At 41.6% G+C, this 120,033-nt stretch overlaps 1 protein-coding gene across 11 annotated transcripts; it reads right to left on the bottom strand.

The window, feature by feature from the left end:
* Window positions 1-47,181: 47,181 nt before the first annotated feature.
* LOC147633619 (uncharacterized) lies at window positions 47,182-102,664 on the bottom strand. 11 transcript variants are annotated; one of them, XM_086806762.1, is made up of 12 exons: window positions 83,578-83,782; window positions 83,386-83,490; window positions 83,001-83,280; window positions 80,922-80,981; window positions 69,984-70,119; window positions 69,800-69,838; window positions 61,807-61,899; window positions 52,096-52,289; window positions 48,839-48,882; window positions 48,691-48,727; window positions 48,508-48,585; window positions 47,182-47,395 (listed from the first exon to the last, which is right to left on the bottom strand). In XM_086806762.1, the coding sequence occupies exons 4-12, from the start codon at window positions 80,960-80,962 to the stop codon at window positions 47,257-47,259; spliced, it is 801 nt and encodes a 266-aa protein (XP_086662888.1). In that variant the 5' UTR covers window positions 80,963-80,981; window positions 83,001-83,280; window positions 83,386-83,490; window positions 83,578-83,782; the 3' UTR covers window positions 47,182-47,256. The 11 variants fall into 11 exon arrangements, with proteins under 11 accessions (XP_086662888.1, XP_086662882.1, XP_086662883.1 ...); XM_086806756.1 differs by lacking the exon at window positions 83,001-83,280 and having other exon boundaries at window positions 83,386-83,454; window positions 83,531-83,782; XM_086806757.1 differs by lacking the exon at window positions 83,001-83,280 and having other exon boundaries at window positions 83,386-83,436; window positions 83,531-83,782.
* Between the last annotated feature and the right edge of the window lie 17,369 nt (window positions 102,665-120,033).

The following is a 120,033-nucleotide window of genomic DNA, read 5'->3' as shown; positions in this document are numbered from 1 at the left end:
GATTGACGCAATGATTAACGGAAGTAATACTTGTCAATCTGAGCTGACTGGAAAACTAGCCGATTGCGATCAATCCAGATTATCCAAAGTGCCCAAAATCTTGTCCATGCAAAAAAGGAGCTTTGTCTGTTAATTTTCTTGCCAAAATCTACCAAAGATCCAAAAGTTTCTAGAGAAACATACGCCTGTAAATCTGACACTTCAAGACACTATTTAGTGACGTAAGAACTCCTTGGTATTTGTGCAATTCCATAACAAGTGTGGAGTAGTCTCATTCAAGCATGAGCATCATACGCATCTGATAGTAGCAATATGTGCCAACTTGGAGTAATCCTGCAATGCATCTCCATAGAAATAGTCTTTGTTTGAGGGGGAGTTCACTATTCCATATCACTTGCAAATTTTACTTCCATCATTTGTATGTTTTGTTCGATTGCCATATCCCATTTACATGCTCTAAAACCATGATAAATGTGTAAACCTTTGGCACTGTGATTTGAGTGAAATGAATTGTAGTAGGAGCAAGAAGCCCTTCTCTATGTGAAGTCCAATCTTGCAATCTCTTCTCTCCAGGGTCATGCAATACATCTTGAAAGGGTTGCATTTAATTGTTTAATTGCTACCATGAACCACTCACCCATATTTGCTACCATGAACAACTCATCCATATTTGTATGTTATCCCCTCAACAAGAAGAAAGAATGCATTATGCTAGGCATGAGCTAGAAAGAAATGGTCAAAGAAGGTTGGAAAAGTGGCAGATCTAATCGTGACAAAAAAACATTATTGGATAAGGGATGTTCCTCAAAAGCTTACATACATAAGGCAAAAGCAATGCATTCATGATTGCAAAAGACAAATGAAGAATGGACATGTAATATCATGTAGTTAGAACAAGAATGTAACTCATTTTCAATATGCTTTTGTAACACCTGCTCCATTAACAGATAGTGCTTCTACTGTTCGTGTTGACCTACTTTCTTATGTGATAGGAATCATATCCTTGAGAAGGTAGACAAGGCATTCTCTTCTTCACTATCCACAAATACATTTTTTTCTTCTATGTGTACACTTGAAGCTTAGACTCCTTGGGTTATCTGTCATGTTAACATGATTGAGGATGTGTTACAGAGTACAACTATAAAAAATTCTTTATATGATTATATTACAAAAGCATTATCTTGATACAGTTATTATTTTAATTATAAAATCTTATTCTTGCTCTTGATTAGAGTAGTATTAAAATCCATTTTAAAGGTCTTGAGTATCACAATTTCTTTATTGATATAATATATACTTTTTTAAAAAGAGTTCGTTATGTACAGATGAATTTTAAAATATCATGAATAAGCTATTTAAAAGCTGTCTAATTTTGAAAAATAATTACACACTCATTTTTAAAGAAGATGTGTCGTTGATGTGACAAAAAGGAGTTAAATAGTAGTTTTAGGTATTAAATGAATGTAAAAAGCATGAAAAAGCTCACTTTAAGAAACATAAGTTTATACTTTTCAAAATACCTTTTTGTAAAATATCAAGCAGGGACTTAGGTTCTAGTCCTATTGGTTACTACACTTGGTAAGGATGTTTTAACTGCAACATTTGCGGCCAACTTAATGCTGAGTAAGAACTTCTCAGAGTTGATCTTGTTCATCAACTTTAAAGAAAATAACAACTTTTATGAAAATTTGATATTTTGCATTAAGTTGATGTAAAACATCAACTTTATATGCAAAACATCAACTTTTTTAAAATACTTGATGTTTTGTATCAACGTTATGCAAAACATCAACTTCCCACAAAACTTGATATCCAATTTTTCTTGCGACTTTTGATATGGTCAAAAAAGCAAGTTTTCACTTTCATGTCACAAACAATAAAAGTATTACGGAGATCAAAAAAGCAGTGAGACTATTGAGGTATCAGAAGGTTTGCTCACCTAAAATGCATGGTGGAGTAAATGTCCTAAATATTCATTATCATGTGTTAGCAACAAAAGAAACAATGTTACATACTTTCCTATCTCAAAAACAATCTTGGGTGGGGTGCTCATGGTAGCAAAAATGTGTACAAAATTTAAATAATCTTCCTTTGGTAAATGACAACTACAATACTGGGACATACTCTTTGGGCATGTGCAAGGCAAGATTCCAGGTTGCCCACACACAAAAAAATTGATTATTGATTGGAAAGAAGTATTACAATACTTAGATTGGTCTGGGAGACCTCCACAAATAGGAAATTCTCTGGGTATGCTTGCGATTGGCTTCTCAACCCACAAATTCTTTCTCTTTCTTCTCCTAAGTACCATTTTTCATAATTAGTTATAACTCCTTGCATGCAAATAGCAAAATGATACAAAGCAACATTAATATCCTCATAAATCTCTTCTGCATTCAGAGCAACGACAATGTCACCCACCATATATTGAAACAAAGGGTGAGTGAGATAGCAAACATAACCTCTTTTACTGGTGGTGGCCGCTGTCTCATTAGCAATAGGAGTACCAATAGACCCGTCCATAGAGAAGCTTGATCTGAGAGTGGAATAATCAACCCACATATGACATGGAATAGGATCAGAGTGATCAGCATTCAAAGAGTGCCAATGATCGAGGGATCTAATCTAGCATAATATTCAGTAAACGCATTATGATGGAATGAAGCCTTTCCAATCTATACATGTTTCTTTCCACATATCCATTGCATTTTTTAATGATACCCTTTGAGCTTCTGCAATCCCCTCTGGTGTTGTAATATGGCTATGGTGAGTTATTAAATCTCCGTATAGAAATGTGTTTGCCAACATAAATACTGTAAGAGTTTATGCGAAAGTCTAGCTCTTCGTGCTAAAATTGATGGAGCATAAACTGATCCAAGTTCATAAACTATTCAATTCATCACGCACTGTACAATGATAATACAACCATTTGGATCATTATAAGCTACTATTGGTAATTGGTTATAATTCACGTCTCACAAGCACAGAGATCATGGAAAAAATCAATTTGCCCAGCTAGAGCATGGTGATTATGTTCTTGCAAACACACTAGATCTAGTTTCATTTTATATACATAGTCCCAAACTACTCTCCAAGTTCTTGGATTATTCGAACTCTGTACACTATATGACATGCATTTTATTGTGACATTCATCATGATGAAGGGAGCAGAACCAAATGCAATTCATATCAATATGAGCCTATCAAGTGCAGGCCATATCAATATCATCTTGCAAATGCTGCAATTTCAACATTCCTCCTTTGACCACTTGAGCCCAAAAACCTCCCCCCTCAGCATTTGTAGAGGTGGAAGCTCTACCCTCAGGTGTTGTTGATTCTATTGTGTACGAGATTGCTTAACCAATGCTTGATAATACTTGGTAGGAGTCGAAGAAAGCACATGTACCATATGTTTGCCATAGAACAGTGGGGATTTTTTAACAATTGTTGTTTATGCATCATGTTAGATAACACAACCTTAAAAAAACCCCTGGCGGCATAATACACACTTTCAACAAAGTGACCTCCTAATATATATTTTCACCCATTGAGCCACATCATTTAAAGAGGGCATTTTTCTAGGGAAAAAAAATAACACTTCTCCCTCTCAAAATTTAGTTGACCTTGGGCAAAGCATGAGAATTTTGCATTTTAAAGTGGGTTTAGGCTTATCCCACACAGTTTGATTTTCCTCAAAGTCCTTATGTAATACATCATTCGAAAACTGTGCATCCAGATCAACATGCTGGAGTACCAAATTGTTCTGTCTATTTCATTCTCTTCAGATCTGAAGCATCTCGGGAGCTTTTTCAGTTCATGATCAGGAGACTCCATGATAAGCACACACATAGTGAGATGAGGATGAGCAAAAAGCAGAGAGATAGTAGCAAAGAACAAGTAGGGATGAAGGCCACGAACAACAAGAAAAGGCAGCAGCCCATTGCAAAAATAGGCGACAACCCTTACTTAACAAAGACACAGACGAGAGCAAAGGACGCCTTGCCTTGTAGTAGGAGCAGACGATGGTCAGCAAGGAAAGGTGGTAGCCTTGCCTTGTGCAGAAAGAGGCTGTTTAACATCTCTAGCAAAGACTGATGACGGAGGAAGAGGCAACGTCTAACTCAGCACAGTAGTAGGAGCAGAGGATGGCACTCTCATCACACATACTTTTTGTGAAACCACTCTCAAATCGAGAACCCTCAAAGCGTGAGGCTCTCATCAAAGGTACATCTAAAAATAGTGGAAAAACATTTCATAGTTCTGCTGTTCAATTTGATGTATGACTAATGGAACGATCGATGGAAGTATACATACTTGTCGATCCAAGGTTATGAAAACACCTCATAATTACAATCCAACCATATTGTCCATACAGCCCAATATCTTGTCCAAGCAAAGAAAAGAGCATATTTCTCGTCCAAGCATATTTCTGCAATCTAAAAGTATATCTTCCAAACATCCAATTTTTTTTCCTAAATGTCACCCCAAGGAATCTTGTTCGCATATCCAAAAATAGACGATTGAGAAAATCCTTTGTGTCAGTGCATGCTCATAGCAAATGATAAGTACTTTCCATCTGATGACGGCACTACAAACAATTTAGAGCCGCAATTTTGCGCTTTGCCAAATACTCTCCTAACAAGAACGTTCTGGTGAGACACCTCCATAAATTGATAAGGATTAATGATTAGATATTAAGGGAGAGAAAGTGCTCATGGGCTAGACTTATGGTTGTGAGGCATTTATAGGTTTCTAGGGAGGTACCAAGGGGTGTATATTCCCAAGATGTGAAAGGGTATGAGATATTCATTAGGTACCTTTTAGGATCTTCAAAGAACAATGTAATTTGCATGATTAGACAAGACCTTCCCTTCTCTACTGTGAGAAAAATGTGATAATATGGCTAGAAACAACAAAGTATAATGTCATTAACAATGTCGAGAACAGTGGGAAATAGTATAGGATATGTAATAGGAATGATTTATGAAGGTATAAGGAGCATAGGAGTGTTTATGGATAGTATAGGTTGAAGTTGAGGAAGTTTGTAAGTAGAGGTAAATATAATGGAAAACAATGAAGAAAAGCGTTCGTACAATGTTTATGGATGATATAGACTGAAGTTGACGAATTTTGTAAGTGGAGGCAAATATAATGGAAAACAATGAAGAAAAGGGTTCACACAGTGAGTGTATAGAGGTAGTCACTATAGTGAAATATAGTGTTGGGTAAATGATGTGGAATGTAGTGTTGGGTAAATGATGTGAAATATTTGGAAAGGATAAGTATGTAAGAATGGTATACTTGTATCATTGTTTATGGGAACATTCTTAGTATAGGCTCAAAACATTAAGAAAACAATGAAGGTGTAATGAGTTTATAGATGGAGTATAACGATGGATGATCACTATAGTTTACTATAGTAGGAAATAGTGAGGGAAAATATGTGGAATAGTGTGCTTACAAGATAATTTTGAGGCTAAGTGTTTGGGATGGCACACTAATGTGTCACTATATGTGAGAATAATAGGACTATAGGCTTAGCATATTGTAGCTATAGGGAAGGTTATGGACTATAGTGGATAATACAATGAGTTTATGAGGGAAATAGGGAGTTTGTGAGTGGAATAATAGTATGGATTCAGCTAGGTATTTGGAATACAATAATGGGTATATTAGTAAAACAACGAGGCTGTGTGTAGGGGACTTATAGTATTTTTAGAGGTGTTTTTAAGGTACATTAAAATATGAGAACATGACATTGTGGACATATTTGTTCATTTATTGGTAATAAAACTAAATAAGAAGCATTTGAAAATGTGATTATTTATGGTATTAACATGTTTCTTACTGCTTTAGTTTCTTTCCTTACATCAAGTGGCCTAGCACTTTTTGGTGGCTTTTTAGCACATATTCCTTTCGGTGTGCTGAGTCTTTATATCATCTTGTGTATATCTAATATTTGCATTTAAGGCTTAGAGAGCTAGGGCATGGTCCTTATTACTTGTCTCCCTTTCCTTCTATAGTTCTATAGTAATTTATGTATTAAGGGAGTCTTCAAGTACCTCAACTCTATAATCCAGCTTTCTAGCCAATTCTTATACTAGTGTGAGCTTGGCTTACATGGAGGCTAGCTTGGATGCCTTATTTTTTGAGTTATAACTCGTGATTGTGAGATGGGCATCCTACATCCTTACATTCTTCCTTTGGAGCTCCTCATGTAACTCTTGTATTTGGATTCCTCCTTTCATGCTCGTCTTGCAACTCCTAATTTTAGAGGTCCTCCTATAACTCCTATGTTTGGAGATCCTCTTGCAACTCCTTTGGAGCTCCTCTTATAACTCTCATATTTGGAGCTCCTCCTATAATCCTCGTATTTGGATATCCTCTTGCAACTCCTTTGGAGCTCCTCCTAAAGCAAGAATATTTGATGTTTTTGGGCATCCAACTCTTTTTGGATTGTAGTAAGCTTAGTATATATAGGATCTTGTAACTCTTTTACCTTGGCTTCTTCTTTTTGCATTGTAGCAAGCTTAGTATATATAGAAACTTGTAACTCTTTTACCTTGTCGTCTTCTTTTTTCTTTTCTATGGCTCTTGCTTCGACTCTGCATCCTTAAGTTCCTTTTGCCTTATTTTGATTGCTCTATTTCCCTTTCCTTTTTGAATAACTTTTCAAGCTCAGTATCCTTAGCTCCATTGGCTTCTTTAAGTGTTTGTATCAAGGTCTCAAAGCTTTGATTGTAGTGGCTACCTTTGGAAAGAAAACAAAGACCCCACAAAGAAGTAGTGACTACCTTTGGTTGCATTGATTACATTTTATGTTTTCTGCAACCTTGATACTTTCTTCGTCAGCTGGCTTTGAAGACTCTAAGGCTTCATCCTCCTCCACATCTTTCAGTAATGGAACACCACCTATGTGGGTAATAACCTTTGTAGTATATCAAGGTTAGCAACTTTATATGCATGAACACCTATGTGGGTAATAACCTTTGTTAGTATATCAAGGTTAGCAACTCTTCGTCCTCCACGTATTTCAGTAATGGAACATCTATGTGGGTAATAACCTTTGTTAGTATATCAAGGTTCGCAAATTTATAAGCATGAGCTTTAAGATAGTTGTGCATTTCCTTGGTGATCTGGTAAGCCTAGTCATTGGGCTAGCCTAGATGAAGTATGTCCAACTTGTGCACATCCACCCTATTATACCTTTTTCGCTAGCATAACTTGTGTTAGCATTGACATTGAGGCTCTTCTTACCTTTTAATCTCCTACATACTTACCATTGGAGTATTTTGTCTCATTGTTATTTGAAGGAGGATTGGTATTCATCGTGTCCAACAATGGTAGGTAGTTTTTCTTTGTCACTTTGTGGTTCGTGGATGTTGCTAGGTGTCCTAGTGCTTCTTTTATGCATTTTCTATGTGATTCTGACTTGCACCTCTATCCCATCTAGTTTTTTGACATTCTCAGATTTTGTGCCCATCTAGTCTTATGTGAAACTGTACACAACACCACTTAGCATTGACGGTTATGTTTATCCAAATGTGTGCTCTTCTATTGGACTTTGTGAGATTTGGTTCCGATTATCTTGACATCTCACTACTTGGTCGAGATCAATTATTCTTCTTTCAAGTCAGTGAGTCATATTCCGTGTATTTTGAGTTTGAGGGAACTTTCTTTTTCCAAGTGCCATTGTGTTATAAAAGTAGATCAATAGACCAGCCTTATTTTAAGGCCTTGTAGCTTTTGTCAAAGACATGGTACAATTGTGGACCCTAGGTTTGGAACTTTGGGGCATGTTGGATGGATATCAAAGTTTTTTACAAGCCTTGTGTTATTGACAGATAGAATCTTGTCCTTTTTTATATATTCTATTATGTTTTTATCAAATTCTCACAACTTGAGAATGTGAGTTCTATTTTCACTGCTTAAAAATCTAGGCTGCATTCTCATGGTGATGAACGACTATTGTATTTGATTAGGGGTGACGTTATAGAGTGTTTCTTAACATCTCTTTTATATTTTTTCTTCATTAATCTACACACAATATTAATCAAGCATGAGAAAACTGTGTGATTCTCACAGAAGGAGAATTAACCATTAGAGCTCCATGAGCAGCAAAATGGTTTGTGTTGCATGACCTTCTTCCTACCCTTGATTAGTGTGCTAATTAATTTTGCATCATTTACACTTTTCATGAGACATTTATTCTCACCACATGAGAATGCAAGTAATTCTCACGTGCATGAGAATCACTAAGGAACTTTGGTTTATATGTTTTTAGATCCTATGATTGTCTTGGACTTCCTTAGATGTCTAATCTATGTATCCCACATCATTTTAAATGTAGTTTTATGTTGACCTTCTAGGGCAATAGATACTGGATTGTATCCAAAAAAAACATCTAAATTTTTTGTAAATGTAGTTTTATTTTGACCTTCTAGGGTAATGGATACTTGATTGTATGCAAACCTCCTTTCCAGCCACTCTCTCCAAGACATGCTCAATATATATGGCAAAGCTTCCCATTTTCTTTCACACAATAATGGGTGAAAGCTAGTCCATGTCCTCAATCCACATTTACCTTCTTCAAATCCACACATACTCTAAGCTTCCCATTTTTCTTTCGCACAATAATGGGTGAAAGCTAGTCTATATGCTCAATCTCATAAATGAAATCTATAATAATGAGTTTGTCAATAATTTTATTCTTTATAATTATTGGCATAATAATGGGTGAAAGCAAGTCCATGTGCTTAATCTCATAAATGAAATCTGTAACAATGAGTTTGTCAATAATTTTCTCCTTTAGAATTGCTGAGTATCTTGGATTCATTTTTCAGCCCTTTGCCTTCATGGACGTGATCCTTCAATGATGGGAATGGTGTATTATACTTTCTCAGGTGACTTTGCCTTTATTCACTCATTTTGGATCCTCAACAAGTTTGGTAATGTCTACCTCCTTGAATTCCAAAGGTTTATCACACGATGTCCCTTCTTATCTAAGATAGATGATAGTTCTTTCATCAAAGTTATACGGCTTGAAATGATTTGGAACTTGTCTAAGATTGGACTCTTCATCATTTTCATCATCCTTCTAAGCCATCGTCTCGTGACCCCCTTGGCTTCTCTTCTAGCTTCTGTAAGTCTTTATTTCTCCTTTTCATTTTAGATCTACCAACTTAAGGTTTTAAATTTAACTTTGGCTTATCCATCACTTCTTGCTTTCTTGTAGAAGCCACCTAACTCAACTCTTCTCCCCGATTCTTGGAGAATTCCCCATGTACTTCAACATTGGTCTTGGATGTATCTCAACCCACTGAGCATCTGTGTTAGTGTTCTTCATAAGACATCATAACATATACCATGATAATGATTCCTTCGTAACCATTTTCAAAGGTGTAAGCTATGTGGCTTCTCCAAAGATGACAAAGAACTATCACTATTTGAGCTACTTTAATTAGATGTATTTATTTGGAGATTTGTAACATACACTGCTACTCTCAACGTGAGTGTAAAGGTCAAAGTAACATTCACTATTAACTCTCTCTCCACATACCTTGTTCCTTAGGGCAATGGTATGTCAATAGTAACAAGTACATGCATCTAATTCTCACAAAATTGTTGGCTCGCAAGCAGAGCATACACCTTCAAAGTTTGGTTCTTGCTCTTTGTGGTTACCTCACATACTTGTACTAACATTGTTTATGCAATTGTGTCTGAATCATTCCCCCAACCAACCCACTATCTATCGGGTGCAACTTCCATGTCCACAAGTCTACTTTAAGAATCTAAGAATCCTTTCCCAAACAAATGTGATTGAACAACCAATCATGCACTAGTCTAGCTTTCCTCATAATTGGTATGCCTAAGATAACATCATAAGAGTCTGAGAATCTTTTTCCAAATAAATTTGATTGAACAACCAATCATGCACTAGTCTAGCTTTCCTCATAATTGGTATGCCTAAGAGTCTCGTTGGTGCAAAAAGATCATCACTACATAGTAATGGAAAGTAAAGATTTTCATCTTTAAGTCTTGCAATACTCCCATGGGTCTCTCTAATTGTACCATTTTTCATCCTCACAATTAGATCTGACCTCTCCAAGATAAGCTTTCCCCACATCTCCCGACGATATTTCAGTGCCTCATGTGTATATCTATCATGTGTGTGTACCCACTTATATGAGCGTGTAACCTTATTCATGTGTATGAGTGTGTGAACACCCCTTATAGTAGCTGGATAAGATAAGTGTGCCATGTGTCATCTAGTATGTGTGTATGTATGATTGCCTTGGGTCAAAAGATAAGGCTACTTGCCTTAAAAAAGCATGTGCTTAATGTTGGTGAATCTCCATAACAATCAATTAAGTGATCATTGAGTCTTGCCAATCACTCTCTCTCTCTCTCTCTCTCTCTCTCTCTCTTTCTCTCTCTCTCTCTCTCTCTCTCTCTCTCTCTACTATTGCACACAAAGCTATGGAAACCCTTCATCCACCATAGCTTTTACATCAGAATTACACAACTCTACCATATAATTTAACATGGTATCAGAGTGTTTCATTTCTGCCTATGTAAATTCTATGAGAGCTACCTCCCTCCACTATGATACTATGTAATTTAACATGGTAGCATAGTGTTTCATTTCTACCTATGTAAATTTTGTCAAAGCTGCCTCCCTTGTCATGTGGCCCACTCGCTAGCAAGTGCTACCACTCCTTGTTATGGGCATGCAAAATGTGTTTCCAAGCTTGGTGTGGATGTATGTAGGCCAATTGACTCTCCAATACATCAAATGTCATTGAATTACTCACAAAGTGACTAGAGGGCTCTCTATTGTTTTATCTTTATAATCTATTGCTACTTTATGCAAACATGGTGCATCCCAACCAGTAATAAAAACCAGTTCATATATATACATAACAACAATAGAGAAAATCATATGGGCGTTCAACAAGGAGCTATACAACCAATGTTTTAGAGCTAACATCAATCCTTTTTTAAAAATTAGAGATGGCCAATCAACAAATTTGTTTTTTCAAAATAGTAAGATTTACCATTGCTAGCCTCAAGAAACAATATAGTATAGAGAAGCCACTTCAAATTGGCCTCTATGAGAGTAGGGAGAAGCCTCTGTGAAAGCATCCTTGTAGGAATATAAGAAGCAATACATAAACTATAGTATCTCTTGTGTGCCAAATGAAAGAAATATATAGGAAACATGATTACTTGCCAAAGTGAATCACATATAAAGGACTTGTCAAAGAGAATTACATATAGCATACCAACTCTTGATCCCTTCCATGACAATTTCTAAGTCACAATTTTTGAGACACAAGGCATGAACACTTGAATAGAGCTACATATAAATACATAAGACTATAGGGCACACTCAATGGACACGGACTTGTCAAAGAGAATTACATATAGCGTACCAACTCTTGATCCCTTTCATGACAATTTATAAGTCACAATTTTTGAGACACAAGGCATGAACACTTGAATAGAGCTACATATAAATACATAAGACTATAGGGCACACTCAATGGACACCCTATGAGGGGTAGGAAATATCACTTCTTGAAGAGAACAAACATACTGTAGGATCAACATTGTAAGGTTCCCCCCTTCCAAAAATAGGAAAAACACTTAAGATAGTCCACTAAGTCTTATCTTAGAGAAAATTTCCTACTCATCGACACTTTGACCATACAGAGATTCAAGGATACGATTCAGGTAAGACCTAGTTCTTTCCCGCAGGGGGAGTGTGGTCTTCTAAAAATCAAATTACCCATATACCACACTGTTTGACATAAATAAACATGTTCCTTAATTAAGGCCATGTTAAAACAACCTTTTTACACAATACAATAATGCCAAGATAAGATTTATTAAAAAAAGTTTATACATGAATCAATTTCATACAAGCCAAACGGGCTCTCTTATACTTTTCCTTTATACCACCGATGATCTAGAATTCGGCCTTCCAGCCTCCTCTACATGCTGGGCAAAACCCTACGGGACCATACACCTCATCGTCGGCCCGCTGGGGCGAGGACTCAAGCCAGCCTGTCGCCCTCTCAGGCTCCATCGCTCGATCCTCCCACCCCTCAGAGGGATGTCTGTGCACTAGGGTGGTCTAATTCACCACACTAGCCTGGCCCCTCAGAACTCGGTAGCATCACAATCACTCGCCTTAATCGGCAAACCTCATTCTCCCAATGGTATGAGGGATACCATGGGCCAACTCCGGGCCTTACTAACATCTCCGCCGTCCGGCTATATAAGCACAAGAACGGAGCAGTGTCAAGGGAGGGAGAGTTGTACCTGTACCTTAATTTAACCAAGATAACAATCCATTTACTCACTAAACCATAGGACTAGAATCCATGTTACCTTCTTAAGAAAACAATCCTTTTCACAAAGATTTTAGTATTTCAACTCGAGATTGCGATAAGACATTCTTTATTAAGGCATATGCTATTGTTTAAAAGAATACAAACTTTAAATAGTAAATCAATCAAATAGATCACTATTAACAATTAATAGAGAAGCCGGGGCCATACCTCAACCCCTAAGAATAATATATAATTGAAAAACAAAATATGTATATACCTTATAGAAATTTATCGTTTATCGTTGCCTTTGCTCGTTAACAAGAGCTTTAGAACTTGACATATGAGAATAGAGTCTTCTAATACCTTCTCTTAGGATTGAGATCATCCAATCATCCCCAAGCTTTATCTCCTCTTACTCGTACTGTGACTCTTCTCTCTTTCTAAGGTCTATGGCAAAATAGCCTTCTCTTACAGGGCTTCGGCATGCTATTCTTTCTCTAAAAGAAAAGCTATGGAGTTTTGGTCTCTTCCCCCGAAAGACCATAGCAATCTAAGCTTCTTTTCTAAGATATTAGATAAGAATGAAGGGATATATACATCTCAAGCTCTAGGATTACCTTGAGGCTACTTGCTGCCTTCTTACAGTTTTTCCTGTGTAGAGACCCTGACAGAATCAGCAAATTGTTTCGGCCATAACTCTCTGATTAAAACTCAGAATATGGTCATATAACCAGTTAAAAGAACTGGAAGGCATCTAGTCTACAAGCTTGCGTAGGCAAAATAGGCAAAAACGTCTCTATATAGCCACAAACGCACCATCTTTAGAAACGTGTTATTTTTTCATATTTTTAGTATGCATGGACTCTAAATATGTAAAAGTACTCTAAATATGGCCTCTTATCACCTAAATTCGAATTTCTATTTTTGGAGATACTTATCTCTTAATAGAACTCTTTTATCTTCTTATTTCTTTTAGGATTTTTGAAGCTAATATTTTTATTCTAACACTTTCCTAATGTTTCTAGCCTTATAGTCTCACTCTTCTCTAAGTACACTCTCTTTCCTTATTGAAATCTATATTAAAAGAGAATATATACGTGGCTTGGGAGAGAGACCTTACAATCTCCCCCACTTAAAAGCTTCGAGATGTCCTCATCTCGCGAGCTGGGGTAGTATCTAAGTAAATCCTCCTATCTCTTTCAAATTGGTGCCCCACCACTAGGTAAAAATCTTCTTTTATCTAAACATTGTTCTTAAAGAGTCCTTTATTTCATGTGCTTGGCTCGTTTTGTTGTGTCTCCAACAAAAGGTCTTTATTATTCTAAAGTTAATTGGCCTTATTATCCTAATTTCATGCATCCATATACGTCTCATATGATATGAACCTTCGAATTCCTTATTCTATACCCCCATGCAGTATGGTACTTAACAAATTATCATGAAAAAACATAAGGGAATCAATCCTTTATGCAATCTGACCTATGATAGCAATTTCATAATCTTAGTATCGTCTTGTAGAATACCTCTATTCATCATGCACATTACTTCACATGAATCTTGCACCAATCCTCTTCTATTTACTCATAGAAATACTTGTTGAATTCGGTTATCTTTAACCGTGCTATCTTTATTTCTTCTATTTACTCATAGAAATACTTGTTGAATTCGGTTATCTTTAACCGTGCTATCTTTATTTCTTGACCTAATTTTGCTGTGCTCATGATTCCTTGTAGCCAAGGGTGGGCTTGATGTTCCTCTTGAATTAGGGGACCTCTTCTTGATTAACATGGAAGGACTCATGTCCTTCTCGACACTTTCTATATAAAAAAACTTTATCATAGTCTCTGGCTATAATTATGGCTTCTGAAATAGAGGATAGTTTTACATTCTTGATGAGGTTATTCAAAGGTAGATTAAACTTCCAAACGAATCGATGGAGAAGAGTTACCTCATCCATCTCTAGAGCAAATCGGAGAAGTTTAACAAAAGTTTGGTGGTATTCTTTTAAGGTCTTCCCTTCTTGGGTTAGCTCTAAAAATTCGTTCATTTTATCCTCTCGAAATCCTAGAGGACAAAACCTTTCACGAAGGTGTACTTTCATAGCGTCCCATAACTGATTCTGGTTTCCGTGGTTAGATTGACAACAGTGCTTCCAACTAATTTGGCATTTCTTACGATTTTTAGACGAGCAAGGGTGAACTTGCTTCTTTCATTGTATCCATGGAAAGTTCAAAACTATCAAATACTTATCATAGTGTCACATCTAAAGGCACTCTGGATTAATATATTTGAGATCTTTATTTTTTTAGAATTACACATCTGGTGCCTTGGGATTGACACATCTAAGAGCATGATCCTCTTGGAATTACACATCCGAAGTTAGACCCATGTTTGTCTGAGATGGGTTCAAGATCTTGGATGATCATCCTAGTGTAAAGCATCCAATGGATGACATTCACACATCAACTATTCAAACCTTAATGGAGTTATAATCTTAATAATTTATAATATGCGAACTAATGAGATATATCCTAAAAATTTCTCTAAATAAAGTTTCGGTCTATCCTTCTATTCAATCTCTCACTAGTTTCTTAATTTGATCACCCTATGTTTTTTTCTCACAAAAGGTTTTCTCCCCAATCTAATTTCTCAAATTTATTGTACAAATATCTTGCGTGTGCACCCCCAAGATACAAGCACAATTTCATAGGATGATTGTCTCAACATGTGAGGATATTCAAATCACTTCTATGGCCAGTAGAGATGATTGATTCGTCCTCATATGATAAACAATCACTTGTTTTAATCCCTTCATAGGTTAACCTTTGAAAAACAAATCCTAGGAACTAAGATAGGCTCTAATACCACTTGTAAGGTTCCCCCCTTCCAAAAATAGAGAAAACACTTAAGATAATCCACTAAGTCTTATCTTAGAGAAAATTTCCTACTCATCGACACCTTGACCATACAGAGATTCAAGGATACGATTCATAGACCTACTTCTATCCCGCAGGGGGAGCCTGGTCTTCTAAAAATCAAATCACCCATATAGGGTAATTGATCATAATTTGGGCAACTACTAGTCTTGATTCCTAGAGACACTCATTTTTCCTTATCCATGCAAGGCACAGCCGCTGGCCTAGTCTTCTAGAATAGAATTGCTCGAGAACCTATTTATCTAACATAGGGCTTTCACTTAATATGTTGGGAAGCTACCTGACTAATCGGGTCCACCCGTCCTTAGGATGGTGCCGTCTCGGGGCATTCCATCAAATTCTCACAACTTGAGAATGTGAGTTCTATTTTCACTGCTTAAAAATCTAGGCTGCATTCTCATGGTGATGAACGACTATTGTATTTGATTAGGGGTGACGTTATAGAGTGTTTCTTAACATCTCTTTTATATTTTTTCTTCATTAATCTACACACAATATTAATCAAGCATGAGAAAACTGTGTGATTCTCACAGAAGGAGAATTAACCATTAGAGCTCCATGAGCAGCAAAATGGTTTGTGTTGCATGACCTTCTTCCTACCCTTGATTAGTGTGCTAATTAATTTTGCATCATTTACACTTTTCATGAGACATTTATTCTCACCACATGAGAATGCAAGTAATTCTCACGTGCATGAGAATCACTAATGAACTTTGGTTTATATGTTTTTAGATCCTATGATTATCTTGGACTTCCTTAGATGTCTAATCTATGTATCCCACATCATTTTAAATGTAGTTTTATGTTGACCTTCTAGGGCAATAGATACTAGATTGTATCCAAAAAACATCTAAATTTTTTGTAAATGTAGTCTTATTTTGACCTTCTAGGGTAATGGATACTTGATTGTATGCAAACCTCCTTTCCAGCCACTCTCTCCAAGACATGCTCAATATATATGGCAAAGCTTCCCATTTTCTTTCACACAATAATGGGTGAAAGCTAGTCCATGTCCTCAATCCACATTTACCTTCTTCAAATCCACACATACTCTAAGCTTCCCATTTTTCTTTCGCACAATAATGGGTGAAAGCTAGTCTATATGCTCAATCTCATAAATGAAATCTATAATAATGAGTTTGTCAATAATTTTATTCTTTATAATTATTGGCATAATAATGGGTGAAAGTAAGTCCATGTGCTTAATCTCATAAATGAAATCTGTAACAATGAGTTTGTCAATAATTTTCTCCTTTAGAATTGCTGAGTATCTTGGATTCATTTTTTAGCCCTTTGCCTTCATGGACGTGATCCTTCAATGATGGGAATGGTGTATTATACTTTCTCAGGTGACTTTGCCTTTATTCACTCATTTTGGATCCTCAACAAGTTTGGTAATGTCTACCTCTTTGAATTCCAAAGGTTTATCACATGATGTCCCTTCTTATCTAAGATAGATGATAGTTCTTTCATCAAAGTTATACGGCTTGAAATGATTTGGAACTTGTCTAAGATTGGACTCTTCATCATTTTCATCATCCTTCTAAGCCATCGTCTCGTGACCCCCTTGGCTTCTCTTCTAGCTTCTGTAAGTCTTTATTTCTCCTTTTTATTTTAGATCTACCAACCTAAGGTTTTAAATTTAACTTTGGCTTATCCATCACTTCTTGCTTTCTTGTAGAAGCCACCTAACTCAACTCTTCTCCTCGATTCTTGGAGAATTCCCCATGTACTTCAACATTGGTCTTGGATGTATCTCAACCCACTGAGCATCTGTGTTAGTGTTCTTCATAAGACATCATTACATATACCATGATAATGATTCCTTCGTAACCATTTTCAAAGGTGTAAGCTATGTGGCTTCTCCAAAGATGACAAAGAACTATCACTATTTGAGCTACTTTAATTAGATGTATTTATTTGGAGATTTGTAACATACACTGCTACTCTCAACGTGAGTGTAAAGGTCAAAGTAACATCCACTATTCGCAAGCAGAGCATACACCTTCAAAGTTTGGTTCTTGCTCTTTGTGGTTACCTCACATACTTGTACTAACATTGTTTATGCAATTGTGTCTGAATCATTCCCCCAACCAACCCACTATCTATCGGGTGCAACTTCCATGTCCACAAGTCTACTTTAAGAATCTAAGAATCCTTTCCCAAACAAATGTGATTGAACAACCAATCATGCACTAGTCTAGCTTTCCTCATAATTGGTATGCCTAAGATAACATCATAAGAGTCTGAGAATCTTTTTCCAAATAAATTTGATTGAACAACCAATCATGCACTAGTCTAGCTTTCCTCATAATTGGTATGCCTAAGAGTCTCATTGGTGCAAAAAGATCATCACTACATAGTAATGGAAAGTAAAGATTTTCATCTTTAAGTCTTGCAATACTCCCATGGGTCTCTCTAATTGTAAAATTTTTCATCCTCACAATTAGATCTGATCTCTCCAAGATAAGCTTTCCCCACATCTCCCGACGATATTTCAGTGCCTCATGTGTATATCTATCATGTGTGCGTACCCACTTATATGAGCGTGTAACCTTATTCATGTGTATGAGTGTGTGAACACCCCTTATAGTAGCTGGATAAGATAAGTGTGCCATGTGTCATCTAGTATGTGTGTATGTATGATTGCCTTGGGTCAAAAGATAAGGCTACTTGCCTTAAAAAAGCATGTGCTTAATGTTGGTGAATCTCCATAACAATCAATTAAGTGATCATTGAGTCTGCCAATTACTCTCTCTCTCTCTCTCTCTCTCTCTCTCTCTCTCTACTATTGCACACAAAGCTATGGAAACCCTTCATCCACCATAGCTTTTACATCAGAATTACACAACTCTACCATATAATTTAACATGGTATCAGAGTGTTTCATTTCTGCCTGTGTAAATTCTATGAGAGCTACCTCCCTCCACTATGATACTATGTAATTTAACATGGTAGCATAGTGTTTCATTTCTACCTATGTAAATTTTGTCAAAGTTGCCTCCCTTGTCATGTGGCCCACTCGCTAGCAAGTGCTACCACTCCTTGTTATGGGCATGCAAAATGTGTTTCCAAGCTTGGTGTGGATGTATGTAGGCCAATTGACTCTCCAATACATCAAATGTCATTGAATTACTCACAAAGTGACTAGAGGGCTCTCTATTGTTTTATCTTTATAATCTATTGCTACTTTATGCAAACATGGTGCATCCCAACCAGTAATAAAAACCAGTTCATATATATACATAACAACAATAGAGAAAATCATATGGGCGTTCAACAAGGAGCTATACAACCAATGTTTTAGAGCTAACATCAATCCTTTTTTAAAAATTAGAGATGGCCAATCAACAAATTTGTTTTTTCAAAATAGTAAGATTTACCATTGCTAGCCTCAAGAAACAATATAGTATAGAGAAGCCACTTCAAATTGGCCTCTATGAGAGTAGGGAGAAGCCTCTGTGAAAGCATCCTTGTAGGAATATAAGAAGCAATACATAAACTATAGTATCTCTTGTGTACCAAATGAAAGAAATATATAGGAAACATGATTACTCACCAAAGTGAATCACATATAAAGGACTTGTCAAAGAGAATTACATATAGCATACCAACTCTTGATCCCTTCCATGACAATTTCTAAGTCACAATTTTTGAGACACAAGGCATGAACACTTGAATAGAGCTACATATAAATACATAAGACTATAGGGCACACTCAATGGACACCCTATGAGGGGTAGGAAATAATTTTTTCACATTTTTAGTATGCATGGACTCTAAATATGTAAAAGTACTCTAAATATGGCCTCTTATCACCTAAATTCGAATTTCTATTTTTGGAGATACTTATCTCTTAATAGAACTCTTTTGTCTTCTTATTTCTTTTAGGATTTTTGAAGCTAATATTTTTATTCTAACACTTTCCTAATGTTTCTAGCCTTATAGTCTCACTCTTCTCTAAGTACACTCTCTTTACTTATTGAAATCTATATTAAAAGAGATACATATATACGTGGCTTGGGAGAGAGACCTTACAATCTCCCCCACTTAAAAGCTTCGAGATGTCCTCATCACGCGAGCTGGGGTAGTATCTAAGTAAATCCTCCTATCTCTTTCAAATTGGTGCCCCACCACTAGGTAAAAATCTTCTTTTATCTAAACATTGTTCTTAAAGAGTCCTTTATTTCATGTGCTTGGCTCGTTTTGTTGTGTCTCCAACAAAAGGTCTTTATTATTCTAAAGTTAATTGGCCTTATTATCCTAATTTCATGCATCCATATATGTCTCATATGATATGAACCTTCGAATTCCTTATTCTATACCCCCATGCAGTATGGTACTTAACAAATTATCATGAAAAAACATAAGGGAATCAATCCTTTATGCAATCTGACCTATGATAGCAATTTCATAATCTTAGTATCGTCTTGTAGAATACCTCTATTCATCATGCACATTACTTCACATGAATATTGCACCAATCCTCTTCTATTTACTCGTAGAAATACTTGTTGAATTCGGTTATCTTTAACCGTGCTATCTTTATTTCTTCTATTTACTCATAGAAATACTTGTTGAATTCGGTTATCTTTAACCGTGCTATCTTTATTTCTTGACCTAATTTTGCTGTGCTCATGATTCCTTGTAGCCAAGGGTGGGCTTGATGTTCCTCTTGAATTAGGGGACCTCTTCTTGATTAACATGGAAGGACTCATGTCCTTCTCGACACTTTCTATATAAAAAAACTTTATCATAGTCTCTGGCTATAATTATGGCTTCTGAAATACAGGATAGTTTTACATTCTTGATGAGGTTATTCAAAGGTAGATTAAACTTCCAAACGAATCGATGGAGAAGAGTTACCTCATCCATCTCTAGAGCAAATCGGAGAAGTTTAACAAAAGTTTGGTGGTATTCTTTTAAGGTCTTCCCTTCTTGGGTTAGCTCTAAAAATTCATTCATTTTATCCTCTCGAAATCCTAGAGGACAAAACCTTTCACGAAGGTGTACTTTCATGGCGTCCCATAACTGATTCTGGTTCCCGTGGTTAGATTGACAACAGTGCTTCCAACTAATTTGGCATTTCTTACGATTTTTAGACGAGCAAGGGTGAACTTGCTTCTTTCATTGTATCCATGGAAAGTTCAAAACTATCAAATACTTATCATAATGTCACATCTAAAGGCACTCTGGATTAATATATTTGAGATCTTCATTTTTTTAGAATTACACATCTGGTGCCTTGGGATTGACACATCTAAGAGCATGATCCTCTTGGAATTACACATCCGAAGTTAGACCCATGTTTGTCTGAGATGGGTTCAAGATCTTGGATGATCGTCCTAGTGTAAAGCATCCAATGGATGACATTCACACGTCAACTATTCAAACCTTAATGGAGTTATAATCTTAATAATTTATAATATGCGAACTAATGAGATATATCCTAAAAATTTCTCTAAATAAAGTTTCGGTCTATCCTTCTATTCAATCTCTCACTAGTTTCTTAATTTGATCACCCTATGTTTTTTTCTCACAAAAGGTTTTCTCCCTAATCTAATTTCTCAAATTTATTGTACAAATATCTTGCGTGTGCACCCCCAAGATACAAGCACAATTTCATAGGATGATTGTCTCAACATGTGAGGATATTCAAATCACTTCTATGGCCAGTAGAGATGATTGATTCGTCCTCATATGATAAACAATCACTTGTTTTAATCCCTTCATAGGTTAACCTTTGAAAAACAAATCCTAGGAACTAAGATAGGCTCTGATACCACTTGTAAGGTTCCCCCCTTCCAAAAATAGAGAAAACACTTAAGATAATCCACTAAGTCTTATCTTAGAGAAAATTTCCTACTCATCGACACCTTGGCCATACAGAGATTCAAGTATACGATTCATAGACCTACTTCTATCCCGCAGGGGAAGCCTGGTCTTCTAAAAATCAAATCACCCATATAGGGTAATTGATCATAATTTGGGCAACTACTAGTCTTGATTCCTAGAGACACTCTTTTTTCCTTATTCATGCAAGGCACAGCCCGCTGGCCTAGTCTTCTAGAATAGAATTGCTCGAGAACCTATTTATCTAACGTAGGGCTTTCACTTAATATGTTGGAAAGCTACCCGACTAATCGGGTCCACCCGTCCTTAGGATGGTGCCGTCTCGGGGCATTCCATCAAATTCTCACAACTTGAGAATGTGAGTTCTATTTTCACTGCTTAAAAATCTAGGCTGCATTCTCATGGTGATGAACGACTATTGTATTTGATTAGGGGTGACGTTATAGAGTGTTTCTTAACATCTCTTTTATATTTTTTCTTCATTAATCTACACACAATATTAATCAAGCATGAGAAAACTGTGTGATTCTCACAGAAGGAGAATTAACCATTAGAGCTCCATGAGCAGCAAAATGGTTTGTGTTGCATGACCTTCTTCCTACCCTTGATTAGTGTGCTAATTAATTTTGCATCATTTACACTTTTCATGAGACATTTATTCTCACCACATGAGAATGCAAGTAATTCTCACGTGCATGAGAATCACTAATGAACTTTGGTTTATATGTTTTTAGATCCTATGATTGTCTTGGACTTCCTTAGATGTCTAATCTATGTATCCCACATCATTTTAAATGTAGTTTTATGTTGACCTTCTAGGGCAATAGATACTGGATTGTATCCAAAAAAGCATCTAAATTTTTTGTAAATGTAGTTTTATTTTGACCTTCTAGGGTAATGGATACTTGATTGTATGCAAACCTCCTTTCCAGCCACTCTCTCCAAGACATGCTCAATATATATGGCAAAGCTTCCCATTTTCTTTCACACAATAATGGGTGAAAGCTAGTCCATGTCCTCAATCCACATATACCTTCTTCAAATCCACACATACTCTAAGCTTCCCATTTTTCTTTCGCACAATAATGGGTGAAAGCTAGTCTATATGCTCAATCTCATAAATGAAATCTATAATAATGAGTTTGTCAATAATTTTATTCTTTATAATTATTGGCATAATAATGGGTGAAAGCAAGTCCATGTGCTTAATCTCATAAATGAAATCTGTAACAATGAGTTTGTCAATAATTTTCTCCTTTAGAATTGCTGAGTATCTTGGATTCATTTTTTAGCCCTTTGCCTTCATGGACGTGATCCTTCAATGATGGAAATGGTGTATTATACTTTCTCAGGTGACTTTGCCTTTATTCACTCATTTTGGATCCTCAACAAGTTTGGTAATGTCTACCTCCTTGAATTCCAAAGGTTTATCACACGATGTCCCTTCTTATCTAAGATAGATGATAGTTCTTTCATCAAAGTTATACGGCTTGAAATGATTTGGAACTTGTCTAAGATTGGACTCTTCATCATTTTCATCATCCTTCTAAGCCATCGTCTCGTGACCCCCTTGGCTTCTCTTCTAGCTTCTGTAAGTCTTTATTTCTCCTTTTCATTTTAGATCTACCAACTTAAGGTTTTAAATTTAACTTTGGCTTATCCATCACTTCTTGCTTTCTTGTAGAAGCCACCTAACTCAACTCTTCTCCCCGATTCTTTGAGAATTCCCCATGTACTTCAACATTGGTCTTGGATGTATCTCAACCCACCGAGCATCTGTGTTAGTGTTCTTCATAAGACATCATAACATATACCATGATAATGATTCCTTCGTAACCATTTTCAAAGGTGTAAGCTATGTGGCTTCTCCAAAGATGACAAAGAACTATCACTATTTGAGCTACTTTAATTAGATGTATTTATTTGGAGATTTGTAACATACACTGCTACTTTAATTAGATGTATTTATTTGGAGATTTGTAACATACACTGCTACTCTCAACGTGAGTGTAAAGGTCAAAGTAACATCCACTATTAACTCTCTCTCCACATACCTTGTTCCTTAGGGCAATGGTGTGTCAATAGTAACAAGTACATGCATCTAATTCTCACAAAATTGTTGGCTCGCAAGCAGAGCATACACCTTCAAAGTTTGGTTCTTGCTCTTTGTGGTTACCTCACATACTTGTACTAACATTGTTTATGCAATTGTGTCTGAATCATTCCCCCAACCAACCCACTATCTATCAGGTGCAACTTCCATGTCCACAAGTCTACTTTAAGAATCTAAGAATCCTTTCCCAAACAAATGTGATTGAACAACCAATCATGCACTAGTCTAGCTTTCCTCATAATTGGTGTGCCTAAGATAACATCATAAGAGTCTGAGAATCTTTTCCCAAATAAATTTGATTGAACAACCAATCATGCACTACTCTAGCTTTCCTCATAATTGGTATGCCTAAGAGTCTCGTTGGTGCAAAAAGATCATCACTACATAGTAATGGAAAGTAAAGATTTTCATCTTTAAGTCTTGCAATACTCCCATGGGTCTCTCTAATTGTACCATTTTTCATCCTCACAATTAGATCTGATCTCTCCAAGATAAGCTTTCCCCACATCTCTCGACGATATTTCAGTGCCTCATGTGTATATCTATCATGTGTGTGTACCCACTTATATGAGCGTGTAACCTTATTCATGTGTATGAGTGTGTGAACACCCCTTATAGTAGCTGGATAAGATAAGTGTGCCATGTGTCATCTAGTATGTGTGTATGTATGATTGCCTTGGGTCAAAAGATAAGGCTACTTGCCTTAAAAAAGCATGTGCTTAATGTTGGTGAATCTCCATAACAATCAATTAAGTGATCATTGAGTCTTGCCAATCACTCTCTCTCTCTCTCTCTCTCTCTCTCTCTCTCTCTCTCTCTCTCTCTCTCTCTCTCTCTCTCTCTCTACTATTGCACACAAAGCTATGGAAACCCTTCATCCACCATAGCTTTTACATCAGAATTACACAACTCTACCATATAATTTAACATGGTATCAGAGTGTTTCATTTTTGCCTGTGTAAATTCTATGAGAGCTACCTCCCTCCACTATGATACTATGTAATTTAACATGGTAGCATAGTGTTTCATTTCTACCTATGTAAATTTTGTCAAAGCTGCCTCCCTTGTCATGTGGCCCACTCGCTAGCAAGTGCTACCACTCCTTGTTATGGGCATGCAAAATGTGTTTCCAAGCTTGGTGTGGATGTATGTAGGCCAATTGACTCTCCAATACATCAAATGTCATTGAATTACTCACAAAGTGACTAGAGGGCTCTCTATTGTTTTATCTTTATAATCTATTGCTACTTTATGCAAACATGGTGCATCCCAACCAGTAATAAAAACCAGTTCATATATATACATAACAACAATAGAGAAAATCATATGGGCGTTCAACAAGGAGTTATACAACCAATGTTTTAGAGCTAACATCAATCCTTTTTTAAAAATTAGAGATGGCCAATCAACAAATTTGTTTTTTCAAAATAGTAAGATTTACCATTGCTAGCCTCAAGAAACAATATAGTATAGAGAAGCCACTTCAAATTGGCCTCTATGAGAGTAGGGAGAAGCCTCTGTGAAAGCATCCTTGTAGGAATATAAGAAGCAATACATAAACTATAGTATCTCTTGTGTGCCAAATGAAAGAAATATATAGGAAACATGATTACTCGCCAAAGTGAATCACATATAAAGGACTTGTCAAAGAGAATTACATATAAAGGACTTGTCAAAGAGGATTACATATAGCATACCAACTCTTGATCCCTTCCATGACAATTACATATAGCATACCAACTCTTGATCCCTTCCATGACAATTTCTAAGTCACAATTTTTGAGACACAAGGCATGAACACTTGAATAGAGCTACATATAAATACATAAGACTATAGGGCAGGGGTAGGAAATATCACTTCTTGAAGAGAACAAACATACTGTAGGATCAACATTCTAAGGTTCCCCCCTTCCAAAAATAGGGAAAACACTTAAGATAGTCCACTAAGTCTTATCTTAGAGAAAATTTCCTACTCATCGACACCTTGACCATACAGAGATTCAAGGATACGATTCAGGTAAGACCTAGTTCTATCCCGCAGAGGGGGAGTGTGGTCTTCTAAAAATCAAGTTACCCATATACCACACTGTTTGACATAAATAAACATGTTCCTTAATTAAGGCCATGTTAAAACAACCTTTTTACACAATACAATAATGCCAAGATAAGATTTATTAAAAAAAGTTTATACATGAATCAATTTCATACAAGCCAAACGGGCTCTCTTATACTTTTCCTTTATACCACCGATGATCTAGAATTCGGCCTTCCAGCCTCCTCTACATGCTGGGTAAAACCCTACGGGACCATACACCTCATCGTCGGCCCACTGGCGAGGACTCAAGCCAGCCTGTCGCCCTCTCAGGCTCCATCGCTTGATCCTCCCACCCCTCAGAGGGATGTCTATGCACTAGGGTGGGCTAATTCACCACACTAGCCTGGCCCCTCAGAACTCGGTTAGCATCACAATCACTCGCCTGAATCGGCAAACCTCATTCTCCCAATGGTATGAGGGATACCATGGGCCAACTCCGGGCCTTACTAACATCTCCGCCGTCCGGCTATATAAGCACAAGAACGGAGCAGTGTCAAGGGAGGGAGAGTTGTACTTGTACCTTAATTTAACCAAGATAACAATCCATTTACTTACTAAACCATAGGACTAGAATCCATGTTACCTTCTTAAGAAAACAATCCTTTTCACAAAGATTTTAGTATTTCAACTCGAGATTGCGATAAGACATTCTTTATTAAGGCATATGCTATTGTTTAAAAGAATACAAACTTTAAATAGTAAATCAATCAAATAGATCACTATTAACAATTAATAGAGAAGCCGGGGCCATACCTCAACCCCTAAGAATAATATATAATTGAAAAACAAAATATGTATATACCTTATAGAAATTTATCGTTTATCGTTGCCTTTGCTCGTTAACAAGAGCTTTAGAACTTGACATATGAGAATAGAGTCTTCTAATACCTTCTCTTAGGATTGAGATCATCCAATCATCCCCAAGCTTTATCTCCTCTTACTCGTACTGTGACTCTTCTCTCTTTCTAAGGTCTATGGCAAAATAGCCTTCTCTTACAGGGCTTCGGCATGCTATTCTTTCTCTAAAAGAAAAGCTATGGAGTTTTGGTCTCTTCCCCCGAAAGACCATAGCAATCTAAGCTTCTTTTCTAAGATATTAGATAAGAATGAAGGGATATATACATCTCAAGCTATAGGATTACCTTGAGGCTACTTGCTGCCTTCTTACAGTTTTCCCTAGGTAGAGACCCTGACAGAATCAGCAAATTGTTTCGGCCATACCTCTCTGATTAAAACTCAAAATATGGTCATATAACTAGTTAAAAGAACCAGAAGGCATCTAGTCTACAAGCTTGAGTAGGCAAAATAGGCAAAAACGTCTCTATATAGCCACAAACGCGCCATCTTTAGAAACGTGTTATTTTTTCACATTTTTAGTATGCATGGACTCTAAATATGTAAAAGTACTCTAAGTATGGCCTCTTATCACCTAAATATGGCCTCTTATCACCTAAATTCGAATTTCTATTTTTGGAGATACTTATCTCTTAATAGAACTCTTTTATCTTCTTATTTCTTTTAGGATTTTTTAAGCTAATATTTTTATTCTAACACTTTTCTAATGTTTCTAGCCTTATAGTCTCACTCTTCTCTAAGTACACTCTCTTTCCTTATTGAAATCTATATTAAAAGAGAATATATACGTGGCTTGGGAGAGAGACCTTACAATCTCCCCCACTTAAAAGCTTCGAGATGTCCTCATCTCGCGAGCTGGGGTAGTATCTAAGTAAATCCTCCTATCTCTTTCAAATTGGTGCCCCACCACTAGGTAAAAATCTTCTTTTATCTAAACATTGTTCTTAAAGAGTCCTTTATTTCATGTGCTTGGCTCGTTTTGTTGTGTCTCCAACAAAAGGTCTTTATTATTCTAAAGTTAATTGGCCTTATTATCCTAATTTCATGCATCCATATACGTCTCATATGATATGAACCTTCGAATTCCTTATTCTATACTCCCATGCAGTATGGTACTTAACAAATTATCATGAAAAAACATAAGGGAATCAATCCTTTATGCAATCTGACCTATGATAGCAATTTCATAATCTTAGTATGGTCTTGTAGAATACCTCTATTCATCATGCACATTACTTCACATGAATCTTGCACCAATCCTCTTCTATTTACTCATAGAAATACTTGTTGAATTCGGTTATCTTTAACCGTGCTATCTTTATTTCTTCTATTTACTCATAGAAATACTTGTTGAATTCGGTTATCTTTAACCGTGCTATCTTTATTTCTTGACCTAATTTTGCTCTAGCTCATGATTCCTTGTAGCCAAGGGTGCGCTTGATGTTCCTCTTGAATTAGGGGACCTCTTCTTGATTAACATGGAAGGACTCATGTCCTTCTTGATTAACATGGAAGGACTCATGTCCTTCTCGACACTTTCTATATAAAAAAACTTTATCATAGTCTTTGGCTATAATTATGGCTTCTGAAATACAAGATAGTTTTACATTCTTGATGAGGTTATTCAAAGGTAGATTAAACTTCCAAATGAATCGATGGAGAAGAGTTACCTCATCCATCTCTAGAGCAAATCGGAGAAGTTTAACAAAAGTTTGGTGGTATTCTTTTAAGGTCTTCCCTTCTTGGGTTAGCTCTAAAAATTCGTTCATTTTATCCTCTCAAAATCCTAGAGGACAAAACCTTTCACGAAGGTGTACTTTCATGGCGTCCCATAACTGATTCTGGTTCCCGTGGTTAGATTGACAACAGTGCTTCCAACTAATTTGGCATTTCTTACGATTTTTAGACGAGCAAGGGTGAACTTGCTTCTTTCATTGTATCCATGGAAAGTTCAAAACTATCAAATACTTATCATAGTGTCACATCTAAAGGCACTCTGGATTAATATATTTGAGATCTTCATTTTTTTAGAATTACACATCTGGTGCCTTGGGATTGACACATCTAAGAGCATGATCCTCTTGGAATTACACATCCGAAGTTAGACCCATGTTTGTCTGAGATGGGTTCAAGATCTTGGATGATCGTCCTAGTGTAAAGCATCCAATGGATGACATTCACACGTCAACTATTCAAACCTTAATGGAGTTATAATCTTAATAATTTATAATATGCAAACTAATGAGATATATCCTAAAAATTTCTCTAAATAAAGTTTCGGTCTATCCTTCTATTCAATCTCTCACTAGTTTCTTAATTTGATCACCCTATGTTTTTTTCTCACAAAAGGTTTTCTCCCCAATCTAATTTCTCAAATTTATTGTACAAATATCTTGTGTGTGCACCCCCAAGATACAAGCACAATTCCATAGGATGATTGTCTCAACATGTGAGGATATTCAAATCACTTCTATGGCCAGTAGAGATGATTGATTCGTCCTCATATGATAAACAATCACTTGTTTTAATCCCTTCATAGGTTAACCTTTGAAAAACAAATCCTAGGAACTAAGATCGGCTCTGATACCACTTGTAAGGTTCCCCCCTTCCAAAAATAGAGAAAACACTTAAGATAATCCACTAAGTCTTATCTTAGAGAAAATTTCTTACTCATCGACACCTTGACCGTACAGAGATTCAAGGATACGATTCATAGACCTACTTCTATCCCGCAGGGGGAGCCTGGTCTTCTAAAAATCAAATCACCCATATAGGGTAATTGATCATAATTTACGCAACTACTAGTCTTGATTCCTAGAGACACTCTTTTCTCCTTATCCATGCAAGGCACAGCCGCCGCTGGCCTAGTCTTCTAGAATAGAATTGCATCAAATTCTCACAACTTGAGAATGTGAGTTCTATTTTCACTGCTTAAAAATCTAGGCTGCATTCTCATGGTGATGAACGACTATTGTATTTGATTAGGGGTGATGTTATAGAGTGTTTCTTAACATCTCTTTTATATTTTTTCTTCATTAATCTACACACAATATTAATCAAGCATGAGAAAACTGTGTGATTCTCACAGAAGGAGAATTAGCCATTAGAGCTCCATGAGCAGCAAAATGGTTTGTGTTGCATGACCTTCTTCCTATCCTTGATTAGTGTGCTGATTAATTTTGCATCATTTACACTTTTCATGAGACATTTATTCTCACCACATGAGAATGCAAGTAATTCTCATGTGCATGAGAATCACTAATGAACTTTGGTTTATATGTTTTTAGATCCTATGATTGTCTTGGACTTCCTTAGATGTCTAATCTATGTATCCCACATCATTTTAAATGTAGTTTTATGTTGACCTTCTAGGGCAATAGATACTGGATTGTATCCAAAAAAAACATCTAAATTTTTTGTAAATGTAGTTTTATTTTGACCTTCTAGGGTAATGGATACTTGATTGTATGCAAACCTCCTTTCCAGCCACTCTCTCCAAGACATGCTCAATATATATGGCAAAGCTTCCCATTTTCTTTCACACAATAATGGGTGAAAGCTAGTCCATGTCCTCAATCCACATATACCTTCTTCAAATCCACACATAGTCTAAGCTTCCCATTTTTCTTTTGCACAATAATGGGTGAAAGCTAGTCTATATGCTCAATCTCATAAATGAAATCTATAATAATGAGTTTGTCAATAATTTTATTCTTTATAATTATTGGCATAATAATGGGTGAAAGCAAGTCCATGTGCTTAATCTCATAAATGAAATCTGTAACAATGAGTTTGTCAATAATTTTCTCCTTTAGAATTGTTGAGTATCTTGGATTCATTTTTTAGCCCTTTGCCTTCATGGACGTGATCCTTCAATGATGGGAATGGTGTATTATACTTTCTCAGGTGACTTTGCCTTTATTCACTCATTTTGGATCCTCAACAAGTTTGGTAATGTCTGCCTCCTTGAATTCCAAAGGTTTATCACACGATGTCCCTTCTTATCTAAGATAGATGATAGTTCTTTCATCAAAGTTATACGGCTTGAAATGATTTGGAACTTGTCTAAGATTGGACTCTTCATCATTTTCATCATCCTTCTAAGCCATCGTCTCGTGACCCCCTTGGCTTCTCTTCCAGCTTCTGTAAGTTTTTATTTCTCCTTTTCATTTTAGATCTACCAACTTAAGGTTTTAAATTTTACTTTGGCTTATCCATCACTTCTTGCTTTCTTGTAGAAGCCACCTAACTCAACTCTTCTCCCTGATTCTTGGAGAATTCCCCATGTACTTCAACATTGGTCTTGGATGTATCTCAACCCACTGAGCATCTGTGTTAGTGTTCTTCATAAGACATCATTACATATACCATGATAATGATTCCTTCGTAACCATTTTCAAAGGTGTAAGCTATGTGGCTTCTCCAAAGATGACAAAGAACTATCACTATTTGAGCTACTTTAATTAGATGTATTTATTTGGAGATTTGTAACATACACTGCTACTCTCAACGTGAGTGTAAAGGTCAAAGTAACATCCACTATTAACTCTCTCTCCACATACCTTGTTCCTTAGGGCAATGGTATGTCAATAGTAACAACTACATGCATCTAATTCTCACAAAATTGTTGGCTCGCAAGCAGAGCATACACCTTCAAAGTTTGGTTCTTGCTCTTTGTGGTTACCTCATATACTTGTACTAACATTGTTTATGCAATTGTGTCTGAATCATTCCCCCAACCAACCCACTATCTATCGGGTGCAACTTCCATGTCCACAAGTCTACTTTAAGAATCTAAGAATCCTTTCCCAAACAAATGTGATTGAACAACCAATCATGCACTAGTCTAGCTTTCCTCATAATTGGCATGCCTAAGATAACATCATAAGAGTCTGAGAATCTTTTCCCAAATAAATTTGATTGAACAACCAATCATGCACTAGTCTAGCTTTCCTCATAATTGATATGCCTAAGAGTCTCGTTGGTGCAAAAAGATCATCACTACATAGTAATGGAAAGTAAAGATTTTCATCTTTAAGTCTTGCAATACTCCCATGGGTCTCTCTAATTGTACCATTTTTCATCCTCACAATTAGATCTGATCTCTCCAAGATAAGCTTTCCCCACATCTCTCGACGATATTTCAGTGCCTCATGTGTATATCTATCATGTGTGTGTACCCACTTATATGAGCGTGTAACCTTATTCATGTGTATGAGTGTGAACACCCCTTATAGTAGCTGGATAAGATAAGTGTGCCATGTGTCATCTAGTATGTGTGCATGTATGATTGCCTTGGGTCAAAAGATAAGGCTACTTGCCTTAAAAAAGCATGTGCTTAATGTTGGTGAATCTCCATAACAATCAATTAAGTGATCATTGAGTCTTGCCAATCACTCTCTCTCTCTCTCTCTCTCTCTCTCTCTCTCTCTCTCTCTCTCTCTCTCTCTCTCTCTCTCTCTCTCTCTCTCTACTATTGCACACAAAGCTATGGAAACCCTTCATCCACCATAGCTTTTACATCAGAATTACACAACTCTACCATATAATTTAACATGGTATCAGAGTGTTTCATTTCTGCCTGTGTAAATTCTATGAGAGCTACCTCCCTCCACTATGATACTATGTAATTTAACATGGTAGCATAGTGTTTCATTTCTACCTATGTAAATTTTGTCAGAGCTACCTCCCTTGTCATGTGGCCCACTCACTAGCAAGTGCTACCACTCCTTGTTATGGGCATGCAAAATGTGTTTCCAAGCTTGGTGTGGATGTATGTAGGCCAATTGACTCTCCAATACATCAAATGTCATTGAATTACTCACAAAGTGACTAGAGGGCTCTCTATTGTTTTATCTTTATAATCTATTACTACTTTATGCAAACATGGTGCATCCCAACCAGTAATAAAAACCAGTTCATATATATACATAACAACAATAGAGAAAATCATATGGGCGTTCAACAAGGAGCTATACAACCAATGTTTTAGAGCTAACATCAATCCTTTTTTAAAAATTAGAGATGGCCAATCAACAAATTTGTTTTTTCAAAATAGTAAGATTTACCATTGCTAGCCTCAAGAAACAATATAGTATAGAGAAGCCACTTCAAATTGGCCTCTATGAGAGTAGGGAGAAGCCTCTGTGAAAGCATCCTTGTAGGAATATAAGAAGCAATACATAAACTATAGTATCTCTTGTGTGCCAAATGAAAGGAATATATAGGAAACATGATTACTCGCCAAAGTGAATCACATATAAAGGACTTGTCAAAGAGAATTACATATAGCATACCAACTCTCGATCCCTTCCATGACAATTTCTAAGTCACAATTTTTGAGACACAAGGCATGAACACTTGAATAGAGCTACATATAAATACATAAGACTATAGGGCACACTCAATGGACACCCTATGAGGGGTAGGAAATATCACTTCTTGAAGAGAACAAACATACTGTAGGATCAACATTGTAAGGTTCCCCCCTTCCAAAAATAGGGAAAACACTTAAGATAGTCCACTAAGTCTTATCTTAGAGAAAATTTCCTACTCATCGACACCTTGACCATACAGAGATTCAAGGATACGATTAAGGCAAGACCTAGTTCTATCCCGCAGGGGGAGCGTGGTCTTCTAAAAATCAAATTACCCATATACCACACTGTTTGACATAAATAAACATGTTCCTTAATTAAGGCCATGTTAAAACAACCTTTTTACACAATACAATGATGCCAAGATAAGATTTATTAAAAAAAGTTTATACATGAATCAATTTTATATAAGCCAAATGGGCTCTCTTATACTTTTCCTTTATACCACCGATGATCTAGAATTCGGCCTTCCTCTACATGTTGGGCAAAACCCTACGGGACCATACACCTCATCGTCGGCCCGCTGCTGGCAAGGACTCAAGCCGGTCTGTCGCCCTCTCAGGCTCCATCGCTCGATCCTCCCACCCCTCAGAGGGATGTCTGTGCACTAGGGTGGGCTAATTCACCATACTAGCCTGGTCCCTCAGAACTCGGTAGCATCACAATCACTCGCCTTAATCGGCAAACCTCATTCTCCCAATGGTATGAGGGATACCATGGGCCAACTCCGGGCCTTACTAACATCTCCGCCATCCGGCTATATAAGCACAAGAACGGAGCAGTGTCAAGGGAGGGAGAGTTGTACCTGTACCTTAATTTAACCAAGATAATAATCCATTTACTCACTAAACCATAGGACTAGAATCCATGTTACCTTCTTAAGAAAACAATCCTTTTCACAAAGATTTTAGTATTTCAGCTCGAGATTGCGATAAGACATTCTTTATTAAGGCATATGCTATTGTTTAAAAGAATACAAACTTTAAATAGTAAATCAATCAAATAGATCACTATTAACAATTAATAGAGAAGCTGGGGCCATACCTCAACCCCTAAGAATGATATATAATTGAAAAACAAAATATGTATATACCTTATAGAAATTTATCGTTTATCGTTACCTTTGTTCGTTAACAAGAGCTTTAGAACTTGACATATGAGAATAGAGTCTTCTAATACCTTCTCTTACGATTGAGATCATCCAATCATCCCCAAGGTTTATCTCCTCTTACTCGTACTGTGACTCTTCTCTCTTTCTAAGGTCTATGGCAAAATAGCCTTCTCTTATAGGGCTTCGGCATGCTATTCTTTCTTTAAAAGAAAAGCTATGGAGTTTTGGTCTCTTCCCCCGAAAGACCATAGCAATCTAAGCTTCTTTTCTAAGATATTAGATAAGAATGAAGGGATATATACATCTCAAGCTCTAGGATTACCTTGAGGCTACTTGCTGCCTTCTTACAGTTTTCCCTGTGTAGAGACCCTGACAGAATCAGCAAATTGTTTCGGCCATAACTCTCTGATTAGAACTCAGAATATGGTCATATAACCAGTTAAAAGAACCGGAAGGCATCTAGTCTACAAGCTTGCGTAGGCAAAATAGGCAAAAACGTCTCTATATAGCCACAAACGCGCCATCTTTAGAAACGTATTATTTTTTCACATTTTTAGTATGCATGGACTCTAAATATGTAAAAGTACTCTAAATATGGCCTCTTATCACCTAAATTTGAATTTCTATTTTTGGAGATACTTATCTCTTAATAGAACTCTTTTATCTTCTTATTTCTTTTAGGATTTTTGAAGCTAATATTTTTATTCTAACACTTTCCTAATGTTTCTAGCCTTATAGTCTCACTCTTCTCTAAGTACACTCTCTTTCCTTATTGAAATCTATATTAAAAGAGATACATATATACGTGGCTTGGGAGAGAGACCTTACAATCTCCCCCACTTAAAAGCTTCGAGATGTCCTCATCTCGCGAGCTGGGGTAGTATCTAAGTAAATCCTCCTAAAGCATAGCATACATGAATCCAATAGCATACAAGAAAGAAAGAAGAGGGAACTAGGTAAAAATCTTCTTTTATCTAAACATTGTTTTTAAAGAGTCCTTTATTTCATGTGCTTGGCTCGTTTTGTTGTGTCTCCAACAAAAGGTCTTTATTATTCTAAAGTTAATTGGCCTTATTATCCTAATTTCATGCATCCATATACGTCTCATATGATATGAACCTTCGAATTCCTTATTCTATACCCCCATGCAGTATGGTACTTAACAAATTATCATGAAAAAACATAAGGGAATCAATCCTTTATGCAATCTGACCTATGATAGCAATTTCATAATCTTAGTATCGTCTTGTAGAATACCTCTATTCATCATGCACATTACTTCACATGAATCTTGCACCAATCCTCTTCTATTTACTCGTAGAAATACTTGTTGAATTCGGTTATCTTTAACCGTGCTATCTTTATTTCTTCTATTTACTCATAGAAATACTTGTTGAATTCGGTTATCTTTAACCGTGCTATCTTTATTTCTTGACCTAATTTTGCTCTAGCTCGTGATTCCTTGTAGCCAAGGGTGGGCTTGATGTTCCTCTTGAATTAGGGGACCTCTTCTTGATTAACATGGAAGGACTCATGTCCTTCTCGACACTTTCTATTATAAAAAACTTTATCATAGTCTCTGGCTATAATTATGGCTTCTGAAATAGAGGATACTTTTACATTCTTGATGAGGTTATTCAAAGGTAGATTAAACTTCCAAACGAATCGATGGAGAAGAGTTACCTCATCCATCTCTAGAGCAAATCGGAGAAGTTTAACAAAAGTTTGGTGGTATTCTTTTAAGGTCTTCCCTTCTTGGGTAAGCTCTAAAAATTCGTTCATTTTATCCTCTCGAAATCTTAGAGGACAAAACCTTTCACGAAGGTGTACTTTCATGGCGTCTCATAACTGATTCTGGTTCCCGTGGTTAGATTGACAACAGTGCTTCCAACTAATTTGGCATTTCTTACAATTTTTAGACGAGCAAGGGTGAACTTGCTTCTTTCATTGTATCCATGGAAAGTTCAAAACTATCAAATACTTATCATAGTGTCACATCTAAAGGCACTCTGGATTAATATATTTGAGATCTTCATTTTTTTAGAATTACACATCTGGTGCCTTGGGATTGACACATCTAAGAGCATGATCCTCTTGGAATTACACATCCGAAGTTAGACCCATGTTTGTCTGAGATGGGTTCAAGATCTTGGATGATCGTCCTAGTGTAAAGCATCCAATGGATGACATTCACACGTCAACTATTCAAACCTTAATGGAGTTATAATCTTAATAATTTATAATATGCGAACTAATGAGATATATCCTAAAAATTTCTCTAAATAAAGTTTCGGTCTATCCTTCTATTCAATCTCTCACTAGTTTCTTAATTTGATCACCCTATGTTTTTTTCTCACAAAAGGTTTTCTCCCCAATCTAATTTCTCAAATTTATTGTACAAATATCTTGTGTGTGCACCCCCAAGATACAAGCACAATTTCATAGGATGATTGTCTCAACATGTGAGGATATTCAAATCACTTCTATGGCCAGTAGAGATTATTGATTCGTCCTCATATGATAAACAATCACTTGTTTTAATCCCTTCATAGGTTAACCTTTGAAAAAACAAATCCTAGGAACTAACATCGGCTCTGATACCACTTGTAAGGTTCCCCCCTTCCAAAAATAGAGAAAACACTTAAGATAATCCATTAAGTCTTATCTTAGAGAAAATTTCCTACTCATCGACACCTTGACCATACAGAGATTCAAGAATACGATTCATAGACCTAGTTCTATCCCGCAGGGGGAGCCTGGTCTTCTAAAAATCAAATCACCTATATAGGGTAATTGATCATAATTTGGGTAACTACTAGTCTTGATTCCTAGAGACACTCTTTTTTCCTCATCCATGCAAGGCACAGCCGCTGGCCTAGTCTTCTAGAATAGAATTGCTCGAGAACCTATTTATCTAACGTAGGGCTTCCACTTAATATGTTGGAAAGCTACCCGACTAATCGGATCCACCCGTCTTTAGGATGGTGCCGTCTCGGGGCATTCCATCCTCCCACTTTCCACCCTACTCACGCGTCAATTTGTTTTCTAATTAATCCTACCACACTGTTTGACATAAATAAACATGTTCCTTAATTAAGGCCCTGTTAAAACAACCTTTTTACACAATATGATAATGACAAGATAAGATTTATTAAAAAAAAGTTTATACATGAATCAATTTCATACAAGCCAAACGGGCTCTCTTATACTTTTTCTTTATACCGTCGATGATCTAGAATTCGGCCTTCCAGCCTCCTCTACATGGGCAAAACCCTACGGGACCATACACCTCATCCTCGGCCGCTGGTGGCGAGGACTCAAGCCAGCCTGTCATCCTCTCAGGCTCCATCGCTCGATCCTCCCGTCCCTCAGAGGGATGTCTGTGCACTAGGGTGGGCTAATTCATCGCACTAGCCTGGGCCCTCAGAACTCGGCAGCATCACAATCACTCGCCTTAATCGGCAAACCTCATTCTCCTAATGGTATGAAGGATACCAGAACGGGGCAGCGTCAAGGGAGGGAGAGTTGTACCTGTACCTTAATTTAACCAAGATAACAATTCATTTACTCACTAAACCATAGGACTAGAATCCATGTTACCTTCTTAAGAAAACAATCCTTTTCACAAAGGTTTTAGTATTTCAACTCGAGATTGCGACGATAAGATATTCTTTATTAAGGCATATGCTGTTGTTTAAAAGAATACAAACTTTAAATAGTAAATCAATCAAATAGATCACTATTAATAATTAATAGAGAAGCCGGGGCCATACCTCAACCCTAAGAATGATATATAATTGAAAAACAAAATATGTATATACCTTATAGAAATTTGTCGTTTATCGTTGCCTTTGCTCGTTAACAAGAGAGCTTTAGAACTGGACATATGAGAATAGAGTCTTCTAATACCTTCTCTTACAATTGAGATCATCCAATCATCCCCAAGCTTTATCTCCTCTTACTCGTACTGTGACGCTTCTCTCTTTCTAAGGTCTATGGCAAAATAGCCTTCTCTTACAGGGCTTCGGCATACTATTCTTTCTCTAAAAGAAAAGCTATGGAGTTTTGGTCTCTTCCCCCAAAAGACCATAGCAATTTAAGCTTCTTTTCTAAGATATTAGATAAGAATGAAGGGATATATACATCTCAAGCTCTAGGATTACCTTGAGGCTACTTGCTGCCTTCTTACAGTTTTCCCTGTGTAGAGACCCTGACAGAATCAGCAAATTATTTTGGCCATAACTCTCTGATTAAAACTCAGAATATGGTCATATAACCAGTCAAAAGAACCGAAAGACATCTAGTCTTCAAGCTTACGCGGGTAGAATAGACAAAAACGTCTCTATATAGCCACAAATGCGCCATCTTTAGAAACGTATTATTTTTTCACATTTTTAGTATGCATGGACTCTAAATATGTAAAGTACTCTAAATATGGCCTCTTATCACCTAAATTCGAATTTCTATTTTTGGAGATACTTATCTCTTAATAGAACTATTTTATCTTCTTATTTCTTTTAGGATTTTTGGAGCTAATATTTTTATTCTAACACTTTCCTAATGTTTCTAGCCTTATTGTCTCACTTTTCTCTAAGTACACTCTCTTTCCTTATTGAAATCTATATTAAAAGAGATACATACATACGTGGCTTGGGAGGAGAGACCTTACAAACATTTTGTAAAGGAACAATCTTAGTAAAATAAATGTAGTTTTTTTTATAAGTACGTTGTCATTTCTATTTCACATTAAATAAAAATATAAATAATTGACTATACAAGAGAATTTGGATGCAATTATTAATTCAAAAAAAAACATTTTAGTGTTTGCTTCCATCATAACAAGTAATAGTTGCATAATTATGGATCAAAAGAGAAAGGCTAAGTGCATCTCCCTAGTAAGAACCTGCCCCAATAGCTAAGCTTTCGAAGGAGCTCCTCCTCCTACTAAAACATGACTCCATAGCACATAAATAACCTTCTCCAATAGTTCACACCATCCACCAAGAGCCCCACCAATGGTCCTCCAAACATTGCTACCGGAGGAGATCAAGTTTCCACTAGATTGAGTGGTAAGATTTGTTTAAGATAAAATAAAAGTAAATCTTATGCTAAAATTAACGGGCAACCATTGGTTGTGACCCATCAAAGCTATCAAAAAGCTATAACGTAAGAAGATTTGAAGTAGAAAATGAAGAGTTGGGGAGGTAGTAGATCTAACAAGCCCTTTTTTGGTGGTGGTTACATATGCCATTAAAGTTTTATATCCCTATGGCGTGAAGGGCTTGGTGGTGGTTACATATGCCACAGCTAAAGTTTTATATCCCTATGGCGTGAACTGTGTGGAGGGCTGCCAACTGGCATCCAGCCTCCCACTAGCCCCTTAGCGTGAACAGTTCCTTGCTAGGCTAAATGCCCCATTGGGACATGCTTAAAGAGGGGCGTTAGACATGTTCGCGGATACCTTTCTCCATTGGCCCACCATGGCCGAGCAAAAAAACAGGCGAACACACATGCTGTGCGCCTTCATCTTCACACAAGGTGGGCATGAAAAGCAATTATAACAATGCATACATAATTGAATCAACAAGTGGTGGATGGCCTAGTGGTAAAGGTGGTTCTTGGATTAGATGAGGGTCCTATGTACGAATCTCTATACGCACCATCTTTTTGGGGTGGGTGAAAACTTGATTGGAAGCAGGGTTCATTTTTGCAAGGTACCCCCCATTTTTTAAAGAAGGGCTGTATAAAAAGGACCCTTCTTAAGGAAGATTACTTTTTCCCAACAATTCATATTTTTTTTCAACCTACAAAATTCACATGTATATGTTGAAAATTCAAAATGTTCATTAGTACATCTTTCATAAAAATTAAAGAAAAATATAAAATCTATAGAAAACTTCTTTAACCAATAAAGAGAGAAAAAAACTCATTAAGTGTAAAACCCAAAAAAAATGATTTTGAGCTTATTATAAATAGCTTTATCCCCAAAATATCTTCAAAAGGTCTTATGAAGATAAGATCAACATCAAGAAATACATTTCTAAGTGGTTCATGACCGTAACATTTCAATGGCTCTTCAAGTCATCCCACACGAGAAAGATGGAATCCCAATCCACTTCCATCAAGTTTTTAGAGCCATTATAAGAAAGAAACATAAGCATATTCAATACTTCCAAGCTTAAGCAATTTCGATCTTCACATATGATCCCACTCCATCATGACCACAAAACTATCATGCTACATGAATGCTCATTCCTAGGCATGCTCGCTTCAATATGATCATAATGTCCTCATATCTTGCACATCTAACTGAACCTACTCCCTTGTGTCTTGCTTAGCATGGGTCGTGTCTTCACCCCCAACTTCATCTATAGGTTCATATTTGTCAAAGTAGGATCATCTTGCAACTCGACAAATGTTTGTGCACTCTTGTTTCTAGAGGTGCATTCTTTAGTTATTTTTTTCTCACGGATGGGCCAAAACATAACACATAACTCTTGGTAGTTGTTAGAGATATCAAAAGCCATGAGTGTATAATAAGAAAAACATACAAAGAGAAGTTAAAAATTAGAATGAAACAACAAACTCGAAAGAGGTGACCTTTTATAGGTGTTCCTTATTTAAATAATGGTGTGGTGTTATGGGCTACTATACCTCCCAAGAAGGAACTCCACACAACTGCAAACAGGAGAAGCAATAGACACAACAATCATTGGGTACTTACCAATGCTTCAAGCTCATGTCCCTTCAGGCTCCCCAAGCTCACTTTGGAAGCTCCACTCCTCCGAACTCCACCTCCAAGCTATCACCGTGATTTCGCTCACACCATGAATGCAAGGCAATCAACCTCTCACTCACTCACACACATGCATGCATGAAAGAGGCACATGTACTAGAGCTCTCTCTCTCTCTCTCTCTCTCTCTCTCTCTCTCTCTCTCTCTCTCTCTCTCGATCTCGACAAAGCACAAGAGTTCTCATAGCACAATGGGGGATTATATCATTTCATTATGAGAATTGCCTTTTATACAACTGGCCCTTATTCACACTTGGGCACCCAAAACTTACTAACTAAGGCCTTGGCTGGCCAGTATCTCAATACAACTTCTATAGTGTCTTTTCATGACACTTATTAATGTCCTCAATTGGAGGAGCATCTTTTTTAATCCAAAATGGGATTAACATATCCCTACCTATGATGCAGGTTCTTTCATCATAACCTTTTACACTGAGGTCAAAAGACTTGGTCGCTGAACTCATGTCTATAGAAGTTACGGCATGATTGAGGATTTTTCAGGGTTCTTTTGAATGTTGATTGTGAAGTCCAAAACTCGGTGTCCACCATGTCTTCAAACGTGATGTGCATGTAGCCAGGAAGACATCGTTAGGCAATGATAATATAGCATCATGTCTCTTTCATTAGGGCCTGTGTTCATGTCAAAGCGAAGCTGTTTTGCTTCAAACCCATCATACCTTTCCCGTGTTCGGTCGATATAAGGACGACAATCAACTTTAGGAATCTGATAGTAGGCAACAACCACGATGTCTAGATCATGAATTCGGCACCAAGCTCATATCCATGTGAGTATTTGTTGCCTTTGGCTTGTAATATCTGGGAAGGTAGATGGCGAGAATTGCAGAAAATTGTAGCAGACATGAGAATGTCTTCACTTTGCATCATGGAGTTGTAGTGGGGTGAGCCTCTGCTTGATAGGCATGTAGAGCAGATACACCCTTTGGGTTGGCAGGGAGCATTGATATACTAATGACTATATTCAGGGATCATTAGATATTCCTTTTGCCAATCTAGTTGTATACCAAAATCTTGGATGTAGGGATTGGTATCATTTATGGGTGATGGTTGTGTAACCTCGTCTTGTATAAACTGGGTGTGCCTTGTGCCACCTACGGAAACAGTAGCCAATCATGAAGGTAACAATCCAGACTTCTAATAGGTCGGCTAAGTGGGAGTTTTCAAGCTTTGTGTGCTTAGCCATGTTCTCCCATAATGTGCCTTCTCCCCCGATTAACAACTCCTCTAAATCTAGCATTGGTGCACGGAGAGGGTATAGCACATAAGGCTGCCTTCTTGAGTCCATTGCAGAGTAAGCATTAGGCATGATCCTTCGGGTGGGTTCAAATGGTGTGATTTGCATCAACACCTTGAACATGAGCTTTGGCTTTAAAAGTGGGGTTCTTGCTCTGATGAACCCCTCATATCCTGCAACTGTTACGGCCTCAAGGACAGTTATGTCAGTAAAAGCTTCAATGTCATTTTGAGGTTGGATATTACGTACCTCATCAAGCGGTCATGGTGGAGATAGATTGGGTGTTGGCATCTCCTCAAGGGCTAGAGGGTTATTGGGAATATCAATAGGGATAGAAGGTAAGCGAGAAAATGTGCATTCTGCCTCATATGAGTTAGTAGGAGCTACACCCGTAAAGGGGTTTAATAGTTTTCTTGCAATTGAAGAGAACATGGGATAAGTAGCTGAGATAGAGGAGCCTTGTGTCTCTTCCTGACCCTCTCCTGAACTTGGGGGTTGGTGGGTGGGCTTGTTAGTTTTCATAAATTCATGGAGTTTAGTTATATCTTTTGGGGTTATATCAGGATACTCAATATGTTGTTTATCAAAATTATAAACCATGGTTGTGAGCATAGACTCCAAATGTTTATGGATATTTCAATAAAGCTTTATAATACCAAAAGGATGATATAAAGTGGATTCTGAAAGATTTAGATGTTGATGGTGGGTATCATATACTTCTATCCAACCGTGGCTAATGACCTATTGATAACTTCTTACAACAACCTCGTAGTTGGCCGATGTTGGGATATTGAGTTTATTGACATTGTTATCCAAGATGTCTAATTGTTGTAGCACATGGCACAAACTATAAGGTTGAGCACTATGGAATGTAAGGGATAGAAAAAGATATTAGCTGGGTCAGTTGGCACTATATCCCTCGAAGGATTCCCATGATGATGGTGGGGTTGGCATCTCTTTCCATATTTTGACAGATGAGTGTAAGGTCTCCTAGGTTGAGGTCTTCTGTGAGGTTAATCTCATATTAAAGGATAGAGAGTGTTGGTGTAGTTGAGGAGGGGCAATGTTAGTTGAGGAGGGGCAAGAGAAGTTACCGGCAAACGAACCTAGCTCCGAGGCGCGTTTGATGAGGAGTCATAATTCGTTAGTTGTTTCCGTTCTCTGAGTCCTTTGTTGCATGACAAGCTGCTATTCCAGTTCTTGTATCCTTGAGTCGTTTGTGGAAAGGAGGTTGGAAATGGCAGCTTCTCAAATCTCTCTAGCAACGGCCAGCTTATCATATCTTCTTGTGGCCTCTTCTTGTGCCCTTCGCAGTAGTGGCTTGTGCGTGAGCATCTTCAACCTGCTTTAGCCTTTCCTCTGCCAAAATATGGTTGTTGCTTAGTTGTTGATGTACGTGTCCAAGCACTTGTTGGTGGTTGGCTAGCATATAATCAATCCCCACAATCTTTGCTTGGATCATCTCATCTAAGGCTTTGAGTTTGACAACCTGGGCTTTGTTTATCTGCTCCCTTTCAGTTTGAAGGCTGACCACTCTTTGTTCAGCTGCACAGCAATGGCTTCATTTAACTTAGTGATAAGCCCCTTAAACCCTTCTTCCCTAGCTGTGAACGTGGCATGGGCATCCTTAAGTTGCTGTGTAATTTGGTCTTCTTTTTCTCTCGCACATGTGCCACTTCCTTTTGAAGTTGGTCCTTGGCTTAGTTCACTTGTGCTTTGAGCTCCGTGTTTTCTTTGATTTTCTGAACCACTGTCTTGCTAAGCACTTTGTTGTGCTGCTCTAATGTTTGGAACCTGTTTTCCTGCTCTTGTGCTACTTTTAAGCTTTTAAGTATTACCTCTCTTTGTGTTGCATCTGTTGCAGCCATTTTCTCCTTAAGCGATTGCACTTGACCATTCATTTCCTGTAATTGCACCTCCATAGGGTGGCATTCCTATCATGGAGCATGTGAGTAGTAAGTAATTAGCATCGTCATACCCTTTGTTCTTGTTCCCACATAGAGGTGATTGTGGAGGCCGAGCCCTCTGTTTCATGAAATTGTAATTGCAGCATGGTGTCTAGGCCTTCCATGGTTTCCTGTAGAAATCGATCAGCCTCTAAGTTGTGCAAGAAGGAACCTTCTCTAATTATGCTCTTATCTTCTATTGTGTTCTTAATGGGGCTTGTAGGCTCATTTTCTTTCTTTCTCTTTTCAACATCGTGGCCTTCCTCTGTGGCTTCTGGCTCTACTGATGTAGCTTCTTCATATCTTGTATTCATATTTGTTTAGGGCACTTGTTGTTCTGGAGCATGTTTTGTACCTTTCTCCGCCGAAGGTGGCTGATCCAAAATGATAGGGTCGCAGAGTGGTGAGAGAATTGGGGATACCATTTGGACAGGGCTTGAGGGTGGTGTGGGAAGTGGCAACTCAGGAGAGCTGCGCTTGCTAGTATGCTTATCCTTTCAGTGCTTTGTGCTTCTTTCTACTCCAGCGCCTGATTCGCTTGTTCAATAAAGCTATCTCCTGTGACACTTCTACGTCCAAGATAAATGATTTTGGACACTATGAAAGGTCCTAACCCTCTATATTTGAGTTTCTTTTTCTTGGTGCTTCCACCACCATACAGGAGGACGAGGTCCCCCATTTCTAGTTCCTTGTGTTTTAGGTTATGGTCAAACCAACGTTTTCTTTGTAGTTTCTCGACCATAAGCCCATGTGATGCAAGTAACCTGATTTCATCAAGTTTTTCCAAATCAACCAATCTCTCAGCTAACGTATTTTCAATAAGCCTTTCCTGTAATGCAATTCACAGGCTTGGAACCAAAAACTCCATTGGCATTACCGCATCAATGCCATAAGCTAAACGGAAGGGAGTATATCCCGTCGCTACCTTATACGATGTACAATAAGTCCATAGAGCTGCCATCAGCTTGTGTTTCCAATCCATGCAACTAGCTCATATGGTTTCCATCAAGATAGCACATAAAATTCAACCGACTCGCCCTACCCCCTGCTGCCAACTTCAAGAGCCCCTCATTGTTGCCTCTTCATCTCCTATTATTCCAAAAAAAAACTCCCCCCGAGTACTTTCTCATTCGCTCCATCCAATCTTCCTATGCCCGATATGACTAACAATTTACCTCACACCCCTGTGCCATACCGACACTCCATTGCCCACTTCCTCCAACTGATGGGGCCTTCTTCTTCCTCCCCCCAATACCACCTCCTACTCAGGTAACTTCTCATGCACATATCTCTGTGACAGCCTCGGTGGCCCTGGAAGGTGACTCTACAGTAGTGAAGAACCTTGGACCAGCACCCTCAACAATGGAAGGTGGCTCCACTACACTTCCATATTTTCATATGTCCGTACCCGCTGTTGCCTCCAGCACGAGCTGACTTTACTCTGCACCACTGTCTCCGCCTCTGACATCGGCCGATCCAGCCACACTAGCTCCAAAGGTAACATTTTCCACCCCCTCTTTAATTTCTTCCAATTCCTCATCCTCCTCCACGTCCTCTTTCAACAGCAAGTATATGCTCTCTAAAGATGAGGTTGTATCGCCCCTTCCAACCGACCCCCTCCACCACATGTTCGCCACCAACAAACCTACCCTTCCTCTTCTTCCCCCGTTTCCATCCACTCCTTCCCCCTTCTTGCCTCTCCATCCCGCACCATCAACTTTACTAATCCACACCATCACCGGAGGCACCAAGCATTTGGGATCATCTGAAGTGCAGATGCACCACCACAACTGACACAAAGAGGTGCACACAGCATTGAAGGCTCCATCGACGCTGACGGCACCAACCAACACTCCAACGGTATCTCCTAGAGATAGGTCGGATTCTTCCAAAGGCTACGTTGCCACCTTCACCTCAAGGCATCTACCAAAGATAGGAGAAGCCACCAACTCAATCTCTAGCATATATGGCCCCTCGACCCATCTTGGAGGATATCCTTTTAATCCCATCTTGGAGAACATCCTTATCTTGCATCCCTCACCATTATCCTGAAGGACATCCTTCATGCTCATTCGTCACACCACCACTTGTACCCTATGTTTTGTCCATCAACTTAAGTTGGGTCTTTCTCTTCATCGTGACCTTGCTGAGTGTGCATGGTATAGTGAAGGACATGTATCAATGTTCTTTGAGTAGTGCAAGTGTTCTTGTTCCTTCCGTAGTCTTGTCTCTTCTTGTGTCATGTTCCTCTCCATAGTGTCTTTTGTGTTGCGCTATGAGCATTGAGGACTCTAGACATACTGTCCAGAGAAAAGCCACCAGGTAGTGTGCCATGCAACCAACCCTATTACAACAAGAAGTACAACACGTTCGTCTTTAGAGAATATCTACAAAAAAAAAACTTGGTCTTCTTACTCAAGGTGGAATTAATAGAATAGTATGTAATTTTTGTTTGCAAGCCTGCTTATTGCATAGATACATGCAACTATGTGGTATACTATGTAATGCCATGTGATGATAACATGACAAGGTTGATGGTTCACGCGGGTGAGCATAAAAATTGTGTTCAACTCGAGATATCTAAGTCCATGATTGAAAAAACAAAGAAGCTTATTGTTGATGTTGTCAAAGTGGATAATAATGTTGGGCCTCAAAAGGTTCACATGAGTGTAGCAAAGGAGCTCATCTCATCTTTGATGAGAGAAGACACTATGGAAGGATGTGGTGTGTACTAGGGGATGTTGATCTGACCAACTTTCTTGAAGAGTTAGTGTCCCTTGTGGAGAGGTATAGTGGTTAAATGAATAAAATGTTGCTTTGTGCTTTGTGATAAAAAATACACAATCGTTTATACTGTGTGCCAATGTGCGCATGCACGTGTCCCAAATTTTTTTTTAAAAAAAGTCAATGGGAAAACCATACTTGCCATGCAAACATCTTTACTATGTATTCTTGTGTGTAGTGGGGCTTCACAAGAAGACGCTTAATTTTCCTAGAAGCAATCTCTAGTAGCCCATGCATCCTATCCCCTTTTGATATGTAGAATCTCATTGTGTTATAGTGATAATCCTTTTTTGTCATCCCCTTTTTGGTGGTTATGGTAATGATGCTACTCCATGTTTTATTGTGAAATCTCACATCATCAAACTTCCAAAGTTGTAAAAGAGCTTTATGTGGTGATGCCCTTGTTGGCATGCAAGCATATTCATAGTTAATTAACCTTGTACCGTGATAAATTTACCTATAAAATGCATTTGGCCGGTTAATTATTTTACATGTACTACATAATGATCGATGTATAGTTGATGAGATTTCAAACTTTGTTGAAAAGCATTCCCCATAAACAAAGGCATCTCCTACATTGAGCCCGTGAAAGAAAATCACTCCAAACGATTTGGTTAATATCTACACACGCGCACACAACACTCCACACCATTTGATACCCTACCACTTTTGGAACATCCCCCCCCCCCGCCGCCCAAAAAAAAAAAGAGAAAGGACCAGCAAAACATTGAGAGGCAAATCCACGGCCCAATTAACTGGTTACTGCAGTGAAAGGGCCCAACTCAAGTCAAGGTGGCTGGTATCAAAATGTCACATGACTTTTGCTGGGAGCAAGATGCCAATCGTAAGGAAGACCGCCATATCCTTTGTAAGGATGTTTGTGATCAAGAACGCGTTGCCTTCTCCGCAGATGGGCTCCCCATGAGCATTGAGTCAATAACCTGGAATGACAAGAACATTGATGGATATCGATAAGATCAAGAAAGACTATGCAGAACAAACACTAAGCTAATTGATCTTTGTTTCAAAAACAGATTTTTGAACCCTCTCCTACACTACTGAACTTCACTTGCACCATTGCATCTCATCGCTAGCAGCCATGCAGAGAAGATTGAAGTGTCCAAGTGAACCATCCTATTGGGATGAGGTATATGAAGCTAGCTTACGTGATGTTACATAATCTCCTGAAAAGCATTGGTCACGCCATATAAAAAGCCAATCAATGACTTGAAACACATTTTCAACCCCACTCTTAACGTAGGTTAGGAGAGTTGATACCATGTTGTAAGCGAATGAGACAAGAGGAACACATTGGGAGCTTGACCATTAGGAGTATGCACCTGGCTGAACAGCGCCTTACGAATGAGACAAGAGTGGGAGCTTGATAAGAACTCACGAGAAAAGGGTCTATCAAGGTGCACTCTATTTGGGAGGGGGTCGAGCATCCTTGTGTCTTCTCCTCATCTTATGGCTCTCTATCTCACTATTGCCCAACATTTTTAGAAACAACGCGATGATGTAGGTGTCCAACAGCACGATGATGTAGCTGTCCAGCAAATTGTGCGGTTTTACAGGTTGGCTAACTTGGTGTGCTTGGCCACATTGGTGTTCTATCAAAAATGGCATTGGTGCTCTTGATATGATATCCATCTGCTTCATTGAAGTATGTTTACAATGATAGCTTTAATTGGGCATACCCTTAACTTCTCATCGCACAACTTGTGACTTAAAAAGGCAAGAATGGTTGTCAAGCACCCATTTTTCAACAGCCTCTGTGAAGAGGCCTCTGGGGTTGATTCCTCTCAATACTTTTGTTAGGAGAAAGTATTGCACATCATTATCCTTTTTTTTCCTCTGAATATTGCAGCTAGTATGTAGCCTTTATTTTTACAACTCAAATAAACTGCAGCCAGGGATTAAACCCATTTCCTGCTTGTCAGCAGGCCAGGTTGTTACCACTTGGGCTAAAGGCTGCTGGCCCTTTCACTCATTTTAAGAACCAAGGAAAAGGAAAAACTAAACTTTTACAGATAAAGTATTATGTGGAACTTACCATACAAGTATGGCAACTCCTAGAACAGAAACAAAGAAGCTTGCCGTAAGCTGAGATTGTCCAGAATATTTGATCCATCTGAAAGACAAAAACACTAGTCACTGAGAATCATCACAAAAGTTCACTCTCTTTCAGAACCTGAGAGACAAGCTATAATATAACAAGGTGAAAGACGGTATGCACCCGATTGTCATCATGCTGAGCAGAAAGAGTAAGACACCTACAAATTTTTAAAAGTCAGCTTACTACTTTCATATATCATGTACCATGCAAAGGACTTGTATGACATTGCCGCCTTCTTACATTTGCATGGAAAAATAAAAATTCTTACCAAATGAGAAACAGTAGAATGCCCATTGCCAGCTGCATTCACATCTAGAGAATGCAAACCCAGACCACCGCCACCAAAAAAAAAAAAACAATATAGTGAACTCATTTTTGCATGACAAGCTGCAGACATTAGGCATAGTAAAATGTGCAATTGATGTATTGCCAGTTAAAGGCAGAAAAAAAAAAACCAAATGTACCATATATACTGCAATTCAACAAAATTGGCTTGGTCACCAGTGATAAGGTGAAGATTGTTAACATCTACAAAGGGCTTTTAGAAGAATCTGTAAGTCCCCTCTTCTTTTGGCCAATATGTCATGGAGCACTACAGGTCAATCTTAGGACGAGCATTCGGCATTGTATACGGGAATGCATAGAAGCTCAGAAAGTACGGTAGAGTATTGCAATGCTTCTCTCTCACATCAAAAGAGTCATGCTATCTCATGGGGGTAACAGTGGCCTGGCTCATGAAGGCTCATCCTCAGGTTTTCCATGAACAGATCCCAACGGATCATGCCATTTAGGCTCACAATGCTCTCCAAAAATTATTCACTTAGCTCTGGAGACAGATTGGGAGATCATAGGGAGCTTTGCTGCATGGATATTTGTAGAGCTCATTGCACAAAGGAGGAGGAGAGAGGAGAAGAGAGAAGAAGAGGGACAGATGGAATCAGCTAGTGGAAGAGAAGAAGAGGGACTGGGCGGACAGTTGCTAGAAAGAAGAAAGAGAGCTGAGGCAGAGAATAGGAATATAAAATCCTGGTGGGAGGTTTAGACGGTGGAGCTCCCGCCCCCCGCCCACCCAGCCCCTGCCTGCACATCCCCTTGGCAGCCCCCCACCTTGAGCCCCTTCACCCCCACCACACCCCCCCCTCCCCCCCTCTTTTCTTGGTCGCCTCTCTGCTCCCTCGTCCCTCTCTCCTCGCCCTCCCCTTTTCTGTGTTTTTCCTGTTTTTTTCCCTTTTCTCTATTTTGTGCCCCCCTCCCACTCCCTCACTCCCTTTTTGCCTCAGCCTTCCATCCTCCACTTCTTCCCCCACCTCTCTCCCGTTTCTTGCTGCTCGGGTTCGAGTTTGCTCAATTGGCAGCTGTTTCTGGTCTCCCCCTTCGGAGGACTCCATGGCAAGCTGCTCCATCTTCCACGAACAAGGCTGTCGCCCATTGCCATTTTTCAGAAGCCGACCACCAGTGTTTGGTATTGGCAGTCTCCTCCTCGGAAGACACATCCCTAGTTTGCAAAATTGTGGGTAGCCGACCCCGCAGTGATCAGATTCGAGATCTCCTGCAGGCCGTCTTGTTAGGCAGGCAAGGGCAGATTTCTGACATCTAGCTCCTTGGCCACACCCACATTCACGTGGATTTCAACTCGGCTGCCGCCATGGCGGATAAAGTGCTCAGTCAAAGCCCCATCGCGTTGCGGAGCGTGCATGCATACTTCGCTTGATGGCTACGCGGCTTTGAGCTCACATCCAACCCGTTGGCAGCTGTTACAGGATTCCCAATCACAGTTTGCTTTCCAGGCCTTTGCAAGGAGTACTACCCCTTTCTCGAGGTGATCGGCCGCACCTTGGGCCAGGTCGTGGAGTCACCTCAGCCGACAGCCTCGGTTGTCACTAGGGTGGCCGGCAATCCGTCCATTAAGGTGATTGTAGCTGCTCTAGAGGTTCTCCCCAAAGATCATCACCTTGCCCCGCCTTGATGGCGGACGTTTTCAGCAGCGGGTGGAGTACACCGGTCTCCCTGGACAGTGTTTCATCTGCTGCCAGATGCGACACCTAGCGAGATCCTGCCCTCGTCATCGCAGTGGCCGGCCGACCCCGGCCCCCCCCAGCTTCAGTTCCGTCGTGTGGCACTCCTCCCGAGGAGGAGGCGCCTCCTGTTCCACGAATGCAAGAACAACAACAACAGTCGACGGTAGAGGAAGCCTGGCTCACGACGCAGATGTTGGCGCCCCCCCCCCCCCCCCCCCCCCCCCCCCCCCCCCAAGGTTACGGTTCAACCTGAGAACCGTTTCAAGCATTTACCTCCAGACGATGCGGGAGATTCAGGTGGATTCTCGGTGGCTTCACATGATCCCTTGGTTTCGGCTCTGCGGTGCTCCCGACGGCGTCTACAAGATTACCCACGGACAATATGGGAGATCCAGCCGGATCTGCGGTGGCCTCAGAGGCTCCCTTGGCTACAGCTCCGGATCTTGCAAAGTCAGATGCCCCTCCGTGTGGACCTGGGGTCAGCGAGGCTCTTGGACAGCAGCTGGAGGTTCCAGCCAGGGGCCCCCTTCTGCCGGTTTGCTGATTTATTTTGTCGCAATCTAGTAGAGAGGCTCCACCCTTGAGATGACTCTCCTTACACGCATGAGACGACCTTGTGGATCCTTGGAATGCTGGAGGACCCTTTCTGCAGTTGGATGCTGCCCCTCCTCTTTGGAGGCTGGGAGGTAGGTAGAGGTAGGTGCCGACACTCAGAGTAGGCCCCTAGTGTGGCCTTCTACCTTTGTATCAGCAATGTAGCGTTCCTCTAAGAGTGGCCAGCCATGGAGGAAGCGCCCCTTCTAGGCAGGTCTTTTTCAACTAATAGAAGGATCTCTTTTTTTTTGGGAGGGGGGGGGGACTGGGTGGGAATACTTGCCTTTTTTTCCCAAGAAAAGATCCTTCAATTATACATCTGAAGAAAGGAGATAACATATAAGGAGGTGGGCCGAAAAGCCACACTAGGTCCTGTAACACCACGTGATACCATCTGCACCTCTGGATGAGAAAGGCAAGGCAAGTTTTTGGCAAGACCACTCTTATTGGACCAATAGTATCACATTATGACACACATTGTCATCATGTAGCATCACATGGATACTTTAGCTTATGTAGCTAGTTTCGTACTTAGTTTTTTTCTTTTCCATCATTCAGTATTCATCATGGATACATTATACTCCTTTTGATCTCTTTTTTTTTTAAAGTTGGACAATTTTTATTACATGAGGGTCCCGCGTACCCTTCTTACAAAGACACACACACCTATGGGTTTAGGAGGTACAAGGTAGCACCATGCAATGTAGGCAGCTGTGGATCGAACCCATTACCTTGGGTTACAAGCCATCCACTTTAACCAACTGACCTACCGATTACTGGTATACTCCTTTTGATCTCATGAACCCTCTCGGTCTTTTGCAGACATTAATGTAATATTACATTCTTTCACACGAACAGCCACGTGTGCCTAGGGTTTTCCAAAAGCAAATATTTTCATGGCACATTAAAACACCTGGAGTCCCAAAAGATTTCCAATGTATGCTTTGGTGAAGGTGGTGTATCTCCCTCATGGAAGTTTTGGCAGAACTCCAAACAATCAAAAATAAACTCTTCTTCGCACTGTTCATTCACGTAAGTCTTCCCAATCTTCAAAATGCTTCCCATGATGAGGGTGCAGGTCACCATCGATATTGTCATCAATCCTTCCTACAAGGCAACAGAAGTTTAGTAGATATTGCCATAGCATGACTTCAGCAAAAAGATGAAATAGATTTCATCTGGCTTTTATACAAATATTCCATTTCACTTTTCCATAAGGCAACATCAGGAGATATTGCCATAGTAACACTTCAGCAAAAAGATGAGGTACCTTTCATCTGGCTTTTAGGCACATCCCATTTCACTTTGTGATAGCATTTTCAAACCCTTCTTTTCCTACTTACTCCAAGTTGAATTAGTACAGATTGGTGTCAAACAGTCTTTTACCAGCATAATCACAAGTTGTGAAGCATCAAGAATTTATCAAACTTTTTAAATCTCAACATGATGCTAATTTATATTAAAAAAGGATGATTTATTTAGACTCCTTAGATTACTTCTCCATAAGAAGCTACTCTTGCTGTGATTAGTACCTGCCACTTCTCCTAAAATCACCCATGCTGTAGGCTGCCTGTAACATGATGTTACCTCTTTCTGGCTAAGGCCAATTGTGACACTGGTGAGAGATCCAGAACAGACCATCCTTCATTCTAAACAGATATTGAAGTTTTCTAAGCATATTAGACTCCAGCTCCTAAAAGTCATGCAAGCTGAGCTTTTGTAACAAATCCTCCATGTGCCTCTCTACAACCTCAAGCTTTTGCTGAATATAATCTTGGGCTTGTGCATGAGCTTGTCTTTGTGTGTTGAGGGTAGCAACATCCTGTTCATGGTGTGCTTGCAGCCTTTAAAGAAGTTGGCATTGAGTGGTGACATTAGTGTATGCCTGTTCAAATTGTCCACATGGCGTGTGAGTGCATAAGCTTGGAATCCCATGAAGTTGACTGATCATGTTGGTGATCACATTGAGAGACTCACAATGCCTATCTCGATCCACCACTTGCTGCAAGACTGAAAAGAATGGTCAGTAAATCCGTAGGAGTGCACATTGGGTTTTTGCATGCCCTTCACTTCATGGCATTGGAAATGGAGGCGGAATTGGAATTATAGGTGAAGGTAAAGCATTGAGGCTCGCCACAGGAGCGTTGAGTGGCAAAGACACTTGGTGTTGCATGTTGATCAGCAAAAACATTTGGTGTAGTATTATGAATATTCCGTTTCATGCATGGACTGCTCTAGTGAGTCTCCCAATGCGAGCTAGATAGGTCTTTAAAGCTGCATGCAAAATCTGAAAACTCATCTATATCAGTTCGCTAACTACTGTTTTTCTCTACAGTTCCTCCATTTGAAGGACTAATTGTCTTTACGAGGCTTGTATTGAATTTTGAACCAGAAAACGAAACTTCTGTCTAATAGGTTTGTATGCCACCTTAGGCCCCACACCCAATCACCCTTTATGCTATGGCAGATCCCCAAGCTGAAGCTGAAGAAATCCAATGCTAGATCACAAGAACAAGCCCTCTTATATTCAATTGAGTGAGTGGTATTCTACATCAGTGAAACATTCCCTTTGTAAGAAATCGATGCTCCACACTCAGTATTTCATTCCCAAGATCCAGCTACCTCATGGTTGTAAAGCCCCCTTTATATAAATGAGGTGCACAACTTGAGGCACGGCTGAAGTGGGTCGGCCAAATAAGGTTATTTCAGGGCCTATAACTAGGCCTCTCCGCCAAAACCGCCTTTATTCTTTAGCATCACAGCTTATGTCATGAGCCATTTAAGCTTCAACCATGAAGTGCACACATTAAATTTGCAATCCATATGTTGTTTGCAAGGATAATCAGCAGTGAATTATACCTTATTCTTGTGTTATCTTGAGCATAACTCGTGTGTATAGCAAGATCTTGCATGTAAATTTGGCACACCCAGTGGGACTCTTGGAAATTGGAGTCCTGTTAGCTCACCTTGTGTTCTCTTATCCTTGTGTCCTCTTGTCTTTGTGTTCTCTGTTAGCACATGCGCCCGTCCCAGCTTGGTCAGCCTAGTCAAGAGTCCCCTCTCAATGCGCTACTATAGCCGAATGAGGTTCAATTAGGGATCCCCTTCCACCCTTCCTTGGTAATCCCATGGGCCTTTGGTAACAATGTTGTAGGCCCAGCCAACCCTTTTGGCACGGAACTCCTTTCCACAATATGTCTGCCAACCTTGGTAAACCCACCTTTGGTAACGATGCTGGAGGGCCAACCCTTTTGGCCTGGAACCCCTTTCTACAGTGTTGGGCTGGGTAAATGTCAAGCTTCCCACCTTCAAAGTATCCACCACTGAAGATGTAGATGACCACATCCAGCGGTTCATTTCTATGTGCAAGAACCGAGGTCTTGAGGAGGACACCTTCTTGGTACTTTTTCCGTCCACTTTGGAAGGCTCTACAGACAAATGGTTCAGTTAGTTCCCAAGTGACCACTTTGTGGACTGCAACCTTACCTATGAGGACCGCCTTCTGTAGGAGCTAGGGAAACTGCAACTACTGCCAAGGAAGAGTGTGTCAGAACTCATGACGCCTACCACAATGCTTGTGGCCCGCTACCGGCTTACCCTCGCAACTTCATGGTGCGTCAATGGGTGACATAGGCCTTGTCCTGGACCACTCAACATAAGATTTGGGAGTCGGCCGGCACCAACAATCTTGTTGGAGTTCCACGAGCTAGCCTCCCAACAACTAGAAAACGCTCTCCTCATGAGCATGATGTGGGCTTTGTGCCTCCTACAGCAACCCCACTAGATGACCCAGTTTCTCAGCTGAAGCGGGAGCTGGAGGCACTCAAAGTGAGCCAAAAGTCTCCAAATGAGCAAAGCACTCTGCTCCAACTCAGGAAAGAGATTGAAGAACTAACGACCTAACAAGAAGGGGTTGTGGTGAGCTCTCTTGGGAAACACTATCTAGGAGTGCCCAAAGAGGAGGTACAGCTCCTATGAGAAGGGGAGACATGAAGACAAAGACTGTTATTATCGGCCATCAACTTCACAGCAACAGGCTCCAAACCCTGCCTCAACAACTCCTAACCCCACTATGTCGCTACTTGTCTCACCGCCCCGCCAACCTTCCACGCTCGGGCCCTTTGCCAACCTCCTCCTCTGGTGAACTAACATCCACCACTCATTTCCAACCCCCCCAGGCACTGCTCAGAATCCTAGGATCTACACCAGGGGATTGCCCAAACACAACGGGCATTCATTGGATTTCCAGCCACCCAATTTGTCTCAGTAGGAAATCCACCGTCCACTTGCTCTGCTGCACACAACCCTTCCTCCTCCACCTTTTGTGTGTCTCCCACACCCATACCAACCATTTAGGTGGATCCACCATCAGCCATAGTGGTTACCCGTGCGCCTGGAAAAGGGTCATGCCAGAAGAACCAGCCAATCCAGGGAATGAGCACAATGATACAAATCTTCCACTTCCCTATACAGTCATAGATCAATCCTTCTTGCAATCCTTGAAGTATCTCCATAACCGTCCCTCTCTATTGCACAAACCACCCACCTCACCCTTCTTGCAATGGCTTCACTTCCTACAAATGCACGCATTCCGGGTTGCATGGGTATCAATAGCCACCTATCAATGGAGATTCTTGGCACTCCACTTTCTGGGGCAATTGTTGATGGTGGCTTTGGGGTAAACCTAATGCCAGAATTCACACTCCGTGCAGTGTGTCTCCAAGTAATGAGACTAGCCAACTTTTGTGTCTGGATGGCCGACCAATGGGAGGTTACCCCATAGGCCTAGTGGAAGGAGTCACCGAGTGATCCAAGGTATCCCATTCTTTCTTGACTTTGTGGTGATCTGGCTGCCCAAGGTCGAAGAGGCTTACTCAATTCTAATTGGACAGCTGTAGCCCAAAAGTATAGAAGTACTACAAGTCTACATGACTAGGGCTCTCACCGTTTGTGGATTCTCTAGGAGCACGGACCGCCGCAGGAGCTGAAATTGGAGAGGATGGCCTAGATCAAGGGATCCATGATACCTTGGTAGCTCCCACATCTTGACCATGTCTGAATGTCAAATCCCCATAGGATCACCTCGTAGAACGCTCCTGATACAAGGCTCGAAACCTACAAAACAAACCAAGCAAACGTGAAGGGGGTGCAAGCCTGACTCACCTCCCAACCTTGACAGCCGTGGGCAAGCCCACAAGTCTTGGTTGTCCCCACCGAGCCACAAGCTGAGCTAACTAGTTGGACGTGCCGACCAATCTCTACCTCGTGACGTCCCATACCGCCACGAAGCTACCCTCACGGGCCTCGAGACTGCTGTCGGCCTTGGCTGCATAAAGCAGATGCACGTCTGCACTAGATCCAAGCTCCTGACCATAGAGCTCTCACAAAGACACGCGAGACTCTATGAACTATTGACTAACCTTGGCCACCCTTTTAAAGGCTCTTGGCCGGTCACCGGGCATCCACACTTGGGCGCCCGCCCCTCCATACCTGGGTGTCCGCCCGTTGGTCTATCCCTAACCCAGCTTGCCAATCAACCTGCCTAGCTCCAAGCTTCCCCAAACCTCAAAGCTAGCCTTGTGTGCGTGTAGCACACGGTAGATACGCACTGTGCATATGACATACTCCCCTTCCTCTAAGGGCTCACTCCTGAGCTCACTAAAAAGCCAGGGTAATCCCTCAAAAGGATAGTTAATGTCTCCCATGTAGCGTCCTCAACACGATCCTTCCACTTGATCTTGTATTCCGTGATAAGTGTATTACACAATCGTCTTTCACGAAATCCAAGAATCTTTTCAGGTTTGTGTGAAACAAATGTCATATCCTCGACATCTACAATTTCTTGAGGAGTAACTAACAGGTCTGTTCCACCCAGTACTTAAGTCTACTGACATGAAATACAGGATGAACTTTCACATGAGAAGGCAAATCCAATTCATATGCGACTGAACCAATCCATCGTGTAATACGAAATGGTCCACAGTATCTAGGGGATAATTTCGGAGATCGACTTGTCTGCAAAGTCTCGGAATCTTTCGGAACTCGCAAATATACCATCGTTTCTTCAGAGAACTCTCTGGGTGAACGATGTCTATTTGAATAAAATGTCTCTGTCTTGAGCACTTCTAATAGATTCCTTCACAACTTGTAACATTTCTTGCATATCTTGTAGAAAATTACGTGCTGCATCATGCTGAAGTCCTGAAAATCCCACTGTAACAGGTGATCTAGGTTGAAAACCATACATAAGCATAAAGGGACTAAAACCTGTACTTGTATGCTTAGTACTATTATATGCAAATTCTAACATAGGAAGATAATCCTTCCATGAACTTTGTCTTTTGGAGACATATGCTTAAAGTATATCCTCCAAAATTTGATTAACTCTTTCAGTCTAGCCATCAGATTAAGGATGATATGAGGAACTCAAATTCAAAGTTGTTTCCAACTTCTCAAAAACAAGTCTCCAAAAATCACTTGTAAACTTAGAGTCCCTATCACTGACTATGTCCTGCGGTAATCCGTACAGTCTAAACAATTGCTTGATAGACTACCTTGCTAATTGCGTAACTGTAATGGTCTTCTGTGTCGGTAAAAATCTAGCCATTTTTGTCAAGCGATCCACCACAACCCAAATAGAATCGTGGCCTTGATGTGTTCTTGGCAATCCAGTAATAAAATCCAGTCCAGCAAAGCCCTCTCAATGACTGAAATAAGTCAGTAGTAATCTCAATGAACGACAAAGTATTCACCTCTCTAATTCGACTAAGCGCATATGCGACACTATTCATGAACCCCTTTCAATAACGAATCTCAAAATCAAAATCTTGCATTAACTCGGCCCATCGAGCTTTCCTTCCTCTCAAATCATCTGCATCACACAAATACTTGATTAACTGATGATCAGTCAATACCAAAAACTCAGAGCCATATACATAATGTCTCCAAGCCTTGAGAGCGTGAATGACAACATAAAGCTCCTTCTCAAGGGTTGGCCAACGAGATTGAGTGTCGTCTAGCGTTTTACTCTCGAAGGAATAGAGGAGCCCCGATTGCATAGTCACTGGCAACAGTCTCAAGAACATAATGCCTACTAGGATCGAGTAATGCTAAGATAGATGCTTCCTTGACTTTATCTTTCAAAAGTCTGAAGGTCATATCCAGATCGTTATTCCAAGTGATACGTTGATTCGACTTATATCCCCGACCTTTCAATAAATCGGTCATCGGTAGTGTGAGCTAAGAGTACTCCCGCACAGATTTCCGAAGAAAAACAACAAAACCGAGAAAAGAACGAAGTTGTTTCACTGTTTGCGGTATAGGCCAGGCCAGAACCTTCTAAACTCAACCCGTCTCTAGTGATCTCGTGTCCCAAGTAAATAATTTTTATCATAAAAAACTCACATTTACTTAATTTAGCATATAGTCGATTCTGTCTTAAAATAGTTAAGACAATCGTGAGGTGTCTAACCTGATCCTTAAGAGTACAACTATATATTAAAATATCATCCAAGAACACAACCACAAATTTTTCCAAATGTTCATGAAAAAGATCGTTCATCATTTGCTGGAAAGTGGCTGGAGCATTGGTTAACCCAAAAGATAATACAAGAAACTCGTAATGGCCATACCTAGTCCGAAAGGCGGTTCTTTCGACATGCCTTTCATGAATACGTATCTCGTGATAGCTAGTACGTACATCTATCCTTGTGAAATACTTCGCTCCGGCTAACCGGTCAATCAGGTCATCTGATCTAGGGAGAGGATAACGGTTCTTAATTGTCAGCTTGTTCAATCTCTTGTAATCTATGCACATTCTCCATGTGTTGTCCTTCTTTCTCCTGAGTAACATAGGTGCACCCCAAGGTGATTTACTTGGACGGATCTGGCCCATCCTCAAATAATCTGCGAGTTGTTTGGCCAACTCATCTTCCTCAACTTGGCTCATCCTGTAAGGTGGAATACTAACAGGTTGAGCACCAGGGACTAGGTCAATACGATGACCTGCCCTTTCAGGTGGTAAGCCTGATGGCAGTTCCTTAGGAAATACATCTTGAAACAAATCAAGTATCTTCTTTAATTCGTTGCTTTCAAACACACTTAATTCATTAACATCCATTGTAGGTATGAGAAATGAAGAAAATGAAATCAAGACACAATGGAAAGCATTATACAAAGAAGAATCCATTATATTTTCAAAATCAACTTTATTTACAAGAGGTTCCTAAGAGGGTTGTATACAATCACCTAAGATACAATACTGGGTGTTCCTATATTCAAAAGAAAAAGTATGACTAGACCAATCTATCTGGACTTGAAGAGTCTTAAACCACTCAATCCCTAATAACAAGTCTACATGCTCTAGATGCATAATATAGCACTCCAGAGTATCTTCGTAGTCCTGAATCCGGATCGGTAACGTCTCCACCTTTCGATCCTATACTTGCCGACCTGCAGGTAGTAGGCGTACCTCATAGGTATGATCGCTAGGTGTTGCGTCAAGACCCAATTTATACACAAGTTTGTAATTAACAAAGTTGTGTGAGCTGCTAGGGTCCAAAAGAATATGTATTCTATGGCCATTCACTTCTCCATAAACTCGGAGAAGATCATGCAAGCCAAAAACTTTAGTAGAGTTGAACATACAATCAGAACATGAACTAGGACGAGAAAGTACAGTAACTGACGTACCTATCAAAGACAACTGGTTAGCTGCCTTTGGCTTGGGTCCTGCGTTGGTCTTGGCACCCTTCTTCTTTGGGCCCTCGTACACATATGTCCTTTTTCTTCGCAAATGAAACGTCCCTCCTTCTTGAGCTTCAAAGCCTTGAGAAGACGGTTTTTCTTTGCTGGGGTCGAAGTAGAATTCTTCGAAGGTTGGTCCGAAGACTTTCCTTCTGTCATGCTAGCCATCGGTGCGGAGAACTTCCTTTTGTGGTTGTTCCCCTGCTCGGTCACACGGGCTTAGACTTGGAAGAGACCATTGTATCGTCATAAATACGAGCGGAATGAATGGCGTCGTCCAAAGTTTTGCATTTGTTGTTTTTAACCTGTAAACGGTATGAGTCGGGTAAACCGACTACGAAGAAACCCAAAAGAGTAGTAGAATCCATCTTTGTAGCTTTCATCTGCAAGTCTTGAAATTTCTGGAGATTAGACCTTATAAGTGAGGTTTTGCGAGGTCATGGTCCAACTAGCAAACTGAGCAACAATATTGTAGTCATCCTCCTTGAGGAATTCTTTTTTGAAGACTTCTTCAAACTGTGTCCAAGTTGTAGATTTAGGTTTGAGTTCTTTCCACCAAAGCAAAGCTTTGTCTGAGAGGAAACCTCCTACTAACTGGATCTTTTTGCCATTGTCATATGGATGAAACTGAAAATGGACCTGCCACTTATGTAGCCAAGTGTCCACTATCTCCTTGGTACGCTGCTTTTGCTCGCTCCCAAACTGTTCCGGAGTAATGTTCGGGCCTAAAGCAGATGCCAAAGTATCCATACCCGAAAGAGTAGATAGGGTAGTGGTCAATAAAGAGATGGAGTTCTGTAAAGCCTGCATCTGCGCGGCGACTTGTGCTTGATGTTTCGAGAAAGAAGCTTCGAAAGCAACTTTAAACTCTTGGAAATCGGATTTTGAAACAAAATCATCGAAAAGATCGCCATCGGGCTTCCGTAGCCGGCAAGTCTACACGTTCAGGAATGGGTTCCATCTCGGATTCTTGGATTGACATCTTGAAGAGGGCAAGATGAGAGAAAGCTTGGCCTTGTACAAAGAAGAGTACTAGAGAGCTTGAGAGATGTGTAGCAAGAAGCCTCCTTAAGGGGAATTTATAGGCTTCCCCAAGAGCATGAGTAGCTTTTGCTTTTGTGTTTTTTTTAAATTATATATATATATATTCCTTAAAAAAAACACATATAAGACGAGGCATGGGTTTTTAAACCCCTTTGCTAAGGTTCAGAAAAAAAAAACGAAAGCAATGCGAAACAAGGTGTGGGTTTTTTTTTTTTAAACGAAAGCTAAAAAAAAACTCCACGCATTTGCTTTTTGCTAATTCTTGCAGGAACCTCAGTGCCGCCTTCCTGCCACCCGTCGGCTGTGTGTCTGTTTGCGTGTACCCGCCTGCCTACGTGCGAGGATATGCTGCCTACGCACATACTTGGCCACCTGCGCCTACCTATGCATACACTTGGGCGCCTGCGCTTGCCTGCGCATACCAGCCCGACAGCGAGGCTTGCCTGCATACGTGTACCAGATGCGCACGTCTACCCGCCTGCCTGTGAGTACCACCTGTGTGTACCAGCGCGCCTGCATACAGGTGTCTCGTTCAGGTGGGCTGCGCAACCCTTCACGTCACACAACTACAGCCATCTCTCCCTCTCTCTCTCGCTTTCTTAAATACAGCCGACATGCTTTTCACTACTTCTCCTCTTTCTCAACTGTTCACACACTTGTAAAACATACAGTCCTTCTTCTTGTAAAGCAAAACAACCCATACAAGACCAAAACCTTCATCACAGGTTCCGATGCAAAAGGAATCATGCTGAATTTGAAAAAACAGCAGTATACACAAAAAACAGTAATCTTCTCGAACTCATACCTTTTCTTTGACCTCTTTCTCTCTACCTACCGACTTGCTCGTTCTCTCGAGGTTTGCTCTGACACCACTGTCAAATCCCCATCGGATCACCTCGTAGAACGCTCTTGGTACAAGGCTGGAAACCTGCAAAACAAACCAAGCAAACGTGAAGGGGGTGCAGGCCTGACTCACCTCCCAACCTTGACAGCTGTGCTCAAGCCCACAAGTCTTGGCTGTCCCCACCGAGCCACAAGCTAAGCTAACTAGTTGGACGTGCCGACCGATCTCTACCTCGTGACGTCCCATACCGCCACGAAGCTACCCTCGCAGACCTCGAGACTGTTGCCGGCCTTGGCTGCATAAAGCAGGTGCACGTCTGACCATAGAGCTCTCACAAAGACACGCGAGACTCTATGAACTATTTACTAACCTTGGCCACCCTTTTATAGGCTCTTGGCCGGTCACTGGGCGTCCACACTTTGACGCCCGCTGTCCATTCTTGGGTGCCCGCCCGTTAGTGTATCCCTAACCCAGCTCGCCAATCAGCTTGCCTAGCTCCAAGCTTCCCCAAACCTTGAATCTAGTCTTGTGTGCATGTAGCACACAGTAGATACACATTTGCACATGACACTAAAGAAGGCCTTGTTCACCATGGTGATGTGTCAGAACTTCTTGATTGTCTCCGGTGGAAGGCCTGACATCCTACACGGTGGACATGCGCTATGAGGCACTAGGTCTAAGGGAGTGAAATCGAGGTGGGTACTACAATCCAAATTTCTAAGAATATTAAACTTCACATTAAAGACACTAAGTACAGATAGCTTCACTAGTTACAACCACACTCACCCACACTCACTTAATGAGTATAAATGATTTGGAGAAGCTAACAACACAATGGGTCCGGAACGGACTGGCCCCCCCTATAGATAAAACTTTATTACAGGGAGTATTTACAGATACATGTAGAGGGTGCTCTTGCACCGGATTTCCAAGTATCTAAGATGAAAACAATATAAAACAAGTTCCTCCACTCAAGCCCAAGGCAAGGGGTGTTTCTTGCTTCACACCGGCCTAGTGTGGATCTCACAGGAGATGCCCAGTCTCACATAGTCTACTATGTGGATCTCACAAGCACTCCCAGTCTCACACTTAACTAGATTCTCCTACAAAGCCTTGGTCACTTGGTCTTCAATCCCAAATGCAAACATTTGCTGTAACTTCACTTTTAGTATACATAGCTTCCATTTGATACTCCTTCTAGGCACTCGTATTAATTGAGGAGTTTGATGGAGATTCTTCAGCAAATTCCACTCTAAAAATTCACCATCCACTTGCGTGAGTGAAACAAGTTGTGATAACTAACCTTTGTTCTACTCTGTATGCTGCCCTGCTGTGTATGTAGGTGCAAATGAAGGTAATGGACTGCTGTACTACTTCATATGCAGCCCTGTAGTAAGAGATATGTGCACACCGTACACAACCTTTCTGCAACTCTGAATAGCAACTTGTCTTTCCCTCCCTCCCCCACCGCCCCCACCCCCCCCCCGGGTCCCCCGCCCACCGTTCAGTCCACTGGATGATAGAAGAAGAGAGAGAGTCGACTAATTCTGGCTGCCTATGAGAGAAAAAGCATTGGACATTTCTGCCTATTTGCATGAGGAAAACAGAGAGAGAGAGCATCGAATGCTACTGGCCGCTTCAGCCCGTCGGTGAGCGTGAGGAAGTCCAGCAGAGAGCAAGCCCGATTCCAACGCCAACCAGCCATGCTCCTTCCCCCCCACATCAATCACCTTGCTGGAGAAGAGGGCAAGCTACACGTGGCCAACCATGTTATTTTATTATTTTATTTTTAATGCAACTAGAACCCACATAAACCATATTGGGTTCCTTTAATAACTAAAGTCTTTCTCTTCAATAGAATTTTTGAGCTTTGGGTGCCCATTGCGGTGTTCACACCCATTTTTAATGTGGGTGTGAACACTCCACCTTATAAAAACATAACTAAGCCTTAGACATGGTTTTTTGAACCTTTCGACGGCCAAATTTGGTGCCTGCAAAAAGCCAATCGCAAATCAACAAGAAAAGGCATCCACACAGTCTCGTAGCTAGTAGTTATGGGCAGACCGAACACAGGCAAGCATGCAGGACACGAAAACGAGTCATACATCTAGTAAATCTTTTATCTTACTAGTCACACTAGCACTGCCAAACGTGCTACTGATCATATCAGCAAAGCTCTCATCCCTTTGGAAATATCAATCCATGTCATAGGACTGCTGATCATATCAACAAAGCCCAAATACTGGACATCCTGAGGGTGATTCACCAGTCAAACTGGTGTCCAAATGCATAGAAAGATCCGGTCAAAATCTATCTTTGCATTTATTTGAGGAAACATTGTTGTCCAGGGAGCCAAATGGTGACAGGGAGCACGTCATGGGCCGCCATACAGGACGAAGGGTTGTCAAACCTCCCCCAAATAAGGTAGAAAAGTGCCCAACTACCAGCCCGACCACTCCCTCAATCCCCGAGCACCAAGAATCTACACACGTGCCCTTGGAAGAACCTACCATTCCCTTAGGGGAGCTTCTTAAGTCTTGGAGGGAAGAACATTGTGACATAGCGGAAGCCTTCATGCCTTAATCGTAGCAGCCGTTAAGCACCCTGTAGGAACATTAATGCAAAACGCATGAGAGAGGAAAGAGAGATAGACAGGTTTTCTAGTATATTGTATTATGTACATGAAAAGGTTACATGTATTCTGACCCAAAAGGGCTACTGACTACTTCTACTGATGCTAACTATGACCGAACTCCAAAGGGAGTGAGATGAGAAATGAGCTAACATGCTACTTACTTATATATGTTGTGCATAGGCTGCTGGTTCGCCACTTGCATGTGCTGTCAGCTTGCTCGTTAGTCCTCTAACATAAAATATATAGCATAAAATGCCAAACACTTCATGTAAAATACTGATAAATGTTGCCAACTGCTAACTGCTTTCTGTCGATTGGTTCTGCTGAAGATGCATGTGCTAAATGCACCTAATACTACTAGTAGCTAGATGAGGCTAACTATAGGGATAATCATGGCACTGCTTGTGTGCATGTGACATCCCCTCCTGCTGAGCTTGATGACGGGAATCCAACCTTCTCTGTCTTTGACTTTGGATGATTGTCATCATCCATTGATTGCTCTGGGACTCCAACTTTGTCATACTTACTTCTACTCTAGCAACTATACTGAATCTCCTATCCTGCTTCTGAATTCCACTCCATGACTAGGAATGTGCATCTATTCCAATGTTGTCCCTTTGCATGCATACCCTTATCTCTGAATGCACTGACTTATGATTGGTGACTGTCAAGGCACCTAACTAAGGCTACACCTCCTATTCTTGGGATGCCACTGAGGTACTCCTTTGAGGACCCAACTTCCATGGGCTAAATGCTGAGGATTCACCTAATGCATGCCTGACCTTCCTGATGCTTCTTAACTTCTTGCGTTTACCTTGCTTGGACCTATACAACCCTTATGACAATGACCTTGAGAATTGCGAAAATGCCCTTGTGGTGTAAGTATGACGCCCCTAGGGTGGACATTGGTCCTTGCACGATGAAGGTAGGGTGGGTGTGGCTACTAGTCAAGGAATGACTACTAGTCCGGGCATACGAACTTTACATATTCTGAAGCTGTGGGACCTGCAGTGCTTGGTGATGTAGCAACACCTGATGCTCTGATACCAATGTGACATAGCACAAGCCTTCATGCCTTAATCACAGCCCTTAAGGACCCTGTAGGAACATTGACGCAAAATGCATGAGAGAAGAGAGAGATGTAGACAAGTTTTCCAGTATAATGTATTATATACATGAAAAGGTTACATGTATTCTGACCCAAAAGGGTTACTGACTACTTCACTGATGCTAACTATGACCAACCTCCGAAGGGAGTGAGATGAGAAATGAGCTAACATGCTACTTCCTTATCTATGTGCATATGCTGCTCGTCGGCCACTTGTATGTGCTGTCGACCTACTCGTTAGTCCTCTAACATGAAATATATACCATAAAGGCCAAACACGTCATGTAAAATATTGACAAATGTTGTTGACTGCTAGCTGCTTACTGTCGACTAGTTCTGATGAAGATGCATGTGCTAAATGCACCTAATACTGTTGCCAGATGAGGCTAACTGTAGGCATAATCATGGCACTGCATGTGTGCACGTGACAAACATTATGGCACCTTTCCAATTTACCAATAGGATCCCACTCTCCACTATAGAGGAGTGTTGGATATTTCAGAGTTAGTCTGGAGTCTAGTCAAGTGTCTTTAGTAGTGTGAACACCCTCTTATTTAGGGTCAGAAGATAAAAGACCATGCTTGTTGAGCCTCTGAGCCATGTTGAACCTCTAAGCCTTTTGAGCCATGGCCTCTGAGCCATGCTTACTGGCCTCTTTTGAAGCGGGGACCATGTCTTGTGTCTTTGCTTGTGTTGGTGTATGGGACTATTGAAGGTAATGCATGCAACTCCACCATCACTCCGAAAGGGGTTTTGTTGGATATTTTAGAGTAAGTTTGGAGTCTAGACAAGTGTCCCTAGTGGTGTGAATACACTAGGTGTGAACACCCTCTTATTTAGGGTCAAAAGATAAGGCCTTGGTGCCTATAAAAGCACGTATCCAAAGGGTGGTTTGTTGGATATTTCGAAGTTAGTCTGGAGTCTAGTCAAGTGTCCTTAGTGGTGTGAACACAATAGGTGTGAACACCCTCTTATTTAGGGTCAAAAGATAAGGCCTTGGTGCCTATAAAAGCATGTACTTGGGTCCTTCATTCACACATATGATTACCATTGAAGTTGTGCAATCTCTCTCTCATACTTAAGCTCTATTGCTTTTCTCTCTCTCTCTCTCTCTTTTACACACTCCACCATGATGATGATATTTCATCCTCCATAGCTCCATGTGTGATCTTGTATGCCAACAAGGAGGTATTATAGAGGGTCCCCTACCCATCTTGTTAGCCTCCTCGTTGTGGCCCGTAGGACCACCCAACCCTACCTGATCAAGCTGCTGCCTTCTTCCAATCTTACAAGGATAAATTCGTCTGGACATACAAAGACTAGGATGGTGTCCCAACGGACATTGGTGTTCACACCATTCCCCTCCAAGGAGCTCGACCAGCCTGTGAACGTCTGATCGCAACTAATTACACTTCCAAGTGGACTGAAGCCCAAGCCACTAAGAATTGTACGGCCAACAAAGTGGCTTAATTCTTATATGAGCACATCTTTGCCTGCTTTGGCTGCCCCTTGGAAATCACTCCCACCCAAACACCCCCCCCAATACTCGCCTCTTCTATTTTGGGCCACATTTTCTCCTACTCGCCCCCTTCTCCTTCTTCTCCTCCTCACCTCCCTCCGCTTCTTCATGCGTGTCCCCTTCGTGGCATCTCCAACTGAACCAGAACTTAGATCTGGAGTCAAAACCACATCTTTACCATGATGATTGTCTCATGGAATGTGCAGGGCCTTGAAGGGCTTCCCACCCTGCAGCAGAAAGCGCCTCATTAAGGACCTGCAGTTACAAGTGGAACTATTGGATGTGATCTTTTTGCAAGAGCACAAATTGCTAGAGTTGCTTGGGAAACCATTATCCTACCCAAGAAAGAGGAGGTATTGAACACCGAAGACCCAAAGGTGCAGTGTAAGGCGTTGCTTTGTAAGATGAGAGTTGTCAGAGGATTTCTTCTTGGCACTCAGCCATGGAAGGAATTTCTCATGTAGCAGATTATGAGGTGTACTCCAAATAGGGGAGGTGACTAGATATACAGCCCACGTTTTATCTTCTCAGAGGCAGAGGCAGAGCATCGGCCCCCATCCTCCCGCTTGGTTAGATCCCTTCTTTGGGCTTGGGGTTGCATGAGGAGGTTCGTGGTTCACATACCTCCATGGTCAACTGAGGAGGCTAACAGACAGCTCTATATGTGGAATGACTTGATCTTGGACGAGTATGGTATACCTCTTGGGGCAGCTACGCATATTCAGTGGGCTGTCTGGAAGACTCTCTTCCCCATTGTGCTATACTGGAAGAGGCTCAAAAGCCTCACAGAGGATCAGAGCAGGGTGCTCATGCAACATGTGAGAGGCACTAGTCAGAGGATTATGTAGATTGATGGTGTCGTACCCAACCATTGGATCACAGGGACCTCGGAAGGGCTTCATCACTCACAATTTGGAATTTTCTTCAGGACAGCTATACCTCTATAGGTTGTGGGCCTCCCCACTCTGGGGGAGGATGATGCACCAATCCTTTTCTCCGTACAAGATGGATGGTATTTGGAGAGATGTGGCATGCATGATATCACGTAGGGCCCATTGGTGCATCGTGTGAGAGTTGTTGGCACATCAAGGAAGCACTTTTATCTTGATCTTGCCCCATGCATGACCACAGATGATTGGAGACTTTGGTTGTATGGAAAATGCCCTATCGGGTATTTGCGTTGGGACGCCGGTGAGTAGGTGTGGAGGGATGCTACCAACCTGATGAAAGACATACCTTTCTTCAGTTATACTATGTGGAACGCTAGGCATCTTGTCTTTGGACACATTCAGAGAGTCTCTACTCTTTGACCTCATTGGGAGGCTTATGGTTTCACACCTGACATTCATAGGACTTTTTGGAGGAGGTTGTGCCATTCTTACAGGAGGACAAACACAAATTTCCTCCTTAATTTGGCTCTCTCTACTTGTGGCCTTGCCAGTGGAGATCGGTCGGTGGTAGCCCAACATGCCCGATATGTGCAAGAGCTTTAGAGACGGTCTACCATTTCTTATGGGAGTGCAGGGAAGCACATAGGATTTGGACTACGATAGTACATCTCCTTGGAAGGTCTACCATTGCTTATGGGAGTGCAGGGAAGCACAGAGGATTTGGACTACGATAGATGAGGGGAATGTTAGGGATCTGGTCATTATGATCAGTTAGGGAGTTGCTTGAAGGTGCCGTCGTCAGGACATGCTGGAGGCTGGGCAATGTAAAGGAGATTATTCCTAGTACTGCAGCCTGGCACATTTGGAAGGCTAGATGCACTAAGGCCATTGAGGGCACTTTGGTTTATGAGTCAGTGTGCATTTGCAGGACTTAGAGTGATATCATCCACACCCTCATTGCCACTTAGGCCCGAATCTAGGGATCTTCGAGAGGGCTGCAAAAAGAAAGCATGGCCAATTTATGAGAGTGGGATTATGGCATCTTTTTTGCTCATATAAGGCCTTGTTTGCAACACAAGGTACTGACTGGATTACTTGAGATTTCTCCCTTGTTTGGTACCATTTCTTATGGGAGTGCAAGGAAGCACAAGTTTTCCTCTCGTTTCGGGAAGCCCATCACCTGAAGGGGCTCACCTGTCCCAGAAAAAACCCCAACCACAAGTGGTGATACTCATCTAAAAATGTACCAGAGATCTAGTGTTTAGGTACAACTGCATCAATTTGTGCAATCTGTCAGCAGTGACTCCCTCTCACATGCTAGGTAGATACCTCTCTCTGATCATCCGGAAGACTTTTAAAGTTCTTCCAGTCAAGTACTGTTGCTGCGCAGCCTGGCCACTCCATATCTCCTGCCGCACCCTGGGGTATGCCCAAATCATCTCTGATAAGGTCATTCCACATAATGGGCTGGCTGTCAGCCTCATCTACTGAGCATGGGGGCTTATGATGTAGAAATATCCACATACTACTCCAAGCCCAGATGATGGAAGAAACCAGTGGGGAGGACAAGGGGCGGTAATCTGCCTTAGAGAAAATAAAGCGTGTGTTCTGCCTGTAGTCATCACCGCTCTGAGGAACACATCTAAGAATATGGCACATGAAGAAATCCTTTCAGGGCTCAATAAAAGGAAGGAGTGCTTATGCCAATTTATCAAGGCCCTTACTGCTAGACAAAACTCTTCCAAGGCGATGCGAAATGAGCAAAGAGAGGAGAAAGTAAAAACTCACCACAAAGGATATTAGCTGGTCTAGAGGGGAAAGTAAAAACTCACCACAATGGCTGTAAGCACACCATATATGCTGATGAGCACCTGGCACATGCAAAAAAAAAAAGAGCAATTATTTTTTTACCAAATTAAGCTTATGACAATTTTGGTGTAAAGCTGTGCATTTCTCAAGCAATGAGTACATTAGGTGATCCAAAAACCATTATATCACCAAAAGAAAAAAGAAAACCTGAGAAGAACCCGACTGAGGATAAAATTGAGTTAAAGTAACTATTGCAAAGCCAGAAAATATTGCAGACAGATTTGAAAGGGCCTTAAGTTGCTCCGTCTTCTCCTCTACATCTCTTCGGTTCTTCTCTACAAATCTGTCAATCAAAACACCATACAAATCATTGAGATACGTTGCACCTATATCAATATTTTTTATGCCTTTCAAGTGCATATACGCAAAAAAAATAATTCGAAAGAAAGATCCTTCCATTAGTTATAAAGAAAAGACCAGACGTTTGGCTGAATACAACACTGCTAAAAAGCAGTCCAAATATATATATGAGATTAGGAAGGGGGCTCCCTCCTCGGCTGCCTACTCTATCAAAGGGAGATGTAGCAGCTCTCTATGCCTAATGAAATAAATTACTGAAAATGAACAGAAAACTCAAGAGACACACGTACCAAAATACTCAGATTTGCACCAAGCCAAGAGATGTCATTTTCATTGCAAAAAAGGGGTTTTTATACAACTTAAAGGAACTTTCACACCCATTCACATATGGGATAAACTCACGCACTCTTCTCTCATTACAAACAATGTTCCAACTCATAAAGCAGGGCAATAGAGCCTGCTACAGATACCCCGGGTCATAAGAGTTCACCGTCCTGGTGAACAAACATTAAAAAAAGGTACATATTTGATGCCAAGGAGTGCATCCATGGAGGAGTGTCCATGTAGCAAGAGGTTGTTCTTGGGATATCAAAGTTGCTGGAGAGAAGAGAGCATAGATTCACCACAGAATCTGAGAGAGAGGGAGAAAGAAAGAAAGAAAGAAAGAAAGAAAGAAAGAAAGTTATATTAACGTCCACAAAAGGCCAAAATGAGCTATGAGACCAAAAGATTACATCATATCCATGGAATACACCATCATGGGGTACTAAAAATAAAAGAAAGGAACAAGAGCTGAAATGACAAAGCTGATCCCAATACAAAGAGCGTCAAGCTCTCACATCACCCTAAAATATCCCGCATAGGGTGCTACATCATGGTACCCAATGTAGTAAAGCTGAGCCGGCGGGAGAAAGTCCTATGGTGGTGGGAAATGATGGCTCTAATCCTCTTGTGGTAACGTGAGTGTGGGTGGGGGCCATGGGGTCGGGGGCGTCGGGCTCTACATAGCTCTATAGCTCTATCTAGTGTCACTCCTCTCGGCCGGGGCTTTCGCATCAACCTGGAGGTCAAGAGGAGTGCTCTCGGAGCTCTAGTCTAGAAGAAGTCAATCAGAGCTCTCTGTACTAGTCCTCAGGCAGGTCCAACTGTTCTGGGCCGCAGAGTAAGGACTCCTTGTGTCTATAGAGCTCCAAAAAGAAAAGCCCCAAGCATCTCTGGTCTGGGAAATCCATGATCCTGGAAAGTGGTCCAAATCTATCTCGAAAGAGGCAGTGGAACCTCCCCTTGATCTCATAGTATACCGGGCATCAGCATATATAGTGGGCCTCTGTCTAAGCCTCTGTATGGCAAAGTTGGCATATCCTATCCTCTAGTGTAGCTGCCCCCGGCCCATATCTAGATGACTCCACTCTCAACTGATGGGTTGAGGTGTAGATCTGTCCAATCACACATCAAACTCCAAATGACAGATATGTGTCCATGTTGCGCGGGTGTATGATGAACAATCCTCTGTCAAGCAAAGAAGATGATCTCTGTAAAAGGCCATCTTCATCCCTAGAGGCTGAACGGGTGAACGCCAAGTCCTTTGAGTATCCAATCTCACAATGTCCTTCCTCATGACCTTGTTGTTCAACTCTATGCGACTGTGTTTGTGTGTGTGTGTGTGTGTGTGTGTGTGTGTGTGAGAGAGAGAGAGAGAGAGAGAGAGAGAGAGAGAGAGAAATGAAATGAAATGAAATGATATATTAACATCTCTACGAGGCCATAGTGACCTAATTGTCCTATAGTTATAAGAGCAGAACTGTAACACTCCGAGATGATACTGAGTAGAAAATATTGGAAAATACTGAAAAATGTATATCCATGTATGCTGATCAGTTGAAGTGTTGCCCTCTCCTTGGATCAAGTATCTCTGCCATGGGGCTGTCTAGAATGGAGAGGTCGTAGAAGCGAGGTAGGCGCCTCCGATGCCGAGCAATAATGGCTCTGATCTAGCGATGGTGAGGATGCCGTGGTCGGGATCCTGGTGGGCGTGGCCGATGAGCACGACATAAGATAACTGCTCTATCAGTGGTGACTCCCTGGGAGCGTGGTCGGTGCCCTTATGGCCCAATGGAGGAGGTATCATCAGGTGTGTGGGCTGGGTTGCTAGTGCTGGTGCCGGTGCCGAAGAAATCTGTTAGGGTCCTCTGTCTAGGTACATCATGGCTCGGCCTCCTGTCTGCCAAGAGGGTCTCTCTGTGTCTCCTGAGCTCAAGTAGAAACAATCCCAGGCATCTCTGATCCTCAAACTCCATGACCCTGCGTAATGGCCCAAAACCCTCTCGGAAGAGGCAGTGATATCTCCCTCGGATCTCATAATAGACTTTACATCGGCAAATGTAGTGTTCCTCTGCGTCTACCTCCTGGTAGCATAGCTGACAAATGCGGTCATCCAAGATCTGATGCACATATCGTCCTGTCTCAATCCGCAGCTGGTGTGATGAGGTCTGGATCTGTCCAATGGCACAATGTATCCCATGTGCTAGGTGTACATCCATGTACGCCGGGCGGGTGATAAAATCATCCGGTGAGAGGTGTAGAAAATGGCTCTTGTAATGAGCCATTTTCGTGCCCAAGGGCTCAAGGTGGCTAGTCCATGTCCTCTCTGTGTCCACTCTGATGATATCCATCCTGATCACGCGGTTTTGCTCTGAGCGGGTGAGCTCCAAAAATGGACAATCCAGACTGTACTGAAAGGGTGGTAGTGCCTCTATCCACAAACCATGTAGGTCAAACCATGATCTCATCTGAGCGTACCAACAATGAGTATCTCCATCCTCTGCCAACTGTATGGATGAGGTCAATGCCAATCGGGAGTACCTTTGCTGAGGGAGCTCCCATAGCCGCTGTAAAAAGGTAACTGCCTGGAATAGGGCCTCGGTTACTACTGGTGGGGCACCCAGCTCAGCCCGAAGAATCTCATGTGGTACTGATGATTTGCTCCGAATCATGCGGGCAATCATCATAATCAGTGGTCTCTCCATTTGCCTCCATCCCTCATTTGTCCCTAGAAATGATAGTCTCCCCACCAAGCCCTCAATTTGGACGTTGCCAACAACGAATTTGTGAATCATGGCCTCCTGTGCAGCAATGAGTAGGTGATTGAGAATAGTCGGCACCAACTCCTGGTGGAAGAGGGGAGGGTAGATTGCAATAACGAGAAGAAAGAGGTGGTGGATGATACGTAGATAGTAGGAGCGATAAGTAATAAGGCCAGATAGAGATTGAGAATGAGAGGGCGAATAGTGGGAAGTTGGAACACACCTAGGCAAGGTGCAAATGAATGGTGTGAAGGTGGAAAAGTGGGTTTGATGGGTGTCTGCCCACAGTAAGGGACATGGCCAATGGCAGATTGGTGTTGGACAGCACGTGTGGGCAGCTAGCAACCGTGCGCACTGTGTGACGTGACGAGCAGTTGCTAGCAGCAAGAAGCATGGAGGCGCTAAGTCTGAACAGTGCTAAACCCCCAGCCAAAAGGGTGCCGAGCCCCAACACTCAAGATGACCAATGATAGACGGATGTCGCTATAGCCTATAGGAGACTACATCTGGAGGCGGAGGAAAAAGCCACACGGGGGCCTGTAGTGCCAAGAAGCTCCATTGTACTCCCTAGATAGGAAGGGTGAGGCGGAGGAAAAAGTCACACTGAGGCCTGTAGTGCCAAGAAACTCCATTGTACTCCCTAGATAGGAAGGGTCCGGGGGTCTAGAAACAGAAAAAAGCCTCACACCACTCTTGCATGCGCAGCGAATCATCAGTCAAGGCCTTACTGCACCAAGCTCACCAAATGAGCCAAGCTGCTGCTATGCTACTGATGATCTCCCATCGCAAGCTAGTGTGTGACTCTGGAGTCCAAGGCTGTATCGGAATTGCCACTACAATCATCACAGAGATGCGAATGTGGGTGACACTCAATGCAAGGCCTCATCCATCATCCTCATAAAGTAGAGCCTTGCCTGCCTCTATAACCCAAGCTACAACCCCCCATGTGATGGTGCAGGCGGTGCTCGGTTTAGAGGTAAATAGGCGGACGATGCACTGCCATATTCTGCACCTGGGAGCAATCCCCCAGTCATTGTCTTTGGCTCTCCTCAGGGCTGCCACCGCAGCAACAACTCGCTGGTCTGCCAGTGATTGCTATCCATGTCCCACAGTTAACCTTCGATGGGCTAAGAGCCAGAGAGAGAAGGAGATCTTTTGGGGACGGAAGCTGCTCCAGAGCCTTTGCCAAAAATCCTTGATGAAAGTAGCCGGGACTCCTTGGGCCAGCTAGTTCTGCTGTGCTCCCAGGGTGCCATCTCTGGTCTGGAGGAGGATCAAACTGCCAAGCTGGGCGACGTACTCAAAGAATGGAATGGCCTCCTCGGGATCCTTGATCAATGGGTCCCTCCATTGCCATTCTCTGAGAAACCATTGAGGAGGGGAGGGGACGGGGACGGGGGTCACCGAGCTGCCACATGGACACTCTCATGAGGCCGCCCAATCCGACCTCATGACTGTTGATGAGGTGGCCATGTGAATAACCAAAAGCACCATGGGGACTCCGATGCAGGTGAAAGAGGCCATCCATGGGATGTCAGGGGGATCCTTAGGAAGGAGAAGCCAATCCGATGGAATCGTGGATCATAGTGCAGGCTCCACTTAGGGTGCCCAGGTGGTGCTGTTGTGTCAGCTCCGCGAGTCAATGGTAGCTCTGTCAAGTGCCCAGAGTCTAAGTTGGCCCCCCGCAGAGCTGGCCTCAAGAGAGGTGTGATTGGGTGCTGATCATATGTCCTGAGGGAAGGCGGAAATGAGGGTTCCAAGTGCAGGGATGTCTCTCTCTCTCCTATGAGGGGGGGGTGGAGAAGCTGCCAGGTGTGGAAGAGGCTCGCTGCAAACCAGTCAAACTTGGTCGAACTAGTATAACCTCCACCAATCAATACCTTGCTACACAGCTCTCGATAACAGCCATAAAAGGCAACGAGAATGTATCTGCACCGGCTCGGGTGGGTTTGGGGACCAAGCAAGGGAGATACGGATGGGCCCCACGAAATCAAGACCCCATTTCTCAAATGGGGACCAAGCAAGGGAGATACGGAGAGGCCGACGAGATTGACAGGTGCGTTTGGGCCCGCACTGTTGGCAAGTATCACAAGATTTGGCAAACTGAACAGAGTCTTCGAACATTTTTGGCCACCACACGCCATGCTAGAACAAGAGGGCGCCCCAGATGTGGTCGGGGATTGTGTCCACCACCAGGGCTGGAGTGGGCATCTACTTGATCACCGCCCTGTACATGAGGCGAGTTTGTACATAGCCCTTCGTGGCTGTTTTTAACCCTTCATGGCTGTTTTTTCGGTAACTAATAGAAGGATCATTTTCCCAGAAGAAAAAAATGTGGAAGTTGCAAGGACTTACCATGCATGATGTTTGCCGGTGTACATCCTCTTCCGGCAGCAACGCCAAGTGGTGGACACTTGGCTCGTCATTTTAGGCCTGAGGGCCATTGCAAAGCACCCAAGGGACTCTCAATGTGTCGGTGGATGCTTCAATTTGATAAAAGAGGCATTAGATTAAAAAAGCCCTAAAATCTGTCAACTGCAGTGTCTTCAATTGAGTGCCAATGACTCAATTTCTCAAAAAGCCCCAAATGTGAGAGTATGTACCCTTAATTAGCCAATTTTGGCTTCAATTTTGAAAACCCCAAACTAGGTATTTGCACGGCCGTTAATTAGGGATTCATGGTAAAAAATATCAAAAATCCCGAGATATTATGACAACTGGAGCATCTAATCAGACAATTTTGGACAAAAATTAGGAAAGCCCCAAAATGCTGCAAACCCTAATTTCTCACAGGCACAGTCAACAGGCTGATAGACCTTATCATTTCTCTTTCTCTCTTGCTCTAGTTGCACTGCACCGTAGGTTGAAGCACAAGCGGGCCTTTGCTGAAGGCCTTTAACTAAGACTTTAAAGCCTTATTTAAGACTTTAAGGCTTAATTAATCCTTTAGCCTTAATAAGGCAGCAATGGTGATGTCAGAAGAGGGCAGTGCATGGACGAGAGATCGTCGGAGCTAGAGGCAACGAGTGATAGGAGGGGCCGGTGAAGGAGCTAACATGTGGATGGGTGGCACAAAGCAGGGCCCAAGGCAGAGGAGTGTCCGGCCCGTAGTGCACAAAAGAGGATCCATGAGTGGAGGGAAGCTGGAGACTAGTCACGTGATGACAAACAGCCCAAAGCGACAGCTGCGCACACAAATGTGGAGAAGGATAGGGCATCAGGCTCTGATACCAATGTTGGATCAGTGGCTATGGAGGCTTTTGTACTATAGCCATCATGACTATGATACTGATGCAGATATGGAGAGAGAGAGAGAGAGAGACAGAGACAGAGAGAGACAGAGAGACAGAGAGAGTATACATGACTAAGATTGGGCACAAAGTACACTGTTGATTAATTAATTTGTGAGTACATTGGTGCCCCTTTTATGGGCTGAAAGTACTACCTCTTCTTTGACCTTATTAAATGAGGTGTGACATCACTCTGCTTACCTCAAGGGAAGATTCCTAGGCTAAGTGAGACTGTTCCCACACTTAACTCTGATTTCCCAACACCTACCTGGTACGACCCATGGACAAGACAACCTCCAGGCAGTGGACCTACTGAAAGGGCCCATGGCATGTCGTGGCTTTGAAGGCAGTCCTATAAGCCCACAAGGTTCCGAGGAGAGCCTCAAACTAGTGACTGGGGTGTTGATGGCACATCTTGCGAAGTAAACTTTGTTGGTGCTTTCCACCTGCCCATTGGCCCGTGGGTAATATGCACACGACTTGCGGTGGAAGATCTTATACCTGCTCAGTAAGGTGGTAATGACTTCATTGACGAAGTGGGAGCCTTTGTCATTGGTGACTTCCAAGGGGCAGCCGAAGCGGACAAGGATGTGCTCGTATAAGAACCAAGCCACCGTGTTAGCTGTGCAATCCTTGGTGGCTTGGGCTTCCGCCACTTGGTCGCGTAATCTGTGGTGACAAGAACGTATCTACACCGACTCGGGTGTGCCACCGGCTCAATGGGCCCCACGAAATCAAGACCCCTCGAATGGGGACCAAGCAAGGGAGATATGGAGAGACCGATGGGATTGACGGGTTGTTTGGGCCCGCACCGTTGGCAAGTATCACAAGATTTGGCAAACTAAATGGAGTCTTTGAACATTGTTGGCCACCACAGGCCATGCTGGAACAAGAGGGCACCCCAAATATGGCCGGGATAGTGTCCACCACCAAGGCTGGAGTGGGCATCTTTGACCAAGTGGGGCACTTCATGAGGGCTAACGCACCTTCATAAAACACCATCATGACCAGCCTTGTAGAGTTGGCCAGCTATGATTTGGAAGGGTCGGATCTTCACCAAAAGTCGGCGCTTGTCCTTGGGGCTAGCACCAACTAGAAATTGTCCTGTGGAAAGCAAGGCAAGAACATCCCCTGAGTTGCTCTAGTAGTGCACTAAGAAATTCTCGAACACGAGGGCTAATCTAGAGAAGAGCAAGGAGGTTCACTATCATTCAATTTTCCATGAGTACATCCTCCAAAGAGAAAGGTGAAGCTGTGGTTTGGAATGTGGGAGGGAGGGGGTAGGTGGTTTGTCCAACACAGAGGGGTGGTTGTGGAGGTCCTTGAAGGCTTGCAAGGACCAGTCTGTGACTGTGCAGGGGAGTGGAGGAGTGTTATCATTGGGCTCACCTCCCATTTGCTCTTTAGGCATGGCCTTCCTTTGTGATTAGGTGACCACTATGGCGGATGGTGGAATGGTTGGTGTGGGTGTGACGGACAGACCAAGGGTGGGAGAGGAAGGAAAACAAGTGGACGGTGAATGTCCCATCGAGGCTAAGTGGGTGGTCGGGGCTGGGAATCTAGAGTCGGAGGAAGTGGATGTCCTTTTTTTTTTCCCAACTAGCCTTAGGCCCAAGATACTCTAGTAGTTACTGATTTTCCACCTCCCGTTAGCGCGCGCCGGTAGGTGCTTAATTATCTGCCCGTAGGCGATGCCGCCGAGGAAGCACCAAGGGGGTTTTTGAACCCAGGACCACTTGGTCCTAGGCAAACACCTTCACCACTTGAGCTATCATCTCATTGGCGAAGTGGATGCCCTTTGCTTAAGGGCATTCTCGGATATAATGATCCTTGGATTCTGGACAATGCCTACAGAGCGGAGCACCTTCAAAAAGGGGGCATGAACCTCTTCTGACTGTAGCTCTTGGATGACCAGCATCGGGGTGGTCCAGTGTGACACCTTGGAATGGTCAAGTGTGGTGGTCCAGTGTGGGCACTCCCCTGAGCGGGTTGGTTGAGTCTCGTAACATGTGTGATCCCTTGGACCCTGGTTTTCTCTCGCATGGGAAAATGCAATTTGAAGAGGTCTGTAATGGATGTCTAAGAGGCATCTCACCGGGGTGATCCAGTGTGACACCTTGGAATGGTCAAGTGTGCTGGTCTCCAGTGTGGGCACCCTTAGTGGCTACAATCCCCTAAGTGGGTTGGGTGTAGTCTCTAACATGTATGATACCTTGAGGCTTGGACCCTGTAAAGTGCCTGAATGGTTCTCTCTAGCATGGGCAAATGCAATTTGAAGAAGTCTGTAATGGATGTCTAAGAGGCATCTCGCTGGCTCTGACTCCCTAGGTGTCGTCTGAGCATGGTCTCTCCTAGTGGTAGCGAAGCTCTAGTAGGTACAGACCTAGGCATCTCTGGTCCTCATAATGCATAACCCGTGAGAGAGGGTCGAACACGTCTCAAAAGAGACAGTGAAATCTCCCCCGAATCTCACAGTAAGACGGGCACCTGAACATATAATGCTTCCCCTGTCGTGCAGACCTTGCATCTCCGTGCCTCCCAAGGGATACCAGATGCCCTACCATACTAAATCCGTAGCTGGTGCAATGATACCTGTGTAGCTGGCCAGTGGCGATCTGCATGGCATGAGACATGTGCCTCGGGTAAGTTGCATGGAGGACTCGGGCCAAGCATGGGAGACGATCTGCAGCCAATGTCTATATATGTTGTATGTAAGTGAGAGTCTGAAAGAGTGCATCTATGATAAGAAGGGATGCTCCAAACTCAGCTAAGATGATCTCATGCAGCACTGATGGCTTACTATGGATCATATGTGAGATCGTCATCACTTGCAGTCTCTCTGTACTCCGCCAATGATCCACTCCAAGATCTCGTCCCCAACAAGGAGCACCGTACATCACCGGGGGGCGTACCAAAGTGTCAATTAACCAGCACTTGGTGCGAGGCTCCTGGAAGTGGGCCTGGAAACACAGTCTCCAAGTGTGCTAGGGATGTGTATCTTCTCTCAATCCGTTTGTGGGCAGCTGGTATCATGAAGGACATCGGGCCTGTGAAGACCACTCCGAGATAGACATAAGATAAGACGATCTCCACCTGGGCTCCTCTATAAAGCAAGGACCGGCCAGCCTGCACTCAGTAGGAGGTGTTAAAAACCATGACCTTGGTTTTGCCGACTTTGATGTTGAGGTCTCTCTCATTACAAAATCTGTGCAATGCATCTAGATGTCTCTGTAACCCCTCTGCAGAATTGGAAATTAGGATTATGTCATCTGCATAAAGCAAGATGGGCACCACCGTCTGAGCCAATCCCTCCAAATCTGTCCACAAATGATGTGATCTCATCTATATACAGCCCAAACAGTGTAGAAGATAACAGGCCGCCCCACTTGAACCCAATAGTACAGTGGATATCTCCTGAGAGCCCTCCTGGTGCTGCCTGGACTCTGCCAATCATTGTCTCATTTAAAGTCATTACTCTCCTCCAATGGAAATTGAAGTTCTTGTAGACGGTCCGGAAGTTGGGATCTAGGGGCTGAGTCAAGGCCTGCCGAAAATCCACAAAAAAGTAATATACATGTTGCTTCCGCACCCTCGCCTCCTCAATGGTGGCTCGGAGAGTAAAGATGTGATCCAAAGTAGAGTATTTTCTCCTGAAGCTTGCCTGGCTTGTGGCTCTCTGTCCATCTTGCCTGGCTTGTGGCTCTCTGTCCCTGTCTCTCTGCAAAAAGACTGATCTCAGCCTCCAGAACTATCCCATAGATCTTGGCCATCGTATGACCTATCATAATGTTCCTGTAATTGTTGAGATCAGTGGGGTCTCCTGCTTTATTATCATCTACTAAAGTCCCAAAGGGTCTATGAGACCATGAGTAGACTGAATGTGAACAAAACATGAAAGTAAAAAAGCTAAGTATCCCAAAAACAGGGCCCAGATACTATGTGAGCCCTGCATGTAAAATGAACAATCAAAGTGATTCTATCATGTAGTATCAAGGACCAACTAAGTAGCCTCAATGCGGACCTCTCATGGTGGCGCTGATCCACTATTATGACTAATGAAGTAAATAACAACCAAACTACTGTGAACATGTAAGAATGTCCCATGCAAGTGTGCATAGTTGTGAGAAACAACTTTCAAACCCATACGGTGCTACTAAAAATATAGTGGGATTTACAAGCTCCCACATTATCTATAAATCTTGCTTTTTAAAATCCTACACATTCCGAATCCTAGATGCCTCATCATTTTCTACTCATTTTACTTGTTCAATCATGAGTAGCTGGCGATTTTTTTTTATTACAGCTCTCTAACATAACTTCACCACACATAATCACCTTATGCAACAGAGAGAATCAGACGTGGTAAAATTTCAAGTACAGCAAGGGGTTCAATTCTAGACAGATATACCAACCGGAGCCAAAGAGTTCGAGCATTTTCGAGGTTGCACTGCATCACATCCTCCTCTCTCCACCTACAATTTACAATAAGGTTTCAAAATAAAAGTATCAAGAGATGAGAGCGTAATTCTACATCTCATGTGAAATTTTCTGCTGAAACTAAGATGTGGCTAATTGGTTCCAAGAACATCTTTCATGCAAATGTGTTGAAAATTCTTGCTTTAAGATATTAAAAGCATTGCCAAATTTAGATTTAACCAAAATTAAAAGTATATTGGAAGGTTGCAGATCATTCAGCCCCTAACTATGAATACTGTATCTTTTATAATTATATGCTAAAATAGAATGCTTTAAATAAAAGTTCAAAGGACCCTCAACCTATAAGATCAAGAAACCCAGAAGTCTATATAGCCAAGCTGCAGGAGTAGCAATACTATGGGGTAAACTTCAACCTATGCCTCAAGAAAAACACTCATACTACCCTGGATTTTATTTTTATTTTTGCAAAAAGGAGACTTCTATTAAGTATGAATAAACCTTACAAAATCACGGCTGGAAGCCGAAGCAAACCAAAACCTCATCCCAAAATGTAGGTTGATCTCAACCAATATGGGGAGAGTCTTGTGGGAGTCGTTGAGAAGAAATTCAAACCAACCAAGGGGGAAATCTCAACCAATCAAGTGCCTTGTGCTACCAACAAGGTCCCATATGAGTGGCAGTGAAAAAGATGCAATGATCCCACTCCTTCATAAATTGGTCGCGTTTTCTTCGTAGCCATCGAAGATTCCTTGATTCTGGTCCAAGTGGCCATGAGAGTGTGGATGATATCACTCCAAATCTCGCAAATGCACTGTGTATCATAAACCAAAGTGCCCTCAATGGCCTCAGTGCATCTAGCCTTCCAAATGTGCTAAGCTCCAATGCCATGCACTGTCCAACCTCTATAGTGAGACTCCGGCATGTCCTGAAGATGGCACCACCGAGCAACTCCCTGACTAATCATAATGACCAGATCCCTATCATTCCCCTCATACCTGAGCTCTATAAACTCGACTGTGTCAAGCAAATGATAGCACCAAAGAAATGTAAGCATCCCTCCTCATCCTTACAAGGAGCACTGCCGCGGGCGGGGGGTGAGTAGGGGGGGGAGTTTGATGTGTCTCCGGGATCGGGGTCAACCATGCCGGGGGGGGATGGAAGAGTTGATGTCAAAGCTCATAACTCTTTCCACCAGGTAAGGGCTTTTCCTTATCAGGAATCCCTATACCATTTGTATCTTCTTATTGTCAAGGAAGGATGGAACTATAAGTGCATACCCCATCTATGAAGCCAAGAGTCAATTGTCTCTTGAATCTTCGTATAGCTTGAGAAAGAGAGTGTGCAACTAAAGCTATCCCAACTCCCCCTGTTATCACCAAACCCGTCAATGTTGCTTGCATAACAACAATGGTGTTGGTAAGGTTCACAATCTACTGCTCAAGCAAGGTCATCCTTGTGTCGAAGTCAACTTTAGTGACCATGTGATCAACCGTCACATAGGATGTTCGTTGACAAGTTGACCAATCGCGCCCGTCCCAAGATCATTATGTGCTTTAGAAAAAAGCTATCGAACATTTTAGTGAAAAACTATATGCTTTTCTCCTCTTAAAAAATGATGCTGCTTTTTTTCTAAATTGACGGTGTTTTTCTCTGCCACCCACAAGTGAGCCCTCGCACTACCTTTCTGCCACCCACAAGTGGAGCAAATTGGCTAGTGCGAGGGCCCTTATAAAGGCCATGATCCAACCGAGTTCAAGTCCCACCGTTGGTCGTATATGCCCTCGTGTTGCTCTACCGACGTTAATACCTCTCTCTCCCATATAGTGTGTGTGTGAGATAAAAGAAGGCCCTTGCACTACCTTTCTGCCACCCACAAGTGGGTCAGATTGGCTAGTGTGAGGGCCCTTATAAAGGCCATGATCCACCCGAGTGCAAGTCCCACCATTGGTCGTATATGCCCTCGTGTTGCATTCTACCGACGTTAATACCTCTCTCTCTCTCTCTCTGCTGCCTGTGCATGCTTTTCTGTTGCAGGCTTCTTCTTCTATGCATACCTAGAGGATGCTGCCCCAACTTTGCACACTTTTTCTGCTGCTTACTCCTGCTGTGCACCATGTCTGGCTGCTTCGTTAGGCGGCTCCAACAGTGCACTGATTGCCCACAACACTGTGTTGGCTCTGTCGGCTAGGCCTAGCTGCTGCCAACCAGCCGCCTAGGGGGGCGGGCTGACCTCCAAGGCTTGCCACGTTGCCTCTCTTGCCCACAACCCCCACAGCTACTTCAGACCTTACAAGGTACTCGCTTCAAGCGTAACAGCGCTCTTCCATCATCTCTCTGATACACGACTTAGATACAATCCTTGATGCCCTCAAAAAAACCTTGTACAACTTAAGTAGAGCAATCGCTTTTGATAGAAAGAGAAAATGATGAGAGCAATACCTGGGAACTCCAGCATCTATGATGCCTGGACATGTATGCCTCTTCTGCAGCCTATGTGTTAGGGTTGCTCTGTTACGAACTGTAAAGTCCTTCCCAAAATCTTCCCTAAACACAGCTAAAAACCAAGGTTAGCAGGTTAGCTTACGTCCCAACCGCGACCGACATGCCCGAGCCAAGGCTAGGGCTTCTTACACAATCCCATAGGCTCGTGTCTAGCTCCGGTGTCCCATACCACTGAATCCTGTGGGTAAGCCTTTGACACGCTAACCTATGCACTTGGCATGTGCTTGGTAGCGTCCCAGACCATCGAAGCATGTCGCCTTTGACACGCCAACCTATGCACTCAACATGTGCTTGGCATGAGCATGTCTGCTCTCTTGGTCCAAGCCAAACGTTTAGTAGTCAACTATGTCTCACGACGATAACCCAAGCTCTCACTTATATAGTGATAACTACGCCATAAATAGCTAATTTGCTATAAAAGGCCATTAAGCTTGTTTTATCAATCCAAGAACCCTAGCCAAGTATCTACCTGCTAGTCCCTAATCCTGGCCCCCCCTAAACCCGTCGGATTAGATCCCTAATCCACAGATTAGTATCCAAGTACATAACACTATCTTTACTATGCCTTGAGGAGCAATTTATGTGACTCAGTAGAGGTCTTGTCCTCTGCACTTAAGTTTTCGTTTGGTGCTCATAACACTATACATAAGCACCATTTCTCTTACCTCCATGCATTTATCGTTAAGTTGGTCGCCAAACTGCTTACATTATAGAATTTCGATCATCAATCCATAAGCGGATTGCAATCTTTGTTGGCTAAGTTTCTCTAAGACAACTAACTGCGGATTGCAATCTTTGTTAGCTAAGTTTCTCTAAGACAACTAACCTCTCTGTGAGAGGGTTAGTTGCCTTAAAGGGTTTCCCTTAAGGTTATGTCCTATTGCGATTCAAAGGGTTCCCTTGAGATTAAGCCTTGCTACAATTCGAAGGCTTAGAACCAAGTGTTTCATTAGCATAAGTGCATCAAGCTGCTTGAATGCAAGCTGAAAAGGTGTGCTGTTAGCTACCTCATATACGTTGTAGTAGGTCCATAGAGAAGAGTACAACTTATGCTCCCAATTGCTCCTCGATGCCTCTACCATGTTGGTGAGAATAGTTCACAACGTCTTGTTGGTGCTTTCGGCTTGACCATTTGCTTGTGCGTAGTAAGATATTTACTTTCTATGCACCACAAGGAACTCTTTGAGCAAGAACTCCACCACTTCAGGTATTAAATGTGTGTAACAATATCTCACTATTTCTAATGGAAATTGAAACAAATAATCACATTCTCATAAAGAAACATGGCAATAGATCTCGCATCAACCTTTTGTGTAGCTTTGGCCTTAGCTGTAATCACATTCTCATAGAGAAACAAGTAATCACGTTCTCATAGAGAAGCATGGCAATAGATCTCGCGTAAACCTTTCAGTGGTGATGATAATAAAACGCGCTTCAATTCCCTTAGCAGCTAGGCTAATGGGATCCACGAAGTCTAAACTACATTTTGAATGGTATAGGGGTTAGGGCCATCGGTCCTTCTCTTGGACTATAGTGAACCTTTAGCATTCGACAAACTCAATTACTTCTCCACAGAGCGTAGGCCACCATAGTCTGCGGCCTGGAGAACCTTGCGAATAGTTGGGACTCCAACAACGTGTCCTCCTCCTATGCCCAAATAGGCTTGCTCAAGAACAGTGACAAAGTCATCTTTATGAACATATTTCCTCACAATGTCATCTAGATCCCTCATGTAAAGCATTCCCACTATTAATTGATTGGGGGGGCACCTTCATAATGAGGCATCTGGCTCTACCTACTTGATGAAGCGGCGGTCAGTGGGAAAATCCATTGGCTCTAAGAAGTGGGCAATGTCTTCACTCCATTATGGTACATGGTGAATGTGGAATAATGAAGCGTTAGGGAAGTTCATCTTCCACTCCTAAAAGGGGTTGTCCATTTTGAATTCTGGAAAGGTGATCGGCATGGATATGCAAAGGTCCCTTTTGTAAAGTGATGGTGAAATCGAACTCCAACAGAATGAATAACCATTTGGTGATGTGCCCTATGTGGTGCACAACTTATTTACAGTAAATAAAGCAGTGCTTGATGGTCGAAAGAGGAAACAAATTCGGTAGCCACGAGGTAATGCCTATACTTCTTTATAGCATATACTATGGGTAACCCCTCTCTTTCAGTGGTTGTGTAGTTGTGTAGCATGATCGAGTGGACAACTAGCAAAGGTCACAAGAAAGTCCATGTTATGCTCCCTTGGTTGTGTTAACACACATCAAATAGCAAAGGTCACAAGAAAGTCCATGTTATGCTCCCTTGGTTGTGTTAACACACATCAAATAGCAAATGCTAAAGTATTGATATATGCACATGAAAAATTAGATCCCAATTGTGGGATCTCAGGATAGATGCACTTGCTAATTCCTTCTTCACTTTTTGTATGCCCTTTGGCCTTTGTCTCTCCATTCAAAGACAAGCAATAGCTTATACAAGGGTCTTGCATATATGAGATACAAGAAGATGGATCTCCTATAATACCATACGTGTCCCATGAATCTCTACACTTGCTTGTAGTTGATGGGTGGTGGTAACTCTAAGATCACATGGATCTTGTTCTCATCTATGGAATGCCATTATTGGAGACGATGCGTCCAAGGATGGCACCGTGTTAAATCGAGAATTGACATTTGAGTAGGTTCAACGAGATGTTGTAGAGTCTGCAACTCTCAAAGACTAGCCGAAGATGAGCAAGATGCTCCTTCAACTTCGAGGTGCACGGAGAGGTTGTCAATGAATATCTCCACAATCTTCCAAACGAGATCCTTGAAGGTTGTACACATCAAACATTGAAAGGTGGCGGGGCATTAGTCAAGAGACGAATGGCATGACATGATATGCATAGCAAATATTGTAGCAATTGTTATCTTGTATTGATCGGCTGGGTTGATTGTCACTTAGTAAATATTGTCTTGTATTGATAGGCTGGGTTGATCTCATCACTTAGCTGTAGCCTTAGTTAAAGCAAATATTGACTTGTATTGATCGGTTGGGTTGATTGTCACTTAGTTGTAGCCTTAGTTACAGCCTGAGAAGCCATCCAAGAAGCTGTAAGTTTTTGCTCCGGCAACTCTTTCCAACATGTGGTTGGTGTGAGGCAAGGGGTAGTGATCTCGCGAACTGTGGTGGCATTAACCTTTTTGAGATTAACGCACACACACTAAGTTTTCCATTTTTTGGGGATGATCACTATCGTCGACACCAACTTGGTGTGCTTGATTTTGTACACAAATCCTGCCTCAATGAAATTGTCTATCTCTTACTTGACCGTTTGTCCCTATTATGGATTTTTCCCTTTGCCTATATAAATGTGATTAGTTCCCCAATCATGAAACAGTCTTGCTTCTCTCATGTAAGACTAGATCATCATGTATGACCCTCTTCCCTATAAAATCCATCACCATGAATGTGTGGTGGAAACTTAGTCCGAAGGTCAAGCTTGATCTTTGCATCTTGCACGACGCCTAAGGGGTTGCCTATGTTCTCGCCAGCAAGCTTGACTACGAGGCTCGTGCCTCGAGTGGTGGGCTACCCTGAGCCTCCCGACAATCCTTGGTGATTATGCTAACACCATCACAACCATCCAAGACATGTAGCTTGGCGTTCATTTCATTGCTTTCAAAATATTACCCCAGCTTTCAAAATATTACCCCAGCTTGTTCATGGACACTTTTGGCTATTCTTTGGTTTTGGTTATGGAGGAAGGGTGATCAATGGGGCGGCTCATCCTCCTCCTCTTTAGGCTTAGGTTCAATCGTGTGGGCTTTTAGGTTTCCATTTATCCAATTGGATAAGTCTCTCCAAAGTTTGGAATCTTCTTGTAAAATAGATCTTTTCAGAACTCGGACTTCTGAGGACAAGAAGGCTATGAGACCTACTATGCCCCGTGGGTGATATTTACACTTGTTGGGTTCATACTCACTCTGAGGTGGGCTAGAACCTACCAATGTGTAAGGGATGTGCACTAATCCTTCCATAGGAGAGGAAACCTCTAAAGGTGATGAAATAAAGTCAGCCACCACTGATCACCTCGGAGAAAATGTTGCGTTGACTATGATCATCCATGGAACGCCATCTTTCATCTCCCACTAAATCCTCCCTCATTGCATCTAGCAATGAGGGACCTTGTTGGATTGGTTCCAGAGGTAAAGGCTCCAGAACCGATTCTATTTGTGGTCTCTTAAGAATGGTTATGGGTCTGTTTGAGGCCTTTTGCAAACTTTAAGGTTCCCTTATTGGGTCTATATTTGGCTCTAGGATAGGGTTTGGGATACGCTAAGGCGGGGATAGTGGTTTGTACTCGACCACTTGCTCTTGCATTGGCTCTAGTTCAACCTACACCTTCCTCATAAGCTCTTGGACTTGTTTCATTCTCTCTTTTTCCAACTCGTTGGTGTATTTCTTGAGTTTCTTTGAAAGGTTTTCAAAATCTATGGGTTTCTTTTCCTTGGAAAGAAAGAGCGAGTTTGTGCAGAAGATCTATGGCTGTCTCCACAAGGGAGGCAACTTCGTCACTCTCGTCTGAACCACTGTCAATGTCCTTGACAACTATTGTGCATTGTGTTTCCATGTGCTCTTCGAGGTCTTCTTCTTTTGGACCTCTGGTTCTGAGTCATTAGCCTTTTTTAGGGGTTACTCTAGCCTTTGCGGCATGCATCTCAAGCTCTTTTATTGTTTGTTTAGAAGTTGAAGCCTAGTCTTGTTGATTATTGGCAACCTTGGATGTTCCTTTGACTGTTGACATCGTCTTAGCTTAGAGCCTATGGCAAGCATATTCTTGCATATGCTTAGGTATATGCATATGGCAAGCTTAGGGATATGCATAGGCTTGACGGCATTAAACGGGACTATATGAATAATTTCCTCCTTGTACACTCAACAAGTGTGGGGTAGAAGGGGTTTCTCAAAACACTTGACAATTAATACAATTAAACACTTAAAGTGGCCACAACCTTAAACATATACCACTTAATTCCTTCAAATTGTAAAAGAGAGATGTGCACATCACATAGAGGCCAGAATGGGCCGACCCCCTCTAGGAGTATTTTATTACCCAAGGAAAAAAATATCATGTAGTACAAGCTTTAGGGGAGCACAGGCTCCAGATTCATCCACATACAACCATAAATAATTCATATACATGGGCTTTTATATAAAAAAATTGCCATGAAAATGCCAAGAATATGTATATTTCGTGTGGATACCAACTAACATAGCTTATTCAATAGCCCACATAAATGTCCATAAGCCCAAATGGTTGAATCATAGGCCTATAAAGCTGTCCATAAGGCTAGATGGTTGAATCATAGGCCCATAAAGTTGTCCATAAGCCAATATGGCTGAGATACAATACCCCATGGCAATAGCAAGTACCCAATGGCTCAATTTCATGCCCAATGGCAATAGCAAGTACCCAATAGCAATTTCATGCCCAATGGCAATAGCAAGTATTCAATGGTTGTCCACATATAAGCAATTAAGAAGAAAAATGCCCATTGGCTAAAAATCATAATACAATGATTACATACCCTTGACCTCAATATTTCTTCACGCCGACGATACAACATGATAAAGGGTAGTTTGCAATAGTAGAGCCTACTCAAATGAAGACAGAGGGCTCCAATTTATAGATTTAGGACTCTCATGAGCTAGAATGGCAAGGAAAAGCTATAATGACAAGTGTATAGCTGAGGTGACAAGTGTAAAGCCACTTGTCTCACTTGATCCATTGTCATGCCACAAGTCCCAATTTAAGAGATGGTTCCCCCTCATATACTTCATTTAAATAACTCAACTCGTAGACATGTCATGTGCATGCACATGGACATGCTCATCCCATGGCTAAATCATTGAAGGGCAGCACATAAACAGATCTTATAGGGATTGAGCAGGGCACTAGAGGACACCAAAAAGGACCCCTTTGGATCAGGACTTGGTGGCAGGGTACTGGGATTACCACATGGCTGGTCGGGAACAGTTATAATATTTGATGTATTTTTCTACTCGGGCCGACAGTAGTCGGCTAGCATATGGGGGTGTCCCAAAGTCTATATAATGGCTTAGCCAAGCATTTGTTGAATCATCTAGTTCCTATCTTGGGATTAAATCATAGACTAGGACTTTTGGAGCCAAGACTACATTTTGGGCATCCCTAGGGCTGCTAAGAACTTGTACCCTTTTTGTACTATATGAATGTACTAAAATACAACTCTCTCTCTCACTCACTCTCTCTCTCTCTCTCTCCTCTCCATCTCTTCTTTGCATTTTGCACTAGGTTGTGTTTAGGGCTGAAAGAAGATAGAGCTTCTACGCATGTGACATTCGTATCAGAGCTTTAGGTTCAACAATGCTAAACACTAATAGTGTTGTAAATGAAAGGGGCTTGAGTTTGTACATAAGGAGAGGCTCATGGGCAAGGTTATGGCCGGTCGAGTATGAGGCCCAACATTAATGAGTGTGAAATAGTGAGCAAGTATATAAGTGAATATTGTAACTAAGGTCATAACACACTTTTACTAAATGAAATCATACTTCTTGGAGCTCCATGCTTCTATGGCTATGGTGGTACTCCCTTGAGTGCATGTGGTACTCCATCATGAGTGCATGTGGTACTCCATTATATGAGTGCAATCTTTCTTGCTTTCTTTTCCCCATCGTTATAGTGGTATCAGAGCCTTGTCTTTGATCCAAGATTTCTGAAAATTTTTAAAAATTCTGCATTTTCTTGATTTTCTTGGAGTTTCTTGGGAATTTTCTTGATTTTGATTGATTTCTTCATCAAGAAATAGGGCATGGAGAGCGTGGAATGTTGGAATTCTCTAAGATTTTTTATTTGATTAATGTTTTAAGGGGCTATGGGTCACTGTGGACCAAAAATCGAGGCAACCACTCTAAAATTTGAGGGACATGACCAAAATTAGGGAAAATCAATTACCGAGTGGATTGTTGCAACCATTGCCTATTCCGGAAGGAAAGTCCCCACATAGCGATGGATTTCATCACCAGGCTGCCCACTACTAAGAAAGGGTGGAATAGAATCTATGTGGTGGTGGATAGACTAACAAAGGCGGCTCATTTCATACCCACAAAGGTGCAATATACAGCTTCTATGGTGGCTCAACAATTTATGGAGCATGTGTTTAGATTGCATGGAATGCCAAAGCAAGTGGTGAGTGATAGGGATGCCAAGTTCATGAGAGCCTTTTTTGGAAGAGTGTATTTGATTCCATGGGAACTACACTCACTCCAAGTACAACCTATCATCCGCCGCAAACGGATGGCCAAACCGAGAGGGTAAACAAGTGGCTTGAAGTCTATTTGAGACACTATTGTTATGACACTCAATCTTCATGGGACAAATGGCTGCACTTAGTTGAATTTTGCCATAACAATACATATCACATGAGTATTGGTATGTCTCCATTTGAAGCCATGTATAGGTATAAGATGCATATACCTTCCATTACATTCAATGAGGAAAAGGTGGATCCTCAAGCCAAAGAGAAGATTGAGAAAATGTGTGCAATAATGCAAAGGTGCAAGGATAACATGGCTAAGGCACAAAACCAAATGAAACAATATGCTGATGAATCGAGGAAGCATGTGGAGTTCAAGGAAGGGGATTATGTGTTCTTAAGAATCCCTAAGTCAAGGTATGATTCTTTGAAGGGAGACACCAATACAAAGCTTGCTCATCACTTTTATGGACCATACAAGGTGTTGAGAAGGAATGGTGAAGTGGCCTATCAATTGTTGTTACCTTCTACCACAAGGATCCACAATGTATTTCATGTGTCACATTTGAAGAAGTATGTGGGCCCTCAATTGGAAGTAATTGATGATTTTCTCCAATGTATGAAGAGGGAATGATTCAACATGTGGCAGAGAAGGTGATTGGAATGAGGGAAAGACACCTTCGTAATAGGTCTATTGTTGAGTACCTTGTTGTGAAGTGGAGAGGCTTGCCTAATGAAGAGGCTTCTTGGCAGTCCAAAGGCTTCATAAAAGACCATTCGGAGCTTCTACAAGCAATGAATCAAAGTGGATAAAGTGTACAACTATTGGTGTTTTTGGACAGCTATTTGCATGGATTTGGATGATGATAAAGTATACAACTGTTGGTGTTTTTGGACAGCTATTTGCATGGATTTGGATGATGATAAGAAGGATGCCATTGCTATAAATTTACTGTACGGATAGCCATGGTCATTGGTATACTTCACTACTCATCAATCAAGTTTAACAAGACTCCGTAGGCTTATGGATATCATAGAGAGTAGTCCATATGTACATCAAATAAGTGGACAGCTCTATGTGGAGTTTTCTTGTGAAAGGCATTTTTGGAATTGCAACAAATGTACTTACACATTCATGTGGGAAGTCAAGAAGGATTCATACAGCCCATACACTACTCCATACATGGTTTTGAGGATGAAACCTTTGGGTGGGGATGGTTTGTAATGAAAGGGGCTTGAGTTTGTACATAAGGAGAGGCTCATAGGCATGGTTATGGGGCTGGTCAAGTATGAGGCCCAACATTAATGAGTGTGAATTGGTGAGCAAGTATATAAGTGAGTATTGTAACTAAGGTCATAACACACTTTTACTAATGAAATCATACTTCTTGGAGCTCTATGCTTCTATGGCTATGGTGGTACCCCCTTGAGTGCATGTGGTACTCCATTATGATTGCAATCTTTCTTGCTTTCTTTTCCCCATCATTACAGGTGTCCAAGATGAAGGTGCACAGTCCAAGGAGAGTAACGTAGCTTGGGTCAAAACCCACTGAAGCTAGTTGGTGTTAGGCAAACCGAAGGGGAGCGTTTCATGAGAGTCGGTAGCCATTTGGGGCTGCTCGAAAGGCTTTTATGATGAAGTTCATCCAAGGGGTGGAGCCAAGGATGCATGGAACAAATCTTCAAGAAGAAGGATTCATGTTTGTGTTCAGAGACATGGCAAAAGGAAAGGGAACAAAGTGGAACAGATGCCCAAATCTACATCAGATTTGGAGTGGAATTGGAGACAGGGCAAGGTTTTCAGTTAAAAGGTTGCCAGGAAGGGAAGGATGACAAGTTGGGGAGTCTATGAGGAGACAAAGGAATAATGCCAATCATCCACGGCCAGAAGTGGGAATCCCGTCACATCAAGTTTAGACGAAGGGGATGTCATGTGCATCCACATGGACACGCTCATCCTAGAGCTAAATCCCTAAAGGGTAGCCGATAAACTGATATTTTAGGGCTTGAGGAGGGCACTAGAGGATACCAAAAAGGATCCCTTTTGGATTAGGACCTGGTTGGCAGGGTACTAGGAGGAGTACCACACGGCTAGTTGGCAACAGTTATAATATTTGATGTATTTTTTCTCTGCTGGTGGTTGAGGGTACTCAGCCAACATATGGGGGTGTCCCAAAGCCTATACAATATTTGATGTATTTTTTTGTTGGTGGTGGCTGAGAGTACTTGGCTAGCATATGGGGTGTCCCAAAGCCTATGTAATGGCTCAACCAAGCATTTGTTGATCATAGACTAGGACTTTTGGAGTCAAGACTACATTTGGGGCATGCCTAGGGCTGCCAAGAACTTGTACTCTTTTTGTACTAAATCTTTTTGTACTCTTTTTGTACTAAATGTTTTTGTACTAAATATACTGAAAATATAGCTATCTCTCTTTTTGTACTAAATCTTTTTGTACTAAATATACTGAAAATATAGCTATCTCTCTCTCTTCTCTCCATCTCTTTTTTGAGTCATTATGTTGTTCTTATGAAAGGTGTTTAGGTCTGAAACAAGACACAAAGCTTCCGTGCATGTGATAAGACATTCTATCAAAGGTGCTTCACAAGTCCCCCCATTTGCTTAATTTAATGATGCAATGATGCAAAAGGAATTTCCATTGGGGATTGTTCAAAAATAGTAATCCTCCTAGATTCAACCTTATTAAAAATGTATGTGAGCGCCTTGTGTAGAACCATGTTTCAATACCAGATCTCTCCCAAATCCTCTCGAGCTCGCCATACATGCTTTCCACGTTGACACTTGAGCTCCAATGACCATTTTTGTGTCCAAGAAACTATCCCAAGCACATAGAACGAAGCTGTAGGTGCACTAGATCTTTTGTAGTGGATAATCTCCCATTCCCAAAGCTTGTACTTTCTAAATATTTCAAAGTCCTAGGGCCCACTAGACCCCTTTCATAATAGGAAATGTCCAGGTTGGTGACACAAGTTAAGGCTCGTTGAACTAGTCTATCGAACTGGTAACAGACTTTGTTGGGACAATCCTTGTAAGCATGGTCAAGTCTGCATTTATAACTTGTGTCCCGTAAGGAATTACTGGATTTTAGCACACGTTTCCAAGTGCTTCGAGCACTCAAGGGATTTCATGCATGGTCTTTGTGCGGGCACTCTGCAATATGGTGTGGGCCTTTGCATCAAAGGGCACTAAACCATATCTCTATGTGGAAATAGGTGTGGGCATCTTGCTTGAGGTGCTGGCTGGGGTTGGCCTTGAGGTTGCCTTGGGGCTAGCCCTGCCCACTGCTGGCATAAACGGTTGAGCGAATTCATGGATCATGTTAAGTATACTTACCTCTAGACTTACATCTATAGGATCACGTGCTCAGACTCACGGCTCATGTGTCCAAGGTCACATCTCACGTCTCCGAGCTCATGTGTCCATACTTACGTCTTTTTTCGTGGAACTTTGGACTTACATCTCCCAACCCGAGAGCTCATTTGGCATGGTTTTTGGAGTTTTTTGAGATTTTTTAGACTTGATGGGGAGACTATTAAGGGTCCTAATCCTAGTTAATGGTGGTTATGCAAGTAAGGATTTTTTTAAAATTTGTATGCTTCTAAGCTACCAATTTAAACAATGCACAAAATTTTTATGAAATGCATGAACACAAATTAACTATCCCAAACCTAATGGAGCTTAATACTCATGTTTTCGGAGTGGATTCCACTCCTAATCACAATTGCTAAGCTATTCCTTGGCTTAATGCAACAAGATCAAAGCCTTATGGACTTCAAAATCATGCAAAAAGCCAATGAAATCAAGATTCTACCCTTCCCTAAGAGATCCCCTAAACAACAAGCTTCAAATCAAAATAAAAAACAACAAACTAAGCATATTCAAGACTCCAAAACCATATGTTTTTTGGAGTGTGACCTCCTGAATATTGGGCAATAATGGGTAATCCCAATATCTTGGAACGAACGGATGAACGGAGCTAAGCCATAGTCTAGTCCCCGTTGGCACCAAATATGTTTATGTCAAGAGCTGACCTTATCCTTATCGAAGCATGTGTTATTGGGCCTTACCTTGGAGGTACAATTACAACTACCCGATCTCAGTGTGCTAGCTTGTTCGTCGCGTCCTCACTCTGTCGTCACATCCGAGGCAAAACAAGATAGCCGTTGTGCGATGGTTCTCTCTCACAAAAGGCGAGGGAAGAAGAAGAAGCTAATGCAAAAGGGAAGCCTATAAACAATCCTCTCTGGCAAGCATCCATCAAGCATGCAAGATTCAAAATCATAAATGGAAGCAAGAATAGAGAAGAAGGGGAGCTCATAAGTATTCTATTGTAAGGAAATGATTGTCCATTTCTTATTGTGTCAAAAATCACTTATTGTCCATTTCTTATTGTGTCAAAAATCACTTATCTACAAGTGACTCATTTTTACACTAGGCCGGCCAAACTTAAAAATGGTTTGGCCTCTATTACTAGTCTTAAACAAGTTTGTACATGAAGTCTTTAGACTTTCCCTATTTGACATTAAGGTCAAGGTAAGACCGCTTATATGCTCTAGCACTATCTTGTAAAAGATAAGTTCCCGTTCGAGCTGGTAAGATGGCAAACCGCCTTAAGGAAAGTTGGGCAGGTGAAACCATGTTAACCAATGGAGTGGTTAACATGGTAACGCTTTGATTCCTCCTCTTAAAACTCCCATTCCATTTCATCACATCTCCACTTCAAAACACCACCATTCAATTGTCGTGTCACAAAACAAGAGCAAGCTAGATGATAAAGATGTTGAAGTCACCCATGCTCAACAAAAAAATGGATGGTAAGAGAGCTCATAGTAGCCACCCTCACCTCATCAAAAGGTTAAGACACTTTTCAGCTCCATCATGGGCATAGCATTGATAGGTGTAACCCTCAATTGGTGGAGGAATCGCCTCAAGCATCACTATGATTAGTAGGCCTGTCCCTGAGACATCTTGAAAGAGTGCATGCTGTTGGACTACCAACATGGTTAAAAGGAAGATTAGGAAAATTTCTCAACAAGCAAGCAAGGAACTACCTGGCTTGTTTCACAACAATAGCTATCACTCTTACACGTGCTAGTTTGTGCACACATGAGTTTAATTCTTTAGCAACCCTGAAGATGTAGGAAGAACCTGAAGGAGCCCCTTAACTCCCCAACTACTACTACAAGACAAACACACATACATATAGCATCGAGGTGGCTCACCATCCAACCATAGCTCCGAACCAGAACCACAACCATACTCGTCACCCAAACTCCAGCATCCCATACCACTAAAACCCATTGTCAATTGTGTTACGTGTAGCTAGAGCCATGGCCAAGGATCCCCTTGGGTCTTGATCCCTAGGAAGTCCTCCCTTCAAGGAAATGCAATTATGAGCCTATAACTAAGCTATATAGGGTATCGGATATAAACAAAGCAAGAACGCATACTTCTCTATATTATCTTAAAGAAGATTTTCACAAAGCTACCACATGGCAAGAATTTGGAGTTTGGTAAGGGGAGGAGGAGGTTTGGGTAGAATTTGAATTTGGAATCTCAAAAGACGTACAAAACACGGGCTGCCCACTAGTATTAATAAATAAGCCCTTTCACACTAACCCATGCCGCCACGGTGCCCATAAGTCAATAATTGTAGTGTCCCTATGGCCACCCCTAACCTCAAACAATATGTCGCCTCTTAAGAGACTCCACAATTTCCCAAAAATAATCATCTACAGTGGGTGCTCATTGCATTGCCTCTAAGAACCTTCCCAAGTTCCTCTCGATTCCTCGCCTCGACAGCTCTCATTTTCAACAGCAAGTAGAGTTTTGTAGACTCCCCATACACTATTTTATTTGTCGTCGGATGGTTGTTCATCTCAAAAGGACTTGTCTGTGCCAACGTTCTACCAGTGAGGCCGCTCGCCCCACTGGTAGTGGGATTGCCCGTCCCTACGTGACTATGCCCTGGATCACCGCTCTGGCTAGGGCGACTAGCCAGGGGACCACCCTCACCCTCCCACCATCGAGTGTCGCACTACCTCATTTCCAGCAGAAGCAAGCATCTAAGGACGGGCCTCATCCCCCTCCAATGACGGGCCGCAAATGACCTCGAGGCCTTCTCCCTAGAAGGCTCGTTAGCAACAGTTGTTCCCTAGACAACAATGGTAGCCTGCCTGCCATCCTCGACATCAACAAAGGTGGCCCATGTGACGTGGCCAAAATCACCTCAAGGCTCCACTGTCAGGTCCTAGTGCGGGCCCCGAGGTGACGGTTCCCACTCTGAACCGTTACTCGTATTTACTTCATGATGATAGAGTTGTCAGGAGATTCGGCGAGCCTGATAGCCACCCTGAATCCCTATGAAACCCTCCAGCCCAATATCTAAAAGACCCGCACAACATCAACCCTCTCCCCCACACCCACCAGTGGCCATTCTGAGTAGGTTAGTTGTCCCGGTCTTCATGCAAAAAGAAGACTTCTATTTCTATTAAGTATGAATAGACCGTACAAAATAGAAGCAGCTGAAACAAAAAAAGACTTCATCCCAAATTGTAAGGTGATCTCAACCAATATGGAGCACAAGGGTATGCAAATCTAGATGGTCCCTATATATGAGCCCAGTTTCCCCCCATCTTTTCCTCAATGCTACGAAAAGCTTTAGCAAAAAGATTGAGCATGTGGGTGGCATGGTCTATAACTCACGGATGGGAACTTCAGATTGAGCTACCCTCTTAGGTGAAGAAGTATGCTTTATAGGGTATTATCCTACATTAACAATTTTTTGACACGTTTCAAGCGCATTTCGGGGCTCATTTGCATGGTATACTGTTTCCATAGACATCCCGAGGGAGTATCACTTCAAATTGCTTTTGTTCGATTTTGGGTTTTCTATATTGCAGTAGTAGCATTTGGTGTGCAGATATGCCCATCATCGTCATCTTCTACATCGCATCTTCAAGCATATCTTTAAGCGCTTCAATAGCATCATCAACATTATGATCAATTTATGCATTCCAGCTAAGTATCTTTTCCACACTTTGTAATTCTTTATATACTTTGTAGGTTTCCTTCGTCACATTAGTGATTTACTAGAAACTGTTAATCCCATTTTGGATTAACAAACATGCTCTTCTAATTAAGGACATTAATAAGTGTCATGAAATGGCACTATAAAAGTTGTATATTATGAGATATTGGCCATCCAAGGCCTAGTTAAGTGAGTTTTAGGCGCCCAAGTGTGAATAAGGGCCAAATGTATATAAAGCATTGAAAAGACACAATCCCCTTTTGTGCTATAGAGAGCTCTTCTTTGTGTCTTGAGAGAGATTGAGAGAGAGAGAGAGAGCATTCCAGAATTATGCCTCTTCTATGCTTGTATGATTTAGTCTAGTCAACACTGTCAGGCTAAGGCTACGAAGGTTAGGAAAGGAGGGACGCCGAATACATAAAGACCTATGACAAAGGTATTAAATAGGGCACTATCACGAAGGTTGATGTCACTACAGAGTAGGTCCTGATCACGGAAGAGCTCATACGTGATGCTCTGCAGCAGCTCCCACCCCAGCAGTCAAAGTCCATGCCCACACATTCAACAAAATGCCTCTGGACGCAATGCTCAAGAAGAGTTTTTATAACTCCAATGGGGCCGAGTACGAGAATATCCAGGATGAGGCTACAGAGAAAGCCTACAGGGCCATGTCACTGATGATCCAGGTCAAGCCGGTGGTTGGATAGATACAACAACAGGGTGTCTTTGAATAGAATAACTAAGGTACATGAAGAGAAGGAGGAGGCCTAGGCCTATTATATTCATAGAGAGATGGAGAAATATATGAAGGCTCACCAGTCCAAGATTTGCAACTTGTACCTGCTAACCCAAGTTCTCAATCATGTGGCAAAAAGGCCTCTCCCAGAGCGCGAACCAGTATAGCAACTGCAACTAGCACTACTGAGCAACCAACATTGACAGCTAAAGAAATGCAAGGTGGCAATCTGTCTTAATGGAGACCCGGGCTATTATGAAGGAGATAAAGAAAGGAAGAAAGAAGAAGATAGAAAAGAAAATGAGGGGGGTCACCGACATAGCTGCAGAATCACAAAGATTAGAGGCAGAGGTGGCACAGGAAATCAGTACAAAGAAGCATTGCAAGAAACCACAATTAGCCAAGCCACACAAGAGCCCATGCAGCAAGTGAGCCTGGTACAGCTGATATTCACGGACCTATCCCCACTTAAAGATTCAACTCTGGCAGACACACCAACAGAGATAGCGCTCGAACAAGCAACATCAGTAGTACCAGTACAGTCTGAGCAAACACAAGGCATTGAGGCAGCAAACGGCTCAAGTGCATGAACCAGCAGCCCATAATGATGCAAGCAAAAGACCAAGAAGTGCAGCGCCATAAGCCCAAGCAAAAGAAGGCGGTATGAAGATGAGGAAAGAATACCCCAGCTGGCCTCCCTACAAAAAGTTGACTATCAACAATTCATGCAAGAAACAATGGAAGGTTTGGATGAGATGCTGAACCAACCACATGATGGACTCGAAGAAGGTGTAAGCACAAGTGCACTATGGCACAGCAAGAGCAAAAGGTCTAGCATTGCCACCTCCTCCAGAACACACATGCTCCATGTTCGTAATGCTGCCCTTTGGAAGCAGGTTAACGACTCAAACACACAAGTGCAAACCTTAAAGGACCACTTGGCAGTAGTTGAAGCCACACATAAAGATGTCATAATGAAAAGCTTGAAGGCCACGGAGGAGCAAGAGAACATATATAAAGCACTGGAGAGCAATAATATGGTCCTTAGCCAAACCATTGTACAAAGGATCAAAGAAAATGTAGACCTCAAGGCAAAGTTAGAACAAGCTAAAGAGCAAATTTAAAAGGAGGTCACCCAGACCCATGAGCTCACAACACTTCATGCCCACCAAGTACAAGAGCTCCATCATACCAGGGATACACAAACACATGCATTGGTGGCACTCTCTGTTAAAGAGGAGAATTATTCCTCATATTCTCTCATGTAAAACTGCAAAGCAAGCTTGGGATGTGCTTGTTGCACTTTACTAGGTGCGTAACAAGGCATAAGTAGCCTACTTACCCAAGCAGTTAGATTTGTAGCATATGAATGAGAAAGATTTATTAGATTGGATGAGTTCCTCACAAGAATTAAAGATCTCAAGGAGCAGCTTACATGTATCGATGAAGCCTATCCGGATAGTTCATTGGTGTCTATTGCTCTCATAACTTTATCGGATTCATACTAGGGTTTTGCATATCCAGACTTTGGCTCATGTTGAATGATAACCCCAATGCCCTTCTGTTTGATGAGTTGGTTGCAATGCCCTTATGTTTGATGAGTTGGTTGCAATGCTCTTGCAAGAAGAGAAATCTCAGGGAAACTGAACTTAGTATGTGTGTGGGAGATTAGGTATTCGTTAAGGTAAAGCATTTTCTCATGGCAGCTATATGCCAAAGACATAATTAACTCGGTCTTTTACAAAGGATTCCGACAAGGGGGGTGATAAGCCTAAGAAGAAAGGAAAATGAAATTACTATCGAAAGTCAGGCCATCATATCAATGAATGTAGAAAAAGGCTAGAGCAGGATAAGAAAGAATCAGACATGGTTGTGGTTGATCCATCAACACCAAGTGCCAAAAAGAAGAAATCAGCAAACTATGCACAGGATGATTGGGCATTCATTGTGCACTCTACAGTTATGATCCTTCCGCCCATGATGTGTTCATGTCAATGACAGATCAAAATGTCTAGTAGTTTGATAGTGGTGCTAGCAACCATATTACTTCTCAAGGTGATTTATTTTGCTCCCTTGATTCTGCTCCTCAAGGAGGCATAGTAATATGTATGACCACACACAAGAGCTGCACATCTCATTGCAGAAGCTAGAAAGGCAATGGCTGCAATTTTTGATTCAGTATATCACGAAGTCTCTTTTCTTGAGTATGTTCAGCAGGACGAGTGTGTCCATAAGGCAGACTAACTATCTGGAGTTTCTAAGCATGCATAGCCAAGAAAGTACACATGGATGCAGGTTTTCATCAAACCTTTGGCAGCGCAACCTCTACAATTTTAATGGCAAGTTTATCGACGGGACAGCTTTAAATTTTCTGCGCACACAATTTTGAAGATCCATGTGATACGTGCACTAGTGGAACGATATGCTTCTTTGACCTCTGAAATGGAGTCTGCCAAGAGTTCAAGAGGTTTCTCATGATCCGTGCTTGTACAGGAGGACTTTCATCAGTTAATTCATGATCAGGAGGTGCTTGATCCAGTGCATTAGGGAATGCATTTGCAGGTTTTCATGTTAAAAAGACAAGGGCACAAAATGTAAGGTTTGAAAAAGGAGTCAGAGTACCTCACAACGTCCAATATCTTGGGTGAGAGAAGACTTGAGTTTATCCATACTTTTGTTGACATCAGGATAGCGGCACTCTTAGTGAGGAGAATGTAACATGTACACTTATCAGATATGGTCCAGATCAGGCCGTTTGTGTCTTGCAAGGCTGACAGGCTGCCCCAAAGCAAAGTGTTTTCGCACATGGATGGATACAGGTCGGCGGGCTGGGTGGGCAGCGCCATGCAGTCTGTCGTGAGCAGCAGCCGATTTGCAAGCATGGGCCTATCTATAAGAACAGTTACAGGTCCCCCTTTCCTGTGCATTATTGAACTGGACCATCCCCAAATTCCTCTCCCTTCAGCAGCTTGTAAATGCAGGCAAATCAGCAGCAACAATATTCTCTTCAGCCTCCAGCCTTTATAAGATAGACGTTTTGGGTTTGACTTTGGCAGTAGTTTCTTTAGTTCTTTTTAGTTTCCAGCCTTCAGAATCTCCCTCCCCCTCCTCTTCCCAATTTGCATCGTTAAAAAAGGAAGAAAAAAACCCCACAAAATCAAGCATCTTTGCCCTCAAATTTGGCTTTAGTGATCTTGATATCAAAGCATATCAGATTACTTTTGGTTCTAACTATTGAACGGATTAACGTCTCTGCCATACCCGACGATCTGCTCATGACTTTGTAGTATAAGCTGTCCATATTCAGGGATGGTCGGTGAATTAGTTGAGGTCTTGATAGATGTGTTGCAACCTAAGACTTTTGCCTTTCCCTTTTGTAAGTGAACATATATTAAAAGCATTTTACATATCGTGGAGTGACCTCCCTAAGCTTAAGGGGTCTCAAATGTTATTAGTGCCTCGCAGTACTGAGGAGCCAAGATATTTGGTTCCGTGAGGAGGTGTCCTATGTTTATTTAGCGCATGTCTTTCGTGGCTTACAGATTTAGGATGGACTCCGGAACTTGGATCACAGTAGCCTGTAGCAACCTTTGTTATAAGGCCATCTCCTTGCGAGGCCAGCTTCAACCCATGTATGCATCGGGACCATACATACATACGGACATACAAGTATTTTAGGGGTGTGTGGCTGATGGGATTGTTGTATTCATGTGTTTACCATGCAGATAGATACGAGGTGGACTTCATTAATATATTAATTTTAATGGGATCATAGGCATGAGAAATAGAAACATGAAACAGAGAAAATCTGGGAAAAACTACCTGTCTTTTCTTGCTCGCCTTGCAGCTTCCTCGGACCAATGAGAGCGCTGATTCCCCATCCACTCCGCGTCGTCCACTCTGCTCTGGGCCACGTAGGCGTGCCAGAGCTCCTCCTTCTCCTGGCAAGCTTTGGTCATGCCGGCATCGAAAGCGCTCAGCAGCGCCTCCACCGCGTCCACCCCACCGCCCATCATCCTGGCCACTCCCCCCTGAGGAAGCAGATGATGATGCAAAAAGAGGCTACTGAGATGAAAGGCCAGGCCAGCCGACTGACTGCACATGTGCACAACCATCATGTTGCTGCTCGTGTTTGTTAGGATTCCTTGCTCGTGCATGGACAAAACTGCCTTCGCCAACTCATGGACCGTGACTCTGCTCCACTCACGGCTGGTGGCCGGTGTGACGTGTCTATTAAGACCCTTCCTTTATGTCAATTCTTTTATTATATTCTATTACTCCTCCGGCCTCTTAAAAGCTGCAAACCTGGGCAGCCTGGTCTTCCAACCTTCAATAAAACAAGTGGATTACCCTTTTGTTGTTTTCATAGAGAATCTTGTGGGGACTAAACCTAGAGTTAAAATCTAGTCTAAAAGAGGGGACATTTTGGAAAACCAACCCTCGAGGGGATGTACTGTTAAGGCTATGATGGAGGCTTGCATTATGCTGGGTTATCAAATATCTTGGGAGCATTCTAGCTTTCTTTTGGAGGACGAGAGATGGACTTTATTGAGTAACTTATTAAATGAAGTGAAGTGTGAGAAGTACTGCGCTGGTTTGAGATAGTTTTGGATGTAATTGGTTCAATGGAATACTCAGCTTTCAGTTAATATATATACTTATTATTGATCCCAAAAAAAATAAAATTCAAAGTTGTATGTACTAGAAAAGTGTCTCCATAAATGTTTTTTTTAATTTCACAAGGAAAAATCCTATGGAAAAAAATTTGTACTAAGACAACATCAGCATTGAAAATATCTACTCGAGCATAATTGAGCAAGTTAGCTCAAATATGCTCTTTCGATGTATTGTGAAGGTGGTATTAATTAATGCCCAATCAATGTGGTATTAATAATTAGAGCTAAGGTTCAACCTTAAAAAATAAGATTGGACTGTCATCCACTCCAACTGGGCCTCAACGCCCTCATCATCTTGTTCATCCAAGTTTCCAACGCGACACCACAGTGTGTTTAAAGAAAAAACCCTCTTAGGCCAACATAACCCTTGAGAGAGAGGTCTCTCTCTGATCATCTGACATAGGTCTTAAGACCTCATAGACAGACTCGGTTACAAATCAAAGACTCGATGTTCGTATTTGGGGGGGGGGGGGAGAGAGAGAGAGAGAGAGAGAGAGAGAGAGAGAGAGAGGTCTCTCCCTCCTTGAAACACAAGCATTTTCGAATTCTTCTCGTCAGAGAGGGACAACGAGATAGAAGTGCAAGAGAGTTGCTTCACCAGGCTTGTTGTTATTTAATAAATACACTTTGACAGTTTTCGTCACCAATATACATAACTTATAATATCAGTTTAGTGCCCACTCCTTCGTGTTCATCCCCCTGCTCTCTCTATCACACGAAAGGCAAAACATGAGACTCTCCTCTCTGAAGGCCAAGCAAACATAGACGTCTAAAAAAAACCTTAATTTATGTTTCTTTGCTTTCTAATGTTTTCGCTCAAAGAGGTAACCAAACAAAAAAAACATCAACTAATTAATCGAATTTCTTCATTGTAACCCCCTTATTTGTTATGGGAACAAATGTCCACAATTAATGCACATAACATTCAACCTTGTTATTTTGTAGGCTTCCTTTCCATGCTTGCCGTCCTCCTTCCTACACGACCTCATCATTACGCCCTCCTCCTGCTCTGCACGCCCGACCTCCTCCTATGCGTGCTCGCCCCCCTCTGCACCTCCTCGCACACCACCTACTCCTCCTCTGCACGTTCACGCTTCCTCCTCTACACACCCCATCCTCCTCCTTGTTCTATGCAAGGCACCTGTTGCTCCTTCGCCCCTAGAGAGAGAAAGGACCAGAGAAAGACGTTGAGGTGAGCCGATGACTCGACGAATGAGGATTTTCCCCTCCAATATTAAGGTGGGTTTTTTGGCACACGAGAGAGAGAGAGAGAGAGACGTAACGGCGACTGTTCTTTGTGTTACGTACGCAGGGCGCTTGTGAGCATAGTTCAGTTGAAATCTGGGCAAACAGAGTTAAAACAGTCGACTTCCAGGCACTAGACGCAGCTCTCCACATAGCCCTCTCCTCATGGTATCATTGAAAGGAAAGCAAATCTAAAGGAAAGAAGCATGATACTCATTGACCGGAGTTTACATGGTTTAGGCTCAAGAGGAGTCTACACTCTAGCTCTCATACACTCTAGCTCTCATATGAGAGAAAACACCATAGCCAAGAAAGGCAAGAAAGCTTGAAAGCATGATACTCATTGACCGGCGTTTACACTGTTTAGGCTCAAGAGGAGTCTACTCTCTAGCTCACATATGGGAGAGAACAAAGAAAGGCAAGAAAGCTTGATTTGATTAGTCCTTGGTTATTGCCCATATTTGGCCTTTATACCTCCTACCTTTACACACTACCACTTGGTTATTGCCCATATTTGGCCTTTATACCTCCTACCTTTACACACTACCACTGATTAATGTCCCCCATCCTTGGGTAGCTCCCCAAGCCCATGGTAGTGGCCCCATTATTATGGATGACCCATAAGCACTTTCTTACAAACCATCCCTAATCCCTTCTTTGGACTCGAGAAATATCCTATAGACATCGCCATATTGTTTCATACTCTTTTGAGCAAGCTTTAAATTGTCCTTGCATTACTGTAGAAGAGTTTGCATCCTTTCAACCTCATCCTTTGCATTTTGTTTTGTAACCTCTTCTCTATTCATAACCATTGGCGCATTCACCTTGTATCCATATTACATAAATGGCCTCAAAAGGTGACATTCCAATGCCTACATGATTTATACTATTATAAGCAAATTTCACTAAAGGCAACCCCATGCATGTTGAGTATCATGACAATAGTGTCTCGTATATGTCTCCACCCACTTGCTAACTCTCTCCATTTTCCCATCTATTTCTGGGTGATAGGCAGTGCTAAGAGTCAATTTGGTTCCCATAAGCTCTAGTTTCCTCCAAAATGAACCCATAAATTTGGCATCTCTATCACTCATATTTTTTTTGAGGCATTTCATGTATATTGAACACATACTCCAAAAATTGCCTTGCAACCATAGATGTAGTATATTTGACCTTGGAAGGAATGATGTACCATTTTTGTTAACAATCCACCACTATAAATATGCTATCCCAACCCTTCCTTGTATGAGGAAGCCCATAATAAAATCCATGGATAAATGCATCCATTTACCTTCAAGAGTAGACAAGGCTGAAGAAAACTTCTAAGTTTATGTGTTGGATCGTTATTTAGTTGACATGGTAAAACATCTTGTTATATATGCATGCACATCTTTCCACATACCTTTCTAAAAGAAACTTTTTCTTATCTTGTCAAAGGTTTTATAAAGACCCAAATCCCCCACCATAGGGGTTGCATGCATCTCATCCATCACCTTGGCCTTGTATGATGAAGTAGGTATAAGATAAACCTCGTCCTTATAGTACAAAAGACCATTTTTGAGTACATAATGCGGCAAATCTTCATGGATACCTTGATATAACTTTTGCATCATTTGAGACACTTCCTCATCCAAGAGATACTCCTCTTAAATGTCCATAACTCAATTCTTATGCAATTATGAAATTATGTACAATGAACAAGTCCACATCCACCACTACATTATCTTTCCCTTTTGTATAAGTGATTTCAAAATCATAGTTTTGCAATATAGCCACCCACCTTCTTTATTTTGGAGGGCTGAGGTAAGAAGTGTTTAAGCACCCTATGCTTTTCACATAGAAGCAGTTCCCATAAAGATAATGGTGCCACTTCTTGATTGCATGTAAAATTGTAATCATCTCTTGATCATGGACATGTAATTCCATCTCCTTGTCAATTAGCTTACGGCGGCTCTCAAATGCAATAACCCTATGATCTTGATACAAGATGGCACCAATGCCTCTTCTACATGCATCAGTCCTAATGGTAAAAGGCTTTGAAAAATTAGGACACACCAAGATAAGAGCTAATGTAAGCAGTCTCTTAAGCTCTTCAAAGCTTTTATTTACAATTGTATCCCAAAGAATTCTTCTTTCTTAAGCGTGTCCATCAAAGGTGCAGTTATGTGTCTATACCTCTCAATGAATCGCCTATAGAATAAGGCAGGTCCCAAGAATCCTCTCAATTGTGTTATATTTAGTGGAGTCAACCACTTTTGCACACATGCATCAAGTGCTCTTCTTCTCCCTTGCTATACACCAATATGTCATCAAAGTATATACCAACATTAACTTGTAGAGGAAGGGCTCAATCACTTTATTCATCAATGCTTGAAAAGTGGCGGGTGCATTACATAATCCAAACGGCATAACCATGTAGTGATAAAGACCCGTCTCAGTCCTAAATACCATTTTATACGTATTGCCACTCTTTCTCCTTAGTTGGTGGTAACTGGATCTCAAGTCAATCTTTGTGAAGAAACATAAACACCGTGATTTGCTAAAGTCATTATCATCATTCCAGTTATGAACATCATCACAAGGACTCATCCCATTCATCCTCATTGTGGCTTTGCTCAACCTATCGCTTTTCAACCAAAATTCAAGAATAATCATTTTTTAATCAGAATCCAAATCAACTCATCAGTTCTTAACCGAAGTTTTAAAATCATATCAACCACATTCGAATTCATCATTTGGATAGCATTTTTGCTTATAATTTCAAGGTCTTAAATTTACTCGTATATATTGCCAGTAAAGAGCTGCAGTTATACCCTTGGTATATACGGATAGTCACGGTCCTTAGAATTATAAGGTAATTACCATCATGTCTAGGCCTCAAGCAAGTCAGGGATTCCATATAATTGCGGTACTTCCATATGAAGACCCAATTACCAATTTACGAATTTCAGTCTGAATATTAATTTTAATGAATTTCATCACACAATTCCAACCTTTTACTATTGCTTCATAAATTTTTGACATTTTTGGCTTCTCGGTTGATCCACTTTAGTCAATTCGCTCTGATACCAGCAGGTGAAAGATCCCTGCCCCCTCCACGCAACGGATTCGGGGGGTGCTAGCGGCGGAAGTATCACTCCTTGTTGCGGGGCAGGATCCCTCACTCGGGGCCTCACCCACCACGGATATCTGGGGCAAGAGACTAATCCCTCGATTCTTCAAAAACCGAACCGGAGAAACTTTCCTCGCCTAGAAAGCACGGGCGATTCCTCCAGGATATTTTTACTCTAACGTAGTCAGGGTCATTACTGACCAAACTGATCCAACCGAACCTGTGAGTCTCTTGGTCAGATCAAGGAAGAAACTTGCACTTGGATCATAGAAACCAACACTTTTTTCCCCGTCGAGAGGCACAGCCGTTGATTCTTTTTCCATAGCACATTTACTATCCGGGATTTATTTTATCTATCGTACTATAACATATAGGGTTGTCTAGATCGAGTAGTGGGACTTGCTACTGACTTCGCGTTCTTGCATTGAAATCCTCGAGCAGGAGGACTTCCCTCAGCTGCTGTGAGAAATCCATGATATCCTCATATAATGGTAAGTACGATGAGTGGCCATGCTGTGCGGCGTAAGGGGAGTGGCGTGGTGCAAAATAACACACAACAATGTGGATGACTCTATCACTACTAAGCTATAGCCGCACCCAAAGATACCGTGCAACCTCGTCCTTCCGGACAATGCTGAGAGATGAATAGAGAGAGAGAGAGAGAGAGAGAGAGAGAGAGAGAGAGAGAGAGAGGAAAGATAAGGATAGAGAGAGAGAGAGAGGGAGGATAGAGAGAGGGATGGTAGATAGAGAGAGTGAGCGAAGATATATATATATATATATATAATATATATATATATATATATATATATATAATATATATATATATATATATATATAGAGAGAGAGAGAGAGAGAGAGAGAGAGAGAGAGAGAGAGAGAGAGAGAGAGAGAGAGAGAGAGGGGGGGGGGGGGAGATTGAGACGAGCGAGACAAGCATGGATGAGCAGTAAGGGATAGTGCATGAGAGTAGTGATGAGTTTGTGGAGGTGAGACATCGTAGGAGTATGCATATCGATTATATTTTTAGCATACCCTATGACATAGACCTCAAGAGATTTACATTTGATCTAGATATTTTCTTAGATCCAGTGTTGTTGGAGATTGATTTATCATGGGATTTAGGTTATATAGGGAAACCATTAATGGATATTGTCTATACCTTTGGGGATGACCTTATTGGCCTTGGAGATTCCATTGATATAGTGAATTGGTTGATACCAATTATCTCTCTTATGTAGACACTTTTTCAGTGCTTAGTGATGGTGATCTTTATGGTGATCCAACTTTTATCTTAGAGAGACACACACATATAGAGTGTCGTGGAGATATTGTGCCTAGGTTGGATTATACTCATAGATACATTGATATGGTGTATTATGTCCTCGACTTTTCGAGTGGTGCTACATAGGGCGATGGCATGGGTTCACATTTGATTGACTCTACATGAGGCCGACCTCGTGCTATGTTCATTTATCTCCCATAGGTGTCAACATGATCCTAATTTCTTTGGAGCCAGGGCATTTACTTTTGGATATAGTATATGTCATTTGGGATGCATGCTATCTGATTATGTGGCGCATCATGTGGATTTACATGCATCACGTCCATATTCTCACACCTGAGCAATTGTTTGGACCATGGATTTGATGATATTTCTGGTGGCCATTTCACTTTGGGACGAGGATCTTGGATACTTCCTTTTTGATCTAGGTGGAGGTCACACATTTATTCCATGGATAGATGGTGTACACTTTGGCTATCCATTTTACCCAAGCGGAGGTATAGCGAGATACGTCATTGACATGGGTGATTATCCTTATGGCTTTGGATTTGAGCTTTCCTTTCAACCCAGGAGCTACTACCATCTCAGCTTCGACGGTTCGGGATGTATACCATACATATTCTTTTGATCCTGGAGGATACTCGACTAGCTTCGTCTCATTGATAGCAGTTCCTTATCCTCTCCACTTGCACTCCACTTGCACACTAGATTATTGTGGGACCATTGCCTTGGCTTTTGCATGCCTCGGATTTCCTTTTGATCCAGGCGGTTGCATATAAAGCCTCATCATCGACAATAGTCCTTCATCCTTTCCATTTGACCCTAGGGGTTATATGATTCATGTATGGGTTTTCCACTACATCGACATTCAGCCCCATGGATGCGATTTTTGGCTTTTGTACATAGCCACTTGTATATGTCTTTTTTTTTTGTGTACGACCACCCTTTGATTTTGAGGACGAAATGAGGGGATGGTTTATAATGAAGCAACACCTTTAGATTAGGTTTAGGACTTTGGTCATGGGCTCGAGTATAAAGAGGACTCATGGACTATCATTGTAACCTTTTCGACCTTTTGATATCTTTGGATAATATTAGTCATCATGACTCTTGGAGCCTCATGGCTTTCAACCTAGGCTTATGGAAGGCTGTTTCCTTGGTGTGAAAGGCTAAATTACTTAGGCATTATGCATGATTTCTTGCTAATTGCATGATTAATCAGTATAACGATTGTCCCAAATCTTAGCTATGATCACTTGATTTTAGATAGAAGCACAAGCAACATATTGTGGGACCAATTAGACTCCAATCATAAAATAAATAAGGTCTACTTGGTCCAACATGTCCACTAAAACTGATAGGAAAGAGAAACTACTTATTGCGAAATCCATATTATGGACCTGGATGAAAGTTGCTTGATTGTAAAAAGTCAACTGGGAAGTAAACAACTTGCACAAAATGGATTGCAGGATAAGAAACAAGGGCAAGGTTCTTTAGGGATTGAAAGAAGGTGTTATCATTAATAAACACATGGAGCTAATTTAGAAAAGGATAAGTCAAGGTGTCTAGAAATGAGGGGAGCACATGTGGAGCCAAGCAACACTCTAAACTATCAAGGGTAATAATGATGGTGCATAACCCTCTAAGGAAAAGGGAAACCATGGTGTAGACCTCTTTAAAAGGGCAAGGACTTCAACCCTCAAGTAAAGACACAAGTGAACATAAAAACAAGGAACACCTAATGGGGTGGCATGTTACGATGAAGGAGTGTCGTGATCAACCCATGTTCATCGCAAAAACATTGTCATACAACTAGCCATTGAATTAAATCTACAAAGTTCACTTTTCTTGATCTACAGTGAATTTCAATATACAATGTCAATATCCTACTCCCTCCATGTTAGGACGTGAATTCATAAAGCTTGAACTCCCAAAGCCCGAGCTGTTAAATTTGCAACAATGTGATGTGCTATGGTGGATCAAATGCTAGAATCAACATCATTAATAAAGAGATTAGATGATGATTAAGACAAGATTAGTGAGCAATTAATTGATAGCTTAATGTAGGCATGGATAATCAAAAACCAACAAATTCTCATTAGGCCAATGCCTCAATTTATAGAGTTTACATCCAAGCATCTAATCCCACTGATTTCTCCTTGATTCACTCCACCTCTTTTGCATGATTCTCTCCACCTCTTCCCAGAATATCTCCACACATCCTAAATCTTCTCATGCTACCCTTTATTCTCTCTCCTTTTCATAGCTTCTCACTCATTTACAGATTCTCTTTTTACAGCCTCTTGCTAAGGGCTTGTTCCCACACACACACCCTATTCACTTGTATATTTCAACACCTCCCCTCAAGTGAATAATCCTAGCACACTTGGACCCTATACCAAGTTTCCCTCTTACTTAGTAGTCCGCAACTAGTGCCTCAAGTCCCTAAACTCATAGTCCTTAACACACACACACACACACACACACTCTCTCTCTCTCTCTATGTGTCCAAGGCTACTACAAGTGCCCGTGACCTTGACTAAAGTGCTCACACATACATCTAGCACATGGCCTACATCATCGGTGGCTCAGAGGTGGTTTTACTCTGTTGGGGCATGTTACATTATTGGGTTGTGAGGTTTCTCTCTCTCTCTCTCTCTCTCTCTCTCTCTCTCTCTCTCTCTCTCTCTCTCTCTTCAGAAAAGATGATCTGACTCCACTTCCTTAGGACCCTCCATGAAGTTTGCCGATGTCGTTCCTTCTCCACTGGGTTTGCTATAGCAGTCTCTTGCCATGTGTCTTGGCTTCCCATAGTTATGGCAAGTGAAGGTCCTTCCTCCTACTCTGCATCTTCCTTGTCCTCCTCGAGAGAATCCTCCTCGGGTGAAGAATGCTTCTCCAGCTGTTGAGTCCAACCATTTCTTCTCTTTGACCTTGGTCTCTTGCTCTAGTAGAGCTCCTTCTATCTCATGCAGCTTTAGTTCAGGTACATTCTTTAAGGTTGCTACAATGTTTTCATATTCATCTTTGTCCACACTCTTCAGAAGCACTGCTAGTGCCTCATCATCTTCTACCTTTTTGCCAATGGTTACCAGTTGTTGCTTAATGCTTTTATATTTGTTCAAGTGTGTGATTAAAGGTTCACTTTCCTTCATATCAAGTTTGTAGAATTGCATTAACAGATTTATCTTTGAATTTTTTGCTTGAGTGCCAAATGATTTATTGAGTTCATCCCATGCATCTTTTGTCCATTGTATCCCTGTGATGTGACGAATGATTTCATCATTCAAACTGAGTGCGATAAGTCCTAATGCTTTCTCATTCCTGCTCTTCCACTCATTTTCCCCACTCACCTCTGGGCATTCATCTCTTCCCTCAACTAGCCCCCATAGATTTTTCCTCATGAGCAGATACATGGTTTTTGTTTGCCATGTATAAAATTGCTCCCCATTAAATTTGGCTCTCTTGTGCCGTGCTCATGATGATGTGAAGGGGGTCTTACCTCTTGATCCAATTTCAAGATTCAAGGGCAGTGTCTATCCTTTTACAACTTAATCTGGTGTTTGGGTGATGATTACAACAGATTTATCAGCATAAATTCACTAGAAATTACATAAAACCAAGGGTAACAAATCTGTATTGAATGGTTGGAGTATCAAACCATCTCCGAATTGCAATCTCAAGTTATAGGGATCTGTATCAGATACCCAATGGTTAATTTGAACCCTCAATTGTACCAAAATATAGTGATTAGTTACTGATTAATCATTGATTAGAAAAATAATCCTCTATTTTGTGTGCAAAAAATAGAGTATGCGAGGAGTCCAGATCTGGGGCCTTAGAGTTCAAATGAGCTCAAATCCTTTCAAAGACATCAATAGCAATTAGTCTAGTAGAGGATTAAGCCATGAAACACAAGATTTGACCAAACATTGAATGCTTAATCTTTGTTTTACCAAAGTCCCCTGCAGATTTGATGCAGAGCAGCTTGGATCTCACTGTAGACTTGATGAAATAAAAAATTATCTTCACCAGCTTGTAGAGCACCCTTGAAAACCCCTGGGGCCAAGAGGAATTAGACCAATTTCTTCTGTGGAGGAGTAGATCTGTAGTTTTCTTCCTGAAACAAGCGCTTCAAAAAATGCGAAAATCAGCAGCATCTCTCGGCGGTTTAGCGATTTGACTTGACTTGCTTATGCGTGGGGAGTATGGCTACATGTGGCTAAGAGGTTTTGGGCCAATGTTATGTGTGAACGGAGAGAGAGATCCTCCACCAGTTGGGAGTACAGAGGCTAATTGAAAAAGAGCTAAAAATTTGATTTTTTTCCTAATCCTAATTAACTAGGTGATTAACAAGATAATGGGCTCATAAATTTGATGGATTCTAAGCTAGGCTCTGATACCATGTTAAATTTGCAGCAACGTGATGAGCTATGGTGGATCAAATGCTAGAATCAACATCATTAACAAAGAGATTAGATGATGATTAAGATGAGATTAGTGAGCAATTAACTGATAGCTTAATGTAGGCATGGATAATCAAACCAGCAAATTCTCATTAGGCCAATGCCTCAATTTATAGAGTTTATATCCAAGCATCTAATCCCACTGATCTCTGCTTGATTCACTCCACCTCTTTTGCTTGATTCTCTCCATCTCTTCTCGTAGATCTCCACACATCCTAAATCTTCTCATGCTACCCTCCTTTATTCTCTCCCAGTAGATACCTCTCACCTTTTCAAAGCTTCTCACTCATTTATAGATTCTCTTTTACAGCCTCTTGCTAAGGGCTTGTTCCCGCACACACCCTATTCACTTGTATATTTCAACACACCAGCCATAGCAAAATATTCCTAGAATAGATATCTATTTCGTCAAAACAATCTCATGAGACGATGGAGTTGTGGCAGTGCATAGGCTAACCTACACTATAATCTCATCTTGAGAGGATTCCTTGGGAGGATGAAGAAGTCCATTGGTCCATTGTAAGGCACGCTAGGCCTTCCGTTAGGAGTCCTCTATGCTCTTTCAAATTAAATTATGGGCTCTCCCAAAGTGTATTGCTGAAGTGATCAAGCACTTGTCTAGCCTTTTCCTCTTTTGAACACATTTCCTTGGCCTCTCTCTCAGCTTCAGCTTCAGCTAATGCTTTCTTTCGGGTTCTTCTTGCTGCTGCTGAGACTTAACCAACTTGGGTTCCCTAGATGTAGACAAAGTTTTATCAAGATCTTCAACCTCTATCTTTCTTGAAGTAGGCATACTTCCCATCTCATTCTGCCATGTTTGATAAAATTCCATTTGGGCATTCACTGCCTCTATGTACCTGAGCTAATGTTTTGTTGTGCCTCTCCAAGTAAGACATAAGGTTCCTCCCTCTTGTTCCTCTTGACAGAGGGGTTCTCTAAGTGTTTTGATTGCCACCTAGGTTTTAGACACTCTTCGACATCCTGCATGACTTCTTCAGGAATGTGCAACATTATTGTAGAACTCAGCATGTAAAGAGAAGTCACTACCTTGACTCCGTTTGAAGTGGAGAACTTCATTCCTACCTTGTGTGGGAGAATGTCCATGGTTGCTAAGCTATGCATCCAATTCTTAGAGTCCTTAGGGTCTGGAAGAGGCACAATCCCCGAGTCCTCACATTCATCATCCAACATCTTGCTGCATGTGTTGCACATGTTGATAGAGGTAGACTGTGTGGTGGTAACATAGTTAGTTGTTGTGAAGGGTCCTCCGCTCATAGGATGAACTTTCCAAGAGTCAAGGTCCACCCTAAGAGTGCACTCTTTCATGCAAATGTAAATTTGTTTACTTCCCAATCATGTATCATCTTGACATCCCTCATGTAAGGACAACCAAGGATACAGTTGTATGAGTTGGGATGTTGTGCAAAGTTCACGACCACAAATGAATGTCTGAAGGTGATATTAAAGGTCTTGATTTTCAAGTCCTTGAGGAGCCCCATAGGTTTTGAGATGGATCCATCTGCAAGTTTCACACAATGAGGGAAGTCTCTTTCATCTATGGCTTCCCCCATTTTTCCCAATGGCCCTTTATGACTGACCCCAGTACTTCCATCATCCAGGATAGAAGTGACTTGTTGCCCCTTGAACGTAAACAAGTAATGTTGCATTCATGGCATTGCTCTCAAAGTAATGGCCAACTTAGTTAACAAGAACTTTTGGGTAATCTTGTTCATTGGGTATCTTTGGTGATGGTTCCAAATCGACAATATCTTATGTGTGCTCAGTTTGTGATGCTTCGACCATTCATGCCTTTAGTCTTCCATCCATCTAGTCCTTGAGATCCACCCATAGACTAGGACTAGTCTGTGTAGGAGTGACCATAGCTAGTTGCATTTTAATTTGGGAGGACAAAAAGTACACAAGGGTTGTAGTGTCATGAGGAGGCCTTATCTTCTTATCACTCTATGGTTGGTTCTGCGTTTTCTTAGTGTTTTGTTTGCCACCTAGATCTTAGGCACGCTTCTACCTCCTACATAACTTCTTCATGAATGTGCAAAATTGCTGCACTCAGCATGTAAAGAGAAGTCATTGCCTTGACTCCATTTGAAGTGGAGAACTTCGCTCCTACATTGTGTGGGAGAATCTCCATGGTTGATAGGATATGCATCCAATTCTTAGAGTCCTCAGGGTCTAGAAGAGGCACAATCCCTGAGTACTCATATTCATCATTCAACATCTTGCTCGACATATGTTGCACATGTTGACAGAGGTAGACTGTGTGGTGGTAACATAATCAATTGTGAAGGGTCCTCTTCTCATAGGATAAACTTTCCAAGAGTCAAGGTCCACCCTAAGAGTGCAATGTCTCGTGAAAATGTAAATTTGGTTTGTTCCCCAGTCATGTATCATCTTGACGTCCCTCATGTAAGGTCGACCAAGGATACAGTCAGATGAGTAGGGCTATTGTGCAACATTCATGACCAATGAATGTCGGAAGTTCATATCAAAGGTTTTGATTTTCAAGTCCTTGAGGAGCCCCATAGGTTTTGAGATGGCTCCATCTGCAAGTTTCACAATGAGGGAAGTCTCTTCCATCTGTGGTTTTCCCCATTTTTCCCAACGAGCCTTTGTGACTATGTTGACCCTAGCATTGCCCCATCAAGGATAGAAGTGACTCATTGCCCCTTGAATGTAACAGGTAATGTTGCATTCATGGCATTGATCTCAAAGTAAGGCCAAGTTGCTTAAAGGGAACTTTTGGGTAATCTTCTTCATTGGGTATCTTCGGTGATGGTTCCAGATCCACAATATCTTCCATGTACTCAATTTGTGATGCTTCAACCATTCTTGCTTTCAGTCTTCCATCCATCCAATCCTTGAGATCCACCCATAGACTAGGACTAATCTGTAGTAGGAGTGACCCTATATGCATTTGAATTTGGGAGGACAAAAAGGACACAAGGGTTGCAGTGTCACGAGGAGGCCTTATCTTCTTAGCACTCTATGGTTGGTTCTGTGTTTTCTTGGGCTCTTACACATCATAAGGTAATTGGTTAAGTTTTGGGATTCTTAGGTCATCTCCTAGAACCCTAGAATAAATCGAATTAATTCCCATGTTCAGGGGATCTGATCTAGGCTCAATGTCAACCACTTTTGACACCTCCTAAATGATAGAGAGTGACAGTTCCTATCTAGGCCTATGGAGGCTAGGATTTGCCTTCCTCTTGTGTGGGTACTGAGTCTCTAACATAGATCCATGTGGAAGTGGTTCTTTTACCTCTTTGTGTGTGGATTCTACCAACTCCTAATGCTGCCCCACAAGTGGTGTTTCCCTTCCAGTGGGTTTGGGTATGCGGCTAACCTCTTGGGGGTAGGTTGTCAAAGTCTATCTGGGGCATCTCCTTTGGGTTAGCTGAGGGTGAATTTGATCTCTTCCTCCTCCAAAGATGAAGATAGATTTGGGATGGTGTCCTCTCCTAAGCCACTTTGAATGGTGACTCTGTTGTCCCCTTTCACTACTCTCCTGTGTTTCCTCCTTTTTGAGTGTTCTGATGTTTCTATGGTGCGTCGATTCTTCCTTTCACGACATTACTCAAATTGGTCTTGACTCCCTCTAGGGCTTGTGAGGTTGATGTGGATGCTACTATGTGTGGGCTGAGGGTGAATTTGATCTCTTCCTCCTCCAAAGATGAAGATAGATTTGGGATGGTGTCCTCTCCTAAGCCACTTTGAATGGTGACTCTGTTGTCCCCTTTCACTACTCTCCTGTGTTTCCTCCTTTTTGAGTGTCCTGATGTTTCTATGGTGCGTCGATTCTTCCTTTCACGACATTACTCAAACTGGTCTTGACTCCCTCTAGGGCTTGTGAGGTTGATGTGGATGCTACTGTGTGTGGGCTTCACCATGCCTCCTATTCTAAAGGTGGCTGATGGAATTCAGTGGGATGGATTGAATAAACCCATCTTTGACACGTAGTAGGTTCAAGCTCATCACCTGAGTGGTGTCTACTGACACTGGGGCTGATTGGGTTACTCTCAAAAGGGATGGACTGAATAAACCCATCTTTGACACTTAGTAGGTTCAAGCTCATCACCTAAGTGGTGTCTACTGACACTGGGGCTGATGGGGTTACTCTCGAAAGGGAAATCCTTTATACATGTGTTTTATGCCACATCTAGTACATAAAGGGGTTAAAGGTGTTGGGGCTCGTGTGCTTGCCATTCCCTTTCTTGCTAGGCATTTAGCAATACGATGCGGTCCTTGGCAACGATAGCACTACAGTCTTTGCAAAGGTGTGCATGTCTTTTACCTTGGCCTATGGAGCCAATTGGTAAACTAGGTAGACTTGGTCTCCATGTGTGGCATAATGGCAAGATTACAATTTGACTTCTAGGGCTCACTGGCTCTCCCGCCTCTGCATAGGCTAGCTCTTCCTATGCTTCATCTCCCTCATGGATCTCTTCTAGGGTCACTTGGTGGAATGGGACAACACGGGGAATGGGAGGTTGATGTGGAAGGAGTGGGGGTGGGAGAGGTGGTTCTAGTAATCTTAATATGCCTCTTTGTGATTGAAATGTCACTGGTTGTGGTGTTGCCCTCAATGGTTAGTCTAGCTGGAGGTACAGGTAAAGCAAGGGTCTGGGCTACTTGGGGAAGCGCCAATTATGCTCTAAGGGTTTCTACAATTGGCTATCTCATGGTTTCCTAGTCTCTGAAAGTATCCACAATAAAGGGTATGTCTTGGTGCCAGAGTTGTGGGCATTTTGTGCTGGTGTGGTTCATGTGATATACCACACAACAAACTAGATCTCTTATGGGGTAAAGGTGTGGTTGTGCATGTCCTCCATTGTTGGGTCATTTGCTACATAAGGGCTATGGTGAGCTATTCTACTGGCTTTAGTCAACAATGTCCTTGCTCTTAGGGTCTCTTTTCCCCAAGGTTGTGCTAAAATAGGCTTCAAAAGGGGTGCTTTGAAAATGCTCTTTTGTGTGCATCCCCTTGAAAAGTTATCATCAAAGTCCATAGCTTCTCTATAGCAGTGTTCAAAGGTGGTGTGCCTTTGCGTATAGAGTGCATCGTATAGGCTCATGCCTCTGAGATCTTCTAAGAAGCTTCCAGTGAGGCTTCCCTCTGAGAACTTGTCTCTTTCATCGCATCTTAAATGCAAGTAGTGCACTCTGTTGATGTAATCTCAGATAGATTCCCCCTCAAGCTATTTGACATTATACAAATGGTCTATTGGGCTCCAATGGGTTCTCTATCTTGACTATCCGATCATGAAGGACCTCTTCAAGGCATTAAAGTCTTCCTTGTCTTCTCGCTTCAAATATCTAAACTATTGGCCTGCCTTTCCCTCTAGGGTGAGTCCAAAATCACTCACTTTGATGTGGTCATCCACGTGGCCAAAGGCTTCACAAACTTGTCCAAACATTTTCAGGTGTGGGGCAGCATCGCTTGACTCATAACTTAGTCATCAATTATGATATGTGTATAGTCTTGGTTCTCTCTGATCAAGGTAGTGGTGGTGGGGTGTGTGTAGCAGGCACATTGGGGCAAGTGTGGCTGTTGTCACTAGGCTAGCTACCACCCCCCTTCATATTTCCATGGCTAGCATCAAGGAGTCCTTAGTGAGTCCACCGTGTGTTATGGGTTCTGGTGGTGGTGGTGGTGGGTAGTGAGGGGAGTAATGAGGAGGGTGGTGAGGAGGGTAGACAGGATAATGAGCAACTCCTAGATAGGGAGTGTATCCAAGATGAGTAGAAAAGTATGACATTGCTCCAGGATATGATTGTGGTGCATAGATCTTAAGCCATTTTGAAGTTATCTTTGCATTGTTTACACTTGATTTGTCCATTCTGTTGGTATTCTGTTTTGCACTGTTATGTTTTTCATTTCACAAAAATCACAAAATTGGTATTAATTGAAACCCAAAGGCAATAGAATTACAAAATTCATTGCCCAAGGAAAAAACTGCATCTGACATGAGTTTCCATTAGAAACATCCCAAAATCACTTGTGAAAAACTCGAACTTGCAAAGTTGCGGCTTGTAATTTTGCAAACGACATAATTACACGGCGGCAGAATCTCAATGGTCACGATGACCTTATTTCCTAAACTAGTGACAAAAATCTCGGGATTCTCTGACACCAAGGCCCGCTAAGCATTAACTGCAATCTTATCAACTTACCTAGCCCATTTCTCCCATAACTTTTGATTCGCCACAACTACTATGACAAGTCATATCTACAACCTTATTCTTGTAACTCCAAAGGTGACGGCCAAAACTATCTGTTTGGTTACGACCCACAACCTCACACTAGTCTCACAGTTGCAACTATCTGTTGGGTCACGACCACAACCTCACACTAGTCTCACAGCCGCAACCTTATCCTTGTTGTAAGAAAAGCAATGTGTGAGGGTGCAACATGAGTAGAGCAAGGGTACACATTAGAAAAGGATAAACTAAGGGTATATTGGCAAAGGTTGATTTGTATGGTCATTTGTAAAGGTGAAGTCAAAGGTCAAAATGGTAGCACATGGAAAGTGCAAGGAGGCACATGTAGTGTGAGCATTTATGGACACATGGTTGGCACACAAAGCATGGATTGGAGACCTTCCCAAGGCTATATATATGGGTGTATGGAACTTGATTATTGCAATGAGATTATTGAGTTTGTGTCCTTATTAGATCTACATGGTAGCTTTAGCTCAATGCAAGTAGATTTA

Source organism: Cibotium barometz, chromosome 12 (assembly GCF_041138505.1).
Source record: "Cibotium barometz isolate CiBa-2024 chromosome 12, ASM4113850v1, whole genome shotgun sequence".
Lineage (NCBI taxonomy): Eukaryota > Viridiplantae > Streptophyta > Polypodiopsida > Cyatheales > Cibotiaceae > Cibotium > Cibotium barometz.
The sequence above is the reverse complement of the archived record's forward strand: the minus strand, read 5'-3'. Positions and strand labels throughout refer to the sequence as shown.

Coding starts and splice junctions, on each gene's coding strand:
- LOC147633619 (XM_086806752.1), bottom strand. CDS start 102,639: ATGATGGTTGTGCACATGTGCAGTCAGTCGGCTGGCCTGGCCTTTCAT. Junction 48,586..48,690: donor CTCAGCATGATGACAATCGG/GTGCATACCGTC, acceptor TTTGTCTTTCAG/ATGGATCAAATATTCTGGAC. Junction 47,396..48,507: donor GGAGTTGCCATACTTGTATG/GTAAGTTCCACA, acceptor TTGTCATTCCAG/GTTATTGACTCAATGCTCAT.